The sequence below is a fragment of the Candoia aspera genome, chromosome 1 (genome assembly GCF_035149785.1).
Source record: "Candoia aspera isolate rCanAsp1 chromosome 1, rCanAsp1.hap2, whole genome shotgun sequence".
Taxonomy (NCBI): domain Eukaryota; kingdom Metazoa; phylum Chordata; class Lepidosauria; order Squamata; family Boidae; genus Candoia; species Candoia aspera.
The window spans coordinates 244,006,884-244,109,843 of record NC_086153.1 but is presented as its reverse complement, the minus strand read 5'-3'; the positions used below and the strand labels follow the sequence as shown (position 1 = coordinate 244,109,843).

Genomic DNA, 102,960 nt, shown 5'->3' with positions numbered 1-102,960 from the left:
ATTCAGAGATCCAAGAATGAAAGAGAATGGTGATTGTTTTGTGAGTATCTACTGGCAGTTAGACGCGGTGGCGCTGCGGGTTAAACCGCTGCGCTGCTGAGCTTGCCGATTGGAAGGTCGGCGGTTCGAATCTGCACGACGGGGTGAGCTCCCGTTGCTAGTCCCAGCTCCTGCTCACCTAGCAGTTCGAAAACATGCAAATGTGAGTAGATCAATAGGTACCGCTTCGGCGGGAAGGTAACGGCGTTCCGTGTCGTCATGCCAGCCACATGACCACGGACGGATCTACAGACAACGCCGGCTCTAACGGCTTAGAAACGGAGATGAGCACCGCCCCCTAGAGTCGGACACGACTGGACTTTATGTCAAGGGAAACCTTTACCTTTACCTACTGGCAGTTAAGCATGTGGGAGAATAAATCAAATGCTTAGCAAATTGTTCAGTTCTGAGTACTGACAAGGATGTGTGATTATGTCTTGGTTATTTAATGTATTTATGAATAAATGTATAAGGAATGCTTGTAATCCTAAAGGTATATTGATTGGGAGTGAGAATATACATACACTTTTGTATAAAGTTGGTGTTGTAAGAATCTGAATTCTGAAAATTAATAAATCAAGACCATGGTTTTGACAGAGACCAATGTTTGACAGAGAAAATAGTGTAAACAATTACAAGTTATACATAACTGGTTAAAAAAAAATAGAGCCAGTAGATGAATTTGTATACCTTGTGTACCTTTCCCATACAGTATGGGAAAAAGGGTGAAATGCTTTTAAGATATACTTGGTAGTACATAGTCTGTTGCAAGGTATGAATATTAAAGATAGAAAATAGCTTCTGCCCATTATATGGAAATGAGAGTTGAGGATATCATGAGAAAGATTCAGGTAAGTTAAGTACCCCAATGGGAATGGAATACTTAAGAAATGTATATGATAAAATAAGAAGTGAAATAAAATAAGAAGGTTAATAACATGAGTGCTGAATGAATGTGGGCTGAATAAAAAAGCAAGCAACCTGTATGAAAGACATATGGTTGAGGTGGGCTTGGTGATATATACAGAATGAATGATGATCAAATCACAAAATAAATATGAAGTATTGTTCTTTAAAGAGAAGGAATAACTAGATTTATTATGAAATAAACTCCCTAAATTTATCCAGGCTTGCAAAGCCATAAAGATTAGGGGAAGTGTATGGTTCATCTCTCCTATTTCCTGCTTCTCAATAAAGAGTGGCCCATTTAAGGAAAAAGCAAAGTGCGCCTCAGCATTCATACCTTTGTGCTGTTATGCTACATTTTCATAGCATATATATATATGTATGTATGTATGTATGTATTTTAATTTATCGTATTATTGTCTTGACTCTTGAAACAATGAATGGAAGATGAGGACTACTGTCTTCCTTCTGCTCTGTGACTGTCCTCAGCCCCTACCCCTCCCTCCAAAGCAGCCTTTCTCAACTTTTTGGTCCTGGAGGAACCCTTGAAATATTTTTCAGGCCTCGAGGAACCCCTGCACATTCAGGCGCAAATACAGGCCAGAAGTCACAAAATTATTACATTTGTTTCATGGGTAGGCCTGTATGTTTGCATTAACAGTGTTCTTAAACTGAAAATGAAGAATGAAACTTACTTCTTTAACATGAAGTTGCCCAAATTTGAAACAATTTTTTAAATAAATTGTGATCTACCAGGGAACCCCTAGTGACCTCTCACAGAACCCTAGGGTGCCATGGAACCCTGGTTGAGAAACCCTGCTCCAAAGCCTTGTTAGAGGATGAGGAAATACCTCTGAACAAGTAGAATATGATGTGACAGCTACCAAGAAAGGGTGAATTAGACCAAATTCAACAGAGACATTGTCTTGGTAATCTCGGTGGAAGTGTTTTTTTGCAAATGCTCATGTATACTTAGAAAAGGGTAGGGAGGTCCTCCTCAAAGCAGGCATGCTGAGCCTTCAAGAGAATGGGGCACTTTGATGCCTCAAGCACTGGTCTCTGTGTGTGTGTGTGTGTGTAGGTTGTGTGTGTTTGGGTTCCTTTGCAAAACACCTTTCTAAGTGGCTGAATCAGCCCTGTTGCATAGCTATGCTGTGTGAAAAAAGAAAACTGTTTTTGAATCTGCCCAAAATGAACAGTGAGAAGGGCAGCAAGATAAGTAAGCTGAGTTCTGGAAATTGCTACCATTTCTGGGGTGAATATTTTGAGATTAAGAAAAAAGACAAATATACTAAAGGTACTGATTTACAAGCAAGAAACAGGAACAGAAGAGGAAAAAAGTTTTTTCCATTAAAGGCTGGCCATTAACCTTTGATAGCAGCAATCAACAGAGTCACCCATGGCTCATAAGATCTCCATCTTCTGATCCACAGAAGAGATCTGGCTGTCATGAAACATTGGGTGTTTCAAGAGAAAAGTATATGGGACAGTGGCGCCTATTATTTTTTAACCAAATATTAAATTAGTGGATGGAGGGAAGAAAATATACAATATAAATCTGTGATTCATTAAAAGGCCTGATTTATATCCTCATCATGAACAAATATCTGTAGACTTTGTCTTGGTTATCTCAAGACATGCATTTCCTATTTACCTACTCTTTTTTAAAAAATGTTATTTCTGCAAAAAAAAAAGATAGTCCCCTCTGCTGAAGGTACAGTATAGTATTCCGTATGTATTAACATTAGTCAGCTACAGTGTTTTTTTAGACCTTGGGAACAAGCAATTGCTTATCTACCAATGCAGAAGAAAGAAAAGGAAAAGAGCTCAACTCTTTTGTGCCTTGATAAAAGACAGCTGGGGAAGAAACATGGTAGAACTTCGTGAACATCTGAAAGGGTGTCACAGAGGAGAAGGTTAAGACTTGTTATCTATCATTTCCAAATGTAGGACATAAGTGTAAATGGTTTCAAGTTGCAGGAAGGGAGATTCCTAACAATTAGAACAGTTCAACAGTGGAACCAGTTGCCTATAGAAATGGTAGATAAATTCAAGCCAAAGCTGGATAGCCATTTGTCAGGGATGCTTTAATCAGGGGCTGGACTTGATTGTCTAAATTACCCTTTCCAATCCTGGGCTTCTAAGAATGTTTCCAAAAAGGAGGCATGGGTGATGCATTTATGAGGGAGTAGACAAGATTAGAGGTCTGGATACTGGCTGAAAAGAGGACTGACCTCTGTTTTAGGGGATGCTCTTCTCTCAGCATAAGGGAGAGACTTGATGGTTCTTCTTCCTCCCTGCAGCTTTTACAACCTTCTTGATAGTTTTAGACATAAAGCCCAGCTTACTGGATGCTCAATTTTGCTTTATCAAAACAATGTTTGTAACCTGAACATTTGTAAGGACTGTCAGAAGGATCAGACCCCTTCTTTTTTCTGTCTGTTTTCAAGCTGGGAATTTAATAAAACACACCAGATGATCAGTGGTGAGTCAAAGGAAATATGTTTATTCAATCCAAAGTTGATGATTAGCTTTGGATGGGTGGCCATGCAGGACTGCCTTTCCATCTCCCTAAATATGGGCGTTTTCAGTTTAAAAATTTAGCCAATCATTATCAATTGAATGGAATGTGTTAGCTTATTACAATCGTTTCTGCTCTATCAGCATGAACATCTTCCTCCTGTACAACCCTTCCTTTCACATTGTTAAAACAGACGTTTCTTTATCTTAAAATTAAGGCAGGTGCCTCCTTATTTATAGTTAAACAGATGTCTCTTTATCTAGAGCTACCACAATGGGCATTTTATCTTTCCTATACATGTGTTTTTCTATACATAAGATATATGTCTTCCTTTGCATAGGTTTTGCTACATGATACATTCATTTGTTTACACTGGCAGAAACCAGCATTACTATCTTTCCTACACAATCTTTCCTTATTGTAAACATATAAATAATATTCCAACAGGACATTAAGCTTGAAATTTTGTGAGTGACACTTGGGGAGATTTTAGAGACCGTTTCTAGAGGCCAAAGATAGGCCTGAACAGGAGGTAGTTTTTTTTTTTGACCTTCCTATTATTGGGAAATAAATGATGCAAAGAGAAAAAAAGCAGAAGGGCCGAATAAAATATAATTATAGTTGCTAAGTAAGCAGGCAACAATTAGCTAAAAAGTTTATGTCTGCCTAATTTAAACTCCAGTTTGTATCATGGCCTCTTGACACAAGCTAAACTTCTTAGTATAGTTCCTTTTTTTGCATGAACACCGGTAAAACAATGTCATCTTGTTTCTTCCTTCAAATATTTCAGTAATATCTTATGTGTTTGGTTACAGGGGGAACCAGCAAAGAACGAAGGTGACAACAAACCTTAATTGGCATGCTCCTTTAGGCAAACATAGCCTAGGGCAGAATTTCCAACTATTTTAAGAACGATGTTCCGGTTCGGAGGCGCAGTTTAAAGCACCAGCAAGAAAGGAGATTATAGCCCTGCTCATGAGCTAATACTTAATGAAGTACTGAAGGCAATGAAGCGTGTTGTTCCTGTTGTTGGTAACTCATAAAACCATTGCAAGCATCATATTATATGTTCATGACCTGGACTTTCCATATACATTACTGGGCTCCACTATGCACAGAGCAAAGTGCATTTCAAGTCTTACGTATAACCATATATTTGGAATAGATTCATTTCATGCTTAAGGGACAATCACTTAGAATGTTTGAAAGCTGATACAACTTTTGATGGATGGATACTTTAAAAATTGCCTACTAGCTGCAGTGGTGAAATTAACATAATATTTAAAAATATATATTTGTAAAACCCTCATATCAACAGATTTTTTTTTGGTAGAAGTATTTATTTAAAACATTTAAATACCATCTTAATTACAAAGTTATACTATGGAGGCCATGAATAAAAGTGCAAGTGATACAAGAAAACTGTAGTGAGGAATAGCTATTTAAACAGATCAAAACTGAAAATATTTAGACTGCAATCCTATTCTTGTCTATGCATGAGTAGGACCCACTGAATTTCACTGGAATGCATCCAGATTAATGTGTAGCTTGGATTGCAGACTAAGATATTTAAAATGCCTTGGTGAATTAAAAAATAAAAATAAAACTTACAGTACTTTTCCCTTTCTCTCTCTAGTTGTATATGTACATGTGTCTATATCACTGTATAAATAAAGAGATGACCTGACCTCCATTTTCATCTGCAAAATGTTGGATAATACATTGCAGTTCACAAGAGCAGTAATTAGCACATCATTTCTGCAATATATTTACCTCATAGTTTTTGCTTTTGAGACTTTTTTGCTTTTAAAAAATTGGGAATGGGAAAGGATAATAAGATTCATAACTGTTTACATAAATATTCATAAATTATAAAATACAAGTTTTTGTGGAGGTTATGAGCTAAGAATTAATGCCCTAATTTAGAACTTCCTGAGCAAATTTAGCAGAAATTAAAGTCAATATAATTCATGATGAATTTAAATAAAAATTGGCAACTTGTTCTTGACACAAAACCCATTTCAGAAAAAGAACAAAGTAATGTAATTTATTTCTTTTCCTGATATCAGTATTGTTCCACTATTTCTATCTGTATGAAGAAAGAAGCTTCAGGCACATTACTTTGTAGGTATTAGCAAATGTTATGAATGTGCAATAAATGCCAGGCTTATAAAACCACACGATTATATAGGAATTGCTACTAGCTAGCTAGCCTACGCCCATTCAGGCCAATAACCGTAAAATCTTTCCCTGGAACAGAGGTGTTTTCAACTAAACTTCTAGTCTATATTGATAATAAATACACGTAAAAACAATTTCAGGGCTTTTGCTAAACCTTTTCTTTCCTTGCTTGATCCTGGACTGGGGGTAATAGAGGAGACTTCTCAAAGAAGGAAGAGTAAGAGAGTGGTCCCCAGAGAGATTCAGTGCATCTTTACTCAGAAGGAAGACTTTGCAAACTTGGGCATCACCTGAGTTCAAACTGGGTGGCCTAGTGGCTATGCTTTGTGCTTCCTCTCTGCTCTCTGCTAGTGGTACAACTTGATTCAATAGATAAAAAAGTTAGACGGTGGTCCAAATCTCTTCTGCAGCTCTTTGGGATACCCCCACTTCTCCTGAGAGTTAGGGCAACTCCTAAATAGTGTGAGTTATATTGTATAGGACTGCTTGGAGGGGGCTGTAGCCAGGGACAATTACCCCAAATCAGGTGGGGAGATGTCACTCCATTGTAGTACCACTGCAGTCCTGTTTGATAAACCCCATTGTTGAAGGATCCCCCCAGCAACATTCATAGGTACAGTCAAAAAAGTCAAGATGGTACAGAGATTCAAAGGAGGATAAAAAGTTAAAAGGACATATTATCAGACGAAGTTTGATTAAAGTATGGAAAGCTACAAAGGGAATAATAAGCCCAACAATTTCTCCTCTAGCTTCTCCCTCAAATGTTTTTCATGTTGGAGATAATTGCAGCAAGAAAAATGTAATTGCATACCCAGATATGGTTTACTCAGATTCTATGAACTAATTAAAAATACAGCAAGAACTACTTAGTGAAGGCTGGAATATACCAATGGTTGATTATTTACAAATAGCCAGAAGGATAAAATCAGATCTCAAGAAGGAAGGAGGAACATTCAGGGGAAAAAAAAATGGAATTTGAAACAGTCATATAAAATCAACACCACCTATTAGGGTGCATATATAAACTCTTAGGTATGATACAGGGACAGAACAAAAAAAACTGTACGACAAAATGGATGCAAAACTTTAAAGATAGTTACAATACAACAATGGGAAGAATTATGGACTAAATCTATAAAATTTACACCAAGTTAGAACTTAAAGGAAAATTGTTCCAAAATGTTTTATAGATGTTATACAACTCCATCAATATTATCTTAGACAAATCATATAGTAATAAATGTTGGAAATTCCCTGCCATAATGCGGGAAAAACGCTAAGAAGAAGAATAAATTTTGGAAATGCCATGAAACAAAAGGAACGTGGACATGTAAAAGAATTCAGTAGTACTGGAAAGACATACCATACATACTATAATGCAGAAAAATGTTGGAATGGTTCCCATATATGCAACACATCAGGCAGTGTTTATATGGTAAATATAACCACTTACAATCTGGCTTCTAAGTGGGCCTGAACGTCCACAAATATTGCAAATTAGCAACTGTATAAAAAGCGGGGAGTCAGAAACCAATAGTTCTTTTTATTATTACAGTATTATTTTCCGTTTTCTTCTTTTTAAAAAAAATTTTTTAAGGTATTTTTACTTTTATTAAATTTGCTTCATCTATTTTTTTATCTATCATCTCTGTCTGTCTGTCTACTGAGCCAGTTGGTGTAATGGTTAAGGCACCAGGCTAGAAACCGGGAGACCGTGAGTTCTAGTCCCACCTTAGGCACAAAGCCAGCTGGGGGACCTTGGGCCAGTCACTCCCTCTCAGCCCTGGGAAGGAGGCAATGGCAAGCCATTTCTGAAAAACCTTGCCAAGAAAACTGCAGGGACTAGTTCAGGCAGTCACCAGGAGTCAACACTGGTTTGAAGGCACCCCCCCCTCAAGTAACAATACAATGGAGATTTTAATATTAAGTAATTAGCTTAAGATCAAAACCATTATCATATAATCAATACTTTGATGTGAGTTGCAGCAGTTCTTTTTCAATGTTATATTTAATGCTGGATGAAAAAGCCAAATAATTTTATGCTTGTAATATTGACAAGCTAAATTGTAATTAATATTGATAGAATTTTTTCTTTCCTTTCTCTATTTTCAGTAATTTAAGCTATCTAAATAAAGAATATTAATAATTTTAATCAGATTGTATAAACATCACTGTATTGAAACAGTACTAGGTATCAGGATTTATAGTAATAAAAAGGATTTTTTTTAAAAAAAAAAGTCAAGATGGTGGTCGCACCTATGTTGACACACATACTAAGGGGTGGGCTTGTTTGCATGGTCATAACTACCTTCTTGATTTTTTTGAGCCCTCTGGACACTGCTGGATCCCCAGGCTTTATTGGGAAGTGGTTCCTGGGAACTGCAGAGAGAGGAGAGGAAGATACGTATTAGCTATACAAGCTGCCTTACCTTCTGCTTGCATACCCATCAGCATGCAGTCAGGTTACAAAATAATACAGTAAATATATTTTCCTTTTCCACTTATAAATAACACTTTATATTATAAAGCATAATCAGAGGGATATCTTATTTTAACCATGCATAGCTTCTCATTTGCATGTTGTAGAACATCCAGTATCATGTTGTCCACACCCAGATCTGAAGGCAGGAAGTTTCAAAAGTCCATTAGGTTGCTCCCAGCAAGGACTCACCGATATCTGAGATGTGTGCCTACTTTTCACTCAAGAGTTCACAAGACATGATTCATTAGCCACCTTATTTTTAATCACATTTCAGTCTGTAGCCCTTCCAGCCTCAAGCAGTTGAATGATTGAAAGAGGCAGCAATCCCACACTGGCTTGTTATTCTTTAAGACAATGGAGTTTGCCCGACTAGGGCCACTCTTTCAGGTAGGTTCTGCTGTTTCATTGCCCCAGGGGTGTCCACAGGATATGATCATACAAGTCAAGATGGTGGCCACGATGCTATTTATGAAGCTGTTTTTTGTGTTGTGCATGTGTGTCTGGAAAACCTGCAAGCTATGAAGAACTATTGTGAATTTTTAAAATTATTTATCCTTGCAAATAGTATATTACCTGGTCTTTGCTGAAGCTGTGGATATTTTTACTCCTGGGTCCCCACTTAGGAGTGCAGCACAATTGCTCAGGAGCATCTACCTTTTTAAATTAGCTTTGACATCTAAGTACCAACAAACCCACCACCTTTTTACTCTTAAGTCCAGACTCAGCCAGAAAATAGACAACTTTATATCTACACACACAAAGAAAATGACAGAGTAACTGATTTTTTTTATTGTACTTTCCAGGTGCTCACTGTGGAATGATACCACCTAATTTTTTTCAAAGCATCTGTTCATACTTAATGTTTCAAAATACTTCAATCAGACTGGCACTTAGTGCCACCATAGTTTGATTACAATGTACTAATTGCAGTCAGCCTGAAAACTTCTTGAAAACCTCACTTAGGACAAAATAGAATTGCCTGACTTGTAGCTGGCCTCACCACCAGAGTACATACAACTTTAGTATTAAAAGGAGACACTGAAATCCAACATAGTTATTAGTCTTCCATAACTCATTTCCTAAAGTAAACTGGGAAAAACTGTTCCACGCACTTTTTTTTAGATGTGGAAAGAGAGGAAGGCAACCTCAAACAGCTGAATCATAAGACATGGTAGAATGCATATTTTATGTAACACTTATAGCATTATTGTGGACCTATTGGGTTCTCTTGTTATAATTACCAGTTTCTACCTGACCCTATGCCTGTGAGAACTTCTTTCCTGTCAGTCTCCCTCTCCATACAACTTTAATAATTCTTAAATAAAATGAAATGGAAAACTAGGATGCTGCCAAGCAAACAGTTAGCTTCTAACATAACCTGTATTTCCAAGAATGCTTCTAGACTTTACTTAGAGCCCGGGAGCCATCCTTGGGAAATAAAAATAAAAATGATGGATGGCTTTTACCCAGATACTTTATTTGGAAACCTGTGGACTTGTCTAGAAAAAAACATATGCAAACATACCCAAAAAGAAAGAAGAGGTATGTAAATGGGGGTGAGGTGGGGAGAGAATAAAAGATGGTTGGAGATAACCTCAACAGCATCACCTAATCCAGGGGTCTGCATGATTGGCTCCACCCAGCACAATAGGGATTTTATGAACAGTGAGCCCTGCCCTGGCACTTGTTTTGTAAGAACAGTGAACTTGTTCTTAAAATTAAAGAAATTGTTTTTTGTGCCCTGCAACTTAAGCCTCCAGTGGCATTTACAATATTATAGAAATCTGATTTTACTAGTGATTGTTATTTTATCATGCAAACTTTACAATACTATGCACTTTATTTACTAAGTCTCTAAAATATTCTGGCCAGCTGGGGACTGTTTCTGCATCCTGAGGTGGCTATGAATAAATGAGCCCATCTGCCTAAATGTCTCACAACACTTTTTAACACTGGGAATTACAGAGAAGATTCTGCAGAAATATGCTGGGAAAGATTCAGAAAATTCTAACAACCCTCTTTTCAAAAGGATCCCATAATGTATGTTTTTGTTGTTGTTGTTCTGACTAAAACACAAAAATAAAACCTCTTTCTACCCACAGTTCCATAGATGGCTAATATCAGATGAAAGCTCTTACTGAGTCATGAAATGAAACAAGTACCATCAGTCATAGTAAGGAAATAATGCAAAAATATGCAAGTCATCATAATTTATAGAGCTCACCTGGAAGAAGTATTTAGACATTTTACCTATTATCAACATGGTTACCACATTGTAAAACATTTATTATTCCGTTATTAGCTATTTTACACTGGGTTACAGTTCTTTGGCCCATTATTTTTCCTCAGAAATACTCTGAAATTAGTCTTTAAAAAGACACTCAATGGCATCTCAACATCTGCTGCAAATTAAAGCAAACCAGGGAAGATTTCAATACAATGTTTAATGTCTGCAATTTATTATATACATAACTTGTTTCAGACTGTATTTGGTGCAAAAGCATAGAGTTTAATTGTACCAGAAAAAAGTTATGCTTAACAGTTTTTACCTGAATTGTCACACTGGGTTGAACGCAATAACCTTAACAAAAACCTAAGATGGACAAACTCTAAAAGTATCCTCAGTTATATGCTAACACTTGATTGTATCACTCTGACTCAACAAAATAAATAGAAGTCCAAACATAGTTATCAGAAGTTATTTACTTAGTCTCTTTAGGACTGTATTTTCTTTCCAGTGTTTTGGTCTCCTGCTGTGTATTATAGAAATGTACTTTAGCTATAAAGGTAATTAAAGTTACATAATGAAAAAGCCAAATAACTAGTTATATGAGATTAAAAAATGGGAGCTTATAAAAAATAAGTTTTATACATTTTTAAAAGATTCTGTTTTAGAGAGATCAAAATTATTTACTAGGGCTTTTCACGATGCACATTGCTCTGTTTTCTGGTAATTTTCTGCTGTAAAAAGTGTAAGTACAACTGAAATATATAGAAGACAACTATAAAATGAAGTCTTCATAAATACAAAGTGCCCTTAAGTTTTATTTAATAATTTTAATAAACACTAACTAGTTGTGCAAAGCAATGCCTGGAAGGACTTGATGTAAAACTACTTTATTTCATATTATCAAGCTGCAACACGGCATCTTTGACAGCAGAATTAACTCTATTTTTTTTCTTCCTACATTCATAGAAAGGTTATATATGTAAAAAAAAGGCACATCTTCCAATCATTGATCAAAATCTGCAGTTCATGCTAGTTTTCTTAACACAACCTATTAGATCACACAGAATAGATGGTATTTAAATCTTCCTGCTAATGACTTCTATCAGCTGAAATGGGAGGGCTGCATTCAACCCCTTCATAGCCCCTAAAATCAGTGTTGGGAGAGATTCCAGAGAGATTGTGGGAACACAGGGGGAGTTGCTTAGGGAAGGGGTGGAAAATTATCTCATATTTAATATCATGAAATGATATATGCCAGTTGTTCCCTTTTGCATTTTTATATATCTTAAGAGAAACCTTTTGTATTCTACTTCCCTTACAAATTCACTAGCCAAATTCTTCATTTTCATACAAGTTTTTTTCATTGCTGCAATCTTATGACTCTTGGTGGTTATATGTGGTAAAGTAGTTTTAAAAACTTTTCCTAAAGCAAAATAATGCAAATAGACAATTTAACTAAAGAGAACATACAATTATGAGATGCTATCTTTGGAATGCAAGATAACTTTGACATACTATATCTAATGTAAATTTTAGTAAGCTATATACTTACTAAAAGCAATAAATAATATAAAAATGAAGAGATCTATACAGATTATCTTCCAGTTAGATTATCTTCCAGTTATCTTCTACATGACAAACAACACCCAAATATTTAAAAATACAGTAGTCTTGAATTAAACTTGCAAGTAGCAGTCAAAGCATGCAGTGTGTGTTAGGGAGACTCTTGTCAAAATTTTGAACTGGACACAAGTCTGTCATTACAAGTTCTTTGCTAAGTCAGAGGTTTGTTGAGGACATCATCTACACAGATATCAGAGACGCGCTGAGGTGGATTTCAATACTTCCACATTCAAATTATAAAATGAACAGTAACTTGGTCATGTTTCCAACAGTCATTATCTTGGATAAAAAGATACATGAGTGCATCTGCACAAAATAGTTTTTTATAATACATATACAGTTCTGTAAAAATAGCACTAGTGATCACAGTAAACCTTAAATTAAGACATCCTGTTCTGCATGCTAATTACAGCAATTGCTAATCTATTTCATTTCAGCAAATACAATGCCTTACTTAATTGAGAAAATAATGGTTTTATAAACAAAAATATCCATTATTTTCTTTACATTAATTCTGACGTTTGACTTCTACTTTGTCATATTTTAATAGCTGAATTCATCCTTTCCTGATACTTATAAAGATTTTATCTCTGTGATTACTCTTTAGTACATTCTCTGCCAGAATATTCAATGTCCAACTCTGTGTGTTATCTAAATAGGCTTAACTTTTAGAAGAAATTTTCTTGGTAGGGTTGCATGATGTGTTTTAAGAACTATTTAGACTATTTTTATTTTCAGTGACTGCATTTTCCATAAAGTCTTTAGGAATTAAAAAAAATATTGAACTGGATATTTATATATTGAACTGAAACTCCACAGCACAGTTTTTATAGAACAGAATGATCTGAGTATCTCCGGCAAGCATGAAATGAACATGTTTGTTACTGTGCATAGCTTGAAATCAGCTTGTAACCAAAAATTTTAAAAAGGCAAAACCACCACTTGGCAAATCATAAAATATTAGAAAATTTTTCAGCAACCTTGTTAAATAGTTACACAAAGCAACTATAAAGATGCTTATATTTACTGGAACACAGATTGAATCTGAATGAATATAGAAATAAACTAGCTGCAATATATACTGGGAGGCTTTGCATTTTTATAGAGCACTCACTTAACCTAAGAAACCTAAATATTTACAAAGATATTTCCAAACGCAATTAAATCAAAGTAATAGAAGTGATTTATAAACCACTGCAAATTAATCTTTTCCAAAATGATTAATTATGATGACTGGCAATGAAGTTTCAGCCCCAAGGATGCAAACAAACCATTTGGTCCCATTTCTTACGAAAATAATGTCTGAATGCCACTAAGAGACCATATTAATTTTCTGCACTGCAAGAGAGAAAATAATTAGCAGGCTAGACTTTCAGTGATACTTCAACCCGATGCCCACAGAACTAGAAGGGTTCTGAATTCAAGACTGGGGAGAAGTAGCCTTGCACTGAGGGTCAGCAACACCTCTTTTCAAGGGGGTGGGAGGAGATTCACATTGGCAGGCATGTTGTTGCTGCCTCATTTCTTCATACTGTTTGTTGCTACGTATTTATTCCATGACAGTTATTTGCAGGGAGCAGTATCTTTCTGCCAACTTGTGATGTCAAAGCTTCATATTATTAGTTTTTCACATAATCTTGTCAAACAGGAATCAGAAAACATTAATATTGCTTTCAACACCATCAGCAGCTACATTTTAAATCTGTGCTTTATGTGAACAGAAAAAGTGACTTAAGAATCTTGACTCAGGACACAACTTCTTTTGAAAGATAAAAAACATGAACATTTTTTCTATTTTGTAGAATGAAAACAGACTGGCATATTGTTATTTGGGCCCACTTGTTGCAAGCCAGTGCATAGTCAATCAGCAGTCTGCTGGCATCCTTGAACTACTTTAAATGGTAGTATAATTTGCATTTTTATTCCAACTAGTATCCTCCATTAGTGCATTAATTGTGTTGCAGAAAAGAAAACTTGGCAGTTATTAAAGGTCAATATTTGAGTGCCAAACTAAATATCATCATTTTGGATCCAGAGTTGCCTCTCTGTGAGCACAGGAAAACCATTTCTGTTCATGATAGGAATTGGGTTCCAACAAAAACTTTCCCCTGAAGGAAAAGGACAGACCAACATTTTCCTCCAATTTCCCCGTTTGGAACAGTCCCAGTAACCAATTCCCATCCTGTCCTGGAGAATACCCCAGCCTCCCCCAACAGTGTGGGAGGTGGTGTTGAGCTGCAGAGGAAAAGCAGAAAAAGAAAATCATATCCCAACTTTTCCTTCTCCAGGGCCTGCAAAACATTGCACAGTAAAATCTGGCACCAAGTCCTTATTTCTACTTGTCCATCTTCTACATGATTTCTTACTCTTTCATATGCAAGTACAACTAAAGCTAAACTTTGGAACAAATAGGAGAGTAACAGAAAACCAAGCTGTGGCAAACTGGTTAGCGTGTTCTCAACTTCTTTGTTTGCTTCCTGTGTTTCAATTCCTCCTCTTCACGTTTCAACTCTTCTAGATCTTCTTGCATTCCAAGCCTCAAGCTGGAAAATAAAGTTTTAGTCACAATAAAATTTAATTAAAAAAAACAAAACCCTGAAAACCAACCATAGGTTCCAAAACATTTTTACCAAAATGAGTTCCAAGCAACAACTCTTTTTTATTATGATTGCTAGTTTGCCTGCATGTCTGAATAAGGTTTTTTCATTCTATGAAAGAAGTTACTTTTTCTGGAACGAAGCCAATATTTGAATATGATATAATGAAGTTGCTAAAAACAGTGAGATAGAAAAGATGGTTCTTGTTTATGAATTGGGGAACGATGTTTTATATAACAAAATAAATGGACACAATTCTGATGCCAGAATAATATTCAGAAAAGAGAGGAACAGTTCACACTGCTGACCTAAAAACGACTAATTTCTAACAGAGCAATATTAAGGGTAGTGACTACAGAAATATAGTACTGTTACTACTAGAACAGACCCTGATATCACTTCTTTTTGCTCTTAGCAATTTGCTGCCCAAAGACTCCTCTCTAACTCCCGCCCACTCAGATCATCCCATGAAAATTCAGTAACAAAATGTGGTAATTTGGTGCCTTGATCTTTGGTCACCTTTTTTATTGTTACAATAATGAGCAAAATATGTGCCTTCATTAAGCTTCACCTCCCAACCTCTCCAAAAGGTCAAAGAAAGTCACTGTGCCACCACATCCCTTGTGGGCCTCAGAAGTTGAAAAATAATGCGTACCCCAAACACTAAAAGGTTGCCCACCAGTGTCTTATATCAAGTGTAGGCAACTATGGCATGGACTATATTGCAAAATGGTTGGAGTGATAAAGATTAAAATAAGGAATAATATATTTAATTTCATAATAAATTTCCCATTCTACATGCGCAGAACATTCACCCGTTCTGAACAAGAGACTTTCCCTCACCCACAACAACTACTTGCAGACATCTGATTTCCTACAACAGAAAAGCAATGGCTTGCCACTGACATTACTGGGAAGGAGACTGGAAGTCTATTCACTCATTCGTGAAAGTAATCGCCATTTCCTCTTATTACGATTGTGAAGTATCAGTGTTTCATGATGGATATTCTGATCAGGTGACTGAATGAGTGGGTGAGGATCATTTACTCTAGGAAGAGAAATGCACCACTCAAGGTAGGCAGAGGCACTGCTTTTATTCTATTTCCCTTCATCCTGCAGTTTCTTCCAGTTTCTTGATCTCTGAAAGCAAATGACAGAGCATCTACCAACAGGGACAAGAAGTAGGAAGCAGCTGAAGCAGTAAAGGAAGAGAGTTGGAAAGGAGTGATTCCTTTCTGCCAATCCTGAATTGCCACACTACTCCTTGTTTCTTGCTGGTGAAAACAGATACGGGATGATGAGGTGGATAGATGGGAGGCAGGCTGCAGAAGAGAGGAGGAGTGGCACCAGGTGGCAAGAAAGTGCAGAGAGGAAATCAGACAGGTGGCAGAGGAAGGTGAAATGTAGCAGGAACGAGTGAGCAAGCAAGCAGCAGAACGATGGTAAAGGTAGACTGACTGGATGAAAGAGACAAAGGAGATGGGCACTCTTATGTAATCTTGTATTAGCTGATGAAAAGTTATTATTATCCGGAAGCTTCAGTTGGTCCAAAATGCGGCTGTGCGAACAGTGATGAGTGCTCCAAGATCAGCACACATAACACCTTTACTGCGTGAGCTGCATTGGGTTCCAGTTTGCTTCCGGGTCCAATTCAAGGTGTTGGCTATCACCTTTAAAGCCCTACATGGCATGGGGCCAGGTTACCTGAGGGACCGTCTCATCCCCATAACATTGACCTGCCCCACCCGATCATGCAGAGGGGGCATGTTGAGGACCCCGTCTGTAAGAGAATTTCATCTGGCGGGGTCCAGGAGGTGAGCCTTCTATGCAGTGGCGCCTACCACCCGAGGTGAGGCAGGCCCCTTCGCTCCCGACCTTCCGGAAGGGTTTGAAGACCTGGTTCTGCCGCCTCGCCTGGGATGGGGAGGGCAATAGCTCTTCCTGGGGGTGGCTGGTGATGTAGAGTTCTCCCTACTGAATGGAAATCTCCCACTTGGATTCCATATTTAAATTTATTTATTATTTTAGTTTTGTAGGTGTTGACTTGATGATTTTATGATGTTGAGGTTTTAAGGTGAATTTTATTGTAAACGACCCAGAGTTTACAATAAAGGGAGATGGGTGGTGATAGAAATGTGAATAAATAAATAAATTATTGATCTATAAAATGACAAATATATTGTAATTACTGTTTTGGCATTGAAGCTCTATATAATTTTACATAACAAGACATGAAAAAAATCAGTTAAGCTGATTAGTATTTAGAATTATTTTAACTGAAGCTTTCATTTTCAATGCAGGACTTAAAAAAACATAAGAGTGAATTAGATAATTTTAATCTTTACCTTCTGGCTTCCTCTTTTTGCTGTTCTTTCCAACTACTTTCCATGTAACGTAAGGCATAATCACTTTCATCTCTGTATCTGAAAAAAAAGAAGTTAAATGCAATGATGTTTATCTAGCAGAATTACTTTGCCTTGAAGAATACTGGAATTTCTTGGACTGCAGGGTTCTTGGGAGCAGATTTGGAGCACGCATAATAGAAAGGAGAGGAAGGAGAGGGAAAGGAAGCCCTGTTGCATACGTGGCTTTCTTTATGTAACAGTGAACATCATGCTATGTAATCAATATTAATTAGTTATTATTAATTGCAATACATATTTAGAACTAGAACTGTATATATTTAAATAAAATAGAAACATGCCAATTAATGTTATAATTGCAGGGCTATACTAAGCCAGTTTTAAGCCACAATGTAGTTAACTATGCTTTTCCAATAGCAAGCAAATAAGCATCTTGTCCTTACAGTACAACAATCTCTTTCCTTTCTACTAGGAAATAAAATATTATTGCAAGCCAAATTATATTCCCTGAACCTTCTGTCTGACTTGTAGTTTTGAAAATAGGCCTTCACTCAGTACATCACACACAGGAGCTATTGATAATTTTAGCAGAAACACAATTCTCCTGTACAGTTGTTGCAGGCAAAATGGTGCAATGGTGTCAGTTCAAAAACCCGAGAGTTCTTTTTCAAAAATATTTTAAATCTTTTCATCTACATTTACAGAAATGTACGTAACATTATGGATTGATATAAGTATACAACAGTAAAATTACGTTAAAGCTTATTTTCTCACTTTGACCGATCATAACCAAATATCTCTCTGATATGTTTAGAGATCTCTTCTTGAGGCTCTCCTTCATCATCAATAAAGTCTTCCATTTCAGAATCATCTTCATCTTCATCTTCAAACTTTCTTTTATAGCTAATAGGTGGAAGAGATGGTCTCGGAAAACCTAGGGCGGAAATTTAAGATGTTACATAGAGACTCTTTCAACTCATCCACTGCCTACTTGCAAGTAAAACACCAGCCCACACCGACAGAGGATGGAATGAGAAAATTGCCCTCCACCCCTGCTCCAGCCGGGTAGCCGGGAAACCCTGCCCCCACCCTGGCTGCTCTTCCTTGTGCCACAGAGACTTAAGGCTTGCTGTTTCTGCTGCCCCGACACGTGTGGAAAGGCTCTTGTGGCTTCAGGGTAGGTACCCCTGGCATGCAGCAACACAGTCTGTCATATGGTTCAGAAGCACCCATTCCGAGCTCTTACTGAAGTCAGCAGAATTTACATCCAAGTCAAGATGCATTAGGCGAGAGCAATGTTTTTCAAACTTGATAACTTTAAGATGTGTGGACTTCAACTCCCAGAATTCCCCAGCCAGCATCTTAAAGCAGTCAGGTTTGAAAAACACTGGGTTAGAGAGTCCTTATTTTGTGGGACAGAATATTTTCGAGGATGCAGTTTCCAACAGTTGCACTGAAGCCATCCATAAATACTTACATACATAGTCAGAAACACAAGCTTTCAAGATACCTTGTGGGGTAATCCCAGGTCTTTGATTAGCAAATGGCCTCATTCCATTCATCTGAGCATTAACCTGTCTCGGAACCAGATTTTTGGATGAGATTGTTTCTGATACAACAGTGCACTTTGGCTTTAGAGTTCCAGCTGAAGTCGTACTTGGCCAACCTGGTCCTGAGCTGCTACCCCTTCCCAGTCCAGTGTTTACAACGGCATTTGGCCGACCAGGTCCTACGCGTTGGCTACTGCCTAAACATACGGGTCCTGAAGTGATGCTTGGTCGACCAGATCCCACACTTAAGCTACTGCCGGCAAGTCTAGGTCCTGTGCTTGAGCTACTGCTTCGCTGTCCTTGTCCTGAGCTGTTTTCTGACCTCCTGGGTCCCATGCCATGTGATCCATGCCCAGTAATCGAACTGCTGCTTGGCTGCCTGGGGCCTGCATTCAAGCTGCTCTTTGATTGTGCAAGAGGTCCTCCTGTAACTGAATTGTTACTTCCTTGCTTGGAACTGGAATTTTTATAACTTTCTTGCTGGGTAGAAGCCACACTAATTGATTTTGTATGGATGCTATTTTTTTTCAGACTAGGTTCTTTACTAGATGATTGTCTGAGAGTTCCATTTGCAGCTGTTTTCAAGACTACAGCATGGGACTTAGATCCATTTTTTCCTCCTCCACTGGGTGCAGGTTTAATATGACTATTGTTAGGAGGGCTTTTTAAAGACCCTTTGGGTGCAGATTTTGTTTTTTCAGTGTGGCTTGGCTTGGAACAAGATGCCAACTTTGAAGGCTTTTCACTTAAAACCAGTCCTTTGGATTTTTTATCATTATTTTGTGAGGGAATGCTTCCTTTAGAAAAGGAGGGTTTGTCTGTTGAATGCTTGCTAAATTTAGCATTTACTAAATCCCTCTGTGAAATTTCTTTTTTGGAAGAACCTGATGCAGTTGTGTGTTTCATTTCTTTCTCTGATTTCTTTTCTTTAAGTATAACCCCTTTTCTGTTTCTCTTCTCTAAGTAGTCTCGCTCTCTTAATTCTTCTGCGGTCATTGGTCTTTCTTCAGTCTTTTTTACAACTTTTATTTCAACTGGTTCATACTGTTTTTTTTCAGCCAGCTTTAGAAGATCACTAAAATTCATTGCTGGAGGTGCACTTTTGGGTAGCACCCTTGGTTTTTCTGAAAATTTGGATGGTTTTTCTTCACTCTCTTCTGATTCCGGCTCAGATTCCGACTGATCATAAGATACTTGATTCATTTCATCCTGTGCCCTGCATTCGGTGCTATTTTCATGACTTTTCCTCTTTCTGGGCTTCTCCTCAATAGGAATGCCGTTATAGCCACAAAAATTGTCCTTTGTGCGTGAAGCCATAGCTCTGGCTTTTCGGTCATGTTTCAGTTCCACACGCTTAGCCAGCAGTTGTTCTTTTCTTCTTTTTTCCAAAAGAACTATAAAGAAGAAAAGCTTTAATATATCAAAAAGGCTCTGTATTTTGAAATATATAAGCTGCAGACTATAGTAATTCCTATACAGCTCAGGCTAAGAATTTACATTCTAACTATATATTATCTAAAGTAACACAATGCAGACTCAGCTTAAAAGCATACAGTGGGAAATAACACCACGGACTTTAACTGAAACCTCTCTTTACATAAGAGGGCTGGTAACTAAAAAACCTGCGCAGCATGCCCAAGAAGCATGGGTTTCAATTAGGCAGGAACTTCTCACTCTACTTTGAAACTGAGAGGAATATTCAAGAACAGTTTTGTGATCAGACATGGGAGGACCTGCTGGTCTTAGCAAGTAGCTCTTTGTAAGACAGCAAAAGAAACCAGTATTGTTCTTTTTTCAAAATAGCTTTTGTGCTTTTAACTGTACACTATCAAAACTACTTATCAGCCTGCATGAAGCTAACTTCTAATTACTTGTATAGAGATGTAAAACTGAAACAATAAAAAATGTCAGTTTTGCTGCTGCTTTTGTCTGATTCAGGATGACACTGAATATCCCAAACTAAGGGAAGCATGGCAACGGTCTTCAAAAGGAAGGCAGAAAAATGTTATTCTCAAGAATAACTAATAATAGTCTCTATGGAAAAAAAGATACTGAATGATACCCTTTTTCTTCTGTTCCTCTTCTTGCCTTTTGAGAAAAGCTTGCACAGCTGCTGACTGAACACCTTTAACTTTTGGATCCTTTTTGGGAGGGCCAACTGCCAAACTGTACCTTTTCTGCAAAGAAAAAAAAGTTTCACATAAATAACAAATATGAGCTTATTGAGCAACTGATTTCAGCTACATCTAAGAGGATTAGCAGCATGCAAAAGTTTCTTCCTGCATTAGAGCAGGAATTATTTTATTAAGAAAAAACCACAGTACAAATGTGATGTATAGACTAACCAAAGAAAAATTAGATCCAGCTCAGTTTATCTCATCTTCTTTATATGGAATCTAAGAGATTTTCAAAGACAGTGTAGTAAGCTAAACCAGAAAGAAATGTAGCATGACAAATAAGTAGGGACATTATTTTGATCTGAATGTAACTAATACAAGTGACTGAGTAACTTTCTGAAGGGTTTGGGATCTTATCAAGAAGGGAAAGAAAGTTCCCTTAAAAAGATCAAACACACTGGGAAAAGAAAAGAAGCACCACTCATAGCTCTTTCAAACAGGTTCTTCTGAATGTTTAAACCAAAAATGAGACATTGGGGACATGAAAGTAATAGAGAAGAATCAAATAAGAAAAACATTTGAGCAGGTACGATTTGTGCTGGTGAAAGGTTGTAAAGTGTAAGCTTTTCTACGCTCTAGTTCAAAATATGAAATTTCAATAAAATAACCCCCTCCTCGTGCACGCATTGCTTGGGGCAACAACTGCTTCTGACTGACAAAATGCTGTGGTGCTATATAACGTTTTACTAAAATTAAGTTAGAACAATTGAAGATTATTCAAAACATTAAAAGAATCATTTTAAAATAAACCATGGCTTTCTTGGATATACTCAGCTGTACACTGATAGAGCATCTATTGTTTTAGATTAAAATCTTAGGTGTATTGATCTATCAACTTACTTCCTAATATTGGGTATATTAAGTTCTAATCAGTTAGGCACAATGAGTGGTCATAACCCATAGTCTCATATACCTCCCCCACCCCGCACCTTTTACTGATATGCAAAGGGATGGATGAAAAAATATCTTATTATTTTTGGTAAATCTTCATTTGATATTTTGAAAGAACTCAGAAAACTATGGGTGGCTCAAGACAGAGTTTGTGCACAAATCAAGCCTGAAAGCTGGTGGAAAGTGAGAAGAGGTTTATGATACATCTGAAAAATCTAAGTGGAACCAGTCCCATATAAATGTGCATTGCAGTAGTTTGTGGAAACTAAGTAATAAGTGACATAACTACAGAAGTACCAAAATTGGATTATCTAATCTGCAATCCACAGCTTTAAAAAGGGATATTCAAAAATCCACTTTTTAAAGAGCTGAATTACATACTACATGCCTTAAAATATAGGTTCAGAAATAATTTAACGATGTTAAATTAGTATTAATCTTTTCTCTTACAAGCATGGCAGAAATATTTTAAAATTTCATCCTCTCCATACTAAGAGTGAAAATAGCACCTGGTTTCAGATCTTTCATAAGCCATCCAACTGAGTAGAGTGAAGAAAGCTCTCAACCCTGGCTGAGCCAGCTTCATATTCCAAATAATCAGAGCATACTACGCTACAATGAGTCTGTTCATGAATATAACATACCCTTATTTCAGGATTTCTAATCTGCTTTATAAAAAGAAGTACCAATATTACAACACAACCGTTAAAATACTTATTTTACTCAGTTTAATTCACTTAGACTCTATACTATTATTATAAAATAACAAGGACTGCTTTCTAAATATACTTAACAAACACACCCATGTATATTAAATCCTGAGATATCTGTAGTAATAGCTGGACTATTATTATTACTGAACTATCAGTAAAACAGTACTAGCCTACTAACTTCTTCAGTTTAAAAACAGCTAATTATTTCTTAGAAGCTTTTCCCAAGGGACATGAACTAATAGGTCGACAATTTTAATGACACATGATGCAATAGTATTATTGTTTTTGCTTATATAAATTATCAAATAGTTATCACCTAACATATCTTTCTTAGAAAGCTGAACAATTTCAAACTCTTTCTCTTATTTCTTCACAATGTTTCAAATTGGCCTCCAATGCAACATATACAGTTTATACTATTCTATTCATGATTATAAAATTAATGAGATGGTTCCCACAGCTATGAAAGGAGTTTCCCTCCAGTTGAAGAAAATTTTCTATTGGAAAAGAACTTCCCCCAACAGAGGAAAGGAAGCTTTGGATCCAGCCCATGCTGCCTAGTATTTGGAAATATCCACCAGCATTGCTATCCTGTAAGAAGAATGCACCGTCCAAAATCAACATTAAAGCTCAAATTTTAATTAATGTTCCACATTATATATTTGATAATGTGGAGCTTTCTTTATGAATACTTTAGGAATAGGATTTAATTAATTACATTTTTATTGTATTTATTTCTCCATTAACTGTTTGAAGAAATCTTGCTCAAATCATACTGGGAATATATAGACAAAATAAATGTTTTGCTGACAATGAGTTAAAATAAAAAGGGAATGTCTTTTTACATATACATCCTCTGTTGAATCTTAAGAGTAGTTTTTTATTCAGCATACGCTGAAACGTATCTTGTGTCCAGGAGGACTCAAAGATAGTAAGTCACAGTGCTCTGTTTCAAACCTGCAGGAGGGACTAAATTCTCAATCCTTCTGAAGCCATTTAATTAATACAGAGCTACAAATGAATTGTTCAAAGAAATGTGAAAAAGAGATTATATTATTTATATTACTTGATGGTATCTGTGGGAACAATCTCCCATGTTATTCCATAGAAACTGATGATCGCATATAATAATGGTTTTGTTGGGTATATGGATAGTTAAGGAAGCTATTTTTAAATGTGTAATGGCTATGTGCACTGAATAAAGTTTTAGGTGACTGAGCTAAGACTACTGAGACTATATTTCCTGTTCAATTATCTTTGATATGGAATTCATCAGGGACTAAAATCCTGAAAATCGTAATGGAAGTGAAGTATGAGTAAAGCCTGGGATTTTTAAAAAAAATGAATGAAAAGAATGTACTTAAGTACATTATATTTATGATGCTAAGAAACATTTATCCTACTAAGTACACACATTTGTTTTGTCAACCCTTGACAAAATGGTCAATTGCTAAGTATGACAGGAGTTGTAAAAAGATTTGAAATACACATTTGTTTATTTTTTGTAATACATCATTTTTACTGTGTTAGTTGTTTAAAGAAATTGTACTAGCCATTCACTGAACTTTGGAGAAAATAGGTAACCTCATTGTCAATAAAAACAAAAAGTGAAGACAATTGACCAAACTAAGAAAGTTATATTTTCTTGCTGTAGGATTACAAGTAGACCATGGGCTATAGAAACAATAATAGATTTTTCTTCATAACATTTACTCCTAGAAAACAAGTACAACTTTGGCATAATCCACTCTATTGAGAGGCAGCCTCTCAAAGGATCCAGCAAAGCTCTGATTTCCTTTTTCCTCAAGATATGTAATGAAGCAACCAGCACATTTACGCCAAAATCTTCATTCAATGTACACTTCCCCATATGGTCAAGGAAGGATAATTCAAAAGTACTTGACAAAAATAAAGGTTTCCAATTCCCTTTAACAACCTAGCAAAATGACTTCACCTTTATATACTATGAGAAAACTAGATAAGTAGAGTTCTTTTATTTGTCCACATATTTTGAACAGCAGCTAACAAAAAACTGTAGCTAGTTAGTCCATGGCAGACATTAAAAAATGTGTTCAAATTATTTGGAAGGCCATCAGGTTGTCTTCTGCTGTCTTACAGAATCCCTCCATGCACTGGACTGAGCCTAAACTATCTCACTTGTTCTCCATAAATTTGCTAACAGTTTCAAGAAAAACCTGACAACTCTATATTTATATTACATTTTAAAAGCCAGAAAATTCACAAATTTCAGGAGAGTCTTGAAATGTATCCAATTATACTATGCCTTTTAAATTACTACTATATTCCTTAGTTTGCACAGCATTTGAAGTTCCTTTATGTTGCAATACTTTGCCCCAGGAGAGTATCCCAGAGCTAAAAAGTAGTGTGTGTCCACCAGAGGAAAGAGAAAGATCTCACCAATCCCCTCCATCACCAGGCCACTTCTGCAGAAACATAATCCTTTCACTCCCAACCATTAGAGCTATAAAATTAAGAGATGGTCAGAAATCACAGCTTGAATGGGAAGAGAGAAAACAGGATCCAAAGCCCTCTGCTCCTGACTCATGAAATATTTACACTACCACTTCAGCTATTCTAAATTAATAGCTTTTCAATCTAGGTAGGAAAGGAAGGCTGCAAACGTATCTCCATCGTCAGTTCCACTTGTTGGCCCATTGCCAGCATTCTGCCCAATTCTTCGAAACCTCCAACAGAAGAACTTCAAAAGTGGTATGATTCTGTTTAGATTCTACCCATAACTTAACTCTACTTCCTTAATCCCAGATCATTGTTGTCGTTTATTCGTTTAGTCGCTTCCGACTCTTCGTGACTTCATGGACCAGCCCACGCCAGAGCTTCCTGTCAGTCGTCAACACCCCCAGCTCCCCCAGGGACGAGTCCGTCACCTCGAGAATATCATCCATCCACCTTGCCCTTGGTCGGCCCCTCTTCCTTTTGCCTTCCACTCTCCCTAGCATCAACATCTTCTCCAGGCTGTCCTGTCTTCTCATTATGTGGCCAAAGTATTTCAGTTTGGCCTTTAATATCGTTCCTTCAAGTGAGCAGTCTGGCTCAATTTCCTGGAGGATGGATTGGTTTGATCTTCTGGCAGTCCAAGGCACTCTCAGAATTTTCCTCCAACACCACAGTTCAAAAGCATCGATCTTCCTTCTCTCAGCCTTCCTTCTGGTCCAGCTCTCGCAGCCATACGTTACTATGGGGAACACCATTGCTTTAACTATGCGGGCCTTTGTTGTCAGTGTGATGTCTCTGCTCTTAACTATTTTATCGAGATTTGTCATTGCTCTTCTCCCAAGGATTAAGCGTCTTCTGATTTCCTGACTGCAGTCAGCATCTGCAGTAATCTTTGCACCTAGGAATACAAAGTTTTTCACTGCTTCTACATTTTCTCCCTCTATTTGCCAGTTATCAATCAAGCTGGTTGCCATAATCTTGGTTTTTTTGAGGTTTAGCTGCAAGCCAGCTTTTGCACTTTCTTCTTTCACCTTCATCATAAGGCTCCTCAGTTCCTCTTCACTTTCAGCCATCAAAGTGGTATCATCTGCATATCTGAGATTGTTAATGTTTCTTCCAGAGATTTTAACTCCAGCCTTGGATTCCTCAAGCCCAGCATGTCGCATGATGTGTTCTGCGTACAAGTTGAATAGGTAGGGTGAGAGTATACAGCCCTGCCGTACTCCTTTCCCAATCTTAAACCAGTCCGTTGTTCCGTGGTCTGTTCTTACTGTCGCTACCTGGTCGTTATACAGATTCTTCAGGAGGCAGACAAGATGACTTGGTATCCCCATACCACTAAGAACTTGCCACAATTTGTTATGGTCCACACAGTCAAAGGCTTTAGAATAGTCAATAAAACAGAAATGGATGTTTTTCTGAAACTCCCAGGCTTTTTCCATTATCCAGCGGATATTGGCAATTTGGTCCCTAGTTCCTCTGCCTTTTCTAAACCCAGCTTGTACATCTGGCAATTCTCGCTCCATGAACTGAAGTCTACCTTGCAGGATCTTGAGCATTACCTTACTGGCATGTGAAATGAGTGCCACTGTTCGATAGTTTGAACATACTTTAGTGTTCCCCTTTTTTGGTATGGGGATATAAGTTGATTTTTTCCAATCTGATGGCCATTCTTGTGTTTTCCAAATTTGCTGGCATATAGCATGCATTACCTTGACAGCATCATCTTGCAAGATTTTGAACAGTTCAGCTGGGATGCCGTCGTCTCCTGCTGCCTTGTTATTAGCAATGCTTCTTAAGGCCCACTCAACCTCACTCTTCAGGATGTCTGGCTCTAGCTCACTGACCACACCATCAAAGCTATCCCCGATATTATTATCCTTCCTATACAGGTCTTCTGTATATTCTTGCCACCTTTTCTTGATCTCTTCTTCTTCTGTTAGGTCCTTGCCATCTTTGTTTTTGATCATACCCATTTTGGCCTGGAATTTACCTCCAGTGTTTCTAATTTTCTGGAAGAGGTCTCTTGTCCTTCCTATTCTATTGTCTTCTTCCACTTCCGCGCATTGCTTGTTTAAAAATAATTCCTTATCTCTTCTGGCTAACCTCTGGAATTTTGCATTTAATTGGGCATATCTCCCCCTATCACTGTTGCCTTTTGCTTTCCTTCTTTCTTGGGCTACTTCTAGTGTCTCAGCAGACAGCCATTTTGCCTTCTTGGTTTTCTCTTTCTTTGGGATGTATTTTGTTGCCACCTCCTGAACAATGCTGTGAACTTCTGTCCAGAGTTCTTCCGGGACCCTATCTACTAAGTCCAGTCCCTTAAATCTATTCTTCACCTCCACTGCATATTCCTTAGGAATATTAGTGAGCTCATATCTAGCTGATCTGTGGGTCTTCCCTAATCTCTTTAGTCTGATCCTAAATTGTGCAAGAAGAAGTTCGTGATTGGAACTACAGTCAGCTCCAGGTCTTGTTTTTACCGACTGTACAGATGTCCGCCACCTTTGGCTGCAAAGGATGTAGTCAATCTGATTTCGGTGTTGTCCATCTGGTGAAGTCCATGTATAAAGCCGTCTCTTAGGTTGTTGGAAGAGAGTGTTTGTTATGCAGAGTGAATTGTCTTGGCAAAATTCTATCAGCCTATGTCCTGCTTCGTTTTGTTCTCCCAGGCCATACTTACCTGTAATTCCAGGTGTCATTTGACTGCCCACCTTAGCATTCCAGTCTCCTGTGATGAAAATAACATCTCTTTTAGGTGTGTTGTCCAGTAGGTGCTGCAGATCCTCATAGAACTGCTCTACTTCAGCTTCTTCAGCATTTGTGGTTGAGGTGTATATTTGGATCACTGTGATGTTAGATGGCTTGCCCTGAATTCGAATTGAGATCATTCTGTCATTTTTTGGATTGTATCCAAGCACTGCTTTCGCCACTTTACTATTAATTATGAAGGCTACTCCATTTCTTCTGTGGTCCTCTTGTCCACAGTAGTAGATCTGGTGGTCATTTGATGTGAAGTGGCCCATTCCAGTCCATTTCAGTTCACTGACGCCCAAAATGTCTATCTTTAATCTTGACATCTCACCAATAACCACATCCAATTTGCCCTGGCTCATAGATCTTACATTCCAGGTTCCAATGGTTTGTTGATCCTTAGAACATCGGATTCGCCGTTCACCACCAGCACCGTTGGATGCTAGCCGTCCTTTTGGCTTTGAGCTAGCTGCGTCATCACGTCTGGGGCTAGTTGAACTCATCCTCTGTTCCTCCCCAGTAGCATTTTGACCATCTTCCGACCTGGGGGTCTCATCTTCTGATGGTATACCGACATATCTCTGGTTGTACTGATCCATTTAGTTTTCACGGCAAGAATACTGGGGTGGGTTGCCATTACCTTCCCCAGGGATCGCATTTAGTCTGACCTCTCTGTCATGACCTTCCCGTCTTGGGTGGCCCTTCACGGTTTAGCTCATGGCATCATTGAGGTGCTCAAGTTCCAGCACCACGACAAGGTAACGATCCTTTGCTGAAGCCCAGATCATTAGTGTTCAAAATAATAAAAAGGCACTGGAGCTAAATACAATACATATTTCAAAAATATGAATGCACAAGCAAATTTATTATAAAAGATATGATTAAGTGATTGGCAATAAACTCTTGGTTTCCTTTACCATTTACTCAACCATTTTTGCACATAACACATTATCTTGTTTCAAAACAATTTTAAACATTTGCTTCAAAACAATTTTAAAAATTGAGAGAACAATTATGCTGGCTCCTATGAAGAAATCTGTTGATACGCTGCTGTATACAAAGACTTATTGGACTCAAGTGGGCAGTTGGGAAAGAGAGAAGGGAGGGTTTCTTTCCCTTTTTTCCTGTTCTACTTTTATTATTTCCCTCCCATTGTACCCATGGGATTAAAACTATGTAGGCCAGTTCCAGCACAGATGTACATTCCCACTTCCCCCTTTAAAACTGAAGGTGTTTGAATCTTAGTTACTTAATTCAATTTGGACACTGCCTGAATCCAACTGACTCTGGGCAGTTCACAAATAACGTAAAAGCCAAAAACAAGATGGGATCCAGGCACAATATACAAACAGAAAGTAAGAACAACAAATGTGCCCAAGGGCCCCCATTTGTCTCACCCCAAGGCCTGGGAGAACAGCCAAGTCTTCAAGGTCAACAGAGTGGGAGTCACATGGATTTAAGGGGAGATTTCATTCCAAAGGGCAGGCACAACAGAGAAGGCACACTTCCTAAGTCCTGACAGATGGCATTCTTTAATAGAAGGGTCCCAGAGTGTGCCAGCTCTGCAGGCACATACCAGCTGGGTAGAAACCATGGGAGAGAGGCGGTCCCTCAAGTAATCTGGCCCTATGCCACACAGGTCCAAAGCCTTTCCAAACTTGCTTCTAGCAAAGGAGCTCTGATACTGGAAAGATCTCAGACATTTTCAAGGAGACTGGGGACACGGCATCTGAGGTAGATTCTGCTTCTCTGAATGTGGACCTCTTCTTTTGATCTTGGATGATACCACAGTATATTCTTTAAGATACCCCATTACCAAGTCTCTTGGTGGTCCTAAGTACAGCAAGCTTAATAAGGCTAGATTCCTACAATATACAAACTCATAATATGACTTGATTGATTTATGGCTTAACAGGATATATACATCTACCTACTGCAGTTTATTCAAGAAACCATGATAAAAACAAGCCATGGCTTAGTATAATGTGTGAACTCACCATTATCTCATATGTTAGCTTAATAATTCATATTCTGTTTATATAATAACATCAGTTATAATACTTTGCAGGTAACATTTAAAAAGTAGGCCAATTGTCTAAGAAACAAAGAAAAAAGAGCAAAGTTTAGAAAATAATGAGTAACAATAACAGCACTATTTAATATTTCTATTAAAGATATTGAAATAAAGGAGTTATAAGCAAAGCTTTAATGAAAAAGTGAGCTTAGGAGAATCAAAGGAATTATATGCTACTTTAGAAGGAAGCATGTTCTTCATCCCATTCTATGCTTTCCCCATAAAACATTTTAATATATATAGCCTAAAATGATAGAATTAAATTTTAGTCATAAAATAGGCAATCTGAACCGCAGTCCAGACACAGGCTTTCTCAGAACACTCAACAAAACCACTAAAGCTTTCTAACTGAAGCTGAGTATGGCATTCATTGTTCCTTGTTTTGCTAGCAGAGGTATAGAAGACTACTCAGTTCTACCCACAGCATCCTGTTTTTTAAAGGGAAAAATCCAATATATCCTAATGCTGGTTTGTGCCCTGAATGCTGTAGATGAATTCCATAGCATAACCATACATCTGTAAGCCAAATGATAAAGAAAGTCACAACTTGGTTACCATATGCTAGAATTTCTTGAGTTTCAGGGCTGTAATTCAGCTATGTGAAGTACAGTAAACATGTGCATGCATAGAAAGGCAAGTAAAGTTTGAAAGAATGCAGAAACATCTGCCTGTTTATTATTCATTATGTACTCTGTTTAGTATAACTGGATATACATTTAAGTCAGATGGAGTAAAAAAACTTGTATCAAATACACTTAGCTCAAGCGCAATTAAGACAGAAAAATAAATGCAAATAATCAGCTCTTTTTCTTATTTAATTCTCTCTCCCTCCTTTCAAAGGTATTTCTGAAGCCAATTCAAGAAATCCAGTATCCCTCTAGTTGGCAACAAACGTATTTCTGAAGCCAATTCAAAAAAATCCAATGTTTCTTCTGAAATCCAAAGTAATGTACGTATTCAGGAGAAAGTTATTTTTCACTTCATTAACCTCCCACCCTCGCCCTGAACGCAGCTTTCTAGGGCTAAAACAGCACTGCTGGGTGTAGGATTCTCTCAGGATCTCGAGATCCAAGGGGAAAAATATCTTCCGAACACTTCCTCCAGACACCTCGCCAAACAGGCAGCTGAATGAGCAGCAGATGACGGTCTGGTCTGTAATCATGCTGCAACGCCTGGGCGGATAGGCTACCGTGAGGGATGGCGAGTAACTCCTCCAACGCGTTGGACCCGGGGCCGCTTAGGTAAAGGGCCAGCGCGTCCGGAAAGGAAGAGTCGGGCAACAGCTGGCGTCCACGTCAATCCCAGCCCTCCGCATTCCCCTCTCCACCTCCCTCCCTTCTTTCCTCTCACCGGCGCGGCACTCAGTTCCTGCTGTTCCGAGGCCCTCAAGAGGATTTCGCGGAAATCCATGATGGGCTCCGCGGCTCTTTCCCCGCAAGGCGCTCGGGCCAGCGGGGAGCGCCCCTCAACTCTCCTCTCGCCTCTCCGCAGCCTCGCTCCTCGCCCAGCTGACGAAAAAAGTTGCTCGCAAAGCCCCCGCCCACCCTCACTTCCGGCCCCCCGGCACTCTCCCTACTCTTTATATCACCTCGGAATCTTCGACCGACTTTTTAGACAAACGTCACTTCCGTTACTCACGCCATACGCGAGCACGCAGGCACGCGCCCACCCTTTCCCGGAAAAAAAGTAGCCCTGTACGTCACGTGACCGAGCTTCTCATAAAGGCGGCCGGAGTGGCAGGTCTCTCGTGTGTTTGGGTTGTTAGCTCTGAATGTTTGGTTGCCTTTGTCCGGGGAGGGGAGAAGTCGCTTTGCGGTTTTCTTGAGGGCTGGACTGTAGCTGTACGTGTTGAGGCTGGGTGCTTTTGCTGTGGTCTGCCCTGCGCTTAGAAGCTACGCAGCGTCGGGCCGGATTGGTCTTAGTGCTGCGTGTACGCTAGACGGGGGATCACGATACATCCATGAAGAACGGAATAGGGAGCTATGCTCGTTCTGCTGCAATTGCGTGGATGTGTCAGGGTAGTCGCTAGAGGTTGAAACTCAAGGCTGTCACTTTGGTCTGGCTTTTTGTGTTTTATCTACCATGAATTCATTCACTTTTTACCATGCATATATGTTGAAGTAGAAATTATTGTTATATTTTTATCCTGCCTTTTTATGTATAACTCAAGGTGGTGAACATACCCGATACTCCTTCCTTCTTCTATTTTCCCCACAACAACAACCCTGTGAGGTGGGTTGGGCTGAGAGAGAGGGAGTGGCCCAAGGTCACCCAGCCGGCTTTCTGGCCTCAGGGGGGACTAGAACTCTGTCTCCTGGTTTCTTTGCCAGGTCCTTCACCACTAGACCAAACTGGCTCTTCAGACATCTTGATAAGAGTGACTGACCTTATTTTTATTTGTAACATGCTCCAAACTATGGAATTACTGTATTTTCACATTTTCTTTTCCATGTGAAAGTGTCTCTGATGTATCAATAAATAGGCAGTAACAAAGACTATTTTCTGGCCTTCCTGGTTTGCACTTAACATATAACAGTCTGAGTTTTGGGTTTTCTGTTCTTCTGATACAGTTATGAAGGAGAGATAGAAAACTTGTTTCTTTGTCTTGGTCTTGTGGTAGGAATGGCTAACTATGGTTCATTGCAACAAGTGAAGTTTTGTTTAATTTTCAATTATGTTACGGCTTATTTCAATAAACCACAGTCATAGTATGTTCACTCTTAGATATGAAGAGGAAGTATGATTCATTGAAAATAAAACCAGAAATTTCTAATCTCTTCTTAATAAGTGCTTGGTGGTGATGGGAGTCTGGAACTAGGTTTATACATTTAATACTAAGCTTAAGATGTAGTTTAATATTGTTACAATCAATGGTAATATTGTAACTATCTCAGCTGGTGTTAGCATCTGATTAGTCTTTTCTGGGCTCAGAAGCCAGACAGGGCTAGGCCTGATTATCTTCAGTAGGAGACCTTCAGTGAACACCAAGGCTATAAGCTAGACTGAGAAGTTAAACATTCCAGAAGATGGCAGTGGCAAACCACTTTTGTATTGCTGCCAAGTAAACTACATGGATGTCTCTATGGAAAAAAAAAAGACCAGTTCAGCTTATTTGTTAGATTTATAGAAGGCTTTTCATTTAGGAGCTTAAGGTGTTACAACATTCACTCCTCCAGCTTATCCATACTGCAGTCCTGTGAGGTGAGTTGTCCTGAAAGTCACTGGACCAAAGTTATGCAGTGAGCTTCTGTGGCTGAGGGTGGACGAGAACCTGAGTCTCTGTGATGCCAGTCCAACACGTTAGCACTATGCTACACTGACTAGAAGGAGATTTTACCTTTATATTGTGACCATTGATATTCTAAGGTTCAGCTATCATGAAGTAAAATATTTCAAAGCTTTTTAAGGTCAGTTGTGGTGTTAAGAAAACAATCAGAATTGCATTTAGAGCTGAAGAGAGGAAAACCATGTTAGAAAATGATGTGATCCCTTTTTCTCTTGGCTAGGGGTTGAATTCTGAATTTGCTTTCCATGGACGGAACAGCTCCTTTACCCACAGAAGGCTTCAGATCCTGCAAGGGGTTCCACTGGTAAGATGGAGGAGACAGAGTACTAGTGTAGTGTAGTGGTAGAGATGCTGGACTAGGAGAGATTAGACCCAATTTTTAGTGTAACCTTAGCCACCAAAGTTCATTGGTGTGTTGGGCTTCAGGATTTAGTGACCATGGTATAAACCAGGCGTGTCCAACCCGTGGCCCTGAACAGCTAGTAATGTGGCTCCCAAAATTGTAAACTTTTATCATTATTTTGCAATTTTTTTCATGACTCGATTGCACGGTGCTCGCGCATGGACTGCGTAGGTAGAAACAATGGAACGCTGTGTAGAGGAGGGTGCAGTGCTAATGCCGCTGCTGCCAGCTACACATGGCAGCTTGTGGCAACTTGGCGTTACATATAATATTTCAACCTACCTACACATGTTCTGTGATGACAGATTTATTGTTATTATTAAGTAGACATGTAAGTTTTCTTACTTGATTATTAAACTTTGTTTATATGTTTACCTAACAATTTATGATGGGCTTGTTGTGTTATTTCTTAAAAAATATACAATATTTATTCCTAAATAAATTTATTCCAGCATGGCTTCAATGTCACTTCGACAGAAAACAGAACCCAAAAAAGGAAAGAAAAAGAAAAATCATGGATGAAGGAAGAGTATTCAACAAAAAATGGACAGATGAGTACTTTTTTTGTCGAGAGAAATACTAAGGCACTATGCTTAATTTGTAGGGAAAGTTTTCAAAGACTACAATTTGAAATGGCATTATACAGAAAAACATGCTGCCAAATTCAAAGCGTATCAAGGAATTTGTTGTAAAGACAAATTAGCGGAACTGAAAAAAAATCTGTCTCAGCAATTTTTAAAAAGTCACAACTCAAAAGGACTCTATTATAAAAACTAGTTATTTGGTAGCAAATCTAACTGCAAAAAATTCAAAACCATTTACTGATGGTGAGTTTATTAAGCAATGTATGGAAAGCGTGGCAGATACAATTTGTCCTGATAAAAAAAGTGATTTTTCTAAAATCAGTTTGTCTCACCAGACTATAGCCGGGCGAATTGAAGAAATATTGAAAAGTTTGAAGAGTAAAGTGCTAATTTCAAATTGTATGCTTTGGCGATGGATGAAAGTACTGTTGCTACAGATACAGCTCAACTTGCCATTTTTATTAGAGGTATTGATAACAAATATAATGTCACTGAAGAAATGGCTTCTTTGGTGCCATTAAAAGACACAGCTAAATCTCTTGATTTGTACAAAGCAGTAAAAATGACATTAAAGTGATTTTCTTTAACCATTGTCAACATATCTAGTATATCTACTGATGGCGCCCTGGTGATGGTTGGTAAAATGAGGGATTTACAAAATTGATAGAAGATGATGCAAGTGCTGCTGGCAACTCACGTTTGATGAAGTATCACTGCATTCTACATCAAGAAAATTTAAGTGCGAAAGCTTTAAAGATGGATAATGTCATGCAAATTGTCATAAAAGCAGTGAATTTCATAAGGGCCAAGGGATTGAATCATTGCCACTTCCAGGAGTTCCTTAAAAGTATTGATGCTGATTATGGGGACATCATTTACTTTTCTGAAGTACGGTGGCTAAGTTGGGGTAAAATGCTGAAAAGATTTTATGATTTGCAAAATGAAATCAAGTCGTTTATGGAATCAAAAAGAAAATTTGTGCCAGAACTTGAAGATGAAAAATGGCTCACAGATTTAGCATTTTTGGTGGATTTGACCACTCATTTAAATGAGTTAAACATGCGTCTTCAAGGTGAAAACCAACTTACCACTACAATGTTTCAAACCATAACAGCGTTTGAAATGAAAAGTATGGCAAGCTCAAGTTATGGAAAATAATTTTATATATTTTAATACGTTGGCTAAACACAGTCCTGTGAACAGTGATAAATATGCAGCCTTGCTTTTCAGTTTGAGACAGGAATTTGAGAACAGGTTTCAAGATTTCTGGAAAAATCAATATTTTGTTATGTCAACTGAAAATGGAGTCGAAAATATAACTACATTACCTCCAAATTTTCAAATGGAATGCATAGAGTTGCAATCAGACATTCAACTCAAAGAAAAATTTGATCATGTCTCTCTACGGGACTTTTGTAAGACCTATCTTTCCAGAGAAAAATATCCCTCACTTCACAATCACGCCTTATTCACGACATCACTTTTTGGCAGCACATACATTTGTGAGCAACTGTTTTCAAGGATGAAGCACACGGAGAGTAAAATTAGAATTAAGATTTCTGATGAGCACCTTGAGAACTCACTGAGAATTGCAACCACTTTCATTGAACCAGCCATTGATGCAAAACACGGTGAAATATCCCACTAGTTTTATGTTGCCCTCTTTTTAAAAAATTTATAATAAAAATATTAAAAAATGAAGTTTTATTACTTATATACATTAACTATATTTTGTATTTTATGTGTGGCCCAAGACAATTCCTCTTCACTCAGTGTGGCCCAGGGAAGCCAAAAGGTTGGACCCCCATGGTCTAAACAATAGATTTCCTGATGTTTCACTGGCAACTGTGGCTGGCATCTTCAGAGACAAGGTGGTCTGCTATGCAGGGACTGACTGGGCTTCTATCTTTATAGCCAGGTCTCTTGACTGCTGATTGGTTTTCAGTTGAGCTGTTTTCTGATTGGTGCAGGTTGGTGAGGGCTGATCTCTGATTGGTTCTTTGTGCCTGATCCTGATTAGTCATTTTGATGGTGTTCATTTGGTGACTAATCAGGGTTGGGTACAAAGAATCAGAGACCAACCTGCATAGCAGACCATCTTGCCTCTGAAGATGCCAGCCAGTTAAAAGTCAGGAAATCTATTGTCTAGACCACAGTCACTAACCCCTGAAGTCCAACACTGCCCAACCGATACAGGCCCATGAAAGCCTGCATCCCACTGTTAGCCCATACTACCTCACAGGGTCATTCTAGTGGGGGAGAAGTTGGAAGGAGCACTGTGTATTCCAAACTGAGCTTGTCTTTAAAAGGTAGGATATAAATCTAATAAAATAAACACTGATCCCCAGTGTAATGTTGTTTGCTGAAATATAAAACAATTCCTGAAGCATTCAAGTTTCTTAAAGAGAAACAAAAACATTCAGAAACTTCTAAAGAGTTTGAACAAAAAAAATGTGTAATGAACTACTTGGTAAAAAGCCAAGAATTTAACTTATTCTCTCCTGTTTGCTAGATGATTACTTACAATTGTCCTAAAGAAACAGTATTCCTTATCAACCTTCTTAAAATGCCTATTAATATTTAAACCATGTATTTGGACATAGAAGCTAATCAAGGTTGGTTCTGGTTAGAATACCAGGGAATTACAGGGTTGTAGACTAAACTGGGAAGTAAAAGAATGCCAAAGCAAGGATTAGAGATGCCCATGTTGTCACCAGAAATCAAGCTCGACCTTAAGGTGTCTTTAATTTTGATGAGAAAGGAAGCATTATAAAAATAATGGGATTGGAGTCACCAATACTTAGCCCACCTTGTGGATGGTATTTATCACCATCGGTTCCCAATAGTCATAGTGCCTCATTGTGCTGGGTAGATGATAGGATTCTCATGAGATGACACGTGTTCTTTCAGCAGATGAATTACTCATTTCTGACACTGCGGCATCATTCTTCATATCCTTAAGAACACCAACAGATTGGCTAGTTTGATGCTGTTCCATAAGGCTAAAATCATCTTGCTCTGGCTTCTGTGCAAGCAGAGAACAAGGCCCAGAGAACACCAAGGACTCCACAGAGATGTCTCTTCCAGAGTGTTGTAAGAAGCTTGAGAGGTGAAGCAAAACACAGCTCCTTTGCTTTCAGAAGGAAGGGTGGGGCTATGTTGCTATACAGAGGACATTCAAAGGGGTGCTTTGGGTGAAACTTCAGTGAAGCAGATCACCTCAGGGCTTTGCCCAGGCCTACCAGTACCATTAAGTATCACACAATACAATTCTTTTTTGTGACAACAGCAGGTAGGTAACCTGCCTTCAATTACATATATTTATTTTTATCCCACCTTTATTATTTTTATAAATAACTCAAGGCGGCGAACATACCTAATACTCCTTCCTCCTCCTCTTTTCCCCACAACAACAACCCTGTTAGGAGAGTTGGGCTGAGAGAGAGTGACTGGCCCAAGGTCGCCCAGCTGGTTTTCATGCCTAAGGCGGGACTAGAACTCACAGACTTATCATAAGAATCCAAACAGGCAGTTCTCACAGTGAAGATAGGGTTATGCAGCACTTCATATTGAAGGCAGAAATGTACTTTGAAGGTTGTGGGAGCATCCACATACCACCTATCTGCAACTCCTTAAACCAGAAGCATCTTTTCTCAGGATTGCTGCTCAATCCCTTAATGAGATCCAAGGCATCTTTTTGTTTTTGAATCAGAAGCACTGCACAGCCCTGTTGCAAATAATGTGGAGTTCTTTGTGGTTGGGTAGTTTATTGTTGCCTACTTGGGTGGTAGCATCCGACTCACCTAACTTGACTTAGAAAGTCAGATGTGTTTGGCTTGATAGAGTGAAGCCCAGAATTGTCTTCTAGACTAGGAAGTCAAAATGTTATTCCAGAAAAAATAATGACAAACTATCTGCATATTATGCTCAGAATATGCTTATATCTCTGCCCTTACTGTGTCCACAGATAACTGCCCAGAGACCATGTTTCCGGTGATCCGGAAAGAAAGGGTAAGGAGGACTCAGGATCCTTTTTAGGGATGTTGTGAGGGTGTTGTTACACCTGATCAGGTAGCATCTGATGGATAAAGTTGCTCAGATCGGCTTGGAGTTGGGTTCTAGCTGTGCTAGTCCTGTGGAGATGACTGGGGCACAGTCTTGTTCAATTATCTGGGCTGAGTTCAGTCTGGTTACTCCGAGGAATGGACAAGGTCCTTGGAATGTGGAGTGTGTTAGATCCATGCCCCACTACACTCTTTAGGTCAAATGGTGGTAAATGCCTTTCTGCTTGAGGGGGTTGTTCCACCTGCCTTGAAGGAGGCAGTGGTCCGCCCCCTGCTCAGGAAGCTATTGATGAACCCAGTTGTATTGGACAATATATGTCCAGTCTCCAAGTTGAGTGGGTTGGGAGTGAAAAGCACAGTTCTTCTGCTCCTTTCTCCATGGCCAGTTCTAGTTGCTGTTGGTAGGGGAAAGAGGTACAGCCCCAGGCCTCTGCTATGTGGGGTGTCACAGGGCTTGACTCTCTTCCCATTCCTATTTAACATCTACATGAAACCATTAGGTGAGGTTACCTGTCAGCACAAAATAATGTTTAATCAGTGTGCTGATAACACTCAGTTGTACATCTCTGCCCTGGGCTGTCCAAGTAATGCTGTCAATGCACTTTCCCAGTGCCTGAATACTATGTGGATCTGGACTGGGAGGAATCAGGTTTGATTCACCCCTGACAAGACTGTGTGGCTGTGGGTGTTAGGGCCACCTGTATCTGGTGATTTTCCATCATTAACTCTAAATGGGATTACACTCCCCCAGGCAGAGTTGGCGTGCAGTCCAGGGCACTTCCTGGACTCATGGTTCCTGCTTGAAGAGCAGGTGGCAGCTTTGGCCAGGAGGCCCTTCGCACAAATATATCTTATGTACCAGTTGTGTCCATTCCTGGATCAGGAGGCACTTACAGTCACTCATGCTTTAGTCACATCCTGATTGGACTATAGCAATGCCATCTACATGGGGTTTCTCTCAAAAAGCATTTGGAAGCTTCAGCTAGCCCAGAATGTGATGGCATGTGCAGTATTGGGTACGCCATGGTATGCCCACATAACACATTGCTACTTGAGCTGCGCTGGCTCCAGCAGGCTTCCAGGTGCAATTCAAAGTGCTGGTTGTCATCTTTAAAGCCCTATATGGCATGGGGCCAGTTTACTTGTGGGACTGCTTTTCCCCAGTGATTTCAGTCCGTCCCACCAGATCTGGCAGAGTGAGCATGCTCCGGGTCCCCTCAATGAGGCAATGTCACCTGGTGGGGCCTAGGAAGTGGGCCTTCTCTGCCATGGCACCTACCCTATGGAACAGCTACCCCGCCCCCCCAGATACAGACAGACCCAACCTTACTAGCCTGTTGGGGCCAGACTGTTAGTTTGGGAGCTCTGTCATAGATGCCTGATGTAGGAGTTTTGTGTTTTTAATTTTGTTGTTGTTCATTTGTTCTATTGGTGATGTTTCATATGGTATGTTCGCTGCCCAGAGTTCAGATAGATAGGTGACCATACAAATTTAATAGAGACAGACAGACAGACAGATAGAAAGATAGATAGGTAAAGGTTTCCCTTGACATTAAGTCCAGTCGTGTCCGACTCTAGGGGGAGGTGCTCATCTTTGTTTCAAAGCCGAAGAGCCGGCGTTTGTCCATAGACACTTCCGTGGTCATGTGGCCGGCATGACTACACGGAGCACCGTTACCTGCCCGCCGAAGCGGTACCTATTAATCTACCCACATTTGCATGTTTTTGAACTGCTAGGTTGGCAGGAGCTGAGACTAGCAATGGGAGCTCACCCCATAATGCAGATTCGAACCGCCGACCTTCCAATCAGCAAGCTCAGCAGCTCAGCGGTTTAACCTGCAGTGCCACCGCATCCCCAGAAAGATAGATAGCTCTGTGTAAATCACCAGGAACTGAGCTCAGCTCAAAGGCAGCTTTGTTTTACATTGATACGTGAATCTGCTCTAGTTCCAAGCAATATAAAGTTTCAGGCCTGCCAGCACTTGTTTAGTATTTAATTTCCTTAACTGGAGATCTTACAGTGTTCGGGCTTTTATTTATTGATATATTCAGGGTAAGCATAAAATTGGGGTTCATAGCATCAACAGTCTAACAAATTTCTGCTTCTGAGCAGATCTTGGAGGAAAATTTCTTATAGAGCTGAGTCAACTCTCCTTTTCTCATTTCATGCACAGTTTGTATGTGGAGGAAAAAAAAGATAAATGATCTCCACTCATCTTTGGCCTTCCCAACTTTTTTCTAAGGCCACTGATATGCAAATACAGCTACCAACTATCATTTATCAGCTTTTGAAAATTAGAGCACTCGGGGTTCCTCCCCATGGCTGGATTAAAGTGGTATCACCAGGCCTTGTGCCACCAGTAAACAACCAGCATAAAATTTGCTGCCCAATTTGGCTGTGACACACACAATGTGGGCAAATGGTGTTGCCCTTACTGTATTTATAGTACTGTATATAGGGAATGTTAAAGACAAGGATTGGGGATTGCTCTGGCTTTATTTCCCTCCCCTCCTAAAATTTCTGCTTTATGGATTTTTGTACACTTGCTATTTTGCTATCACTATAGGGGAGCAACAGCCTCATTTTCAGCAATGGGCCATGTCAAAAACTACCTGTACAGCAAAGAAGTCTCACAACAGGGCAGGCTTAGTATGTGGAAGTTACTGAAAAATTATGTTTAGGCTGTGTGTATTTGTGTTTTATATATTAGAGATACAGAATTTTAATCCATGTTAACTACAGGATTCTCCTATTATTGAACTGACTTTCAGTGTTAGATGTTTCAACTGGCCTATTGTTATGGAAGAATTATATGAACAGATCATCCCTGTGAAAATGAATTAAGGTGTGAAAAGTGACTCCAGGCAAAATCCATAGTTTTAGAAGCTAGGAAGCCTATTGTTTTTGGTCAGGGTAGATAATTATGTTACTGCTCCAGCCAATGTACTGGAAAGTTACAGCTGAGCTGCTTTGAAGCATTCCAAAGGGGAGCCACTTTGAGTCCTGCAGAGAGGTTCTGGAACAGCTTTTGTCCTTCCATTTATTAGTCATGTGTTCCTAAATTGACTAGCTGACCTTGCGCCTTTTGGACATTAAATGTATCAATTAAGAAGTTTCTTGTCTCTTTCTGTGATGCACATGGTGACTGTCAAAGATCTGGAAGGGGGAATGGCTGTATTTTCACTGCTGGAAGTCTCACATATGATACAGTGTACTAAAATAGGAGAAGTGCAGGATATGCTACAACCCAGTTTTAGTCCTCACCTTTTGGAGATGCTGAGCCAAGTTATACACAAACCTAAAGATTTCTAACTTCCCCCACCCCAGCATGTCAAAAATACGATATTCTCAAGCGTATGTGTGTTTTAATTTCCCTACCACTTCAGGTTTCATATGATAGTAGAGGGTTTAGGTATTGTATAATGGTGACCGTACTAGGCTGCAAAGGTTTTTTTAAAATATAATTTTATTAAAAGTTTTAAAAACAAAGGTAAAAACTAATACAAACTAATATAGAGTAAGGAAGAAAAAAGAAAAGGAAAGAAATCAAAGAGAAAGCTAAAAGTGCAAGGAAGAAAGAAAAAGTAAAGGAAAAATAGAAAAGAAACAAAAAAGATACAAAGAAAAGTCATTCTATCTTGTTTACAGCAGTTGTAAGTACAATTATGAATTGTACATGAGAGCCAGTTTGGTGTAGTGGTTAAAGCACCAGACTAGAAACCAGGAGACCGTGAGTTCTAGCCCTGCCTTAGGCACAAAGCCAGCTGGGTGACCTTGGGCCAGTCACTTTTTCTGAGCCCTAGGAAGGAGGCAATAGCAAACCACTTCCAAGAAACCTTGCCAAGAAATGCAGGGACTTGTCCAGGCAGTCTCTGAGAATTGGACAAGATTGAATAGATTAAATAAATAAATAGTGCTATGTTGCTAAGCGTGAAAAAGTGGAAGCTCTACCTTCTGAAATTCAAGAGCAAGCAAGGGAGCATCAGCTTCAGTGATGGACAAGTTTTGAGGTGTGAATGTGTTCCTATAATGTCACCTCTGCCAACACTGAGGCACCTGAAACTGCAGCTATCTTTTGATTCAGGGAAAGGGGATTGAAGAGAATTAATGGAGATGCTGTGGGTCTTACTTCCTCCCCGCTTACTACAAGCAAGATGTCTAGCTTTTTTTAAAGACTCCACTAATAAATGTTCTGTGCCTGGTAACCCTGTATGGATATCAGATGCATACATTATCCAGTCAATATAATAATAAATCAGCTATAGGAGCTTGGCCCTGTAGTAACAAAACTACCAGGATTCTAGGTGCATGCTTACAGGCTACAGAAATTTGAAAAGAGAAGAACAAAATAATTAGGCATGTAATGAACCTACATACCAAACCAGGGAATTTGTTGCACTATTGGAGGAGATAGGCTGTTATCACATCACAGGATTCTATTACACAATTGGAGCCACTATGCTGTTTTCCAACATCAAGTAGGTGAGCTGGTTTATTTTTGAGGGATCTGTGGCGCACCATGGATCAGAATTTTTTCAGTTTACTTTTTGAGATGCTACAGCCTGGGGAATGGGCAGTTTCCAATTGGTAGGAATTCTTATCCCATCTTCTCTGCTTCTTGTATCACTTGCCTCCAGCCTCACCACAAGCAAGTGCTGCCATTATCATCTGGCGAGCATCGCTACAACTTATCCGTTCTCCATTTTGTATGTGCTGAGTTATGAAAGTGACATAAATATTTTACAGTATTTTTTTTATTCTGTACCTCTAGGTGTTCTCTGAGTCTGGCTGACCAAGAGAGGGGCAAAGATAAAGGCTGAAGAATGCAGACCATAACAAGTGGCACTATTTGGAGCTGATAAACAAATCAAAGAGAACACCTGTCTATCATGAATGCATGGCCAGTACTAATAGACAAGGACATTTATTGCTTTGTTTCCTTGAGAAAGGAACTGAAAATATCAAGGTCCTAGTCTGTTACTGGAGGCCTTCTCTGTAGCATGTGCTAACGCTGCATATAAGACCTTTTGTAAGAAAAATACCAAAGATAACACAGTGCTGGGGATTGGGGCAGGACTTGAGGACACTATGTGGCTGATCAATAATGGAACACAAAGTGTTCTCAAGTAGTACAAGGATGATGGGGAAAACACTGGCAGGTCTGCTATAAACTATTTCACAGTTTTTGCTGGGTGAAAATTTGGTGGTATAGAAGTGCCCTTAGTAGCACACAACTCTATAATTTTTCCCTTCCTCTCTAGCAGAACCTGCAACAATTCCCCTGATAGCAGGAAAATCAGATGAAGATCCTTGTTTAAAACTACATTTGCCCAAGCAGTCAAAAGACAGAACAGCATTGTCATTGTCATAACAGTATAGTACAGACTGCAAGATGAAAGAAACATGCTCATTTTGCAAAGTGTGTGTGTGTGTGTGTGTCCATTCATTCCTGGTTATAGAAATGTTCTGTTTGTAGCCATGCAGTTTTGTTGTGCATTTGTCTAACTAGCATCTTGTAATGGTTGCCTATCCTAAACACACTCAGGCTCACAAGCGATAGCTTGAATCAAATCTGGTTTATTTAAGAATAGTGTGCAAGTACAAAGAAAGCTGAGAATGAGCAGAAGCGTGCCAAATACAAACTAAAAACCCTCGGTGCGAATGTAAGCCCTCCCCCCGTACAACCGTTTCAAGTTCCCCATCCCAGGTGCCCCTAATGAGTTCAGCTGATCAATGGGTAAAAAGACCTTGAATACCAACGATAACCCAAACACATTCCATCCCCAAGAAAACAGACAGCCTGGTACAAGATCTCTCAGCAGCTCCCTCCCAACTGGAACGCACGTCAGCACCATGGCAGGCGAAACGTTATGATGTAAATCAAACATTGCAACGGTGAACATGACATACCGCCCCCCCCAAAAGAAAGCAAAGCAAAGTTAATAATGGTGAAAGGCACAGTCAAGCCGCAGGCTTGGAAGGATAAGCAAGGTGAAAGCGGCAAACTAAATCAGGAGCATTGACGTGTCGAGCAGGCACCCACTCGGGGTGGGGGAAGTGCTTCCAGCGAACTAGGTATTGCAGGGAGTTGCGAAGCTTGCGTGGGTTGATGACCTCTTTGATTTCAAAATGATGTTGGCCATCAATCATGACTGGCGGAGGTGGAGGAGGCTGGGGATGCCAGTGAGCGGAGGAATGGGCCGGTTTGAGCAAGCTGCAATGGAAAACGGTGCAAACGTTGTAAATTGTGAGGTAGCTCTAGTTTGACAGTAACAGGATTGATAAGAGCCACAATGGGGAATGGCCCGATGAACTTAGGGGCAAGCTTCTTGGAAGGCTGAGGGGATTTGATGAACTTTGTGGAGAGGTAAACTTTATCCCCAACTTTGAAGGGTGGCTGAGGTGCCCGTTTGGTGCCAGCATGGCGTTTGTAAGCAGCTTGGGCATCGGCGAGAGCTTGTTTGATCTTAGGCCAGGAGTCTCCCAGATGTGCTGCCCAGTCTGCAGGGGAAGAAGGAGGAGATGTTGGTTGCAGCAGCTCTGGGATGGGCACAAAGTCCCGACCCAAGACAGTGCGAAACGGCACCTGACCAGTGCTCTGATGCACTGCATTGTTGTAGGCGACTTCAGCAAATGGTAGGAGATGGACCCAATTATCTTGTTGATAGTTCACAAAAGCACGCAGATATTGCTCCAGTGTGGAATTAAGCACCTCTGTAGATCCGTCAGTCTCAGGATGCGATGCAGTGGGCAGTGCTTGCTTAGTGCCCACCAATTTCATAAAAGCCCGCCAAAATTGTGAAGTAAATTGTGTGCCTCTGTCAGTCACCAAACGGGAGGGGCTCCCGTGGATTCTGTACATGTGTACAAAGAAGAGGCGGGCTAGCTGCTGTGTGGAGGGAATGGAAGCACATGGAATGAAATGGGCTTGTTTTGAGAAGAAGTCTTTTACAACCCAAATCACAGTTTTCCTCTGGCTTGGAGGTAAATCCACGATAAAATCCATAGAGATCTCCTCCCAGGGGCGAGAGGGACTGGCCACTGGTTGCAACAACCCTTGGGGCTTACCAACCTTCCGTTTGGGGCCAGCGCAGACAGGGCAGGAGGCAACATAGTCTTTAACATCCCGCCTTATTGTTGGCCACCAGAATTGGCGTCTAACCAAATGGAGTATTTTAACAAACCCAAAATGCCCAGCCAGTTTGTCATCATGGCAACAGAGCAAAATGTCTTTGCGTAAATATCAGGCACATAGAGACGATCGTTTTTCCAAGCAAAATCACCGTCAAAAGTAACATTGTGTAAGTTCGCTTGCAACCAAGTGTCAGATTTCAATTGGGAAAGAAACTGTTGTTGCAAGTCCGAGAGAACTGGCAAACGTCCCGGACGGGGTGAAAGTGAAGCGTCTGGTTGCTGTGCGCGAGTCTGGCTGCGGGTCACAGCTGCCAGACGTAGTTGAGGCTCCGTCCATAGCGTCCCTACGATATCAGGCACAGCACTGGAATCTTGGGGTCTGCGGGACAGTGCATCAGCCAGAAAGTTTTTCTTTCCCGGGATAAATTTTAACTTGAAATCAAAACGGCTGAAGAATTGAGCCCATCTAATTTGCTTTGGGTTGAGCTTACGAGGTGCACTGAGTGCTTCGAGGTTTTTGTGGTCAGTCCAAACCTCGAAAGGGTGGGTAGCCCCCTCCAGCAAATGGCGCCAAGTGTCTAAAGCACCTTTAACAGCAAAAGCCTCCTTCTCCCAAACGTGCCACCGCCTTTCCATCTCAGAGAATTTACGGGAGAGATAAGCACAAGGCTTCAAACATCCCGACTCATCTGCTTGTAGCAGGAGTGCTCCAATGGAAAAATCCGAGGCATCCACTTGCACCACAAATGGTTTGCTAGTATTTGGATGTTGTAGAATGGGTTCTGCTGTGAATAGTTTTTTAAGTTTGTCAAAAGCCACCTGGCATGCAGGCATCCATATCAGCAGCGCCCCCGGATTCTTTGTCCTCCGTGTGTCCCCCTGCCCTTTAGTTTTTAGCAACTCAGGGGCAATGCTATCTCTGCGAACTCCTGGATGAACTGGCGATAGTTGGCGAAACTGAGGAAACTTTGGAGCTGCCTACGCGTGCGTGGTGGCTCCCATGCCAGAATGGTTTCAATCTTAGTTGGATCCATTTCAATACCCTTGTCTGAAATTCTATAGCCCAAATAGTCAATATGAGATTTATGGAAAGCACATTTAGACAATTTAGCATACAGTTCAGCCTTTCTCAGCTTGCTGAGCACTTGTCTGACCAGCTCTACATGTTCCTCAGTTGTTTCAGTATAGATCAATACATCGTCCAAATACACCAAGACCCCTTTAAATAAATGGTCATGCAAGACCTCATTAATCAATTGCATAAAAACCCCAGGTGCTCCCGCCAACCCAAAAGGTAACACTTTATATTGGAAAGAGCCCAAAGGAAAATTGAAAGCAGTTTTCCATTCATCCCCCTCCCTTATGCGAATACGGAAATATGCCTCCCTCAGATCCAACTATAGGGACGCGGTGGCGCTGCGGGTTAAACCACTGAGCTGTCGATCGGAAGGTCGGCGGTTCGAAACCGCGCGGCGGGGTGAGCTCCCGTTGCTAGTCCCAGCTCCTGCTCACCTCGCAGTTCGAAAACATGCAAATGTGAGTAGATCAATAGGTACCGCTTCGGCGGGAAGGTAACGGCGTTCCGTGTCGTCATGCTGGCCACATGACCTGGAAGTGTCTATGACAACGCTGGCTCTAAGGCTTAGAAACAGAGATGAGCACCGCCCCCTAGAGTCGAACACGACTGGACTTTACGTCAAGGGAAACCTTTACCTTTACCTTTACAGATCCAACTTAGAAAATATTTTTTCCCCTTCGCCAGATGTGATAACATGTCCTTGATTAACAGGACGGGATATTTATTCAATATTGATACTGCATTCAATCCACAGAAATCTGTGCATAATCTCAAAGTCCCATCTTTCTTTGGTCTGAAGAGAACAGGAGCACCTACTGGGGAACTGGCTGGTTCGATAAACCCCCTGGCTAGATTTTTATCGATAAACTCTCTTAGCGTTGCCAGTTCCTTCTGGGTCATAGCATAAATTTTTGGTTAGGCAACTTTGCATTAGGGATAAAGTCTATGGCACAGTCAGTTTTGCGGTGCGGTGGTAGCTGATCCGCCTCCTTTTCGCCAAACACATCTGCAAAGTCTTGGTATTGCTCCGGCAGTCCGTCTAGCGGACCAGTAAGGAGATGCGGAGTTGTTGCTGCCGCCCTCCCCACCTCGCCATTGTCCAATTCATCCCCCTCAGGGGCTTTGTAGAATCCATCTGCAAAAGTCACAGTCCTGTGCACCCAATTTATGTGTGGGTTTTGCTGAACAAACCAAGGCATCCCCAAAATGACAAATGGACCCCCCACAGGCGCTACCACAAAAGGCAGTTTCTCCCAGTGGCTACCCATTTGCAATGCCACCATCTCTGTGGAGTGAGTCACCAGTTTCCCCCCGGCCGTAGGTCCATCTAATTGGGTGAAGATCATGGGCCGTTTCAAAGGGAACGTGAGTAACTCTAATGCAGCTACCACATCAGGGTGCATTAAACACCGTGAGCACCCCGAATCCACCATCGCCCACAATTCCACAGTCCGTGTCCGTGACCGCAATTTCACCTTCACGGTCAGGGTAGGGAAGTTTCCACTCACTGAAGCGTGGTCGCGCCCCTCCTCTACCACCTGCCCAGCGGCGCCTCTTAGGGCAGGTGGCTGGCGTTTCCCGCCGGCTGAGACGGCTCAAGCTCCGCCTCATCCCCATAGAAAGGAACGTTCTCAGCCTCGGTTTCAGCCATCACTGCCTTCATCTTCCTGGGCACGGAGGGGGATTTCCCTGACGGCTTTGCCGGATGCTCCTCAGTCTTCCTCTGTGGGCACGCCGCTGCTCGGTGCCCCTCCTTCTCACATCGCAGGCATTGCCCTTTCGCAAAACGGCTCTCCCTCTCCTCCTGCCAGGCCGTACGTCCCGCTCTGCCAGTGGTGGCCGGTGGCTTAGCCGTCCTCGTCATGGCCATTTGCTTGGGACCCCTCTTGGTTTGTGCGAACCTAGCCTGGGCTTGCTCGACATTCGCCGCTAGTTGAATCCAGTCATATAGGGTGAGCGGATCTGCCCTTCCTAACGCCCATCTCAGTAAGTCGGGTCTCATTCCATCTTTGAACATTTCTATTAGAGTGGTTGGCGACCAATCATCCACCTTGGCCGCTAGGGCTTGGAATTCTAGGGCATAATCTGCCACGGACTTTGATCCTTGGATCAGTTTCCTCAGAGCCACTTTAGCTTTTTCTTTTGCTAACGGGTCAGCAAAATGCATTTTTAGCGCCCACAGAAAGTCTCTGAAATCATCCAACTCCAGGGCGTCCATTTCGGTTAATTGGACAAACCAGTCAGCTGCCCTCCCCTCCAGTTGGGTAGCTACAGCGTTTATCTTTGCCCTTTCCGAAGGAAACATCCTCCCAAACTCCTCCATATAGCTTTTCGCATTAGTCAGGAAGAATGACAGTTTTGTGGGATCTCCATCAAATTTGACAGTGAAATCCCTATACCTGGCTCTTTGTGGGCTGCTCTTCCTCTCTTTCCCCCCGGCCCTCCTCCTGGGCTCTGGAGACCTCTTCTCCCGAGGGGGGGGGGACCTCGCAACTCCGACTTTGGGACTTTTCTTCTGATCCCTGCTTCATCCCCTCCCTGCATCCTCAGCCCACCGCAGGGGCGATGGGGACGCCCGCCGGGGACTGCGCAGTGGCGATCCCCCCCAGTACCTCCTCCGGTCTTTCCTCCTCACACTCGGGGGGGGGAGGGAGAAACAGATGGAGACGACCGTCTGTAGTGATACTCCCTTCTTCCTCTATCCTGGCTGCCCCTCGCAAATGACATCCTTGCCATCATGTCTTCTAGAGACTTTACCCGGGCTTCCAATCTCTGTGATTTCTCACTGGCCTCAGAGACGTCCAACCCACTCCTCACCCTTATGGCCACATCTGGGGACAGCGGATACCTTGGCTTCCCAGGTGCCTGGGGCGTTCCGGACCGGGCTCCCTCATCCTTTCTGACCACCTTGGACTTTACCGCTTTCGCAGTAGCTGAGCTGGCGTCCGAGGACTCCGACAGCTCCTCCGACTCCGGCGTGAGGGTCCTTTCCCTTCTTTGCCTCATGGAATCCGTTTCCCCCACGCTGGAATCCGCACTCTCTCCCGAGCGGGAAGTAGGTTCAGTCATCACTAACTTTATTTCCTCACAGTAATACTGGAAGGAGGTTAGTGGTAAGAGTTTTAAATTCTCAGCTTTATGTAATGGTTGCCTATTCTGACATACTCAGCCTCACAAGTGGGTTCTTAATGAAAACTGATTTATTGAAAGAATAGTGTGCAAATACAAAGAAAGCTGAGAATGAGCAAAAGCGCGCCAAATACAAACTAAAAACCCTCGCTTCAAACCTGGTTCCGCCCTCGCTCCCACTTAGCAACCACCCCCTCCCAGGTGTTAGCAACCGTTGACCACATCGGCCTGAGAACGTAACCTTGAACACATTCCATAACCCAAACATACATTCCACAGTTACAGTAAGGAGATTACAGCCTGGCACGGCTGGAAATCTCCACTCAGCAAACACGGATCAGGAAAGTGACATGCGAAACGTTATGATGTATTCAGAACATTGGAACGATGAACATGACATAGGGCAAGAGGCAACATAGTCTTTGACATCCCGCTGTAACGGCCACCAAAATTGGCGGCGTACCAAATGCAGGGTTTTGACGAAACCGAAATGGCCCACCAATTTATCATCATGGGATCGTTGTAACACTGAAGCTTGTAAAGTTTCAGGAACATAAAGGCGGCGGCTGAGCCATGCGAGATCATCCTTAAAGGATACCTTGTCCTGATTAGCTAGTAACCAAGTGTCAGATTTCACTGCCTGCAGAAAATCTGATTGTAATTGACAAGGGAGCGGCGGCTTGCTAGGCGGGGTTGGGGTGGTGCTCTGTGGAGGCAGAGCACGGGTTTGGCTTCAGGTGACTGCAGCCAGTCCCAGTTGTGGTGAAGAGAGAACGGTGCCAATTACTTGAGGGGTGTGGTCAAAGTCTTGCAGCAAGCGGGACAAAGTGTCCGCGAGGAAGTTTTTCTTGCCAGGTATGAACTTCAGTTGGAAGTTAAACTGACTGAAAAACAGCCCAGCGAATTTGTTTGGGGCTCAGGCGGCGGGGGGTGCGGAAAGCCTCCAAATTTCTGTGGTCCGTCCAAACCTCGAACAGGTAGGCAGTCCCCTCAAGGAGGTGGCGCCAAGTTTCTAGAGCAGCTTTGACAGCAAAAGCCTCCTTCTCCCAAACATGCCACTGGCGCTCAGTCTCAGAAAATTTCCTGGACAGATAAGCGCAGGGTTTTAGGATGTCGTCAGAGTCCTTTTGCAACAATATAGCTCCAATAGAAAAGTCAGAGGCCTCTACTTGGACAACAAAGGGGCGTTCAGGATCAGGGTGCCTCAGAATGGGTTCCGCAATAAAGAAGGTCTTTAGTTTCTCAAATGCAGCTTGGCATTCTGGAGTCCAATTCAACACTGCCCCGGGGTGCTTTACCTTACGTGTTTCACCCAACCCTTTCGTGCGAAGCAGGTCAGTAAGGGGCAAGGCAATTTCAGTGAACCCCTGGATGAACTGGCGGTAATAGTTGCTGAACCCCAAAAAACTTTGCAGCTGGCATCGGGTGCGAGGGCATTCCCAATTTAAGATGGCTCTAATTTTTTCAGGGTCCATCTTGATCCCCTTGTCAGAGGCCCAATAGCCCAAATAGTCTAGCTGGGTTTTGTGAAATTCACATTTGGACAGCTTGGCATACAATTTGGCTGCCCTCAGTTTTTCTAATACCTGCCGAAGAAGGCGTTCATGTTCCTCCTCGGTTTCAGAGTAAATCAGTACATCGTCTAAATAGACTAAGACCCCCTTAAATAAGTGATCATGTAACACTTCATTAATTAGTTGCATGAAAACTCCAGGCACGCCGGCTAAGCCGAATGGGAGGACCTTGTACTGGAAGGAGCCCAATGGGCAATTAAAAGTGGTTTTCCACTCATCTCCAGCCCGTATGCGTATGCGAAAGTAGGCTTCACGGAGGTTGAGTTTAGAGAAAATTTTCCCTTTTGACAGGTGGGCTAACATGTCTTTCATTAGAGGCAGAGGATATTTGTTTCATAGGGAGACTGAATTTAACCCCCGATAGTCTGTACAGAGTCTGAGGGTGCCGTCTTTCTTTTCCCGAAAGAGGACAGGCGCGCCTACTGGGGAGTTGGCAGTTTCAATGAATCCTCGTGCCAGGTTTTTGTCAATGAACTCACACAATGCCTCTAGTTCTTTTTTGGTCATTGGGTAAATTTTCGGTTTAGGCAGCTGCGTGTTGGTGAGTAATTCAATTGCACAGTCAGTTCTACGATGGGGTGGTAGCTGGTCTGCCTCCATTTCCCCAAAAACATCTTCAAAGTCTCTGTAGCAGTCTGGCAGCCCTTCAAGCTGCGGTAAGATGGGGCGTGGCACTGCAATTGAAGCCCTGGCTCCCCCTCCACTTAAGGGTCTCCCCACTGGAGGGGCTTGGTAAAACCCATCGCTAAAAGTAAGGGTTCGGTGTTGCCAGTTTATGTAGGGGTTTTGCCAAGTTAGCCAAGGGATCCCTGGAATTACCATGGGATTGCCCACAGGGGCAATGATGAATTTTAAAGCCTCTTTGTGGCTGCCCATTTGCATTGCTACAGTCCCAGTAAAATGAGTTGCTGGACCCCCTCCCGCTGTTGACCCGTCTAGCTGGGTAAAGAGTAAAGACTGCTGGAGAGGGAAACTGGGCAGGTCTAGGGCAGTCACTAGATCCGGGTGGATGAGGCATCTCGAGCACCCAGAGTCAACCAGAGCCCAAACTTCTGTGGTCCGGGTGCGGGAGCCCAGCTTCACTTTCACTGCCAGGGTGGGGCAATCAGCACTCACCATAGAGTCCTCACGCCCATCTTCCTCCACCTGCCCCAGGGCACCGTTCAGGGCAGGTGGCTGGCGTTTCCTGCCGGCTCTTTTGCATCTTCTTCAACCTCTGCGTAGAGATACAGGGCTTCCTCCAGATCAGTAGCGCCTTTGGCTGCGGTTGTCTGGCGTGACGGCTGGGGCGATTTAGCCGGGGCTTTCGTTGTCTGCTCTCCAGACTTGAGCTTCGGGCACTCAGCGGCTCGATGGCCTCCCTTCCCACAACGGAGGCACTGCCCTTGCACATAGCGGCGATCCTTCTCCTCTTCTCCAGCTCGGTGGCTTGGTGAGGCAGCTGTTGCTCTGCTTCGGGGTCCCCGCGATAGGGTTGTTGTCTTCTCGGTTTGACGGGTCTGCATGTAGGTGCACTGAGCATGCTCAGCTTTTCCAGCCAGGCAAATCCACTCGTACAGTGACTCTGGATCATCTCTGCCCAGCGCCCACTGGAGGACATCTCGGTTGAGTCCTTCTTTGAATCTCTCGATGAGCGTTGATTGGGACCAGTCGGGAACCTTGCCCACCAAAGCTTTGAATTCAAGGGCATAATCAGCTACCGACCTGGGTCCTTGGGTGAGTTCCTTGAGCGCCTCCTTAGCCCTGGCTTTGGCTAGGGGGTCTTCAAAGAACAGCTTCAAGGTGAACATGAAGTCGTCGAACGACCCGAGCTCAGGAGCTTCCGCTTCAGTCAGTTGGACATACCAGTCCGCTGCTCTGCCCTTCAGCTTAGGGGTGATGGCTGATATCTTAGCCTCTTCCGAGGTGAAGCATGACCCGTATTGCTTCATGTAGTTTTTCGCGTTGGTCATGAAAAAGGAAAGTTTGGTGGGGTCTCCATCAAATTTGACAGTAAAGTCCTTTGCCACCTTCCCGGTTGGAGGGGACCCAGTTGCGGGTTGAGCTGTAGGGGCCCAGTCTCCTCCGGCCCCGCATCAGCTGCGGTCCACTAGGAGGCGGGGAGGAGGGCTGTGGAGAGCGAGGACTCTCGTCGTGGCTTCCCTGGTCACCCAGCGCAATTGAGAGGGTTTTCAGCAGGTCTTCCATCAACTCCACCTTCGCCTCCAACCTCCTCACCCTCTCAGGGGTCAGTAATCCTTCCCCTCACCGGGTGTCTGGTTGTTTCTCTGGGGCCACTTTGGTCGACTCTCCCTCGGGAGTCAAGGGGAACCGATACTTCCAAGAAGTCCCAGCTGCCTCTTCCTTGGGTTCACCCTCATTGCTGGATCCCCCCAGCTCAGGGCTTGAGCTGGAGCCCCTCTGGTAGAATGAAAGGTCGGGGGGAATGGGGCTCTTCGGTGCTGGACCAGCTTGCGGTTCCAGCCCCTCGGATGTTGGTCTTGATTCGGTCATCGCTAACTAATTTCCTCGCAAGGAATAGCCTTGGAAGGAGTTAATGGGAATTACAAAGTTTCTCAGCTTTATGTAATGGTTGCCTATCCTAAACACACTCAGGCTCACAAGCGATAGCTTGAATCAAATATGGTTTATTTAAGAATAGTGTGCAAGTACAAAGAAAGCTGAGAATGAGCAGAAGCGCGCCAAATACAAACTAAAAACCCTCAGTGCGAAAGTGAGCCCTCCCCCCATATAACCGTTTCAAGTTCCCCATCCCAGGTGCCCCTAATGAGTTCTGCTAATCAACGGGTAAAAAGACCTTGAATACCAACAATAACCCAAACACATTCCATCCCCAAGAAAACAGACAGCCTGGTACAAGATCTCTCAGCAGCTCCCTCCCAACTGGAATGCGCATCAGCACCATGGCAGGCGAAACGTTACGATGTAAAACAATCATTGCAACGGTGAACATGACACACCTGCTTCTCCCCAGACAGGGAAATAGTCATTTTACAGTCAGCAGCTGGAGATGTTTTAAAAATCTGATGCCATCTTCCTCAACAGCATTACATGTGTAGGGAGAAGTAGCTCTTCCCTCCAGCAACAGCATACAGGTAGTCCTCAGTTAATGACCATTCATTCAGTGACCAAAGTTATGATAGCACTGAACAAGTGGTGGTTACGATCAATCCTCAAAATTCAAATCGCGATCTGGGCACTTGGCAACTGGCTCACACTTACAATGGTTGCAGCATCCCACGGTCACCTGATTGTGATTTGCGACCTTCCCACAGGCAAAATCAATGGGGAAGCTGGCAGGGAAGGTCACAAGTTGCTTGGGTAAGTATCACCTATTTGCGCACCTTCCCTGAGCCTCACTGTGCTTATGCCTCCACAGCCACTCAAGCACCCTTGCACACCCTCCCCCACTTGGCAGCAGCCACACCAAGCCCTGCTATGCTCACACCATGCCTCCTGGTGACCTGCATGCCTCCTCGCTCCCTTTCCCACCCAGAGAAAGCAGCCACTTGCCTGCCTGCTGGCCTGCTTGCAAACCACCTGGGACTTGCAACTTCCTGCTGACTTGCCCACTGACTTTGTTTGTTGGAAGCTGGCAGGAAGTTGCGAGGAAGCGCTTGCTCAACAACTCACGATCCTTGCTTAACGGCAATGGGGACTGCAGGGACTGTCATCACTAAGCGATACAGTCATGTGCTTTATGACTGCATCGCTTAGTGATGAAAATTCTGGTCCCAATTGCTGTCATAACTTGAGGATTAAACGTAACCAGTCTTGTTTTCTTATGTGATGGAAGGGAGTCAAGATCTCCTCATAGGACTCCTGTAAGTGTTCAGGTTTCTGCAAGTACAATTGTGGTGTTGATATCCTAAGACAATTCCTTTCATGATCAGAGAAGGAACAGTGGAGAGTAGAAAATGCTCTGGTGAAATGTTTTCAGTAGGGCATTCCAATGCTGGGAGCAGAGAAGCACTGTATCCTATTTTCCCCAGGCCTCTTACCATAGCATGGCACAATCACCCCAAACTGACTGCAGTAAGAATTATCGAAACCTCCACTGAGCTAAATCTTTGAGACAGTCCATTCATCGCTTACAATGAAGCCCTTGTCTCTTGCAGTTGAACTATCAACGAAAGCTTATGGGAGAGATTTAGAAAAAACATTAGCTAAAGCAAAGACAATGTGAAATGGAAATGTGAATCAGTAGTACATCCCCCCCCCCCGAATATCCATAGATACAGGTTTATAGACATCAGAGCGCAAAGCTAACAAAGGAGTTTTGTGTAAAATAAGAATTTATATCACTTCCTCTTTTGAAAAGCTGCCTGTAGGCTTGGTCTGAATTTGCTTCAAGTTGGCAAAAGGAAAAAAGCACTGCTGTCTTCTATTGTAAAACAGGGATAGTTACACAGAAGTAATTAATATCAAATAAAATTATTCCATAAATACATGAATATATGGTAAGACAGAGTGGCTGTGGGTGGGGGGCTCCTTGGTATCTGGGAATTTAACATCTTTGGTTCTGGATGGGGTTGCACTGCCCCAGACAGACCCGGTGCGGAACTTGGGGGTCCTACTGGACTCACGACTCCTGCTCAAAGGACAGGTGGCAGTCGTGGCCAGGAGGGTCTTTGTACAACTTCATGTTATGCCCTTTCCTGGACCAGGAGGCCCTTCGCACAGTCACTCATGCCCTGGTCATCTCCCATATAGACTACTGTAATGCGCTCTACATGGGGCTACCCTTGAAGAGTATCTGGAAGCTACAGCTGGTCCAAAATGCAGCCGCACGAGCAATTATTGATGCCCCTAGATCGGCACATATTACATCACTGCTCCGTGAGCTGCACTGGGTGCCGATTTGCTTCCAGGTGCAATTCAAGGTGTTGGTTATCACCTTTAAAGCCCTACATGGCATGGGGCCAGAGTACCTGAGGGACCGCCTCATCCCCATTACAACTACCTGTCCCACCCGATCATGCAGAGAGGGCATGTTGCGGACCCCGACTGTAAGAAAGTTCCATCTGGCGGGGCCCAGGAAGCGCGCCTTCTCTGCAGTGGCGCCCGCCCTTTGGAACATTCTTCCCCCAGGGATAAGGCAAATTCCATCTCTTGTGGCTTTTCGTAAACAACTAAAAACCTGGTTTTGCCACCTCGCATGGGGCAGGAGTGGGAGCAATCACTCCTGGAGATGGTTAGTGCCCTAAATGGCCTCTTAGATATATGAGAGTGATTTTCCAACTAGCCTCGTCATCTGGATTTTATACTGTATTTATTTGCACATTATATTTGTATTTATATTTTTATGGTATTTTAATGTTTTATCCTGGTTGTAGACCACCCAGAGGCCCCCCTTTGGGGGGAGATGGGTGGTGGCAAAATTTGATAAATAAATAAATACATAAACATATGAATTTAAATGAGAGAACATTCAGGTTGTGTGTTTAGTGATTTCTCCTACCAGCTAGTATGTATATTAAGAATAATTTTAACAAAGTTGATCTTAACATGATAAAACTTTTTTCAGCTTATCTTTGACAACTTCTATTTTTTTTAATCAATGTGTACCTGCATTTTATTACTGTTGGTATAATTTATTTATGCTCACATCATGACTCTCACCCTGATGATGTTCTGAAAGTCTTTTAAAACCTGGCTCTTCTCCCAGGCTTGGGGTTAAGGTGGTTATAAGCCCCTATAAACTTATTTTTTGCTTGATGTATATGTTTTTTTTTCTTCTGGACATACCTAATCTGTTTGTCTATTTTATTATTTCTTTTTTAAAATGTAAGCTGCATGAAGTTGTCTGGAGTTGGGCACCTTCTAAATCATATAAATAAAATACATACTTAAAGTCATTTGTGGACTTGGCAAAATTAGTGACATTATTATTCCCAAGTGTTTACAGTCAGAATCAGACAGTGGAGGAAACAGATAAGAATAGGGAGTAGAAATCTTTTTGGAAAATTCAGTTACTTGTGCTGAAAGTTTGGTGAAAAAGATGGGAATTAAGAGAATGAGCCAGAAGTCTCAAAAAACAGTTTTTCATGAAATATCATGATCTAGCAACTGATTGATTCTTCTCTTTCCTTGGCTGCTTCTATTTTTGGAATAAAGTCAGGTGGAATGCTTGGCTAACTGAAAGCAAGGCAGAATATTGTGCAGATGGATCCGAGACCCCAGGTAGATGGAGCTTCCCCTAGGAAGGTATGTGGGGAAAATCCCCTTTTGGGCAATTAACTTTAGTGTCTATGACGGAGCGATTCAAATAGATTGTGATGTTGATGAATAAGGTCAGGAATCAATGAGAGGAAGGTCTGGAGGCAAAATAAGTGGTTTGGCATTGGATAAGTACCATCTGAGATGGTTCTGAAGGTTCACTGCAAGTTCAGCAAGCAGATGAAGGTATGAGATGCATAGGAAGAAAAATAAAACGGATACTATTAGCATATGGGTACTGAGGATTATGGGATTTGAAGAGCTCACCCAAGGAAGTTGCAGAGAGAGGGGAAGATGCTGAGAACACAGAGGAGACCCTTAAGGTACCTTAACAGAGGGAGAAAAAACGAACGTTTATGAGTGAGTTGACAGTTTTGAAAATACTAAGCCATGGCAGCAGTCAAATAGGAGAGGGTGATCAATTATACGTAACAGGAGAACTGAATAGAAATACTTGAATTTGGTGCAAAAAGCTATTTATTTATAATTTAGATTTATAAAGGTTGCCCAACTCAACACAACTAGGTGGCGTAAAATTAAAACCGATACAATACTTAAAAACAAGCAAATGACATCATAGAGCAGAACAGAGCAGGTGAAACACCACCACCACCAAGGCAGACCACACACTGACGTATTTATCCTAAAGTTACCCTAAAGTTTGGAGAATATACCAAGTTTTTAAAGATTGTCTAAAAATGTTCAGGGTTGGGGTGGTCCAAACCTCTGGGGGGATGTTATTCCAGCGAGCAGGTGTTGTGACAGATTCTTTGCCAGGGCAAGCCTAGCGGAATGTTAGAAGGCTGAGAGCAGATTGTCGGCTGTCCCTGAAAGCAAGAGCAAAGAAATAAACTTGTTCAGTTCCACATGCCATTGTTCTACTGCCCAGTCCATCTCCCTATCATCTTCATTCCTGCTGAACTTGGGAAACTGAGAAGAGAATGAGCCAATCAGCATTTTCACTCAAGTTGACAAATGGGAGTGTGCAAAAAGTGTCATTCAGTCCTTTGTTCACGCTATTGCCAACCCTGGAGGAAAAAAAAGTCCCCTCACCTCCACCTGAAACAAAAAGGAAATAATGTTGTTAATGCTTGCTTCCCACCCACATTTTCACTATATGGTGTGTGCGCTTGGTTGTTTGCAAGAAAGGATCTGAGCATCTGTACAGTAATAGGGTGAAACTGCCTGGCCTGGCTACCCAGCCATCATTTCTCCTGTATTAAAAATCCCACGGAGAGCCGTAAAGTTGGCATGATACTGCATCATTGATTTTGCAATCCACTGCCTCTGGCTGCAGCAGTAAAGGCTAAAATGAGGGAGAGGAGAGAAGTGTTCTCCACAAAATGCATGCTTTTTAGGATGCAGGAACTAGTTACACTTCCATGTGGCTGTGATTTACAGTAACCAAACTTTTTTGCTCGCTCTACCCACACTCATTCCACACAAAAGGGGAAATGCACGCACGCACGCACACACGCACACTCCTAAAATGGAAGTTAGAACTAAATTGGGTTACCTGCCCAACATAGCTTATGTGGGATCACCAAGGTCCAGAGCGGCTTTTGAACTGGTGCAGAATCTTCCTGTGGAAATGCCTTTTGTTAAAAGATGAGGTTAGATCAAGGGAAGGATTTCTTTGATGGAGATAATATCCATAGACTGAATTGTGTGCAAATATAGCATGTACTGAATTCACAACAGTTCACATTGCATAGCATCTGTCTTGATGTTTTCAGGTTCAGGTAAGCAGGACAAACATTTAAGTACTGATCCAGTTGTTTTACCATTTTAGTTATGCATCCGATACTTACTCAAGCTGACAGTACCAGTGAAGAGGCAATACACCTAGCGCTCTGCTAGCAAATATGTAAATGGCTCTATAGACACCTCCTTTGCAAATCACTGTGAGTAAAATATCTAATATGTACTTATTTTGCCACTCCCAGATAATTGCTTTACCTCATCTACAGTAACATCAGAGTTTTCTTCTGGGTTATATAGCTAAACTAGGTTACGATTCTTAATTTAATACCTCAGCTCTGGTTTTGAGACAGGTGGGTCTTGACTGTCTTCTTGAAGGGCACCAAGTTGGGAGAAACCTTTCTGAGTTCCATGTAAAATAAGAGGATGTCAAAGGAGCTTAGTAATAGGAACTTTGTTCTCTTCCTTTTCCCATCCACAATAAGAATAAAGGTCAAACTACAGTATTGTGCAGTCATAGTTTTCTATTGCTATATTGGGAATGCTACCAGCTTCAATAGAAGGGGGCCTATTTTGCCCAAGGGGATCCGGGCCCTTTGTCTAGTTCTAATCCTATCAATCACTAGATCAGGAGTGAAGCCATTACTGAGCATTTAAATCTCCCATATGTTTGAATAAATGGTGATATAAACATACTGAGCCAAACTATTATTTCTTTGTACACTATCTAGCTTATAATAGGATTTCCTTTGACACTGAATGGTTGTCTTTGCGCAATATGGCCAATCAAGTCATCCCATCCCAAAGGCAATTTAGCCATCTCTATGCACAGGCAGTGCATGATCATAAATGGCTGAAGTCATCCATCAGCCACATTATTAATTTTCCCAGGTGCTACAAATGTGCCTGGGAAACTGAACTTCCAAGGTTTTTGCTCCCCTTTCATCCATGTAGCAGTGGGTAGAAAGATGAAAACAAAATGGGTACAGAGAAAGGATAGCTCAAGTGGCCCCATTTTAGCAGCATCTTTTTAGGATGTCTCAATCATAGATGATTAATAGGGTGGTTAATACACTCCTCTCATTAAATGTTTAGATGATGTAGCTGATAGGAATGGTTTCTTTAGCTCCAAATGAATGCAGAGTTGTGGAGTCCTTCTCTTTGATTAGAACTCAGAGTTGTTTGGGGCTAAGACTAACTCCCTTGAGATTAATTGTCTGGGTTAGCTAGATTATAGAGTTCACACCCTCCCTGTGACCCAGTTCTGAGTTTTGTGCAAACAGGATCAATAATGCAGATGAACTCCCATAGATCAGCATTTACAGTTTGGTCCTATAAATCAGAGGTGTGCAACCTGTGAGTGCTTGTGAGCATTCTGAAAGGGCAATATGTGGCCTTGGAGACTCTTTCAAATTTGTCTCCAAACCCCCTACTTCTGCCCAACTTTCCACCTGCTTATCTCCAATGCACACACCTGCTTCCCTGTCCTAAGCTGTGCCCATTTCCTTTCTTTCTGTTCCAGTCACTGCCTTCACTGTGCCTGACCTCTATACTACTGTACCCAATTTTTTTCCTGCTTCTTGACCTGGCCTATATCTTTTTTCCCTTTTCTATGTGTATTTATCTTCTATCTTGTTTCCATTATCCTGAAAAAAAATTTTTGTGTGTGTGTGTGGGGGGATGGAATGTGTATTTTAGAGAGAGAGAACCATCAAGGTAGACTCAGCGGTTCTTTCTCCACTTCTTTTTCCTGTTGGATAGCGGAAATTGCTCTGTTTTTATGTTGGTTGGATTGCAAATTGGATCCTGTTTGTGGTAGATTTGTGACTTTTTCAATGGTGGATTGGCTGACAAACAATGGATAAACTAATAATAATCTAAATAATAAACAAATAATAATAAGATAATGGAAGGTTTGGCTATGCTAGTAGCAACCTTCTACCTTTCTCAGTACCTAGGACTTGCAGCTTGATGATCATTGGAGTGGTGGTGGAAATCACTGGGTGAAGGGTGGACTAGAGTGGCCTTACCTCCCTTCTAACGCTCCAGATGTAAATCCCTGCTTTCCGTGTGTGTGTGTGTGTGTGTGTGTGTGATGGAAGAAGATAGAGAAAAAAAATAAATATCATGAATGCTATTTCTATGCTCTTCCTAAGGAAACTGTAGGTTTATATCCATGTACTTAATGCAAAGGCATCCTTACTTTCAATGTTTACTATTTAGTCACATGTTAATTTTTGATTAATATTAGTTGCATGTTATTTTTTCACTGTTGCCCCACTCGCTTTGGGAAACTAGCCCAGGTGCATCACTCAATAGCCAGTGTGTCTGCCTGCCTAAAGTTACACAGCCTTGCTATGGGTGTCTACTTAGTAGTATGTCCCAGTGTCTTGCAGTGGGATTACTTCAAGATAAACAGGTATTGGACTGCAACCTTAGTAACTACTATTCTCTGCAGTCTCCATGGAGTACTGTATAACTTCCAGTATATTTTCAAGTGAAAAATGCTGCAGCCTGCATTATTTATTTATTTTTGCTCTTCGGTTGGCTCTGATAAAGACAACGGTGGTTTTACGTTGTATTTCTAGTGGGCCACAGTGACAGCTAACCACCTTTTTAAATGGGCAAGCGCTGTCACTGAAAATATTTGGAACCGCAGAAAAGAAATAGAAACTGGCGATCGACGCAATTATATAGGTTTGTTGAGAAAAGATCAACATCTGCTTTTAGGGGAAAGCAGTTCTTACGTTCCGACAACCTCCTGTTTCCCTTACAATACGCATTGGGACGGCTCTACTCATCAGCGAGTGAGGTCCTTCGTAGGACGAGAGAGGGGCGGAGACGTATTAGCTGAAGGACCGCCCCCAGCTCTCTTTCCTCCGCACATTTGCTCCGAATATTGTGACGTCACGGCTTTCTTTAAAAAGAACAGAGAAAACAAACGGCATTGAGAAAAATAGATGATCTCCGATCTTATTAAAAGCAATAGCTGAAACCCGCAGTTAGATCGAGCTATAGAAACAAACGCCAAGAACTACAGACAGAAGCCTCCTCAGCAAACATGGTGTCCCCGGTGACTGTGGTGAGTTTAGTCAGTTGTCTTTGTCTTGTTTTGGCAAAAATAAAAATCATAAAAAAATCAGATAGAAACATCAGAGGGAAAGGAGCTGCTGTATCTGCAAGGCGACCTTATGATCCCCGCAGGATTCTTCTTTTGATAGATAACAATACATAGAGTCACTATGCGGCAATAAGCCTGGCTCCAACATGTTTGCTGTTAACTAGACGCGGGGGGGGGGGGTTCCATTCACAGTGTACTCATTCTGTTTCCACCTCTTGTTCCTTCTTTCTGTCCTCCCCCCACCCCAGCCCACTTTGTTGGGAAGAAAATGTGGGGTGCCAAATGTTGCTTTTCTTAGCCCTTCCCCCCTAAAGCAAACGAAACTCGATCGGATGAAAACATTAAACATGTGACAAGAAAGCGTGACTTTGTTGATGGGTCTCGCCGGTTACGGCTAGGCGAAAGAGGGAAGTTGTTAAGGGGGGAGCGGAGGAGGAAAGAGGTTCTAGAATTAATCTTCCTTTAATGTTTCCCCACGCCCTGGCTTCGGAGGAGAATTCTCAAGAACTGCGCTAATGTTTGGCGGTGTTGCTTGTCGACACGTTGCGTCTGCTCTGAGGCTGGCCTATGTGTAGAACGCGGGCCATACGCACTGTGGATTCCCGATCTGGGGTTGATGTTGCCGCGCTAAAGATTGGGTAACCCCAGTGAGAGAAATCAGCAACAACAGCCTAAGTTCTATTTTTACTTCCCCTTGTCCCCCCCCCCCGCCCCCCGCACCCCGCACCCCGCACCTCATTAGATTGGCAAAAATAAAAACAAGGGAGAGCAAAAAAGGTAAACAATTGCTCTTATCTGGGCAGATAATGGAAATTAAGCAGATTTAAATTTAGGTTGTGTCAGCTGTAATAGATACATGTGCTGAAGGAAAATACTTGCCAGCTGGTGTAGTAGCATGGATCTAGAAGGACAGGGAAAACAAAGATTTGTGAGTTTTACAGTTTGCAAAGGAGACTTGAATTTAGTTCTGTGGTCAGCCATGAAGCTCCTTAGGTTCTCTTTTGCAGAACTATTAGAAGGATAATGTAGACTTTCCTTAGGAAATCTTTTCCAGACTTCCTGGAGGAAGAGAACAATAAGTGCATGCCCTTTCTATCAGTGTGAATATGCAATGCACAGTTTGTTCACCTTTATCTCAGAATGGGGTGGAGAATTCCAAATGATACTACAACTGTACAGGTCATGATCTAACAGCAATAATATAATAATTTGTGATTAATGGCTTTTAAAAAGTTCCCTGTATCATGATTTGATTGGGATTAACTTATTTATACCTTGTTTGTCTGCTCTAGTGATTGCTTGTGATAGCTAACAAAATTGAAACAAAGGCACACACAAGCAGAATCTAAAAAGTTAAAAACATAAATTAACACTATAATTAATATTAATGCCAATTAACAGTTGAAAGCTTGGTGAAAGAAAGGTGTCTTTATGGGTTATCTAAATTCATTAATTTATCACGAAATACTGAGATATGCGCCTCGTGTGGCGCAGAGTGGTAGGCGGCAGTATTGCAACCGAAACTCTCCCCACGACCCAAGTTCGATCCCAGGGGAAGCTGGATCTCAGGTAGCCGGCTCAGGTCGTCTCGGCCTTCCATCCTTCTGAGGTTGGTAAAATGAGTACCCAGCTTGCTGGGGAAGGTGACAACTGGGGAAGGCAATGGCAAACCACCCTGCTATAGTCTGCCAAGAAAATGTTGCAAAAGCAGCATCCCCCCAAAGGGTCAGACATGACTTGGTGCTTGCACAGGGGACCTTTCACCTTTTCACTTTCATGGGATCTAAAAGCCAAAAACCTCCATTCTATAGCTTGCAAGCAATGAAGGAGAAGCCCTCATGCCAGAAAGATGGGCCTGTGGTAGCAGAGGTATCTTCAGAAGAGATGCTTCTGCAGATCTAACAGCTGGACAGGGTTGGTGTGTAACAGGAGAGAAATTATCTTAGTCCCTAAGCAATTTAAGGCATTAAAGATTAACATCAGCACATAAAATATGCCTGATATTCAATTGGCAAACAGTGCAGATTTTTCAGTACAGGCCCCATAAGTCCTTGTAGCTGTTAGCAACCTAGCTGCCTCATATTGTATCAACTGTAGCTTCTGGATGCTGTTCAAGGGCAGTCCCAGGTACCACATACTGCAGTGGCCAAGATGATGAGGAACAGTTACAAAGGCTGACCAAGTTATGCAACAGTAGAGATACTGTCTGGGAATTCAGCGACCAAATAGCTTTCCAGAACTGTGAACCTGCTCTTTCAAGGAGTGTGTAACCCCATCTAAAACAAGCTGAAGTTCAATTCCTACAATCATTTTTCTAATTATAACAGTTAATTGCAGTTGAGGAGACCGGAAGCTAGGAGGAACACATGTAAAAGATTCTCTTTTCAACACATTATTTTGTAAGTTCAAAGGCTGATCTTTGGGGTGTCAAATAGGTTACGGGCCTGAGACCTAGTGAGCCTGCTTATTTTGCATAATTTTTCCTCCCATAATGAAACAAACTTGTCCCTATTTGTCCTTGAGTACTGATAAGAACTGCAAAACAGCAAAAGCTAGTTTTCTCTCACATAAAAATTTCCCCAGGGGATTGCATTACTGCAATCTGAATGTACGACATCACTGTATGTTTTTCTTTTATTATTTGTCAGGAGAAGGGTCTCATAGTGTAGAATAGGGACCCCACCATTATATCTTGATCTGTCTAACTGAGTATTGTCTACATTGACTGGCAGTAGATTTCCAGGGTTTCCGACTAGAATCTTTCTCAGACTTATCTGGAGAGGCTAAGAAAGAAACCTATTCTATATATTTTATGTATAGTGATGGATGATAGTATTAAGGGTATAATAAGATAAAATTAAATAGATTTGTCAGAGAAGGCAAAACTGATTATAGAAATGTGTGATAATATTTAGTATAACATTTTTCTTTGGTAGAGAATTGCTTTTGGGTTTTTTTTTCTTTGTAATTGAAAAAAATGAAGTTATAGTTTTGAATTTTGATTAAGTTGAAAGGGACTTTAGAAATAATGTTTATTATAATTAAAATTGGAGTAAGAGATTGATGTACTTTTTATGTATATCTTTGCTGTGACGAGTCAGAAGTAATTTTTTTGGGGTATCTTTTTCTATATGTTTCTGCACTTCTTAGTTTTTTTCCTTTTTCCTTTAGTTTCCTTTCAATCTTCTTCTATTTTTTCATGTTGTATCTTTATTCTGAAAATATAATAAAGTTTCTTTAAAAAACAACAACAGCAGTGTCTAATATAATGGTGTGTGTGTGTGCCTTTGGGTCAGTTTTTGACTTCTGGCAACTGCCTGGACTGATCCCTGCCGTTTTCTTGACAAGGTTTTTAGGAGGTGGTTTGCCATTGCCTGTTTCTCAGAGAGAGAGAGTGACTGGCCCAAAGTCACCCAGCTGGCTTTGTGCCTAAGGCAGGGCTAGAACTCACGGTCTCCTGGTTTCTAGCCTGGTGCCTTCACCACTACACCGAACAGGCTCTCCTAATATAATTAATGAACCAAAAGATTTGGGGGAGAGAACCAAGGATTTGGGGGAGAGAAGAGAGCTATAAATCTATGTGAGGAAGAGTCAGTTGTTTGCTGTCGGTTATATGCTAGTCAGCTCCCTACCTCTTAGTCTACAAAGGTCTCTGCCACATCAAATAATCAAATACTTTTCTTAGCTTCCTTCAGTTATGTAATGCTGCTTAATGTAGCTTGCAGCCCACCCCTAGGCTCTGTTCTCTAGGTAACAAAGTCACAACAAAATTCTTTCCGATACATGGGAAGACATTATTTCTGAGTAGCCACATGCCGAGTTGTTTTACAACAATGGCTGCTCTAGGGGAGAAAGAAGAGCTTCATTCAGAAGGTAAAAGAAAGGACAGCCTTGCATAACATTATACTTTCATATATCAGGACTCTTCCCCCAGTCCTTAATACATGGCTTTGCTACTACAGTAAATACTACCCTCTCCTCCACACAGTACATTTCTTCTTGTTTTTTTAAGGCAACATGTCAGGAAACTAGATAAGAAACACTGGCCTACTCCACAGGAGAGTCATGCATCGCTCTCTTCTCCCGCTTCAAATGAAGATCCTAATACTGGTTATCTTGCAAGGCTGGAAAAATTTAGAGATTCCCCATCAGCATCCTGTTTTTTGCAACAAGTACATAACTATGAGAGAGCCAGTTTGATCTAATGGGTAATGTGCAGGCATAGGAATCTAGTCCTGCCTTAGGCACAGAAGTCAACTGGGTGATTTTGGGCCAGTAACACACTCTCAGTTCTAGGAAGAAGGTAATACCCAGTTTGGTCTAGCGCTGAAGGCAACGGGCTAGAAACTAGGCGACTGAGAGTTCTAGTCCCGCCTGAGGCATGAAAGCCGGCTGGATGACCTTGGGCCCGTCACTCTCTCTCAGCTCAACTCACTTCACAGAGGAGTTGTTGTGGGGAAAATAGGAGGAGGAGGGAGTATTAGATATGTTCGCCGCCTTGAGTTATTTATAAAATAAAGGAGAGATTAAAAAAAAATCTAATCTAAACCACGTTTGAAAAATGTTGCCAGGAAAACTGCCTAGACTTGTCCATGTAATCACCATAAGTTGAGATTGACATGATATGCACGGACATAATTATGATGGCATTACTATAACATAACATTTAAAAAAATGTTTTAAAATGTTTAGAAACTCAGAAAAATCACCATATTTCAAACAAATACATTAGAAATATTGCAAACACCACTCTTGGTTCTTATGAAAAGAGCTTAGTGAGGAAACATGCTTCGTAAGCACAGCTAGAATATCCTCCATTGAGCTATTTCAGACAAAAGCTGGAGAGGTATTTGCTGGAAGTGTTCCTCATGCAAGGTATGTCATCCCAGGGCAAGGGGGTTGGGTTAGTCTCATTCCTAAACTTTACTACCATATGCTTTGGGTGATTTATTCCAGTTGAATGGATCAACTGTGCTTAACAACATTGCTCCTTAGTATTCCACGCATATCTCACAAGCATTAACACAGTCTTGTAAGGTAGACAAATAGAATAGATTGAGGTGGAAGCCAAGAAATAATGGAACGACGGAAGCCCTCATCCTCCTTATGCTGTTATTAGCTTATGATTGAAGTTGGCAATGTGGTGGTAGTGTACTGCCTACCAAGCTTCTTGCCCCACTTAAGTATAACAATAAAATTCAAATTAACTTTAACATTAACATTAAAATGAATTGTTTTAATTATAAACATACAAAAGGAAGCTTGCATAGTGCAAACACAGTACAAGCTCCCCACACTAGGTGATTTTCAAGAATGGGAAAGTTCTTAGAAAATAGCAATTGTGGATGGTTGTAACCTTGGACTTCGTCTGGAAGTGTGCTGACCTACTCAGCTCAGGAATAGAAAGAAAACAGGAAAGGTTGGCTTGGGGTGGTCAACAGCATCCGGGGGTTGAGGGTTAGAGGAGGTGTCAGGCAGTAATTTCATCAGTTGGCCTTCTGGTAAATGAATGTTCCATCGCTGGCCATGCCGCTGCATGGTAGCCATTTGGTGAAAATGCCCACAGCCTGCTGCTAAAATTCCAAATGTGCCTGCCAGCACAAAGCAATAACTCAGGGCTGCAACTAGGGTCTATGTCACCCAGGGCAAACATGGATTCCGCACTCATTTTGGCACCCCCCCAGTGCTCATTTTGGCACCCCACCAGCATGGCGCCCGGGGCATATGCTCCGGTTGCCCCCCCCCCCCAGTTGCGGCCCTGCAATAACTTCTCCATAGAGCATGACCTACAAAGAAGTTTTTTAGCTCTCCAGAACCTCAGGCAGAAGTCATAGTAAATTACCTACTATCAGATCCTTTAAAGCAGAGATACCATGGTCTGAATCCAGGATCTTCTGTGTGAAGAGCAGATGCTCTACCTCTGTTCCTTCCCAAAGCCCCATCTGGCCATTAAACAGTCATCCCTCCACCTGCTGGAATAAAACTGTCTTTACTTAACAAGTCTCAACTTTAAATCAAGGTGTTTCCATCTCTTTTAGCCATTATTTTACACTACCTAACAGTATCAATCTCAGCTCTTCATGAGTGAGTAATCTCCTCTTGTTCTGTTTATAGTGGAAGAGATTGTGGTGGTGGTCTGAAGAGCTGCATTACCTTTCAGTATAGGAATACAAGATCTTTATTTACCTCTTTAAGAGTCAATCACCCATTTCAGGACTAGGTCTTCTCCAACCTGTTGCTAACCCATCTTGCCCCTGGGCTGAGATCTCTATGGATTTTATCGTTGACCTCCCCCCCAGTCAAAAGAAAACTGTCATTTGGGTGGTCAAGGACTTTTTCTCCAAACAAGCTCATTTTATTCCATGCGCCTCCTTGCCGTCTGCCCAGCAGCTGGCTCGCCTCTTTCTATGCCACATCTACCGTCTCCACGGCTGCCCCTCCCGTTTGGTGACCGACCGCAGGACACAGTTTACCTCCCAATTTTGGTGGGCTTTTTAAAAACTCATTGGCATCGAACAGGCATTGTCAACGGCGTCGCATCCAGAGACGGACGGATCTACTGAGATTCTTAACTCCACCCTGGAGCAATTTCTTCGCTCCTACACCAACTACCATCAGGACAATTGGGTCGAACTTCTGCCCTTTGCAGAAGTTGCCTACAACAACTCCGTTCACCAGAGCACTGGGCAAACCCCTTTTCAGGTTGTTTTCGGCCAGGACTTTGTTCCCATTCCTGAATTACCTCAACCCCCGTCTCACCCCTGCTCCGTCTATGATTGGGCTGCACAGCTGGCTGACTCCTGGCCGATCATTTGGCAGGCTCTGGACGATGCCCAGGCTTCCTACAAACGTCATGCTGATAAGCGCCGTTCTCCCCAGCACTCCTTTCAGGTTGGGGATCTGGTTTACCTCTCCACAAAGTTCATCAAATCCCCTCAGCCTTCCAAGAAGCTTGCCCCTAAGTTCATCGGGCCATTCCCCATTGTGGCTCTTATCAATCCTGTTACTGTCAAACTAGAGCTACCTCACAATTTACGACGTTTGCACCGTTTTCCATTGCAGCTTGCTCAAACCGGCCCAATCCTCCGCTCACTGGCATCCCCAGCCTCCTCCACCTCCGCCAGTCATGACTGATGGCCAACATCATTTTGAAATCAAAGAGGTCATCAACCCACGCAAGCTTCGCAACTCCCTGCAATACCTAGTTCGCTGGAAGCACTTCCCCCACCCCGAGTGGGTGCCTGCTCGACACGTCAATGCTCCTGATTTAGTTTGCCGCTTTCACCTTGCTTATCCTTCCAAGCCTGCGGCTTGACTGTGCCTTTCACCATTATTAACTTTTCTTTGCTTTCTTTTGTGGGGGGCGGTATGTCATGTTCACCGTTGCAATGATTGTTTTACATCGTAACGTTTCGCCTGCCATGGTGCTGACGCGCATTCCAGTTGGGAGGGAGCTGCTGGGAGACCTTGTACCAGGCTGTCTGTTTTCTTGGGGATGGAATGTGTTTGGGTTATCATTGGTATTCAAGGTCTTTTTACCCGTTGATCAGCTGAACTCGTTAGGGGCACCTGGGGTGGGGAACTTGAAACGGTTGTACGGGGGGAGGGCTTACATTCGCACCGAGGGTTTTTAGTTTGTATTTGGCACGCTTCTGCTCATTCTCAGCTTTCTTTGTACTTGCACACTATTCTTAAATAAACCAGATTTGATTCAAGCTATTGCTTGTGAGCCTGAGTGTGTTTAGGATAGGCAAACATTACATTGACCCTTTCCCTATATGCTTAGCTGTGACTAAAATATATACTCCCAAACTACAGTATCTGTTAATGTTGTTTTAAAAAAAAATCTAACCATATCACATCTTAACTCTGAGAGGATGCTTTGAAAAGTGAGCATGGACATTTTTAACCATTTTTATGCATGCTGGCTGGAGAATTCTGGGAGTGGAAGTCCACACATCTTAAAGTTGCCAAGGTTGAGAAACACTGCGTTAGAGTAATAGGTTGCCAGTAGGAGAGCCCCAAGTGAATCAGTACCACTTTTCTCTGCCTCTCTTGTGCCAAGCTTCACTACTGTATTGATCAGTGGTGGTAAATGGCTGATAGTATTGTGGAGGTGAAATAATTTTGCCCTGGTTCGCACACTATGTTAAATCATAAATCATGGATTACAAAGTGCAGTGGCTAGGATCACATGCCAAGCCAGAACCAAACCACCTTTCAATCAGTATGATGTATGAACCAAGTCAATGGGAGATGGGAGAAGCTGAGGGATTTGTCATTGCATGTGGATTGAAATGTTATATTGATAACTTTTGAATTACATTTTTCCCCACAGCAGTTTTTTTCTTAACTTATACTGGGTTAGCATCAAGTGCCAATTATCCCCAGACTCCTGAGTCTCACATTTTGTTTCCTTCTTGCTGTTAAGCAATCAAGGAAATATCTTTGAAAGTGTCTTGTAAATCTTTACTGGGAACATCCTTACTAGATCATAGGGAGAGAGGTAGCCTTCCAGCTGAAATGTTCTATTTGTTTTTGTTGGCTTTTTTGAAGATGCAGGACAGAAAAAAATGGACTAAATGACTGCCTAGTAAGGAGAAACTCACAAGGATCTTCTGTCCTATTCTGAGAAATAGCATCCCATGTGGCACGCTATTCTTCTTTTCATTCAGCTTCCCATATGGCCAAGTATCGGGAAACTAAATTTTCTTGGAAAAAAATTACCAGGCAGCCTAATGAAATGCCCTTGTTTACTCCCTTGTGAATAGCAAAGGAAGAAGAATCCCTCTTGTTTAGCCCTACAAGACATCTGTGTGTTCCATTTCCTTCTTAGTGATGCTTTGTCTACAAAGACTTGTATGCAAAAAGTGTTCCTTCTGCCTTCCTGGACAACTTTATCAAGTCCCCAGTGTCTTAATTCCTCATCTTAAAAAGGAAGAATATTAAGGGCAATATCAAATGTAATTCCCATCATGCCCAACCTGCAGGTTGGCTAGGAATAATAGGAATTGAAGCTCAGCATATCTGGAAAGTATTCAGTGGAGAAAATTATTCCCCAGGCTAGCCACAGCAATAACATTGGGTTATATAAGCTCTGAGCAGAGGGTATGCTTGGTTGTTTTGAATGGAAATTCTGGATACTGTAGCCTCTGGAATACCTGGAGGATGTGTCTAGAACTCCAGTGATCCCATTTTAAAGTCATCTAAGTTACTATTGGTTGTTACAGGCTTTGGAAATGAACTTTACAAAGTAATTATTTCCCCCTCAATCAATTGATTATTGAGTTAAATGGTGGAAATTCATTGTTTTCAGTTTCAGTTCAATATAATAATTAGATTAACATTTTATAAATATGATAAATTAGGTAAATCAACTATTTTAATTTCCGTATTTTCTTTTTGTCTTTTGTGAATCAAGTGCCCATTTCATTTGGATAACTTTGAATATTCTGAGAGGGAGAGAGAGATAACGTTTTATTTCACTTTCTTCACATTCTGGATGATTGCGGTTTTATACTTACCATCAAGTTGACCTGTTTAATTATGTATGAGTTAATATCCATAGGACTGTGTTACATATGTTGATTCTATTCCCACTTAAATAGTTACTTATTATTTTTTGTAAACTATCCCAATTACTTTAGAACTTCCACATGGGGAAGTTAAGTTTTTAAAAATCATTTTGATTGCACCTTTTTACCAGTAATTTTTTTGATGGTTGGATAAACAAATATTAGTATCTACAAATGTCTTCTTGCTTGGAATTTTTGTATTCCCTTCCTAGTAATTCTTAACATTTGCCCTTCCTACAGTTGCTATGAATTGCATTGGTGTTTTCACTGAGTGGTCTACTAGGACCCTAAGATCCCTTTCCTCATTAGTCATTCACAGTCCAGAATCTTAACTGTTAAGATACTGCAAATTGCTGTTTCAGAGCTAAACAGAGAAGCTGCTTGTGGAAGCTGCTTGTTAAAGCTTTTGGGTTGATATGAAATAGAAGGTAGTTCACTAAAATTACATTAAAATTTGGGTAGATACATTAAACTATATATTTGCACAGAATGAGTTGTTATTTTAAAACTACTTATAAAACTATTTTATAAATAGTTTATAAATATGAGTACAGTACACTCTGGTTAGGCATGAAAGCCAGCTGGGTGCCCTTGGGCCAGTCACTCTCTCTCAGCCCAACTCACCTCACAGGGTTGCTGTTGTGGGGAAAAGAGGAGGAGGAAGGAGTACTAGGTACGTTCGCCGCCTTGAGCTATTTATAAAAAAATAATAAAGGCGGGATAAAAATAAACAAACAAATAAATAAATAGATATCTCAAATATAATACAAATACATGTTTTGTTTTTATGCTTGATAAAATTATATTTTAAAAATGTAGTACCCCTTCTTTGCCCCAAAACAGTTGGAATCAGTCTTCAGATATGCAGATTAATTGTAGGGGCTTCCAGACTGGAAGGCATCTAGTTGGGCTATGCCTTGTGTAGCGATTAGGAGCTTAGCTTGCTTTTGAATTAAAAGCAAAAACCCCTTCCCAGTGCAACTGATCCTGAAAGAGACCATCTTTTTCTGTGCTGTATTTCCCATGGGACCGTTGTGCAAATGCTGTCATCACCAAAAGCATCTCCTCCTCCTTACAGCACACTTAGAAGTGAATAGACGGGCTGGAATCTTAATGCGCTCGTTCATTCATTATGACCATTCGGCTGCTAAGGAGTAATTCACTTTGCTATTCCTGTTTTATGGAATGGAAGCCGCTGAGGATCAGGGTGTGATCTGAATGAAAATGGATTCTCAGTGCAAGTCTGAGTTTAGGAAATGAATAACGTTGTGACTCACTGTGTGGCAAAGAGAAACTGAGCGTGCATGCGGTTTTCACAAAATCCCATGAACAATGAATGAGAACAGGTTCTTTATATTCGAGGACAGGGAGGGTAATATTTGAGGGATCAGGGTCTGCAATTCAATTTTTGATCTTATCACAGTGCTGCAGGAAGATGTCTGGTGGCACTGTGACATCACCAGAAGGGACAGGGCTTAAATGGGAACGGGAAGCAAAGAGTCTAGGAACTAGTGCCACAAAAACAATGGAAAGATTACCTTTATCGTTTACTGTTTGCATATCTATATGGAAATGCCCTTACCTAGTAGAACTTTTCATGGTAACGCTTCATTGACTTCAGCAGAAAAAAAGCTAGTTGTGGCAAACATACTCTTTTACATGGAACACTCATGTTTAATTTAAAAAAAACCCTCCCACTCGTGTTCAGTAAGACTTACTCCTAGGTGCTTCTGGGTAGATGGCTTCTAGTTTCTTCTTTCTCCCCTAAATGGATTTTCTGTAGGAAATAAACATGGGCAAATACAGGACAGTTTTAAGTTGGGGTCATTTGAAATCCCCCCTTATAACATTCTGTAAATAAGAAAGTTTGAGTGCTTCTACTTGATGCTTTTATTGATCAAAGATAAATGGGCATAAAAGTGCAACCTTAGCCATTGCCAAATTTACTTGAATGGGGCAATATATTCAGTCATTTGTTGCATAGAATGATTTTTTTCTTCCCCTTACCAATTATAGCTCCTCAACTAAATATTCTTATGCCATTTTAGTTCAGTATATTTCTCCATTGATTCATTCTAAATCAATAATGTTAACTGTTTCAAGTTCTGAGTTTCCCTTCTCCCGGTTTCTCAGGTGAGATCCTTTTAACTTTGCACCATTATTAAGTACTTTTATAATGTTACAGTGGTCACTGGTATTCCTTGTTTGATTTTTTCCCCTTCAGCTATCTTTGCACCTGTCCAAATCATATAAATATTTTTCATGAACAAGAGTTTTGAGTGGGAACTGTTAAAGGGAAAAGGGACTTTTCTTACATGGTTTATACTGAAGAAGTTCAGTGGTTTTTCCATGGACAAGCCAAATCCATTCACTTAGGTCATAACTGTGATTCCTCACTGGGTGATTGATTCTTGGAATGTGTCACTTTCAGATCATTTTCTCTTCGGATACATGGATTCAAATGTCCCCTCCCATTTTTTAAAATTGTAAACCTGAGGGCAAGGGTTTTTCTTTTAAAGATACTATGCAACCTGTACTACCTGATATGCTTTGCAAATAATCCCCCTCTTCAGTTTAAAATTCAGAGAGTCGGAGCCAAATCTGGTGTAAAATAGCAGGTAACCAAAGAGTTAAGTGGCTACCTAGTCAGTTTAAGCGGCCATATAATTTTTTAAATAAACAAACAAACAAACAAGAGTGTATCCTGCCCTTAACATTACTATGATTCATTTACCTTTCCATAATCCTGCAACACAGCTCAGTGTTATCGTTCAAAAGGCAGTGCTATAATGTCTTGGTTAGAGGGCTGCTGGCTGGTACTTCTATGGCCTGTGTTCAGGAGTGCATGTACAACCCTAATCTTCCTGTGGCTTGTGGCTGGCCTTGCTGAAGTACTCCCTTCCCCCATTAGGCTCACAGAGAACATAAGATCTGGTTGAGGGGCTGATTTTTCATTTGCACCCCTCCACTGTGTATCCCTTTTGCTGTTAGAATGGCTTCTTCCATTTCAGTACAATTGCAGCAGGTGTGGATTTCAATGGACAGATCAGTCGCCATCACATTGAGCGTGTCAATAGCAGCATTTCTGTCCTGTCATTTTATGACTTGTAACACAATCAGCCTCAGGCATTTTTGTATCTTCCCAGTTGCTCAAAAGTGGCACGGAGTTGACCTGTGATCATTTTTACTTCCACAGGGTATGGTAAAAAAAACATCAAGAGGGCAGTAACATCATTTTATGTGCACTTAGAGTAGAATACAAGGGAATGATGGTTTTGATATGAATATTAGCCTATATTCTTAGTAGGCAGTAATCTGTAAACAGGCAGAGCTTCAACTGTACCATCATGGCCACCATCTTGACTTTCTAGATCACACCATGGACAGGCCTGCACTTCTACAAATCTCAACATGCAAAGGATGAACAAAGAAATCCGGCCCCATCTCATGCCACCACTAGCCTTGGAGGAATAAATCATCCCTCTCCCCTCTCCAAATAAAGAGGGAAAGGAATAAGATCCACCCCTTCACTTCCTTAGTTTCCACTGCTTTGATGCTTGCGGGCTACCTTTCTCCTGTAAAATCCTGTGAAATAAGAGCTGGCAGCAGTTGCCCAAGAGGGGCACGATGGAGTGAGGCAGGCATCCCCAAGGGGAAAATAAATGGCTGATGCCCTCTGTCAAGTTGCAGCACTGTAAAAGAAAAGACCAGCTTTGCTCTAGTTTGAGATTAACTGGTTTCAAAAAGGAAAAATCCCAAACTGACTAAACTCTTGAATAGACCTGACATCATGGGATTACCCAGGTCTGCAGCATGTTCTAAATTGCTGCAAAGACTCTGTGGGGAGCTGCACATAGCCAGTGTAATATTAGGGAGCCTGAAATGAGAAGGAAACAATATTGGATTATGTACTAACAAGTGACTCAGACTGAAGATTTTATTGCATAGTCTAAAATCAGTACGTGAGATGCAATCCCCATCCACCATCCTGCACTCCCTGGCTTAACTCTCCTCCCCACTACAAAGTTTATTTATGCAAGGTATAGGTTGTCTCTCTGCCTGCTAATAATACAAAAGCCTTCCCTGAGCCTTGTTTTGTCTTATTTATCTTTTCTTGCATTCTGCTGGCTATTTTGCCCATCCTTTCTGTGGGTTCCTTTTTCTCAAGGCATTATTCACTCTGCCCACCCCTTCAATTCTCCAATCAGATTCTTCCTCCAACTTCCTGATCCTGTAACAGGGCATGCTTACATTCAACTCTGTTTGCCCAGCAGAGCTGGCAACTGAAATCACTGTCTCGCATCAGCCCAAGTTCATGCTTGCCATTCTCCTCCCTCCTCAGTGAAATAAGAGAAGATAAATGTCTGCCATTCATCCATCCTTCTGCTTGCCATAGAAGTATGCTTCTCTCCTCTTCAAAGAGAGTGAAATTATCCTGCCAGGATTAGTGCATCTGGGTTGCTTTGCCCAAGCCTGTTGGGAGGCGGACAAGCTGTGGCTCTCCTCCAAAGGAGGCACAAGGATACAAAACCTTGTAATTTGGGCAGCAGCATTCACTGTAATAGAATGACTATTCCTGAGAAACAGAAGCACAAAAGGTGATCAGAATTCCTCCTCCTTGCAAGCCCCTAGTTGTGGTAGCATCAGATAGGTGGTGGCGGAGATTGTGGTGATAGTGTCTCACTGCAATTCCTTCTTATCTTTTATCTTAATAGTTTTATTAGTCAAGGGTAACAATCAAACAACAAAAAAGTGATGCATCAGTGATAATCCAGTAAGAAACTACACACATTAAGTGATTAAAATAAACTAAACATACAGGGAAGAAAACAGAACTTAGGCAGATAAAGGAAAAAAATGAATACATATGATGCAATATAAAATTCATCCAATCTTTAAACATATTAAGCCAGACCATATAGCAATATAGAAACATACTGCACCATCTTCTTATTTTTAGAATATAAAGGCATTTTTAAAATTGATAAAGAACAGTATCTTGAATCCATTCCATATCATTAGGAGAATAGATTTCTTTCTTTCTGCATTTCACTGCAGTGCACGATTGGATCTGCACCCCATCTGGAAATCACCGTATTGTTATGCATCTTGTAGGCTGCACAGGAGAGAGGATAATGCAAACTCTGCTGCATATGTCAGATGTTGGCAGCCTTTTCCCTGCTCCAGCTGCTTCCTCCACCCCAGCGAAGAAAAGTGAGAGTTTGGCATTTCGTGTGTAATCTGAAATGAGGAATTTGGCATTGCTGCCAGCTGGCCTAGTGATTAGAGAAGCCAACTATTACATGTAATTTTCTGCATGTGGTTGCATTCATTCCAAAGGCCCCCAGAGGACAGCTCCTGTCACATTGTCCTTGACAATGGGTCTCACATCCTTACTACATTTTACATGCAGGTATTTTTTAAAGCTTGATTTTTAAAATATCTAGAAGCTAGGGGAAGGCAGAATTTAGGGGAAGATTATTTTTGGTCACATCATTCGCCATAATTATCAGAGTCAGATCCATTTATGTAAATTGGTGGATTTCCTCTACTAATTTTAGCTTACGTGTCTGGGCTGTCATTATTTTAACTCTGGATCACAATTTAACCTGAGTTTGATCATCTATTTTCTAAATTTAGGGCCTTGGTGGCTTTCTCTTCAGTTGCAATGCAAGGGCAGGCCAATATGCTCATTATCAAAGTTTTCCATGCACATCACTCTCCTCTTTTCTTGTATATAGTGAGATGACAAGCCTTTGGGATGAAACATGTGGAATACAGCCACAAATGTTTTAATTCTTCTCGAAGACTTGCGTCATGCTGAAGTAAAATGTTACATTCAACAGCTAGTACATGAAGATGTGTTTCTGTAATCCAGTTCAGGAAGAAATGACTGTGAGTGGCATTGATTGGCGAGAAACTGTGCATCATCAAACTCTTGTTGCAATTTTTTGTTTGTTACTTGAGATGTCACAAACAGCCAACATTTGTTTTTTGTTGGTGGTTTTCTCGCCTTACTTATCTAGCTTCTTCTTAAAACTTATACAGTTTTGTGTATGGAAGGAATTGGAAAAGGATATAAAATCACAACATTGTAATACACAAACCAACTAGCCTCCCCCTCTAGGACAGCATGGGCTTCCCAGAATGTTTGGTGCAGCTCTTGCAATCCCCCCACAAATGCTACCAAATTGTAATTTTTAATGGGACAGGAGGACATCGGTAAATGTATGAGAAACATCAATTAGCAGTATTTAATTTAAAACTAATTAAAAGCCATTTTTACCCCCCCCCCACCCCTTCTTTGTAGCTTGTTCCCAAATGAAAGGTGTTACCCACAAATACCTAGATACAGACCAGCCACAGGGCAGCATTGCGGGGAAGCACAGGGCTTGGTTGCTGCTGGCGCATGAGCAGACTGATGCATGGACAAAATTCAGTGGCAGATCTGAGAGGTTGGGTGGTTCTGGGCCTTTGGTGGGGCAATGTGGGCTTTCTCTCAGAAACTTCATGCCAGAGATACCTGTTTTATATTTTCCTGAGAAGTGAAATGAATGTTTTTAGAAGTTGCTCCTTCATCTAGTTAATTTCATAATCTTACTGATTTGTACTGGACATAGAGAAGGGGTTTCAGCTAAAAAACAGTGCGAATTGGCACTTCTGTAGTATATTCAATTGAAGATACCACCTCTGATAAAGAATCCTCACCTGTTACATCCCTGTTGCACTAGAACAGCATTTTCCAACCTTGTCCCCTTTAAGATGTGTGGACTTCAACTCCCAGAATTCCCCAGCCAGCATGGGAGTTGAAGTCCACACATCTTAAAGGGGACAAGGTTGAGAAACATTGCATTAGAAAATAGGGTCACACTAGTGTGCTGGGGTTTAAAAATCAGCATTTCTAGGTGTGCTGACGTAGAATAACCACCATTTCTGGGCAGAATCTGCCTAGAAATACTGGCAGTTATATTCCCATCATATCTCTAGGAAACTAGGTTGGCAGTAGCTGATAAGAAGTTGTAGGAATCATCACACACAGACAGTGCATTCTGATACCAAAATGACAACATGTTTTTGCAACTCATTTTCCCAGGCATCCAATACAAATTGTTCCTGAATTGTTAGGCTGTAGTTCAGAGGGAGGCTACACTCAGGGAGATATATCCAGCTATGTAAATATTTTTTTTTCCATTCAATCATGTCTGATTCTCAGAGACTGCCAGGACTAGTCCCTGCAGTTTGCTTGGCAAGATTTCAGAAATGGTTTGCCATTGCCTCCTTCCTAGGGCTGAGAGAGAGTGACTGGCCCAAGGTCACCCAGCTGGCTTTGTGCCCAAGGTGGGACTAGAACTCACGGTCTCCCAGTTTCTAGCCTGGAGCTTTAACCTCTACACCAAACTCTCTCTCCATGTAAATAACACATCAGGTCAAAAGATTTTACTTCTATATCAAAAAAATCCATATTCATTTCATAATGAAGTATGCAAGTTAACCTCAGCTTGTGGATACCTATAACAAAACCAAACAACCTAGGTTCATTGATGCTTTATGTTTATATTTTAAGAGTGAGACCCTTACAGATTTATTTAAATCTGAGAGCTCTTTGCAAATGTCCTATTAACTCTCTTGTTTCACTAATGCCAGGTTTTGCCTACAAATTTGCCTTGAATTTTGCTTTAAGTGATATTTAATTCCAACTTTGATTTTCATTGGAGGCCAGTATTTGCTGCATATTACATGGTATTTTTGTGGAAACCACAAAAATTGATTATACTATGGGTAATCTGTAAGGGTGTATACATCATCCTTGTCCTTCATTTTCTGCCCCCTCTACTGCACAATCCAGTATCAACCACTAATGAAGCTGTCACCTAGAACCTCTCATTTCAGTATCTCATTCCCAATTCTTTCAGCTTGCTAGTCCCTGTGAGGCAAAAATACAAATGCCATGAAATGAGAGAAAACAGTGCCTTTTTCCTTTCCTGGTATAATGTACAGCCCATGTTCTTTCCATACAAGATTGTAGAATGAATGATTAAGTAGCCTCTGGAGAAGGTGTCTTCTGGAGAAAGCTTCATTAAGATCACCCCCAGAGCCCCTTTTCCATTGTAGGCATTTTGTGCCAGCTTTGTTTGACTAACAGTGTCAGAGCTGGGCCAAGATTGAGCGAAAGGGGGAGCGGGTGTCAAAAGAATGAGAATGGTGAGCATAGGTGTGGTCAGTGGTGCCACCAATAACTTTTTTCATGCCCTTGCAGATGCTTCTGTGCCTGAGGTAGGAAATCCAAAATGCTGTAAGAATATATAGAGTAAAATAAATAATAGACCATTTTCTATTGTAAACTAGATCCTGCTACTGGAAATAAGCCTCATGCTACAGCTGGGTCTGAAAGACAAAAGTCAGAAATAATGGAATAAATAAGAACATTTTTTAATTGATTATGTGCCATCAAGTTGGTATTGACTTAGTGACCACATAGATAGATTTTCACCATGACAATCTGTCCTTAACCTGGTCTTTCAGGTCTTCCAACAGTGCACTCATTGCCACTGTAACTGAGTCGATCCACCTTGCAGATAGGAACATACCTGCTGGTTTATATTATTCCTGTTTTTAATCTCTATTCCTTATATACAACTTAGAGTTGCTCCAGCAATTGAAACAGCTAATAAATTGATTAAATAAAATAAATAAATAATAATAAACACATCATGGTAAAAGAGAGAGAAGTAGTTCCATAAAGCCACTTCATCTGTATTCCTCACTAAGTTTAAATCTTGGTATTAACACGTTATTGCAGTTCCAGAAATACAAGATCTGTACAGTTAAAGATACTGATTGCAAGCCAAGATATCCCAACTGATTATTGGTTCTCATCTCCTTCTTCTGTAGTAATTAATCATATGGCATTGCTAACTACAGAAATAGTATATGCAATCTTATCTTCATTTTATATGATACCCAAAGAATGCTATGCATCTGATACCAAGATCTTCATTCCCCATTCCAGTTCCAACTCAATCTGTTAAATTTCCTATGTGAAGAGTCTGCATGCTCGTAATTGCAGAACCCTGTGGCTCTCTACTTGATACTTCCCTTTAAGCTGAAGTGGAGCCATTAATGAGCATGCTTTGTGTGTGATCATTTAGCCAAGCGTGAGTCCATGTAACAGTGGTATCATCTAGCAATATTTTACCATTTTATGAAGAAGGGTATCTTGAGGCACTCTAAGTCTTTGCTGGGGTCCAGCATTCCCCATTCTACTAAGCTCACAACTCTATCAAAGGAAGAGATAAAGCTGGTCTGGCACAATTCATCTGTGACAAACCCATGCGGCTCCTGTTAATTGTAGCAGGCCTATCCAAATGCCGAAAAGTATGATGTTCAATCATCTGTTTGAGGGCCTTGCCCAAGTTGCTAAAGGCTTTTAGGTTCTATTCAGTTGTTATGATGGTTAGCTGAAATCTGCCTGTATTTTTGTATGAGGTTTTCTGACAAAGCCCACAGTGGCTTTTGCTTGAATGGCATCCCTGAATCTAGGATCAGAGGAGAGGATTTCAGCATGGCCCTGGAGGGTTCCAGACTGTAGGACACTTCCACTGGAATAATTTCCTTTTTATAGAAAATGGGTGGGTGAGTGTATGTATGTGTGTGTGAGTATAGGTATGATGGTAGGTAGATACACACTGCCTACCTATATACTGTAGTTGCTGTTCAACATTATCAAGTGAAGACAACCAAAGATCTGCTTCTAACTGGTTTCAGGGATAGGGGTAGTGGAAAAGGAGAAAAAACTGCCTTATCAGAGGTCCCTAAGAGAAAATGATATGTATGAGATGGCTTTATGAACATACTTTGATAATGTTGGAGGAGGAGGAGGAGGAGATCTTTGCTCCAGTTTCAGATAAACTGGCAGGCAGCCAGTCTCAGCCCTTAAAATGAACCAACCTCCTGGGTCAGTACGACTCAAGCTGATCTGAGAGTGACACAAAGTGTTTTGTGTTTGTGAGTGTTGTGGGTGCATTCATGGAGGTGCCCTCACTTAACTCTCGCCCCACTGTGGAAATCACTTTGATGCTCTGTGTACTTCTTAAGCAAAAACAGCATTTCTTTGCTTAACGTGTTCTCATTTGTCATTCAAGGATAGCGGAGCTTTAATGAGGGGCACATGTGATATGGCGCTGTGTTGCAGGGTTATCGAGTTTCTCTCCCTGCTTAGGTCAGGAAATGACAGGTCTCTTTAGAAAACTGCTGATGCCACTGAATAACTTTGTGGGTATGTGGCATGGCCTACAGTCAGACAATGCTCTCTGATTTTAGCACATTTATTCAAATAACCTAGGCTTTATTCATGTCAATGGAACTTACCTTGAGGTACTGTTTATAAGATTAGGGTACAATCCTGCCTTAGGGTACAATCCTTAGGGTACAATCCTGCAGCTGGAAAATGAGTGACACTGAACCTTTAGTTTTGGAAAGGGCAGAGCTTAAGTCAGCAGGAGCAGGAGCATTTTCGTATTTTTGCCTCCTTGACTGCGAAAAAGTAGTAAGGGAGTCGTTTAGGCTGAAGAAAGCTCCTGCCCCTTCCCCCCACGGCACTGTCCTTCTCAGCCCTGGGTTGCCAGGTAACTGGTTATGGATGTATTAATTTGAAGAGAGAAATGGGAACTGCTTGTCAGTTTGTCCTTCATTTTAATCAGTACAGCCCACTTACAGTGGAACTGAGGTGAATTACTTAGATGCCCAGTGATTTCCTGAATGAGCATTTTAGCCCTGGCTAGCTGCTACGTCATGCTACATTCCAGGCAGAAGGTACATAGTATTGCTAGTTATTTCCCCTTGGTTGCTTAAATCAGAATTCCTATTGCCTGTATCTACTTCGGGGATCTAGCATTTTGGGAGGGTGTGCGTATATTCTGTTTACAAGTGGGCATGACAGAGCTGAATGGCAGTGTTGCCTGTATCCTTTTCCTGACCTCTTCTCTACTGCCAAAGATTTACTCCCAGCACTATTTTGCACCCGATTTGTGCTTAATCTGTGCTTAAAGCTATTTGTAAGAAAGAGTGCAGCACACTGCGTGTGGAGTACATTCTTTCTTCCAAGTCAGTACAGAGAAGCTGTAAATTCTGACTTCTGTCTGGGTGATTTCGTGACATAGTTTTTCTTTCCTAGCCAGCTTAAAATGTCCTCCTTGATTGTTCTGACCACTTTCATAATCCTCCTTGATCTGACCATAGGGGGATCCTTGTTTTAATTAGTTCTCATTTAGACTACTGTATTTACTTTGCCTGGAGCTGCCTTGAAAATTGTTCTGAACTTTCAAGTAGTGAAAAATACCGAACACAAATTATGGTCTGGTGTGTATTTTAGGGACCAATTATCACCAGTCTTTAAGTTGCCTGTGAGGGCTTCCAATTTATTTCTGAGCTCAGTACAGGATTTGGCTTTAACTCTCAACAGCTTAGGTGCCAGGCTATCAGAAAGACCACCCACTCTCATATGAGATTGCTTGTAATCTATGATTTTCATTGAAGACCCTGTTATATGCCCCATCAACAAGAAAGGCTGGGTCGCCGGGTCAGTATGTTGGCTGTGAAGCATCTTCAGGAGTGGCACCAGATTGGCTCCCTCCTGTCTGCATTAAAATTGTGCAGTGAATTGTCTGATTTGTTTGGCTCTTTGGACTCCTTTGGAGTTGCTTAAAATCATATGTTGTTTCTGTTTCTTCTCTGTTATACATCATAACTTATAGGGCTGCACACACTTCAAAAATGATTCAGAATTGCTTCAGATGTAGCACCTCTCTATTCTTCATTAAAGCAGCCATGTCTTCTTTCAGGGTTCCATGTACAGTATGTGTGAAAAAAGTTGCAGCCACTTTAAGAGTCTTATTAACTTTAATGAGTGGACTTCTTGAAGCAGTGGAGGTCTGAAAAATGTAAGGCTAATTTAATGAGTAGCAGATAGATGCTCTGCTTGCACAAGATCCAATTCCACATACACACAAAATTAAAGTGTACACAGCCCTAATAAGTTATAATGTATATGTCTAAACTATACATAATTTTGGGAGGAGAAGCAACAGTTTGAGAAGCAACAGTTTATAAGTGCTATTAATAGTAGGATTTCTTTTAGTAGAGCTATCGTATCTGGGCTGCATAACTCCAGATGTTTAAATAATATCTTTATAATTCCTTGAATAGATGTCTCAAGTATTTGGGAATAAAGGCACATGCTAAAATACAACTCTGAGGAATTTGCATCTCCTTTGATAAGCTGACTCTTTTTAAATTCTTGTTTGATTAATTTTCATTGACTCATTCATTCTCTGTAACTTTACTGTTGTGCCAGGTTTCATTTTGGTGTTTTTTTAAAATGCCAAATTAAAGTAGTGACAGGTTCAATATCAAAGGTTTCAGGGGCCTGTTGCCAAGGGTTTAATTATATTCTTCTGGCAAATGTTCCCTGTTTGCTCTTTCAAAGACTCAGGCATTACTGGGTATCTGCTCTACAGTTTCAGTCAGCTGAGGAGGGAGGCCCTGAAGTGATGCAAAAGGCTCCTTTTGGTGAGAACCAGCAATCAGAAATGTCAGCTTCAAGACAACCTGGGCATACATTTCGTCTAGGAGACCTCATGACCTTATTACCTGGAAATTTTAGAAGATAGCAATTTGCATGTGGTCCACTGGTCTCTCTCAGGTAATATTGATTAAGTGAAGAAGTTACAGCAGTTCCTCGTTATAGTTACCAGATATAGACTGCATAATCTGAGGGTAACACTATACTGTATGGCAATACAGAACTGGAATTTTCTGTATCTGTGCTGCATTCTACTACAGTAGCCATCTAGATTTCTGCAATCCAGATTTTGTAATGCATGATTTTAATAATTTTCTTAAAAATATAAAAATAAAGCAAAAAGCAGAGCCTGCAAATACCATTTAACCCGTTCAAAGTAAACTCTCTTTCTTTCTCTTTCAGACTCTAAATAATACAAAGGAGCAGATAAGATAGATACAAAAGAAATAAATAAATGGAAGAAAATTAAAAAGACAAAACATAAATAATGATATTTATCTAATTTTCTACAATGCAAGAATATTAGACCACACAGAACAATATTTTCCTATTTTTATTTTATGTTGATATAAAGCCAGTTCAAAAGCTGAGAGTTGGCAAATTTTATTAAATTATCTTTTAGACTCTGCAGGACAAATATTCTTGCAGCAGTACATAATCACTTTTAGGGGGGCAACAGTTCAGATACAATATATCCAATGTTTCTCATAAATAGACAGATTTCAAGGTTCGGGATATAATTTGACAGTACATGAACATCTTTAAACTAACATGTTTTACTTCTTCCCAAACACATGGTTCAGCATGATGTTAATGTCAAACCAGAAAGGAACATGGCCAAATCATATGTACTAAAGTGCCTTCAAATTTATTGCATCTCCAATGTAAGAAGAATGGTGGCTAACTCTAAACCTAACTCTCCCATCCCCAATATTTTTATTGAATTAATTTAGTCTTTAGCTCATAAGGAACATATTTGGTATTCATGAAAACATGGGACCATTGATTTGGTAAGACCAGACACTCCAATTCATCATTCTAAATTTGTGTGTTACCCAAATTTATTTTTGTACAATTTAGCCCAGATCCGGTAGCCTTATTGTAGTGCCATACTGAGACAAAAGTCAATCAATACATTACTTTTGGGAGACCAAGCAATACTAAAACAACTGCCTGGTAAACTTTTTTTCTTCTAATAGGCTGCCCTATACTACAGCAATTATAACAGCAATTATTGCTCCTGGAGAGATCATTGTGGAATGACATATTTTTAAGTGCCAATAAAGGTAAATTGATTTAGAAAAGTCAAACCAAAATACAGTGCTTTAACTAACTGCAGGGGGAAGATGAAGGAAATGCCTAAGATCCTGTTGCTTTTTCCTGAGCCTTGCCTGATTTAAACCCGTTCCTTTGTGTGACTGTATTTATGGCTGTTTTTCCTGGAAAGCAATTGTTTTCAAGCCATTGGAAGCAATACCTTGTGCTTTTTCTGAATATTTAAACATTTATCCAGCTCATGGTAAGAAAAAAAAACTGAATTCTTTGGTTCAGACTTATTAAGGTTAATTTTTAAGATTTTTTTTATCCCGCCTTTATTATTTTTATAAATAACTCAAGGCAGCGAACATACCTATTACTCCTTCCTCCTCCTATTTTCTCCACAACAACAACCCTGTGAGGTGGGTTGGGCTGAGAGAGAGTGACTGTCCCAAGGTCACCCAGCTGGCTTTCATGCCTAAGGCGGGACTAGAACACTCAGTCTCCTGGTTTCTAGCCTGGTGTCTTCAGCACTACTAGTCCGAACTGACTCTGTACTTACTTATGCACTTATTGAAAAGGAAATTCTACCCCATACGCCCGTTATTTCAGTGTTAGAGTATAAATTTAAAATTGTCATAAGGATGATAGCTAACAAAATATGATGAGGAATGCAATAAACAGTATTATATCAATCATTGAAAATGTAGAAGCTTTGAGACATAATTTGCCAAGCAAATCATAGTGATGGGCTTGCATAGAATCAACCCAGAAATGGACTGGCATGTGATGGCATCATTGACATATTATGGCCATAATTAAGGCTAAAGTTTATTTGGGTCATTCTGAATTTAAATCCCTAATCATTTGCAGCCTTAATCTTGCATATTGATGAAAAATGAGGCTGAACCACAAATTAACATTAGCTGTCATGTAAGCATAGGAATAGCGTCTGCCTACTTAAATACTGTATATTTTTAATTTTTTTACTAAACTGGTTTTCCTGCCTTTAGTGAAAAGGCATATTTTTATACTTATTATGCCTGGAAACCAGTGGTACCACACTGAGAGCAGAAACAGCAAAATTGCTAGTACTACCCACATTTGTAAAGCAATTAAAAAGGGATTGTGGGGAAGGTCAGTTCACACAATCAAGGGACCCCTCTTTCCTGTCAGGAAGGAATCCTACCTAGAATCATATTGAGAAATATTTATTGAATGACAGTGGCTGAGTGGTAATGACATGTCAAAGCCTTTTGTATACCTCTTAGGGAGGGCTGGACAACCCACGTCTGCAACTGTATGCTGCTCCCTCGCCATCATGCACCATAACATTTGGTGGCAAAATGGCTCATTCTTGCCACGGTTTTTTTTTTCTATCTTCAAGCAAACATAAGCGCAGAAGTACATTTCAACTCAGTGTGCCCAATGGCATTACCACATCAGTAGACAATACCCCCTTGGAAACCAAAGTAATTTAAACAGAGCCATTCTGCTCTTGGCTAAAAACAGTTGTCTGTTCTTGATCTAGCCTAATATTTCCCGATCCAGTGCCCTTCATGCTGACCAGAGAAATTAAAAGGGTAAAGGCCCAAACACCCTGAAGGACTTCTTGCAGTCTAAGACTTTCCAAGATTTTGTTTTCCTGTATATGTATATAAATAAATGAATGGTCCTAGGAAATGACTATAGACCAGCATATGCACTGCTACTGCTATAGTTTTGGAAAATTATATCTGCTTCAGTATCTATAGTATACTCAGAGTAGAATGTGTGTGTGTGTGTGTGTGTGTGAGAGAGAGAGAGAGAGAGAGATCCTCAGAACTTACACAGTATTTAGAACAAATTTCACCCCTATGTACAAACATTGTTATATGTAAAAACCCTAAGCATAATATGAGAGATGGTTTTCCAAGATGCTGGTACTTTGCAGGAAATAAACTTTAACCTCTATTTTTGGCATGGAAAAGTTCTGAGGCTGAACACTGATGACATTGGGAGAGGGGGAAAGTATGGTAAAGTTCAAAATGCTTTTGTTCTTGTAAATGCTGCTGATCAGCAAGATTTTTGAACAAAAAGGGAAGCAGGCTGTCCAGATTGAGAGAAATGATTTGGCAGTCTTGTTTACTGCTACTGTACAGGGCTCTGTGGCTATTGAATAGATCTGAGGGTGGGAAAAAACTTACAACCACCTCCTTGTTTCTTCCAGGTGAAGAGTGAAGGTCCTAAACTAGTGCCCTTTTTCAAAGCCACCTGTGTCTACTTTGTCCTCTGGTTGCCAACCTCCAGCCCTTCCTGGTTCAGTGCCCTGATCAAGTGTTTGCCAATCTTCTGCTTATGGGTCTTCCTGCTGGCACATGGGATCAATTTCCTGACAGCCCATCACAACGCCTGTAGGATCTTTGCTGGTTTGATATTCTCCGCCATGGGAGATGCCTTCCTCATCTGGCAAGAGCAAGGCTACTTTATTCACGGTCAGTGGGATGCCCGTTTTGAAGGGAACAGAACCTTTGGGGAAAATACCTGATGCTGCCAAGGATTATGTTGGAATCCACACCCAGTTTTGGCACTGGGACTGGAGCTGGTCTGCACCTGTGTGGAGCTTTAGTGTATAACTAGAGATGTAGGGAGCAGTACCAAGAAACTGGAGTGAGGAGAAGTCCTGTTGCTACATGGAGGGAGTCACTATCTGCCCTAACTTCTTTGCCCTCAGACCAGTCACCCTGATCTGAGTTGCAGAATGGAGAGAGAGTGGGTTACGCCTGGTGCCACGTGGCTCATGCAGGAACAGAGCTGTTCAATAGTGAGGGATAGTTCCCTGAAATCTTTTCTGTATATCCCATTTGCTCTCCTGCCTTTTGGTCATGGAAAGTTTGTATGTAATTCATAATTTCATTATGGTCTTTGTCATCCCTTTGCACCCCAAACTAAAATTTCTAAATCACTCCTGCTCAGATGCTGAATTAACAAACCAGCAAACAAATTAACAATCACAACATAGGCTTGGACCTGTCAGAGAGACCTGTAGCCTTTTTAGCTTGTTATTCCTGCATCCCAATTACCCCTGAAGAAATGAGCACGTGACTTTTTGTGACATCTCCTCTGGCAGGAGACATCTACTGTTTTTACAAGAGTTGTAGGTACAATGTACATTTTCTATAAGATACGTTCACTTGTTTTGCCTTGTCAATATGTTTTGCAGATTTTTGAAGTTTTGTGTGCACCACAAGTGAGGGTGGCTGGGTCTGTGTCAGACTTCCCTTGGCTGGCCAGGCAGAACAGTTTTCCAAAGACACAAGTTCTCGAACTGGAAGGTTTGTTGTAGAAAAGATGTGAGGCCATTACGACAAAATTCCAGTGACTGCTGGGTATCCAACACAAGCTCTGTTTCTAGTGAAATCAAAATTCAGATTCTTGTACCTCTTTTTCCTATCCGCGTGAGGCAAAGGGCTAGAAGCCTCTCTTCTTTGAGTGGGAGAGACAATTTCTGTCTGTTTCTTGTTTTGTTAAAAAAACAGAACAGAGCAAAATCAAATAAAGTATTTGCTTCTGACTGTGTGAGAACTGGCTCTCTCAGTCTGAACTGGTGTAGCCATTTTTACATTTTTCTACTTTCTGCAAAGAAGACAGGAAAGCTGGCATTTTCTATTCTATCTTTTTTTTTCATCCACAGTGATGCAATCAGATTTTCAAGAAAATACTGGATGGCCATTTGTCCAGAACGGTATGCAGATGCCTGCTCTGGGCAGGGGGTTGAAGTAGAAGACCTCCAAGGTCCCTTGCAACCCTATGATTCTACGATATAGGGTGGCCACATCTGGGTTACAAAAGTCCAGATAGCTACTAAAAGGCAGCAAAGAGTTACAATTTTTTCTGTATCTTTTTACTGCTATCTAGGGATTATCTGGATTTTTTTTTTTAGCATAGACCTGGTAGCTCTAGACAGGTTCATCTTACTAATCTCTTACCCATTTTTGCTCATTTCTAATGAACTAATCTCCCCTAAGCTGTGGAGAGGGTTGAAAACCTTGTTAATCATAGAGTTGGGGAGCCTAGTGAAGCTCCATTTTCATAGAACTTCATCTTGATTTTAGGAAAGGTAAAGCTTAACCCCACAGTTAGGGTAGTTAGTGCAACATGGGTGACTGAATCTCAGGGCACATATCCAGCCTTCATTATCCTGTTATGAGATCCCCTCTGTAGAGTTATTTTTCAAAAGTATGTTTTGTACTTTTGCAAACATTGCTGAAAATCTGCTGGTATTTCCTGACTGTGTGAATGACACTATTTTTGTGAGGTAAATGGTGGCATTTGTAGAAATGAATTGGACCTAGAATACAAGATTGTTATAACTTTTGCTGAGCAGTGTTCTAAAATGATTATTGTGACATATATTAACCACTTTGTTCTCTACTGATTCAGACTTCATTTGTTCTCCTTTCCCCAGGCTTGTTGATGTTCGGCATTACACACATCCTGTATTCTTCAGCATTTGGAATTAAACCTTGGGACCTGAAAGTTGGCCTTGGGATTGGCTTAGTGTCCAGTTTCTGCTACACCTTCCTGTATTCCTACCTCTCAGGCCCATTTACCTACTTGGTAGCTGTCTACGTTGCCTTGATTGGCTTCATGGGCTGGCGGGCTATGGCTGGTGTGCAGCTCTGCAATGACCTTTGGACTTGGACCAAGCTTTCTGCTTGCATCGGTTCTGTGCTTTTCATGGTGTCTGACCTGACTATTGCTGTCAACAAGTTCTGCTTTCCTGTCCCCTACTCACGGGTCATCATCATGGCCACTTACTATGCGGCTCAGATGCTCATTGCGCTTTCTGCAGTGGAGAGCAAGGATGAAGAAGTTTTCAAAAAGAGGAAATAGATGGCAGATTCACAAACTCTGTTGGAGATGCTATAGCTGCATTCATCCTGGAGGATCTTTCAGAATCAGTGACTGCAAGTCTTGCTTCTTTGAAGCATTTCCTTTATAGTATTTAGATGGTTTTCTCTAGTCCTGCTGGTTGGAGTATGGAACTCACAGTGGAAGTTTAGATTGTTTCTAGAGTATTTACTTCCTGACCCTTGGAAACCTCTCTAGCACATCATAATATTTGTATAATGCAGAAACTGGTGCTGAACATTCCAGTGGGACAAAGCTCATTTCAGGACAATATTACCATTAAATAGGATAGGCAGTACACTGGAATTTAAGAGCTTTGTCTTCAACATGGAACGCGCAAAATCACATGAAAAAGAGTCTCAGTGCTGCATAAGCCTCGGTATTGCATACATTACAATAGAACTGTGAATCATTGTGAGTCTACACAAGAAATCCTTGGGACCTGAAAAGTACCACAGGATGTAGGAGCACTCATGGGAATCACCATGGGTAATGTAGTTCATGCTGTCCTTGGGAGAAAACAGTTCAAATTCCAGATTCCTGAAATCATTTATTTATAGGCCATGTATAGCCTTTTTTTTTTTTGGTGAATGTGAATCCTGCAGAGCATCTTTTTTTCTGCAGACTTTAAAAGCAACAACAAAATGCAATGATCTTCTCAGGCTAGTTGAGGTTGGAGGCAGGGAAAATGTGGGGGGGGGAAAGGGTTTTAACAATAAAACATGTCATTCTGTGCAGTGAATCCGCTCTTCCAAGGGAAAACTTCCAGCGTATTAGTGCTGAAACACTAAGAAGGACACCTGGGTGTTTTAAGTCGCCAGCTGCTTTGAGGACATAATTGATTGGCCAAGGAAATCAGCTTCTTGTACAAGATTCTCAGCCTCTTTTCCTCTCCACAATCAGTGCCAGGGTGTCTTGGAAGAGAATGCATACCCAGGGTCTGGTCATGATGAAGAATGACTGTGTAATGGATGCCTAAGGTACATTTGCAATTCACCCTTCAACTATGAACTTGGTGGATATTCATGGAGTGTTATTTATTTAAAGTGAAGCCAGTGGCTTCTGGGCATCTGCTTGTGCATCTGCTCTTGCCTTTCTGTAGACATATACAACAGTATTTCCCCACCACGTCCAGCCAGAGCTATAGACTTTGCAGGTGCCTTCATGTCTACAGTTGCAGCATGGATCATGCTGATGGGCACACCCAATCACCAAAGTGCTGAGAGACTATCGCTTCACCATGCTCCAAAGCCACTCATTTGTTCATTTTCCTCCAGCAACACTGAACTACTGCTGGTCAGCCTGGGAGGGAAGTTCAGTTGCATGCTAGCACTTTCCCTGGTTTTGTGGCATTCAGCATACAAAATGGGTTATATTGACTCACACTGCAGCAGTCAATGTGAAATCCCTTGGGTCCATACCCTCTTGGTAGCTCAGGACCCTTTTTGGGGAAAACATCTCCCGTATGTATTTTTCTTACTACATTTTTCCTTCACAGTCTATTATGTAAGTTCATGTCAGTGTTTATTTCTGATCATTTAGAATTGCTTGATGCCCTTCAGATCTGCTAGGACTTCTGCAACACTCAGAATTTTTTGTCAACATAACAGCTGTAGGACCATAGGAGTTGTAATTCCAATACTCCCTGGAAGACACCAGGTTGGGGAAGACTGATGTAGAACACAGAGCATCCCATTAGATTCCCTCTATCACATTCTTTCATGAGAATTCTCTTTCTGCTTGCAAAAGTAATTGTATAAAAATGTAGTCATGAGAGTGTATATTTGTATATACAACTATACAAAAAGTGTATAGTGAATATTGGGGGGAATTCCAAAAAATTGACATCTCTAAAGTCTACAAGTGGTCCCCACTTAACAACCACTCGTTCAGCAACCGTTTGAAGTTACGATGGCACTGAATGAGTGGGATTTATAACCGATCCTCATAGTTGTGGCTGTCGCAGCATCCCCACAGTCATGTGATTGCAATCTGGGTGCTTGGCAACAACTTACAATTACGACAGCATCCTTCACGGCTGGCTTTTGACAAGCAATGGGGAAGCTGGCAGGAGGTTGCAAATGGCGACCACCATGATGTCACATTTAACAATGTCGTGGGATTTGCTTAATGATGGCAACAAGAAGTGCCAGAACTGCTTTCGCTGAGTGGCCCAATTACATGACAATGTGCTCTATGACTGCGTCACTTAGCAACAGGAATTCCAGTCCCAATTACCGTTGTTAACCAAGGGCTACCTGTATTGAAAATATTTCAGCTTGCTTGTATTGCCCATCCCCTTTTACACAGCTGCATCCTGTTATTCAAAAGTGATCCTAAACATCTAGCCCATAATTTCAATGAACCTTATTTCCCAGAGATGCAACTATACCCCAGATTTTAACCATGAAAAATGGAAGATGCATTTTAAGACTTCCCGTAATTATTTAAGCAATACGCTACTGTCAGTTCAGGAAACAGAATTTCTGTCTGTGCTATAAATTTAGGTTGTCTTTTACTACTGTATTCATTATAGCAGCATGTTTTGCAAACAGCTGCTAGAACAGGTTTAATTTGCAGAAGGAATACAACAGAATAACTGAAAGTCAAACCATTCTCAAATTGTTTCTTATCCTGTATTCAAAGATAAGGGGGGGAAAGTAAAAGTGCTATACAGCTTAAACTTTAGGTAAGACTTGAACGATGCCACTGAGTGATTCTCCATGGGCATTGATTGCTGGTATCTCTCTGATGAAAATCCTCTACAGTATTATTTTACCTTGGAATAGAAATCCGACCAAATTTTAAATATTAAATCAGAGATAGCAATAAGGGATGTGATGGTATCCAACTTTTCTGACCCCTTCTTTGAAAGTACAAAGCTCCTGCTGCAGAGCTGTTCAGTGAATCATCCTCAGGAGAACATGGCTGAGGAGACTTGTGCCCTGATGAACAAGCTTGCCTGTTGTGTATCTGGATTTCATTGGTTACACCAGAGACTGACGTGTTTTTTCTTAAAAGAGCTGCCTGACCTCATGGATAATCTGTTAGGGGGCTGCATGTGATTGAGCATTGGACCAAGCTAGGAATTAGCAATAGTTGATTTTTCTGGAAGTTATATAATGCACCCTAACTTTTTGAATAGAGAAGACATTTTTTATGTACCTGATCTATTTGGCTGACTATGATCTCTTCTGAATTAGGATATTTGACCTGGGCCTGGTTAGGCAGCTGCTCATAAAAGGATCTGTTTTATATGTGACTTTGCCTTTGAATCTCTTTGATGCAATCTAGGTATACTCTAGTTCAGTGTTTCTCAACCTTGGCAACTTGAAGATGTGTGGACTTCAACTCCTAGAATTCCCCACCCAGCCAAACACTGCTCTTGTTAATGTGAAAAAGAAGAGGTGGAGGTGGAGGAGGAGGAGGAAGAAGGAGGAGAAGAAATAGAGATGTGAGTGAATATTCTGGCCAAATATGGATATACATTTTCTGGCAGGAGCATTTTATATCTTGTTCATCTTTATGGGACCTGTCTTATAATATGTCCTTCCAAAATTGAGTCACAGGCATTTTTCAGACTTTGACTTTATTGTGAAATTGTCTTTTCTATCTATTCTTCTGTGGACCCTTGTATTCTCTTAAGTCCAGCACTGTGTTTATGTTAACTTGTTGGTCTGTTTGTTTGATTCGTAGAATTCCAGAGTTCTAAGAGAAACTAACAGGTGTAAAGGTAAATGCATTCCAGAGTTGGTAGGGACCGAACAGCTTGCCTGCCACTGTACTCTTGATAAATGGCCAACTAGCTTCAACATTTAACACTCCCCACAAATCATCATCATCATCATCATCAGGCATTTCCCAAAAAGCCTTTTATATTATCAGACACCTCATGCTATCAGAATGTTCTTTCTAATACTGAGTTATAATCTTCTTCCTCTCTGTAACTTAAGCATATTACTGTAGTTTGGACCCTAAACAACAGAACATGTTTGCTACATCAACCCTGTGACAGCTCTTTGAATATTTAAAGATATTTAAAGATCATGTCCACTATTCAACATCTCTTTGCCGGATTTGGCTGCCATGCTCTTAACTATCTTTGTCACTCTTCTCTGGACATGATCCAGTTTGTTGATTGCAATCATACGACCCAGACTTAATCAGTACTGTTCAAGGCAAGTATTGGTTTCAGAATAGCACTGAAATTTCAGAGTAAAAAGAAGCCACTTCTGTTTGAATAAAAGTTGAGTGCCTAGTTTTTTTTAAAACAAGAGGTGAGTTAAAATTTCTCTGCTTAATCTCATTCAGTTGAGAACTTTTCAGATCATTCATCCATATAGTAAATACAGAAACCTTTTTGGTTGCCCCTAGCTTCCTTAGCCAGATGCTATTTTTTCATCATTGCCAGGAAGGTACTTCCTTTCTTAGCGAAGTTACTAGAGACCCTTAACTGATTTTAGTAAGTACCATTTATTTTGGAGAATACGACTTCCACAATGACCATATAATTATTTTGATTTCAGTCTACCACACTTCATCATCTGAAATTATTTATGTAATACAGCTACTGGAACACATTTTAAATTCTTTATAGTTTACCAGCACTACTTCCCAAGACTTCTACATATCCCACAAAGTATTGTATTTGTGTGTATGTGTGAGTGAGAGGTACTTTTTTAACACTGGACATTGGCTTATCATGTTCCCTAAGATTGTTCTGCTGCTTTTCAAAGATTCATCAGAAAGGAATCATTGGCTCAAATATTAAAGCTGGAAAATATAGGTAGCTTTTAGTGTCTTCTGCTTTAAGTATAATACATAAAATTCAACTGCGATACAGAAAAGTTTGTTCTTGGGATAATCTGCCAGAAAACTGAACAGGCATAAAATATGTATTTATTATATTTTTAAAAGAAACCCCATATCTTTTATACTTAAAAAGCATTAAACATATTTAACATTAATTAGTTAAGTAATAGTGTCAGATTGAGAAAAAAAGGAATTGTGCAAATTACTATCTCTTTTCATGAAAAATTTTAAATTTTACTATTAGTTTGATTGGTTGCTTTCTAAGAAAGGCTACGAGAACTGGGCTGAAAAACTCCATATGTCCACAAGAGGGTGACCTAACTAGGTTTTTCCAGTCTAGTTCAGTCCAGGACCACCGCCACCTGCAAGAAGATAAGATTGCAAAGGATTCTATTTCCTAAAAATTAGGTCAGGCTGATGGGCTTAAATGAAAGGCCTGATTTAAATGACAGAGCATGGATAATCTTTAATGTTGTTGGATAATATAGTCAACATTTCATTCCTGATAGAAATTGTGACTCATCTGGGTGAAAGAGCAATAAGAGGATTTAGCAAACTAATGTCTCCACTCATCCACCCTCAGGATGAGCTCTGTTCTGTGCTCCGATCATCAGATGTCCACAGAAATCCTGTGCATCTGAAGTTTCTCCAAATTATCCCAATTCTGTAAAATATGTTTAATATAAATGGTCTACCTTTTTGTTGATGTTTGTTCTTTGAGATAGGGCTGAGGACGAAAACCTGAAGGAATGGAATTAGACTGTTTCAAAAAGGGTTTTATGGAATGTTCTTTCACAGGTAACTTACATTTTGTATGCTCTAGGACTCAGAAAGCAGGTGATGATTATACAATTCCTGAGCAATTGATTGGAAAGGTGCCCCGTTTCTTAGAGTGTATGCATGTATCTGAGAAAGAAAGTGACTGAACGAAAGAGAGTCATCAGTCGAAGGTGTCAGAGAAGTTCACTGGCTGCATTCATACAAATATCCTTCATTTTGCTACTGTTTTAACCAATTTTATGGGCTCTGTTACATTAAATCATAAAGAGGCTGGGTTCCCACAACATAGTAAGCCACAAAAAGCCTGGCCAAAGTTCATACTAAAGTTAGCATGTTATGCAAATGAACTGTGAGTTCTTTGCCACATCTTGTTAAGTATCTTGTATGGACACCACCTTTGTAAGGTCATCATCCCTCTTCCTTTCTCCTCATTAGATTATATAACTGACAAAAATTGTATCTGCTCAGTGAGAGATGGACTTGCTTCTGGATACATGGAGGTCTGAAAGGAGATCTTTTAAAATTTAATTATGAAAGGTAAAGAAAAGTGCATAAAATTAATTGGAGGAACACACCTGATGTCAGCTAAAGAAATCATCCTAGAATGTTAAAAAGATTTTCTTTGAAAAAAAAAATCATGATTTCTTCTGATCCAAAAGAAACAAAACAGCACAAAAGCAATTTAACATTACTATGATGCAGTCTTCAGAAAAACCCTGATGAGGGAGAGGAAATCCTGGAGCTTTGAATATCAGATATAAGGATCCAGGACATAAGATCTATCAGGATGGGATGTTTGTTCATTCCTTCCCTTGCAGATATCTCTGGAATGCTTTGGATTTGATTGTGGGCCATCAGATGTATCATTGGATCCAATTCCTTGAAAGAGGCCTGACCATTGCAAGGGAGAGGACGGCAGTGTCAATAGTTTGTGCTGGCATTTGCAGCATGGATGGAAAAAAATCCTTGCCAATCTGGAAAAAAGATCCTTGGTTTTAATAAAGGGTCCCTGGACTGCAGTGGTATGGTTCCTAAAGATCCACAGGATGTGTTAGTTTTTTCCTTCCATAGGATCTGAGCTAAGAGAGGAAATTCGCACATCTCCTTCCTATCCTGTAGAAGCCTACCTCCTGTCCCTTCCTCCACCCTTCTCCATGGCATCATTGCTCAGAGGCTAGAGAGGAAAGAGTGAAGCAGATCAGGTGGCATGTATGGGCAGATTAGTGGACATATCCCTTTCAGGGGGACCAACCCTTTTCCACCACACAACATGCCTCAGCCCAGAAAAATAAGTAGACTATCTCCGACAGTCATCTAAATCAGGGTTCCTCAACCTTGGCAACTCTAAGCTGTGCGGACTTCAACTTTGCTTTGCTGGCTGGGGAATTCTGGGAGTTGAAGTCCGCACAGCTTAGAGTTGCCAAGGTTGAGGAACCCTGATCTAAATGATTTTCCTCCTTTTGTTTGCATTCTTTTCAAGGGGCAAGTAAACAAGAAGTTCTGCATCTTCTTTTGCACATCTGTTCTACCTGGATGAAGCCATTAAGGTGCAGGGACTGTCAGAGCCTCTAATGTCAGAGGCCTCCAAGCAGCTCACTAGAATTATTCTGCCACACTTACAGAGCTTTTTCTTTTAGAGGGTCTGGTCTAATCCCCTACCCCTAACATCTTTGCCTTTCTGAATCAATGCTTGCCTACCTACCTCGCAAGGGTACTATAAGAAATTATGGTGTGGCTTTCATCCAAAATGAAAGTCATGTATGTAAGCACAGGTATAATCATATGTACAGCATTCAACTCACATTGAGGAATTTACACAATTGTTTTAAAGAATACCATGTTGTTTTCAAGCAACATTTTAGAAAAAATGTGAATGCCATGGCCAGCATTTTTAAGTACTGTTGATCTATACTGAAGAGGCAAACAAAACTGAAATTAACACAGTGAAAGGAAAAAAGGCTCTTGGGTTTTAATTTGGGAGCATTCAAATAATTTCATTAATTCTCACACTGTTTGCAGACATTGCCACACAATTAAGTCTTATAATTAACTTATGCTGTAAAACTGGCCTTTGGTTTGCAAGGTTTTATTGCTGTCAAACTATATGCATAAAGCGCATGTGTTTAATAGTAGCAATCCTGTGCTTCATTAAAACTCTGTCTTCCCATTTTGTTGTAGTCACCAACTCTCCCAGTTTGTTTTATTCATGCAGCCACAGAATAAACTAATAAATAAATTTATAAATTTATAAATTCCTTTGTAAATCCCTTTATAAATCAAATTAACATTTACTGAATTGCCCGCTTCACTGTACATCGCCATCATTCTGAAGGAATGCGATCAGTAGAAGGCCTTTACCCGCTTTGCATAAGGTATCTTTTGATTGTGCTAAGAGCAGTGATAACTGTAATTCCCAAGGCAAATGAAAAACAACTCATCTTTTTGTGCCAGTCTTTGCAGAAGATTCAATTCAGGACAACAGTGGTACTACTAAAGACTTTGCTTTCAAAGGTGCTATAAAATATTTTTAAATAATATGGAGATCTGCAGTTAACTATGGGCTGTTTTACACCTTGTGTAGCAACAGACTTATTGGCAAAGGTATATCCAGTAGGTTGCTCCAGCCAATCCCATTTCTGTGATGTGTGTATCTCTTTTAATACGTATGTTGCCAGCACGTGCTTTTTCTATTCACATCTTATGCTTTTAGGTGTACATTTAGAAAAAGCAAAAACAAAGTGTTATCAATTAAACACATTTATTATAGCATCTGCTATTGTGGACAGAGTCACTTTCTCAAATGCAAAGATTTTCATTTGAAAAAGTGGGTATTTTCAAATGGAATTGATCTGATGAAATGACTGTCAAAAGGCCATCATGCCTTTAACATATACAGCAACTTCTCTGAGTTGTGTCCAAAGGTAACACATGCAAGACTGGGGTCAGACCAACTCACCAGCTTATGCCAACAATTAGTGGCCAAAGACTAGAATACATCTGGGATTTCCATATCCTTGTATTTTAATCAGTTGTTACATACTAGCAGCTGCAACACAAACCCACAATTTCTAGTGATACTTCCATCTGCATTCCCCAATATGTTTCTGGGTATTCTACAGTATATTAGGTTCTGGCCTACACGCTGAAACACTGGGGAAAGAACTAGGCACCGCTGAATTCAACTCTCCCCAAATCAGGAGTTCTAGAGAAGAGGCAGTGATTTGTATTCCTCCACTGTAAAATATTTTGAGATGAATTATGCTTATGATAGTAATTTGCCAGTTATAAGACAATCCCCTGCTCCATCCCATCCATTCCCCTGAGATGAAAGACATCAAAAAGGGAATAAGGAATGGAGAGATTTTTGAAAAGAGAAGATGCTGAAAAAGCAAGCAGAATTGGAGCCATTTCCCTTACTGTATAGATGTAATGGTATGTAGGAATGACCTTGGGAGGTGTTGTGGGGAGGAGAGATGCTGGCTAGGGCAGGGGGAGCCTGCAGCTGCATAACGGGCAGAGAATGAAACTCAGAAAGGATCCTCCCTAACTTACTAGGCTGTAAAAAGGTGGCGGGAGATTTGTACTTTCAGACTTGCAAGATTCTGTTAATGTAGCCTTACAATATAGTAGAATCAGCTCATCTGGTCATATTTCCTGTCTGGTCTACCTGGGAAGGCTGAAAATAGCATAGTTAATGCTGCAGCTACCAAAATTGCATTATTAACTGTGGTCATGAAAAAAGGGAACAGATGTGAGGGTCTTCCTAAGATAATCCCCCTTTTCCTGCTGGTTGAGGCATGAGATATTTAGTCCTTTTTTAATGGCACTCTTGGATTAGAATCTAAAGATGCTTATGAGCATAGCAGTGGACTATATATACAAGGATTTTGTGCACTTGACTGCAGAAGGGATGACTGCTCTTGCACCAGAAAGCAAGAAGAGAAATTTAGAGGGCAGCCAGCATTTGGAATTTTGGGAAGTTCTGCCTGAAGATACCATGCAGAACTTTTGATAATGGCTTTTCCTCTTAATTGTTTCAATGGTTTGAGAATACGGAGGAATTCAGTCTATATACAAAAGCAGTCTTGCAATAATATGAAGGAATGAGGGAGAACTTAGTAAATAATTAGAGATTTTGCATAAACAAGATTATACCATTTTTTTTCCTTTTGTATTTATTGGAGGTGTATTTGTGGCGTTTAAGAGACAGCAACTCTCCAAATTGAATGTTGGCTTTCATTTAATATTATGTGATATGAATCAAGCTGAGATAACTAGTGCATTGCAAATTATTCTTTTTCTTCACTAATCAACAAGGATTTCATCACTATACAAAACCAAGATAAATCTTTAGTGTGAGACCCCTAGCGATTCTCTCATTAGAGACCCATGGAAATGGATCTGTGGACCATAGCTGCAAAGATACTTACGTTAGGATGAACTCAGAAGCAATTACAATGCAAAGTTTTGTTCTTTCATGCTTAGTGAAAGAGTGTTCGGTTGTGTGTACATTTGTGTATGTACAGTGTGTGTGTGTGTGTATATATGTATATGTATATGTATGTATTATTTTCAATATAAAATACTGTATATAACATAAATAAAGTGAAAACTACGCAAAAGGACAATGTGTTTGGTGCCTTATTTGGCAATTCCTGCTAAAACTGAAAGTGGGGGAAGTTCACCTTTCATATAGACATAGATTTTGTAAGGAAATGTTGAAAGAGCTAACTATACTTACCCTGGTGAAGAGTAGTTTAAGGAGAGGGAGCATAATGAACTTCTTAAGATATTTGATAGGCTGCCAGGCAGAAATTGTATTCAGAGTGTATTCTGTTGCTTCAGAGAGGAGAAGGAGAATGAATGGGTAGAAATTAAAGGGAAGTACATTCTGTCCTAACACTGAGACTGGATTGGAATATCCTGTTCTAATAAACCAGTGGGTCAATGGATTTGAGAATGTTACATTACTATCTTATTACCTTAAGATGTAATCAATGCAAGATTTTTTGTTTGTTTGTTTATTGGATACTTTGGAGGATATGTAGTAAGGGTTAGGTTGAAAGTGTAATTTTTGGAGGGGATGCTAACTCATGTATTTTCCATTTGTTCTATGGTAGCATGGCACTGGGAAAAGAAATAAGGATTAAAGATGAGAATGTGATATTAAATTATATTCTAAAAAATTGGAACTGATCAAAGGATGAAGAACTTTAGATTTACTGTGCATGAGCTGTAGCTAAAAACATTGTTTTATTCTGGAGAAAGCTATTACACATGATTTAAAACCCTGGATAGAAGACATGTATGTGTTCAGTTTCTGTGTATGAACTGGCCTTCTACTGACAAAATGGAATGTCTGATTACATTATTCTGTGCTGCCAAGGTTTAATTTAATTTAAGATCTGAAGTTTTAGTTCTGTAAAAATTTATTTCTAGAGGGGTTTTCTCTCGTTTCATTTTTGTCTGGGTTTTTATATTTTTCTTGTCATTCATATACATGCACACACATTCCCTCTAGGTCACAGATTTTTTAAGTTATAGTCTTGTTGAATAAACCATAACTGGTGCGGTCATACTTTAATACATAAATGGTGGCTTACAAATCATAATGACTAAGTTCATTATGTTGTACCTAGCCAAAACCAATCCTTTCACACACCTTTTGGCATAATACAATGTGTGAACCTGTTTCTGTGAAACTTCGTAAGAGTAGAAATGGTCCATGGCATCGGGAAGTCTGCTCTGGGATAATTGGAGGTAGATTTTGCTGGAAAATTTTAAGCAGAAACTGGATTTTTCCTATGAAGCTTCAGCATGTTAAAGTTGCCTTAACTGTAATTTATTTATGCTACAATTTGTTTATAGTTTGCTTGATACAAAGCACAGAGAACCATAATTCCTGCCAATCAAGGTATTTATTTTCCTGGTATCAGATTAAGAATTGGTCTCACTCATTGCTGAGAACAGGATGTTATTGGAAAGGCTCAGATTATAAACTGTATCTGCTGGACAGCAAAGTCCTAATGCTTGACTGACAGGATCTGGATTTGGCTGTTACATTTCCCCAGTACCCATAGGTAAAATTCAGTTCTCTCCTCCATGACTGCTGGACCTAGCAGCCTTTTGATCCTTTTGTGCACCCTGAATCTCCTCCATGCTCAGCCTGCCAATATTACAGGGAGAAGCAGGAGAACAAGGTCCACTCCATCCGCCAACTCCTTTTGAATCTTCTACTCCCAAATGATGGGATTAGGCTGTGGTACTCAGCTGACTCATGGCCACTTCGGTCTTACCTCTTTCTCTTTTGGTAACATGCCTCATCCATTCCAAGCAGCACATAACTGTATGAGTATATAAATCAGGGTTACTGTGAATATGTAAGAAACAATTCCAGGACAGCAGGGTTTTAAAATGCCTAGATAATTCTGATTCATATTAGGTAAGGTGGGCTTATTTAATACAAAGCTCATTTCTGTATGGTATTTTTAAGTGAGGAGTTAATTGGCATCAGTCATTGTTGAAAATAGCCTGATCCATTGTAACAATGGTTCAGGAAGTGTGGAGAGACCAGCATTCTGCGCTTCCATCAGGTATGGATTGTACAGTACATGGTCTCCAAAACAATGTGTACCAGCCTTCAGATACACATACCAGCAGCAGTGCAACAGGTCATTTTTTCAGGGCCGTGTGTCTTTTCTGTTTTTACAGAAGTGTAAGTACGTAGTATAGGTAAATTTGCTCTGACCATATATTGCCATGGAAACACTAAAAGATAAATCAGTTTTCTTTCTGTAGTTCAATGCATGCTGAAGTGAATGGGACTTGGGAGTTACAAGTTGAGTCCCAAATTTTCTATTATGCTAATATTAAACATTGGCAAATCAGTTCACAGATTGGTGAGAGCTTTGGAACTGCAGTTGTAGTTGCATGAAAGTCATGGTCACAGCCTTTTGAAAAAATGCTTAATGTAATTGAAATGAAAGTGCCCTTTCTCTGCAGAGTTAGTGATACCAAGGAGTGCTGACCCTTATAGTTCTAACTCAACTAGACCTGCAAGAAATGGCATGCCCAGATTCCTTACTGTCTGCAGACATTCTGCTCATAGACATTCCACAAAATTGGTTACCTGTCCCCCTTTGGAAATCTATGCAGTGGCATTCTATGAAGACCAATATAAAGCACTTGGTTAG

At 40.8% G+C, this 102,960-nt stretch overlaps 2 protein-coding genes and 1 long non-coding RNA gene across 5 annotated transcripts; 2 read left to right on the top strand and 1 right to left on the bottom strand.

Moving 5' to 3' along the window:
• Positions 1–10,554: 10,554 nt before the first annotated feature.
• Positions 10,555–31,089, bottom strand: SPTY2D1 (SPT2 chromatin protein domain containing 1). Of its 2 annotated transcripts, XM_063289372.1 has the most exons (6): positions 30,927–31,089; positions 20,555–20,669; positions 18,453–19,886; positions 17,717–17,876; positions 16,925–17,002; positions 10,555–14,525 (listed from the first exon to the last, which is right to left on the bottom strand). In XM_063289372.1, the coding sequence occupies exons 1-6, from the start codon at positions 30,984–30,986 to the stop codon at positions 14,429–14,431; spliced, it is 1,944 nt and encodes a 647-aa protein (XP_063145442.1). In that variant the 5' UTR covers positions 30,987–31,089; the 3' UTR covers positions 10,555–14,428. The 2 variants fall into 2 exon arrangements, with proteins under 2 accessions (XP_063145442.1, XP_063145443.1); XM_063289373.1 differs by lacking the exon at positions 10,555–14,525 and having other exon boundaries at positions 16,935–17,002; positions 17,697–17,876.
• A 167-nt stretch (positions 31,090–31,256) lies between these two features.
• On the top strand, positions 31,257–34,384 carry LOC134487527 (uncharacterized). The gene is made up of 3 exons (XR_010066865.1): positions 31,257–31,316; positions 33,083–33,166; positions 33,718–34,384. It is a non-coding gene; the product is annotated as an uncharacterized LOC134487527 (long non-coding RNA).
• A 27,183-nt stretch (positions 34,385–61,567) lies between these two features.
• TMEM86A (transmembrane protein 86A) lies at positions 61,568–93,582 on the top strand. 2 transcript variants are annotated; one of them, XR_010066864.1, is made up of 4 exons: positions 61,568–61,831; positions 87,492–87,756; positions 89,730–91,155; positions 93,470–93,582. XR_010066864.1 is itself a non-coding variant. In XM_063289370.1 (3 exons), the coding sequence occupies exons 1-3, from the start codon at positions 61,811–61,813 to the stop codon at positions 90,155–90,157; spliced, it is 714 nt and encodes a 237-aa protein (XP_063145440.1). In that variant the 5' UTR covers positions 61,568–61,810; the 3' UTR covers positions 90,158–91,346. The 2 variants fall into 2 exon arrangements, 1 of the variants encoding a protein (XP_063145440.1); XM_063289370.1 differs by lacking the exon at positions 93,470–93,582 and having other exon boundaries at positions 89,730–91,346.
• The last annotated feature ends 9,378 nt before the right edge of the window (positions 93,583–102,960 follow it).

Bases quoted from the DNA above. Each gene is read 5' to 3' on its own strand.
- SPTY2D1 (XM_063289372.1), bottom strand. From the start codon at position 30,986: ATGGATTTCCGCGAAATCCTCTTGAGGGCCTCGGAACAGCAGGAACTG. The intron at 17,003-17,716 runs GTGAGAAAATAA...CTTTTTTTTCAG, and splicing joins TTTGGTTATGATCGGTCAAA to ATACAGAGATGAAAGTGATT. The intron at 14,526-16,924 runs GTAAAGATTAAA...TTTATTTTCCAG, and splicing joins CAAAAAGAGGAAGCCAGAAG to CTTGAGGCTTGGAATGCAAG.
- TMEM86A (XM_063289370.1), top strand. From the start codon at position 61,811: ATGGTGTCCCCGGTGACTGTG. The intron at 61,832-87,491 runs GTGAGTTTAGTC...TGTTTCTTCCAG, and splicing joins TGGTGTCCCCGGTGACTGTG to GTGAAGAGTGAAGGTCCTAA. The intron at 87,757-89,729 runs GTCAGTGGGATG...TCCTTTCCCCAG, and splicing joins GCAAGGCTACTTTATTCACG to GCTTGTTGATGTTCGGCATT.